Below are 144179 nucleotides of genomic sequence, written 5' to 3'. Positions count from 1 at the left end.
TGAGTCCTCCGTGTTCAACGTTTAACCCAGTTCTTCTTAATTTTTTACCAATGGAGTCATTATTCAGAAAAGCATTTTATTTTTTTCTTGTCTTTAATGTCTTCTATAATTTTTGCTGTTCTGTGTTGGACTTTTTAATCTTTTACATAATCTTGAAAAATTTATCAAACTACATACACAACAAAATTTCCTTTCGCAAATTACTATTTATGTTTCACTGTCAGTTTTTTTGATGTAGGTATATTATTCACATTAGTCTTATGACATTGTTCTTTGATATTATTTAAGGAATGTTATAAAAAAGTGTATCAAACTTATGAAGAAAATCACGTTAATGATAAGACTTATTAACTCCTTATTATGATTTCATAGTTGACACCAAGGAAAACTACAAATATACAATACACAATATACTTATAATAAACTAGAGTAAATATATAAATAATCCCTGTTTTCAATATAATTATCTACCAAACAACCATAAAATATTAAAAGTACACTATTATCATTAATTACTTGATATTTACTTGTTTCTGTGTCAAGAAGCTATGGCAATGATGGCTGAATAAGAATAAATGAGATTTACACTCCACATCAGGGAAATACAAATCAAAACCACAATGACATACCACCTCACACCAGTCAGAATGGCTAAAATTAACAACTCGGGAAACAATAAATGCTGGTGAGGATGCAGAGAAAGGGGTATCCTCTTACACTGTTGGTAGGAATGCAAACTGGTGCAGCCATTCTGGAAAACAATATGGAGGTTCCTCAAAAAGTTATAAAGAGAACTACTCCATGACCTAGCAATTACACTACTAGGTATTTATCCAAAGGATACAAACATAGTATTCAAAGGGACACATACACCCCAATGTTTATAGTAGCAATGTCAACAATAGCCAAAATATGGAAAGAGCCCAGATGTCCACTGACAGATGAATAAAGAAGATACGGTGTATATATACAGTGGAATATTATTCAGCCATCAAAAAGAATGGAATCTGCCATTTGCAACCACATGGATGGAGCTAGAGGGTATTATGCTAAGCGAAGTAAGTCAGTTAGAGAAAGACAAATACCATATTATTTCACTCAGATGTGGAATTTAAGAAACAAAAGAGATCAACATAGGGGAAAGAAAAGAAAAATAAAATAAGATAAAAACAGAGAGGGAGGCAAACCATAAGAGACTCTTAACTATAGGAAACAAACTGAGGATTGCAGGAGGGGAGGTAGGTGAGAGATGGGAAAATTGGGTGATGGGCATTAAGGAAGGTACTCAATGTGATGAGCACTAGATGTTATATGAATCACTAAATTCTACCCCTGAAACTAGTAAGACACTATATGTTAACTAAATTGACTTTAAATAAAAAAAAATTTTTAAAAGAAAAATACAGTTTTCACAGAAACATGTCATTAACGTAAAAAAAATTTTAATCACTTTGGTTTGTTACTGTTATGTGTAATATAGTAATAAACAGTTATTAATTTCTCAATTAAAAAAGAATAAATGGGATTAAATGGGGCTTTGTTTTAAATCTTTTTTAAACTGTTGTCAAGTTTCTTATGGAATAATTTATATGTTATATACTGCATCTATTTAAAGTAGACAATTCAATGAGTTTTGACAGTTGTGTACACTATAGGAGCTACTAGCAAAATTAAGGTAGAGAACAACTCCTTCCACCCAGTATATTCCATCCTTCCCTCTACTGTCTGCCCTAGGAAATAACCATTGACTTTTCTATCACATAGATTACTTTGTTACTTTGTACAAATGTAATCAAGCAATATGATCTCTTTTGTTTTCAGGTCCATTCACTCAACATAATGATTTTGACATTCATCTATGTATTCATGTTTACAGCAGTTTGTTCCATTTATTGTGCTTATTTCTTTTATTAAGCTATTCAGTGCCTTTTTCCTGTAAGGGGTAAATTTCATTTCATTTCATTTCACTTTTTATTGTGAAATAAATTTATTTATTTCACAAATAAATTATTTATTTACTTGAGATCTACCCTATTAACAAAGGTTTAAGTGGACAACAGAGTACTATTAGGAATGGGCATGATGCTGTACATCAGATCTCTAGAACTTACTCATCCTATATAACTGAAATGTGATTAGGACTCAGCACTCTCATTTACTGTTAATGGAAATTTGCACCAATTTTAGTTTTGGGTGATATAAATACAGCTGTCGTAAACAACAGTCTCTATGGTTCTGTGGGGACAAAAGTTTTTATTTTCTCTTGGATAAATATCTAGTGGTGGAATAGATGGGGAGCATGTTTAATGAAACTGCAAATTCTTACTTAGATAAATCAGCAAAAAGACCTTTCTCCCCCCCCTTGAACTCTCACGGCCTGTTATGTGTATCTAATTTTTGGAAATACTCAAATTCAGTCTTGTATATTAGTTATGTCTGCACATGTTTTCATTATTCTACAAAACTCTACTAAAAACCATATGAAAAAAAGGACCTTTTCTCATTTTTTCTATTTTACATCAATTTCATGTCCATCATGGATGTTTAATAAACATGTGTTTCACAAACACATAATTTAAATTTTAATACAGAAATACTTTCATATATCTCAGTTTGGCCTCTCTCCCATCTTAGTGACATGAGGTTCTTACCAACTCTACTTCCTGCTATTTTCAATACTTTCTGTATTGCTTTAAAGGAAAATTTATCTTTGCTTTTAAAGGACATGTGAATGCTAAAAAGTACAAGTTGTTTTTCCAATGAAGAGAAATGAGATCATAACATGTCACCAGACCAATGGAATACTAAGATAAATAAACTCGATAGTTGGAAAAATATTTTAAATGCCAGTTTTGAAACAACCAGCTACGTAACAGAATTTATTGTGAGACAGAAATGACACTAAAAGGAAGGTTCTTACCTGATCTAAATCATCACTGAAATTTCAATATTCGTTGTCCTTACTATCTGCTTTGAAGGTCAAGACTGCATGCTGACCAAGAAGAGACAGTCTGAAAAACAAGAACACATCCACCAAAAATAAGTTTAAATGTGTTTTCATGATTATAAAACACCTTCAAAAAAGTCAGTGTACTAATTATAAGTATTCTTGGACATGAAAAAGCCAGATATATATCTCAGCAAAATAATCCTTGCATTACACAAGCCAAATGATATATCCAATATACTAAGAATCTTTCTTTCCTCACCAAATATTATGAATAGGAATTATCAACCCCCTTTGGAAAATGTATTCCTCATGATCAACAATAAGCAATTTTCAGTCTACGAGAGGTTTTTAAAAGGTATTTTGAGGGCAAAGACCATAAGACACTATGCTTTGTTATACTATCAGAACAAAACAAGTTTATAATTATTTTAATTATAACTAATTTCTAAAATGGATTCATTTCTACTATTTCAAATAGCTCTCTGTTTAAATGTTTTAATGGAATGATTAAAAATCTGCTGAAAATCATTGAAGTTTATTTTTTATAACACAAGGGGGATTTTAACATCTTTGCTTAAAAATTTTTTTAAGTAGAATACGAGAAATACAACTATTTTCAAGTATATAAAAACATTTCTAATAGGTTTGCCATGTAATTTTTTTTAAAAAAGTGACTGAAGGTTTGCATCGACAAGTATTTAAATTCAGAAGCCAAATGGTTAATTAAATTTTGATTATTAAATATGTATTCCAGATAATAAAATTAATATTAATTAAATATGTATTATCAAAAAAGACACAGGTGATGTCAGAGAACATTTTCCTATGAAAGAGATGAGAAAGAAAGATTTCTATACATCCAACATGTCAGAGCACTGATTTAGATTAGCAAAGTGAATAATTTTAAAAGGCAAATTTCTTTTGGAATATTTTAATCAATCTCAATTTAATATAACAGTCATTTACACCTTAAGATAAATTAGATCAAACACAAATAATCTTACCCTTGACTTGGTGCCTATTTTTATTACCTAGTTATTATCCCTATATTTTTCTATTTATCATTTTTTCTTCTTATTTATTCTATGAAAATTTATACTCTTTCAAGGCAATGACTTCAGGTAGTTTTCAAGAATTCGTATTTCTTGGGGCGCATGGGTGGTTCAGTCGGTTAAGTGTCTGCCTTCAGCTCGGGTCATGATCACAGGGTTCCTGGAATTGAGCCCCGCATCGGGCTCTCTCCTCAATGGGGAACCTACTCCTTCCTCTCCCTCTGTCTGCCCCTCCCCCTGCTTGTGCTCTCTCTCTATCCCTCTCTGTCAAATAAATAAATAAAATCTTTTAAAAAAAAAGGAATTTGTATTTGTCCTGGTATTATGGTTAATTTTATGTGTCAACTTGAATGGCCACAGGTATATCCTACTGGTTCTATTTCTCTGGATAACTCTAACACTCCTGGCTTGAAATGTATACGAACCCATACCTACATAAAATTTTAAAGCCTTTAAATTCACCTATTGCTAAGAGAGCCTCTCTCTTCAGAAACAACAACATCACATTGATCACTATACACTATCTGTATTCAAGCTTAAAAGCAAATCAAATGGGGCGCCTGGGTGGCTCAGTCGTTAAGCGTCTGCCTTCTGCTCAGGTCATGATCCCAGGGTCCTGGGATCGAGCCCCGCATCGGGCTCCCTGCTCCGCGGGAAGCCTGCTTCTCCCTCTCCCAATTCCTCCTGCTTGTGTTCCCTCTCTCGCTGTCTCTCTCTGTCAAATAAATATAATCTTAAAAAAAAAAAAGCAAATCAAACAGCCTGATAGATATCAGTTCAAAGCCTGATTTGAACACTTAATTATGTGATCTTAAATAAGTTATATCACCTTGAGACAGTTTCTATATCTATAAAAAGAGGACATTAACCATTGCTTTATATGGCTTTGTTGAAGATTATATATTATTTATTTAAAGAACCTGAAATCCAATAGTGGTCCAATAAATAGTTTTTATTCATTTTTTTATTCATTAGTTTAATGATAGAATCATTACATTGCCAAAAGTACAAAGTCCTAATTTAAAAGGACAGCATTTTTTTTATCCACAGAGAGTATCTATCATCAGATTTTTAAATTTTTTTTAAATTTTTATGTTATTATCAATTTTTATATAACATACACAGAATTTATGTGCTAAGGAATTTTTAATAAAGAATTATTGACACTGATTGAAGATTTTATCAGATATTTGTATTTACCAGATTGTATGCATCTCAAGTAAAACAGAACAATGTTTATAATTTATTGTTGTAAATAACCTGACAAAATTTACTTTTCCCAATAATGAATCTGTTGATCTAAAGGAAAGAGCAACAATCAAGTAGTTCCATTTAAATATGTGATAATATTCCACAGGAAATACTGCAGTTGTTTTTTTTTTTTTTTTTTTTTAAACAGACTCTTTTTTTTTTTTTTAAAGACTTTTTTATTTATTTATTTGAGAGAGAGAGAGAATGAGAGAGAGCACGAGAGGGAAGAGGGTCAGAGGGAGAAGCAGACTCCCCGCTGAGCGGGGAGCCCGATGTGGGACTCGATCCCGGGACTCCAGGATCATGACCTGAGCTGAAGGCAGTCGCTTAACCAACTGAGCCACCCAGGCGCCCCTGCAGTTGTTATAATTAACCCTTATTCTACAGGGTAATTGAGAATCTCTAATGTTTTCCAAAACTGCTAAATGTTCAATTTTTACATCAGAAGAATCTTCATTATTTACCCATTGTGCTCAATGTCTAATCAGGCTTCCTCCTAGATTTATGACATTAATTTGAGACTTAAAAGCATAAACAGAGATCACCTATGTGAACTGCTTTATTGCTAAAAGTGTGGTGAAACAATAGCACATATTATGTACACTTTAGACCATCTCACCCATTTAGCTCTGTAAATTAATTGTGTGGCACCCCCTCAGAAACAGTAGGTAGAAATATTCTGAAAATCTTTAAGGTTGGTCTAGATTTTCACATATCTAAATCATGCGTGATTTCCTGTGTTTTCTAATCATGTCTCATTCCCATCTAACTAAAACATACGTTGGTGGTATATTTTCATCTATCTTTTCTCCTTAATTTACTTCAGAATAAAGCTTAAACTACTTCTCCATTACTTTCATATGTTAGTTTAGGCAATAAAATATTGAGTCCTTGATAGTTAATGATGTTGACCTCTTAGGGTTAGAGTATATTGGAAATCCAGAGACTTCTAATAAAAATATATAAACAAATATTTATATGTATACAGATACCTATATATTAAAACATAACTTGTAAACATCAAGACTGGCATATTCAATTGATTAATGAATAAGACCAATTTGGTAACTCTTAAGGTTTATACATAACAATTATTGTATAACCAAATATGTTCACCTATTATGCAAATTTTGCTATATATAAGATACTATAATAGGCCCTTGATATATGTAAAGTTTAATAAAATTATTTAATTTCTATAAGTCCATAATGTGAGGGAATAAACAGAAATCTTAATAAATAGCAAAGAGTCAGTAACAATCAAAAAACAAAAATTAGATTATCATCATAAATCAGAATGCATAAGAAAAATTCTCACATACTCTAAGTGTCTCAAAGACTAACAATGTGCAGGGCGCCTGGGTGGCTCAGTTGGTTAAGCGGCTGCCTTCAGCTCAGGTCATGATCCTGGAGTCCTGGGATCGAGTCCCACATCGGGTTCCCTGCTCGTCAGGGAGTCTGCTTCTCCCTCTGACCCTGTCCCCTCTCATGTGCTCTCTCTCTCTCAAATAAATAAAATCTTAAAAAAAAAAAAAAAAAAAAAGACTAACAATGTGCAATAAAATGAGGTAAGAAATCTTGAAGGAAATCAAAGAAGGGGACCATATTTTTGGGGAACCCTGATTATCCTGTTAAGCTAGGGTCTATGAATTAGTGAAAAAATTTCAAAGGTTTATAAAAACAAAAATAACATGGCCAGAGCTGTATTTAACAGTATTAATCTTGCATAAGAATGGAGTATCTTGAATTCACAGAGGAGACAAGAGTTGAGATCAAAAACAAGGACGTCATTAGAGGTCCTTTTAATTATCTAAATGAGAAGCAGTAAAGGATAAATTATATAGTAAAGCAATACAAATCAAGCAAAAAATATAGATTTGAGAGATCATATGAAGATAGAATTGAGAGGTTTTGGCAATTGATTACCCACTGGCTATCAGGCAAATACTAATTCTATAAGAAAAAATATAATTGTGGAAATATTAAATAGCAAAGCTATCTATTAAAATGCCTACCTTGGTTGAAGATACATGTTATAGCCAAGTGTATTCTGAAGAAAGAAGATTATACAATAATTTTAGGAATGCATCTTCTCTATTAGGGTTTATCTACTTTTTTATGCTGATGATTCTTACATTCACTCAGGTATTCACCACTTCTATCTAGAGTTTCCCAATTGTTTTCCAAACATTTAAAGCTGGACACTTTGCTGATATTTTAAACTCAAGAGACCCAAAATTAGCCTTTCATCCCTTTACAGTCTGCTCTGATGACTATGTTCTCTAGCCCCATTAACGGTTTCACTGTAAATGTGCTTCCCAGACATGAGCAAAACCAAGTAACAAAACTTCCGGCCATCAGTGATGAAAACTACAGTACTCTCTTAGACTTGGCCTTCCACCTTTAAAAAAGAACTTTTAAGGAACTGAGATTTTACCCTACTTTTAAGCTAAAAGAAAACATGTTTCACAGTAACTTTCATGACAACATAAGACAACACTGCTTAGAGAGAGGCAAGGACTTCATTACTCACATCACAGGAAGCAGCATGAGCTTTATGTTCACACTGGTTGTCTCTGCTCTCCAAATACAACAGGGGTGACATGAGTGACTCCATTGAAAGCTGCACACACAGTAAATCTGTGTCATGGCTAAGGAACTCCAAACTTAGGAAATCCTAGTGTTTTAAGGAACTGCTAGAAACCTTCTTCATCTTTGCATTTGAGCAAGATATTATCTTCATTATCATGGTCAGGAATCAAATCTTTCCTCTGTCCTGGAGGGAGAGAGTACCTCTACTTTCTAAGGCTGCTTGCTCTACAAATATCATTGTAAAGAAAGTCCAGAACAAAAGCTGATCCAAGACATGCAGAAATGTCATGAAGAATTATTTCCCAACACTACTTATCTGCTAGGTCTGGTTTCCAATCCTGTCAATTAGACTTTGAAAATATAGTTTCCTAATTAGGAAGGAAAGGATTAAGAGAAATATGGCAAGAGAAGATGAAGAGGTTCGTAGGGAATATCATCTACCAGCTTTTGAATCCTACTTAAGCCTTCAGAACCTGCCTAAATATAATATATCCCAATTTAATGATAAAATACCTCTTTGCTGAAACTTGTGGCTTGGTATATTACGTAATATCCAGTTCACCTATGGGATATTCAATATGCAGGTTTCATTGATGTTCTATGTAAAGGCACTCAGTTTCTACCAGATATGAACCACTACCCAAAAGCTTTGCATGGAAGTAAATATTGGTCATAGCTTGGAGGAACATACCTACTGTAGTATAGTGCTGTTAAACATTGAATCTCAAGACTAATGCTCTTGTTCTGATTCCATTCATTCTAAGAATATTCAAGCCATTTGATGTAGCATGCTTACTACTAGTGAATGCACTGGTTTGAGCAACATTAATATCTAATTCACTTTTATGTTTCTTATTATAAATGAACAAATTGAAATCCTGATTTTGTTTTTCTAATTAGGTTTTCTGAGCTTTGATAATAAGTTAGCTTCCTTGAACACGATTACTTCTAAGCACACTGATGTTATGGAGTATCTGAATCTTGACACCTAAGAGCCCATAACCAATATAGTGAAGACATTGCACGGTGAACACAACCTTATGGACAGAGGGAATGAAAAGCCAGGTTTCTCCAGGAGACACACCCCTTGGCCTCATCACAGGTATTCTTCCTCTCACTGCATGTTCTCTTTAGTCTGGAACAACCTTCATTCTGCTGCCTTTAAGGCTCAGCTTAAGAATAAATTGATTAACCACCCTTCATATTCAAAATCACTTTTAAGAGTGTGACTCTGTATAGGCTTAGTACTTTATGTTTACATCTATTTCTCTGTTTATATTACAGCCAGTTTTGGTGAAGAACTATATCATATTCAGATGCATGATCCAAAGAGCATCTTAAAGAGCACCTTGCAAATAGAAGTAATTTCAAAAACATGCTGGATCAATTAGAAACAATTCAAGCTCCATTACTAAACTCTGACCCACATGAAACTATAGAGTAACTTGAGATCAGGCATGCTCTCAATAGTATGTATTATTCTTGGGGCGCCTGGGTGGCTCAGTCGTTAAGTGTCTGCCTTTGGCTCAGGTCATGATCCCAGAGTCCTGGGATCGAGCCCCACATGGGGCTCCCCGCTCTGCAGGAAGCCTGCTTCTCCCTCTCCCACTCCCCCTGCTTGTGTTCCCTCTCTCGCTGTGTCTGTCAAATAAATAATTTCTTCAAAAAAAATAGTATTATTCTTACCAATCAGGAAAAAATGAAACACATACAAAATGTATAAATCCCAAAGATGCAACCCATATATGCACAGAAAGATTTATGGAATATGTAAACCTCGATTTAAATTTAATTAAAATTAAAAGGCACTGCTTTTCACCATAACATTGGCAAACTTGAAAAAAGACTCAATACCTTGATTGGGGAAAACAGACATGCATATGAAAGGATACTCATTCATATTGTCTGATAAGAGTGTAATTTACCATAATCTTTCTGGACAGAGTGATGTATGAAAAGCATTAAAATATGCATATACAATAATTATACTTCTGTGAGCTTACCTAATTGAAATGTGTGCAAAAATATCTTTATGGCTATTCAACAGAGCATGCTATATCCTTCTCTTCTCATATAACATTATAGCATGAACATTTTCTATCTCAATAAGATAGTCTTCACAAATATGTTTTATTAAAAGCTACATGTTATTATTTCATGTTGGAATTCCATACTTTAGCCATCGCTCAAGTATTGAATATCCAAATTATTTCTGCAATTTTATCATTAGAAATAATGTTACAATGGATATCTTCCTCTGCATATTTCTTCAGCCTCAAGCCTTAGAAAAGAATCAGTAGGTAAAAGAGAGGGTGTACTTCAAATATTGATGCATATTTCCAAATTTCTTTCAAAGTAACTTTGAGTGTTCTAATTTAAACTTCCATTAGTAGTATATACAAAACTATCTCACCATGACTTCATTAGCATTATTACATTTTTAAACATATTTTTTAATTCAATAGAATTTTAAAATCTTTCTTTTGCTTTTATTTTCTGTTGTTCATTTTAATCTTTTAACATATTTGTGGCAAATTATTATATATTTATTAATATATATTTCCATTTTCGTAATTTTTCTATTCGTTGTCTTTACAGTCTCTCTATTGGTCCTTAAGAGGTTTTGTCTTATTGATTTTTTTTCTTTCTTTAAATTTTTATTGTTATGTTAATCACCATACATTACATCATTAGTTTTTGACGTAGTGTTCCATGATTCATTGTTTGTGCATAACACCCAGAGCTCCATGCAGAATGTGCCCTCTTTAATACCCATCACCAGGCTAACCCATCCCCTCACCCCCTTCCCTCTAGAACCCTCAGTTTGTTTTGGAATTCTTAATGTCTTATTGATTTTTATGAACTTTATATATTAAAAATGTCAACTTTTGAAGCACACTGCTTTATAACTATATGTAATTGCAACTACATATATTTTCCCCCTTGAGATAGAAACAAATGATTACATATTTGATTTTTTTTATTTTTTTTTTAAGATTTTATTTAATTATTTGACAGAGACAGAGATAGCAAGAGCAGGAACACAAGCAGGGGGACTGGGAGAGGGAGAAGAAGGCTTCCCGCCAAGCAGGGAGCCCAATGTGGGGCTCAATCCCAGGACCCTGGGATCATGACCTGAGCCAAAGGCAGACCCTTAATGACTGAGCCACCCAGGCACCCCCAAATGATTACATATTTTAAGAACACTTACTATCCACAGATTAAATAAGCATTCATCAATATTAGTTCGTTGCTTTACATTTATGTTTTTATTTACTTGCAATTTACTTTCATTTGCATGAGAGGTATGATTCCAAATATTTTTCCAATTTTCTTACTGTCATTTATTTTAAAAACCCTACTCCTTCCATTTCCAATTAACGTACAACTCTTCCTTTATTTTATATTAGTTTGCTATACTTAGCTCTATCACAAATTAACTTTCTATACACACCAGGGTCCATCTTAGGACTCTTCCATTCTACTGTCAATCTGTCCTTATACAAGTTCAATAAAATATTTCATTATTTTTTCTTTTTAATATTTGTATGTATCTAGGAGAATAAATAATCCTTTACTGCACCTCCTTTTCAAAATAGGCACAGCATTCATGTTTCTTTTATCTTTAAATAATCACTTTGGTGATAGTCCATATTATCTCTTGGGAAGGAATATTAACCTAAAACACCAAGAAATTCCCAGATGCTATGCTTTTAGATATGAAAACATAATTCTTCCCCCAGGATCAGTCTTTAAATCAAAAAGTCATCTGTGTCTGGTATGGGAGGCCTGTTTAAAGATACCGTAATGAATAACGTCTGAGGCCATCGGAAGGGAGATGGAGTGATTTAAGATTTTTTTTTATCAGGTATGGAGTTAATGTCTACTGAAGTGCCTCCTATAATAATAAGAGATGAATGATAAAGTTCCTAGGACAGCAAAATCCTAAGGACCAATAAAGAAACAGTATATACAATAAGAGTTGTTAATAACAAGGTTTAGTAGACTTCAGTGGAATCCTTGAAGAGCTAACTTTACTAGAGGTTTGGAAAAACTGGAATCTTCAAAACTGAGACATATCAAGGGCTTAAACTATCAACCTTACTTATTCACTAAGCAAGGTTCTACTTCCTGAGATGAGACTAACCTCGAGAAAGTAGAGGAAAGAGTTATAAATTCTGTAGACTCACACAAGTATGATGATAGTTCACCTCCCAAGGTTAAAGGCATTCTAGCCTGAAGCTCAGGAGTTGACAACTGGATTGAACGTCAATCACATTTTATTTTTTTTGTTTTTTTTTTTTAGAAAAATTCTGCTGAGATGAACAATAAAAATAAACACAAATGGGATTTATGATAGTTTTTAGGAGATGACTTAGGCCAACTTTCAGGATCAATGAATTTGTTTCTGACTTTAATACTTAGAATGACTCCTTTATATACCTTGGAGTAAGTAGCTTGTCTAATGTTAGCTTTTTAGAACATAAAATAGGTAGAATTTTCTTCATCAAAACAAAGTATTTATTATTAGAATCAAGTTAAAGTTATTGATTCTTCTCCACAAAGTTGTTATAAATCCTAAGATAATACTGAATCGTGTAGGTCACAAAGGACTCCTTTTTTGAAATATCATATATCTATTTCTCTACTGGAGCCTAATTTCTAGAAATAACCCTTTAGGTGTCAGGAAGTAATGACAGAAGCTATACAATCTAGCAAAGTGATGGTAAATGGGAGTGGTTTAGAAGCATCCAAAGGAGAACAAAACACAAATGCCAAAATCCATTTTTACTTGATAAAAGATTCCTAAAATCATCTTATATTAAATAAAAAGAGCACACTTGAAAAATACTTTTAGGGGGACTGAATTAAAATTAGCATTCCTTCATATATATGATCACTAACACACATATATACAACCCACACATATTATTCAGTTGGTGCATATTAATGTAAAAACCAGATATATTGTTCTAAATATCATGTATGTGTATAATTGCTGGGTAGTGAACTTGGTACTGTTTACCTAATAATGAATCACAGCCAAAGTGTATCAATGATGCATTCATAAATGTATTCACTTACTTAGAGGAAATTATTAATACCTCTTAATAGAAAACTGGGAAGATCACAGAGTTTCACTACAAATGAAATATATTTATTTATTCACTCTTTCATTTAGTGTGTTATGTACCCACTATGTTCTCAGGCACAGAGCTGGTCCTATGAATAAAAGATGCATATGAAACAGCTTTGGATTTTTTTGAAAGAGTTTTTTTAAAAAACTCATAGCCCAGGCTAGTCTCGGTGAAGCTTACACTACTGAGAACTAAGATTATTTTTTTAAACTGGGAAAATTTATTTTCTTGTAAAAGTAAAGTAATTCTTGAAAAACTTCAAATCATGGTATTAAAAACTGGTAGTAACATCAAGGGTCACTTTATAGAGGAAGAAACTGAGTGCTTACTTGACGACCTAGAGGTCACAAAACAAATGTAACCAAGCTAGGTCAATGGTTATGTCCTTTCAAATGTTCTTTCTGCTGGTTCCTACAACCTAGTCAGTACAACACACTCAGTTTTTTCCAACCACTGTGTTGTGTTGAGGTTCATTCATGAAATTTTTAGAGGTATGGTGCTAAACTTCTATCAACATTTAGAATTTAATTTTGCTAATATTGAAGAAATATACTGACACAGGATAATACAGGTAAGAATAATAAACAAATCATTACTTAACATAGAAAAACATGTTAAATGTAGAAGGGTATACAAATTTCCGTGAATAAAAAAAGTAAATAACAGGTATAGGGAAATCATTTGCAGTCTCTTGTTAGAGACTACAAATTAAGTAATAAAATTCTGAGTGGAACATTTTATGCCATCACAATATTTCTGCAAAGAACAAAAACTAAGGGCAGAAAGTACAAGCTATCTGCATATTCTAAAGAGAATGACAAGACATTTCCACCAGGATTTTTAAAAAATGACTAACACAGTCCTGCAACTTGCAACCACCATCCATAACTTAACTTCAACCTACATAAAAAGATGATTTAAATTTACAAAGTAAATGAGGGAATTCATAGTAGCAAGGTATCAACCCAAAAAGATTATGGTGGTATTTGCCTTCTCCTACATGAAGAGGATTATTCCCCACCAAGTGAAAGTTGGGAGACTCCAAGAAAATCACTCAGAGGTTGAGGGCCCTTGTTCCTTCTTGTAAAAAGAAACACTTTACATACTTTTCTTAGGGCATAAGTAAAAAATATAAATGTGGTACTTTCTTCACACCTGGAAATACATAAAGGCAGATAGCAAACCAAAATGTTCTACAATGGAAAAAAAGAGGCATCATTATGGTAGACCGAATTTATACCATTTGCTTCACAAGGGTACATTAATTTCCTGTAAGGCAAGTTAATGTGGATAACAGCAATGCTGGATCACCTAGAAGGTAACCAGCTCAAAATTGTCCTCTTAAGGGCAGAGAAGTGGTAAGAGACACAAGTGTATAAAGCTGGAAGCAAGAACTGTAAATCTGTCCCTAAAATTTAGGATTGTGCATTGCCTATGCTGACAGTGCAGAGTTCCCCATGGGGAGACTAGGTAAAAATCACTTATGCCTGGGGCGCCTGGGTGGCTCAGTTGGTTAAGCGACTGCCTTCGGCTCAGGTCATGGTCCTGGAGTCCAGGGATCGAGTCCCACATCGGGCTCCCTGCTCAGCAGGGAGCCTGCTTCTCCCTCTGACCCTCCCCCCTCTCATGTTCTCTCTCTCTATCTCATTCTCTCTCTCAAATAAATAAATCTTTGAAAAAAAAATCACTTATGCCTCACAGAAGGATTCACCTTTAGACATCTGCTAGACTGATGGTTATAGCAGGTATCAGTTTAACAGTGAGATCTTCGCCCCTTTCTGCCAATAGCCATTGTCCAAAGCTGAAGGGGAAAAGGAGAGATACATTGAATTGCACAAGACTGATGTTTTGAAATAGACTGGACTAGAAATTTTAATAGCTAGAAGTATGTCATAATTGTCAAAATAAGTTATTCTTATAATCCAGTCACTAAAACCTACAGAATCATAAACAATCTTATGTCTTTTTCTTACTATATTTAACCAAAATCAAACTGTTCAATTAACTAGATATACTTAAGTAATATCTTTACACAGCAATCAAGATTTTTCCCGACATTTTTAAACATGAAATTCTCTATTATTTGTAGCATATAAAACCTATGCATGTGAGCAAGATGATACAACTCTCTGGGAGATATCAAAAAGTTTTCCATTTTCATTTTCCAAATAAGCAGCTAACAATTTAAATGAGTGTCTAGAGCCCAACATATGTAGTAAAAATGGACAACTACAGAATAGCCCCAGCTCCACCAAAATGTCATCTGTAGGCTACTAAATTTTCATTGAATTCCAGTTTACACCATTGTTGCATTTATGTTTTCCTTTCTGAAACTACTCTTGAAAACGTATGAAAAATAATATATTTAGCAAACTCTTTGTATCTTAAAGTACAAAAGGACAGGGGCACCTGGGTGGTTCAGTGGGTTAAGTGTCTGCCTTCAGCTCAGGTCATGATCCCAGGGTCCTAGGATAGAGTCCCGCATTGGGGGCGGGGAACGGGGGGAGAGCCTGCTTCTCCCTCTGCCTGCCACTCCCACTGCTTGTGTTCTCTCTCTTTCTGTCTCTGACAAATAAATCTTTAAAAAAAAGATACAAAAAGATAATTGTATTTCTAAATACTAGAACAAAATTTAGTTATTATTTACAAGATAAATAATTATTATTTATCAAGTCTTTAAGTACTTACAAAATATGTGAAAGACCTCCATACCAATAAAGTAGATTTTATTTTCCTAAATGAATGCAACAATATATCCAATACTAAAGTACTTTTACAATGTGATTTTGACCACTCCTTCCATTAAGTGATAGAATTGTGCTTCCTTCCTACAGGCAGTGAGTTGAAATTGCTCTAATAGATAAAAATGATACTATATGACTTTCAAAGCTACGTCATAAAAAGGATTAAACTTTAACCTAGCTCTCTCTTGAAACTCAGCCACAAGTTAGTGAGGAATCACATAGTACCTAAACAGAACATGTGCCAGTATTCTGGCTGACAGCCACAGATGACATCAAGGTGACTGCTAGTAGAACTGCAAGATCTATAGTGATGAGCCTTCAGATGATTTCACCCGCTTGCCTTTGAGATACCACAACTCTCATCGAGTAGAATATTGATAAACTCTCCCCTCTAAGCTTTGCTCAAATGCACATTCATGAACAAAATAAATGCTGATTTAAAACTTTAAACACTGAGGTAGTATGTTATATAGCATTAGAACAATGAACAACCTGAACAACTGAAAACTATAAAACATTGATAAGACAAATTAAAGAGGTTCTAAATCATTGGAAAGATACAAAATCCATGAAATTGTGCAGTTTCAATTCTGGCTAACATATTAATTCTTCTGAAAATTCATATATTGATTTAATGTACTCCCAACCAAAATTTCAGCAATTTTTTAAAGAAATTGACAGACTCTTTCTAAAATTATATGCAAATAAACATTACCTAGAAAGTCAAAATAATTGTGAAAAGGAATAGAGTTGGACTTACAGTACCTAATTTTAACAATTTAAAATTTATAATAGTCAAGACACGTCACGTGAGGGTACGGATAGACATCCACATTAAAAGAACATTAATGAGTCCAAAAACAGATGGACACTTAAAAGTTTATTCATTTTGAACAAAGATGTCAACGTAAGGGGAAAGAAGATTACTTTCAAAAAAGTAGTGCTAAAATGGCTGGGTAAACATAAGAAAACACCAAACAGAAAAAATATATTTAAAGAGAACACAGACCTAAATATAAAAGCTAAATCATCTAAACATCTAGAAGAAAACATGAAAAACCACCTTCACAACCTTAAGTTAGACAAAATGCACTAACAATAAAAGAAGAAAAATTGATAAATTGGAAATTCTCAAATTTAAAATTTCTGCTTTTCAAAAGACACCACTATAAGAATGTAAAAGAAAACGACTGAGCAGGAGAAATTATCTATATTGTTTGTGAGAAGGTTATAATCACTCCAAGAATTTCTTCCTTATAAATTTAAACATATACTTACTATATATGACCCAGTAGTTCTATCCCTACATACTTGCCCAAGAGAAAGAAAGTATATGTATATACAAAGATTTGTAAATGGGGGGGGGGAGGGTGGAGCTTGGATGGCTGAGTCAGTTAAATGTCTATTCAGCTCAGGTTGTGATCCCAGGGTTCTGGGATCAAGTCCCACATCAGGCTCACTGCTCACGAGAGGGGAGTCTGCTTCTCCCTCTCCCTCTACTCGCTTGTGCTCTCTCTTGCTCTCTCTCTCTCAAATAAATAAAATCTTTAAAAAAATTGTAAATGAATATTCACAGCAGCTTTATTCATAAACAGCTCCAAAATGGAAACAACCCAAATCCAAAAGGTGAATGGATACACTGGTCTATGTATACAAAGAGAGACTATAGAACAACAATAACAACAGAATGGAATATTAATGCCCATAATAACACAGACGACGCTCAGAAACACTCTTGAGTATAAGAAGTCAGACACTATATGAATCCATTTATATGTAATTCCAGAACAGGTAAAACTAATAGTGACAAAAAAAACAGATCAGTGGTTGCTTGGGACTGGGGGTAAAGTAAGATGACAAAAAACGAATACAGGGGGACTTCTGGGGATGATGGAAAGGTGTGTAATGTCTTGATTGTGGGGGGGGTCACATAATGTTGTATAATGTGTCAAAACTTATTCAGCCATATATATATATATATATATATATATATATATATATATATATATATATAAAATCTATGCATTTCATTCTATGTAAATTGTACCTCAGTAAAGTCTGATAAGAAAAAAAATACACCTGGTGGTAATATTAAACTATTAACACTTTGAAATGTGAGTTTACAAAATGCCCAGAGAAGTTACATGGTGACACTCTGAATGAAGCTTACTATTTAACTCTAACAAACAGTGAATGACATTATCTCTTTGCTCTACAATATCCTACTATCTTGTGGCCTACTTTTAGCTCTGTGGATGTAATTAATTAAGAGGATTAATGAGGTTTTAAACAAGCGAACTGCTACATACTAATTGCTGATTTCTAAATGAGGGTTACCTGCTTGTCCACAGAATGTCTAAATGAGGTGAAAACTGTATAAATAATTCTATGACTATTCTTGTATATGTGCATGTGTCTACAAGTCACATAGCTTAATGAATTAAGAAACTGAACTTTTTGGGAGGTTTTTATCTAATCAGGATATTTACTTTCTCATTATAATCACATTAAATCTTAGTGTGTTTGAGCCTTGTTGTGTGAATCATTGTTTCTAAATAATATATAAAATCATAATACCACCTCACATATACTTCAAAACTAATGATAACTCATTATATAAAGAAATAGTAGCATGTAAAAAAAAATAAACATTACTTCTGTGGCTTGCTATGTGTCAGGAACAATATTAAGATTACGTTTATTCACTTATTTTATCATCGTGACACTACGAAAAAATTATCATTATAATTATTTACCAATTGTGTGAATGAGAAAATAAATGCTGATGATGTTCAATAACTCCATGCACATTTTTTTTTGTGATTAAGAACCACCATAGTTATTATGTTTTGACTTCTAAAATGTGAACTACATATTTTTAAGAATAATCCTCTGAGACTAGAAACTGGTAACTGTTAATTCTGTAAGAAGATAAAAGAAAAGATATTTATGTCATATTTGCCTGGGTTACCTAGCCATGTAGCTTATCAGATTTAAAAGTGGAGTCCTCAACATGGCACTTTTTATGATCTGTCTCCTAAAACTCCACTCCCTGCTGCTTTTATCCCCTAGGAAATATGGATTTTATTAGTTCTTTCCTTCTGGTCACATGGGAAACAACATTCACCTGGGGAACTTACCCAGTAGGGCAAAGGAGCTATAGCTAACGCTTTCATTTCTACATTCGTTCAGAGAGACTGAATTCCATGTAGTTTTAGTATAACCCCTGCACCAAGAATAAGAAAAGTAGACTAAATATATGCCAAATAAAAATATGTAAATGACAGATTGAAAACATTTCAGACTGCAATGCGGCCTTTAATGTTTTGGCATATTTACTATAATTCAGATAGCATCAGTGAAATCCTAAAAAACTAATTTTGAAAATATTTGGCAACTTTTGCTTCAGGATTATATTAAAAAAATTTCTAAGGTGTTATAACATGTAAAAGACTAAGAATCCTACATCAAATTATGCTGTGGATATATTTGGGTTTTGCTTATTTTTTTTCTTACTTTTCCTAATAGTATAATCAGTTGTGTCAACATTTTGTAATGTAAGCTGATGTAACACTGATTGAATAAACTTGAATGTGATCTTATATAAAAATTGCTGTTTCCAATTCAGAACAAACTTGTAACAAACAACTCTGTGCCAAATATAGTTTTAGGTGATTTGTTCATATGTTCATATATTTACCATCTAGTTTTTTTTTTCTTTTAAGTATTCAAAGCCCCAGTTTATGGTCTATTTCCAAACAGATCACTAGTCAGCAAGCCCACTCTAAAATAATGGCTAAAGGAAGTTTTTAAGAAACAAGGTAAATGATACCAAAACAAACAAATAAAAACAAACAAAAAACAATCTTGGAAAATCAGGAATTAAGAAACTATAATAGAATTGGTAAAACTATGATTGAATATATCTCCTTGGGTTCTTTAAAATACATTGAATGGTTGAAGGCAAAAATTATGAAAGTGTACAATGTGGTTTTCAATGTATGCACATGTAATATATAAGACTAAAGGACCTAGCATACGGTGGCAAGTATATGTAATACAAAGGACTAAAGGGCCTACATGATGGTAAGATTTCTCCATACAAATTAAGGTGGTAAAATATTAGTTCAAAGTAGACCGTGTATAGTAAAATGTGAATTTTGTTATTACTAGAGAAAACACTAAAAATTACAAAGAAATATAGTCACAATCTCGTAGGTAAATTAAAATGACAGAATAAAGCAAAAAAAGGAAATAAAAGAGTGATGGAAAACAGAGGGAATAAATAGAAAACAAGTAGTAAAACAATCAACCCTAATTCAAGCATGTCTATAATTATAACATAGTGGTCTAAAGAAGAAACCAATTAAAAAACAGGGATTATGAGAACAGATTAGAAATACAACCTATGTGGGCACCTGGGTGGCTGTTGGTTAAGAGACTCCTTCAGCTCAGGTCATGATCCTGGAGTCCTGGGATCGAGTCCCACATCGGGCTCCCTGCTCAGCGGGGAGTCTGCTTCTCCCTCTGACCCTCCCCCCTCTCATGCTTTCTGTCTCATTCTCTCTCTCAAATAAATAAATAAAATCTTAAAAAAAAAAAGAAAGAAATACAACCTATGTGCTGTCTGCAAGAAACTCACTTGAAGTAAAACCATAGGGTGGGATAAAAGAATAAAAGAATGAAAAAAAGATACATCATCCCAATACAAATCAAAAAAAGGAGTGGTAGTGCTTACAGTCAACAATACTTAAAATTTTATTAAGAGGGTAGATCTCATATTAAGTGTTCTTACAACAAACGTGCACACAAAAATATATAAGGAAACTTTTGGAGGTGATGAATATGTCTATTACCTGGCTTGTGGTAGTGGGTTCATGGGTGTTTGCATATATACAAACTCTTCAAATTAAATATGTAAAATATGTGCAGTTTTCAAAATATCAATTACACATCCATAAAACTGCTCCTTAAAAAAAGGCAGTAGTAGTGGTCATTATGTAAATATATGAGAGCTGAAAAACTGAAAATTGTAAAATAAATCACTTAAAATAATCATAACATAAAAGAATGTGCAGGTATAAATCTAATAAAATATGTACAAGATGTATATGCTGAGAACTATAAAACACTGATGAAAGAATTTTTTTTAAAAGATCTAAATAAGTTGAGGTGCATACCATGTTCATGAGTTGGAAGACTTAAAATAGGAATCATAAACTATCCATGAATTGATCCATATATTTCTTATAATATAAATCAAAATTTGAGCTTTTTTTGTATAGATAATTTGATTATAAAATCTTCTGGGTTAAACTTAAAGGGCAAGGATAATTAAGTCAGAAAAGCAAAGGAATTAAAGTAGCTTATGCATTTTAATAAAGAAAAGTTCATTTAAATTAGTCATATAACCCAGCATTACAACATACTTTAAAGCTACAGTAATCAATTCACTGTAGAACTGGTGAAAGGACACACATATAGATTAAAAAAAAAAAATACAGAATACAGAAATAGGGACATATAAATATGGCCATTTGATGTTTGACCAATACACAAAAGAAATTCAATAGATAAAGGCAAGTCTTTTCAACAAACCATGTTGGACCAGCTGTACATCATTTGCAAAAAAATGTCAAACTAAACCTTATACTTTATATTAAAATTAACTCAAAATGAATCATAGACTTAAATCTAATACAGAAAACTGTAAAACTTTTAGAGGAAATTATTTAAGAAAATCTTAATGATTTGGGATTGGGTGAAGAGTTCTTAGATACAGCATCATAAAAGTAAAAAGTAAAAAGAATACTGATAAAGAAAATTTCATCAAACTTAAAACTTTAGCTCTGTGAAATATACCCTGTTTAGAGGAAACATAAGCATCTGACTGGAAGAACATATTTACAAAGAGCTCAAATCCAGTGTATATAACAAGTGCTCAAAATGCAAAAATAAAAAAGCAAACAACCAATTAAAAACTATAAAAAGGCCATGAACAAAAATTTCACCAAAGAAAATATAAAAATGATAAATAAGCTGATAAAAATGTTTAACATGATTAGCTATTAGTACCATGCAAATTAAAACCACAATGAGATACTATTATCTATCAGATACTATCAGAATGGTGTATAAACTGACATAAAATACTGACAATATCAAGTGCTGGTGAAAATACAAAGCAAATGGGATCCCATATATTGCTGGTGGCGATGAAAAATGTTACAGACACTCTAGAAAACAATCTGTCTTTTTTCTCATTTAGTTAGATATATTCATACTATAAAACCCAGCAATCCATCTCTTAGATATTTACCCTAGAAAAATAAAAACTTATTGTATTAGTCTTTTATGACTATCATAAATACAAAGACTGGGGGCCTTAAACAAAAGAAATTTATTTATCACAGTTTTGGAGGCTGGAAGTCCAAGATCAAGGTACCGGCAGGGTTGGTTTCTTGTGACATCTCTCTTTTTGCTTTGCTTATAACCCCTTCTTGCTCTTTCCTCAAATTGCCTTTTCTCTATGTGCATTTGGATAGAGAGAGTTCTGATGTCTCTTCCTCTTCCCATAGAAACATTAGTCCAGTTGGATTAGGGCACTACACTTATAACCTTATTTAACCTTAATTACCTCCCTAAAGGCCCCATCTCCAAATACAGTCATGTTGGGAGGTTAGGGATTTAACATATTAATTTGGGGGACTCAATTCAGTCCATAACATTCTACCCTCTGACCCCCAAAATTCATGTCCTTCTTGCATCCAAAATACATTCATCCATACCAACAACTCCAAAAGACATAACTCATTCTAGCATCAATTCCTAGTCCAAAATATCATCTAAATATCATCTAAATCAGGTAAGGGTGAGGACTCAGGTTATGATTCATCCTGAGGCAAAATTCTTCTCCAGTCATGAATCTGTTAAATCAACAAGTTATGTATTTAAAAAATACAATGGTAGGACAGGCATAATATAGACATTCCTGTTCCAAAAGGGAAAAATGGGCAAGAAGAAAAAGGTACTGAGCACCAAGGAAGTCTGAAACCTAGCATGGCAAATTCCATTAGGTTTTATGACTTGAGAATAATCCTCTTTAGCTCAATACTCTGCCCTCTGGTCCAAATGGGGTGTCAGCATTACTCCTATGGCCCTAGGTGGTGACCTGTCCCCTTGGCTCTGCAAGGTGACCTTTCATCTGAGGCACTGCACGGAGGCATCTTAGTCTGCTGAAACTGACGAGGTAACTTCTTTTGGATGTAATGCAATGAATTTTATAATTTTTACAGTCAGCATCAGAAATCCTCTTAATGGAAGACCATACATGTTTTGGAAAATACCCTAAATATTTGTCTGACTTAAGTGATCAAAATGAAAAAGCAAGAGATCTAAGGACCTTGTCAGTGTACAAGAAAACTAAGCTGTTCTGACTTAAATCTAAAAAAAAAAAAAAAAATGGGATGTTGGAGGAGTAGGAACAAGAGAGCCACTGAGATGACACAAAACTAAGTACTGTTGGGAATAAAGCATTAAAAATATGCCAAAATCTGAAGGAATTTTAACAGTAATTGGGTGGATACTATGTTGCTACACTATAACTTTCTTTGCAGTCCTTGCATTTCCTCAGAAAAATCTGCTAAAATCAAATGCCTTATGGGGAGAGTGTTTTGGTGAGGAAGGAAGTGAGTTTCACTTTACACTCATCCTGGCTTGAATGAGAAAAAACAGCTACAATATTGAAAGCAACCCTCTCCCCAGACAAACTTTTGGGAACTCAATCTTGAAACCAGGAGTGACCAAGAAAAATAAATCAAAGGTCAGTGGGTAAGCTCAAAGAAGTCCTGGGAAGGCAAAATAAAGTCAGCGATGTTAAAAATAAATCCATAGAAATGACTCAATGAAAACAAAAAAGCAAAGAGGAAAACAATTGAATAAAAATAATAAAATCTCAGAAACCAATGGGAGAATATAAAAAAGACAAATAGAGTTCAAAACTGAAAAGGAAAAAAGAAAGCAGAGAAAAATATTTGAAGAAATGATGTTTGAAAGTTTTCCAAAGTTAGTGAAATAGAATTTAGCATATAGATTCAAGAGACTCAACATACACCTAAGAAAAGAACCACAAAGAAAACCATACTTAGGTTCATCAACATCCAACTTAGGAAAACCAATGATAAGACAAATCTTGAAAGCAATGAGAAATAATGATATTCTACAGACAGGTTTTGTGGTTTTAAAATGTTCACAAATTATTTTTAAGATTTATTTATTTATTTTAGAGAGAGGGGCGGTGGCAGAGGGAGAGAGAGAGAATCCCAAGCAGCCTCCTCACTGAGCGTGGAGGCTGATGCATGACTTTATCCCAAGAACCTGAGATCATGACCTGAGCCACAGTCAAGAGTTGGATGCTTAACCAACTGAGCTACCCAGGCATTCCAAATGTTCACAGATTTTAATTTAATATTCCTCCCCTTTAGGAGTAGCAAGAACTAATTATCTCTCCTTGAGTGTGGGCCCCTAATGGATAGGGACCCCTATTGGATAGAATAAAGTGGAAGTGATAGTATGTGACTTCAGGGATTAGGTCTAAAGGGGCTGTGGTTTTCTGCTCTCTCTTCCTCTCGTTTTCTCTTCCTCTCTCAGATCATTTGTTTTGGAAGATGCCGGATGCCATGTCATAAAGTTATTCACTTGTGGAGAGGCCCATGTAGTGAGGAGCTAAGTCTTCCCTCTAAGAGCCAGCATGGAGCTGAAGCTTCTTGCCAACAGCCACATGTTAAGTTTTAACACAGATTTTCCAGCACTAGTTAAGCCTTCACGTTATTTTAATTATAGCTGATCTCTTGATTGCAACCTAATGAGAAAACTTAGCCACAACTACCCAGCTAAACAGCTCTAAGTTCTGATCCTCAGAAATTTATTGAGATAATAAATATTTGTTGTTTCAGCCATTAAATGTTGTTATGGTTTATTACATAGCAATAGATAACTATTACAGATATTGATACATGGAAATGAGGTGCTTTAAAATGAGGGAGTAAGTAGCTTTGAGACTGGAGAGTAGGGGGTTGCTGGAGAACTTTGAGGCAAATTCTTCTAAAAATAGACCAACAAGAATGCTGGAAATTTTCGTTGAAAGGGTCAGAGAAAATACAAAATGAAAAGAAACCTATAGAACCCTAAAATTCTGCTGGTAAGAAGCTATCTTACAGTAGCCAAGATATGGAAGCAACCTAAGTGTCAATCGATAGACGAAAGTTTAAAGATGATGTGGTATATCCAAATATGGCTACACTTGGGGTTCCATGTTCATCTTTATATCACCCATTTTCTACAGAAATCCTATCAAGTCAGTTTAGCAAGAATCCCCACCTTTCACGTCTGGTCAAATTCTTCATGCCCAACCATCCCCAGGTATTATCTTACCAACCTGCCCTGTCTTCAGAAAGAATCTTGTTAGAACAGCCCCAGCTCCTTGGCTATAAATCCTCACTTTTCCTTATTGGAGTATTTGGAGTTGATCCCAATCTCTTCCCTCCTTCAAACCCTCCACAGCTACAGTCCCCTAAATAAAAGTCTTTCTAACGGTTTAAAACAAAATAGAAGCCCTCTGGGAATTCTCAAAAACCTAGGGAAGGGTTTTGGAATTCCACTGGCCAAGGAATGGGAAAAGTGGTATTATCAGGCAATCTCATCTAGGTTCCAAATGGCAGGAAGGGAGACATCCGGTCAGTTATGGAAATAACCATATTCTCTGTAACAGGACAATTGCTATTTAAATTATGGCTCACTTGTAGCACATATGTGGTTCATTAGTTTCTATATTTTAAATCAAATTTTTGGTTCCACTTTACAACACTATTATAGATTTTCCTTCTGCTAACGAGCTACTCTTTATTATAATTACTTTTAAACTATGCTAATCCACCTGACATTGTGATTCCAACATGACTGGGAAGGAAAGAAACAAGAGAAACAGGGAAGAAGGGAGGAAAGGAGGAAGAAAATAGGTTTAAAAAAATTTTGACCTTATTACCTCTTCGATTTTTCAGTTATTTTATTGTTCATCAGTTTGCCATCAAGAGCTCTTTGCCATCTCTATACCCCTTGCAACATGCATATTTAAAATTCTTACAGTAAGTGAATTCACATCCATTCACCCATAAAGATTATATAACTGGTCTTCAGTGTAAGTTGAATGGATTTTACTGATCTCTCAACACTCTATAGCCTTTCTTACAAACAAAAACACACACTGATGATGATTTTCTAGGATTTGGAGTTCACTTTTTAGCTAGGAAACCAAAAGTGATTCTGACCAGAACAGGAATAAAGTGTAATCAGTAATAACACAATCTAATCAAGAAAGGTCATTATTCTTACATTGTTCAGATAAATACAAAGTAAAGTTTATTTTTATTGCTTTCTGTCTTTTCCTTTTGAAAATCTATTTTCGTACTGGTGTCCTAATGACTGTTTACAGTGTTCTAAGGTTTTGAAATCTATTCGTACTGGTGTCCTAATGACTGTTTACAGTGTTCTAAGGTTTTCCATCTCCAAATAACTAGTTGTCTAGTGAACCCAAATGCGTAGCCCTCTTGCCTTGGTCCTTCATTGCAGACCTCATCTCCACTGGACTTAACCTGTCTCCTTTCCCACTGACAATATATGCCTATTTTTCCAAGTTCTAAGATCTCAATTCCATTTTTCTAATTCTGAAAGAGAGAAGAGTGAAAGGAAAGGCATCTTCACAGAAGGCCAGCATCAGAATTACAGCAGTCTAAGTGCCTCATTTCCTTCATAAAGGAAGAAATTATCTAGCACTCTCAGTAATTCAAGGATAAAAGAGCCTGAAATTCACATCCTTTGACCCTCTCTGGACCTAAACCATCAGACTTTGGCAGCCAGGGTGTAGCTAGTCCTCAGAGTTGTCAAGCGAAATGTAATAGCATTTTATAATTGGAAGGCACCTTGACTGCCATGACTTGAAATGCTCTTTATTCAGTAGAATTTACATCATCTTTAACAAAGATTCTCTGCCTTGATTTCTCTTCACTCAGTAATATAACATCTGCATTACTCTCCTCTGACATCCTAAGAAGGTCTCCATAAATATGCATTTTCCATTGAATTTATGATACAACCACACTGAATGCATTCTTGACATCATGTCACTTACTTAGTCATGCACTGACATTATAATGTTATTTACTACAAAGTCGCATTGACAGCATCTTGGGAACACTGTGACAGCATTTTAGTTGCCATGAAAATGAATACGAAAAGCACATTTGAACAAAAATCACTTACAGGGAAAAAAAATACCAAAGAGGACCTAGATATATTTATCATAGTTTTTTAAAAACAATTTAACCATCTGAACACTCACTGGAAGTTTGTTCTAGTTCAGTGGCACATTACAGACCAAACACTGCTCCTTTTCAAAATACTAAAAGGAATTTTGCCTGAAACAGAGAACAGAATCTAGAACTTGATGATAGTTTTTTAAATGCAAGATACTTTTATTATCTACCTATTGTTTTTTATCAAATGACTGCATCAGTATGAAATCAATCTACATTAAAATGGACATCTTACAAGTGTATATTTAAAGATATATTCTAGTACAAGCAGTATAGACCATCTTTAACCCAGTGATTCATTTTAGATGAAGTTTTCGTTCATCAGCTATTAGGTTTATCTATTACATGTATTTTTAAGTGCCTTGATAGACTATAATAGATGCCTCTAGGTAATATTTGCAGGAAAGGGAAAGAAGAAAAAATAAATAATAACTAACATTTAATAGTTCCCACTCAGTGCCAAATACTGCTAACCAAACATTTTTTATACCTAGGTTCATTTAGTCATGACAAGAACCCCATAGGGTATGTATAATTATAATTTTCTACCAATAAGAAATAGCCTACAAGAGGTGAACCATTTTTTGAGGGCACAGAGCTATGAAGTAATGGAGTTAGAATTTAAACATGTCTGACTCAGTGACCATGTTACAATGCTTCTTGAAAGAAATAAAGGGAAAAATGTATCCAAAAGTGTGCGTATGGTGGGGGTATGCCTGAGAATATCTACAAATGCTTCTAGTTCATGAAGACAGTGTTTTCATTTGCCATTCCTGCAGGGAGACTCATAGAAGCCAAGGGTTTCTTACATACAGCAATGACTGATAAACCCAGAGTAAGATGTCCAGTAGGATCATGTCTGATAATAATTGTTGAGGGTCATTACCTCAGGAGTATGAATGGGTTTCTCTAGAACCATACATAGTACCACCACATCCTTTGAGTTTTAGGCTGCTGCTACTAGTACTCTAGTAATTAATGGTAAATAATTCTATTTTATAAATTATTTAGGTTTACGGTTTGGCATACTGGAGTATCTAATCCCAGCTTAGGTATTAGCTATTATGTATTCAGAATTTTTAAAGTCTTTTCATACTACATTATTACTTTAGCTACCCCTATTTATGGCTTAAAATTTAACTTCATATTTTGATTCCCTTAAACACACTTTTGCTAAATGTTATTAACTTGCATTAATCATATTATCAAAGAGGCAGACAAAAATTTTAGTGACCCTTAAATATAGTGCTTCAAAAGATACCATTAGAGCAAGGGAGCATGTAACACCTATTAAAAACCTCATGTGTGATTTAAGAGCCAGAAAAATGTGGACATCTGGACAGAGATCCCCCTAGATAAATACCAGAGACAGTAGCAGTCAGGTAATTTGTGCAAATTCATTTAATGCTCAATGCAATTTAAATGTATTTTATTTTAGTCACAATTTTTTAATCATTAGCCAATATATTTGTCAGAATCCACTGTCCACAATGAAATCTTATCAAATAGCCTTCATGTTCAGTTCAAGACATCAATGCATATTTTTCCTAAAATGTCATTCTGTCTCTGCCTAATCCTGCAAGCAGCCCTAGCAGGGCCTAGAGCAACTCCAAAGTGACTCCTGCCCTTGGAAGAGGAGAAGACAACCACACATATACCAGTTTGGCTGCAGCCCCAGCAGCAGAACCCTATAACTGGCAGCGAGAGAGAATGCCATCTGCAGCCCCAGCTGATGAATGAGGGGCAGACATCTGCTCTGACTACCAGCCCTGGTCACCAAATAAAGCCTCTCAGGGAACAAGGCAGGGAGAATACCCTGCAGAACAGTGCTACTAGAGCCAAAACAGGGAAACTAAAGTCTGGCATCTAGTTTCTCTGCAGGCCCTGCCCACCAATAAAAGCCTCTCAGGGGACAAGGCAGGGAGAGTACCCTGCAGTTCAGTGCCACTGCAGCCCTGGCAAACAGGCTGAGGGCTAGCATCTGATCTGACAGCTGACACTGCCCAACTCCAGGGCAGCCAGACTGGCCCTTAATGGCACAGAAACCAAAGCCAGCCCACAGGAGGTAAAGTGTGCCTTTACAGCTGACTGGACTGAAGGCAAATGAAGCTCAGCCAAAACAGGAGAGCACAAACAACCCACAAAGAAGACACCCCTAAATCACCTGGTTCTGGTGAACAAAGGACGTTGTACTATAGGGCACACAGAGCCTTTTCTTCATACACCCACTACTTTCAGGAGACATAACTGACTTTCCTAATATGTAGGAACAAACACAGAGAGTTAGACAAAATGAGGAGACAAAGGAATATGCCCCAAATGAAAGAATAGGACAAAATCACAGCAAAAGACCTAAGTGAACTAGAGATAAGCAATATACCTAAATAAAGAATTCAAAATAATGGTAATAAAGATACTTACTAGACTTGAGGAAAGAGTGGAGGATATCAGTGAGACCATCAACAAAGAGACAGAAAATACTTTAAAAAATCAATCAATATGAACTACTCAATAACAGAAATTAAAAATAAATAGAAGGAATAAATAGTAGCCTAAAGGAAGCAGCAGAATGAATCAGTGAGCTGGAAAACCAAGTAAAGGAAAGCAACCAAGTTGAACAGAAAAAAGAAAAAAGAATAATAAAAAATGAAAATAGGTTAAATGAACTCAGTGATATCATCAAGAATGGTAACATTTGCATTATAGGGATCCCAGAAGAAGAAGATAGAGAAAAGGAGACAGAAAACTTATTTAAAGAAATAATATCTGAAAACTTCCTTAAATCTAGAGAAGGAAACAGACATCCAGATCCAGGAGGCACATACAGCCCCCAACTAAATTAACCCAAGGAGGTATACACCAAGACACATAATAATTAAAATGGGAAAAAGTAGTGATAAAGAGAGAATTTTAAAAGCAGTAACAGAAAAAAAATATTACATACAAGGGAAATGCCATAAGGATATCAGGTGATTTTTCAGCAAAAACATTTCAGGCCATGATATGATGAAAGTGCTGAAAGGGAAAAACCTGAAACCAAGAATACTCTACACAGCAAGGTTATCACTCAGAATAAAAAGAGAGATAAACAGTTTCTCAGGCAAACAAAAGTTAAAAGAATTCATCAGCACTAAACCTTACATTAAACCACTAAGCCTTATAAAAACGTTAAAGGGAATTTTTTGAGGGGAAAGGAAAGGCCATAATCAAAAGTAAGAAAATTAGGAAAGAAAAAAATTTCATAGGTAAATGTGAACATAAAAATGTAATAAATTAATCACTTATAAAAACCAGTACAGAGAGTAAAGCACAAAAGAAGTAAAATCTTTTTTTCCCCCCTCCCTTCCCCTATGACCCTCTGTTCTGTTTCTTAAGATGACATCAGAGAGGGAAACAAACCATAAGAGACTCTTAACTATAGGAAACAAACTGAGGGTTTTTGGAAGGGAGATGGGTAGGGGTACTGGGGTAACTGGGTGATGGGCATTAAGGAAGGCACATAATGTAATGAGCACTGGGTGTTATGTGCAAATGATGAATCACTGAACTCCACCTCTGAAATTAATAATACTGTATATGTTAATTAGTTGAATTTAAATAAAATTTTTAAAAAAGAAAAAAGTAGTAAAATCAATTCTATCTGTTAAAATCAGTCTAGTAGGGGCGCCTGGGTGGCTCAGTCGGTTAAGCGGCTGCCTTCGGCTCAGGTCATGATCCCAGGGTCCTGGGATCGAGCCCCATGTCCGGCTCCCTGCTCAGCAGAGAGCCTGCTTCTCCCTCTCCCTCTGCCTGCCACTCTGCCTACTTGTGCTCTCTATCTCTCTGTCAAATAAATAAATAAAATCTTTAAAAAAAAAAAAAAATTAAAAAAAAAAATAAAATCAGTCTAGAGATTCACAAAAGGATGTAAAATATGACATTATATACATAAAATGTGAGGGGGGTGAGATTCAATTCAGTGCTTTTAGAATGAACTCAGACTTAAGCAACCATCAACTTAATATAGATTGCTATATGCATAAGATGTTATATATGAACCTAATGGTAACCACAAATCAAAAGTCTACAATAGATACACAAAAAATAAAGAGAAAGGAATGGAAGCCTATCTCAAAAGAAAGTCATTGAACTATGAAGGAAGAGAGCAAGTGAAGAAAGCAACAGAGAAAAACTACAAAAAACAGCCATAAAACAAGGAACAGAATGACAATAAGTACATATCTATCAACAATTACTTTGAATGTAAATGGAGTAAATGCTGCAATCAAAAGACACAGGGTAACTGAAGTCAAAGACTGTAACAAAAGACAAAGAAGGACACAAGATGATAAAGAAAACAATCCAACAAGAGGATATAACAACTGTAAATATGTACCCAACATGGGAGCACCAAAATACATAAAGCAACTATTAACAGACATAAAGGAAGAAACCATCAATAATACATTAGTAGTAGGGGACTTTAACACCCCATTTGCATCAATGGATATGTCATCCAGACAGAAAATCAGCAAGGAAACAGTGGCTTTGAATGACACATTAGACCAAATAGACCTAACAGAGATATTCAGAACATCCCATCCAAAAACAATGAAATATACCTTTTTTTCTAACTATACATGCACCATTCTCCAGAATAGATCAGGCTAGGCTACAAAATAAGTCTCAAAAAAATTCAAAAAGACTGAAATTATACCATGCATCTTTTCTGATCACAATGGTATAAAACTAGAAATCAATCATAAGAAAAAATCTGGAAAGAACACAAACACATGGAGGCTAAATAACAGGCTACAAAACAACAAATGTGTCAATCAAGAAATCAAGGAGGAAATCAAAAAATACATAGAGACAAATGAAAATGAAAACACAATGGTTCAAAATCTTTGGGATGCAGCAAAAGCAGTTCTAAGAGGGAAGATTATAACAATACACTGAAAGACATTACAAGGATAATAAAGGAATACCACAAACAGCTCTATGCCCACAAATTTGAAAACCCAAATTAAAATGGACCAATGCCTTTTAAGGTACAATTTGCCAAATCTCACAGAAGGAATACACAATCTGGATAGCCCTATGTCTATTAAAGAAATTGATAACTAACAGACAGCATACCAAGCCTTCTAAAACAGAAAGCATCAGGTCCAGATGGAGTCACCAGTGAATTCTACTAAATATTTAAGAAATAAATTATACCAATTTTCTATAATCTCTTTCAGAAGACAGAAGCAGAAGGAGTATTTCCTGACTCATTCTGTGAGAACAGAATTACTTGTGTGAACAGTATTACTCTAATACCAAAATCAGCCAAAGACATTAAAAGAAAAAAAATGATAGACCAATATTTCTCATAAACATAGATGCAAAAGTTCTCAAGAATTATCAAATCAAATCCAGCAATGTATAAATATATAAAAAGAATTATACAGCACAATCAAGGGATTTATTACAAGTATTCAAGGCTGATTCAACATTTCAAAACCAATAATGGAATCTATCACATTAATAAACTAAAGAAGGAAAATCAAAAGGCCATGCTAACAGATGCAGAATAAACGTTTGACAAAATTTAGTACTCATTCATGATAAAAACTCAGTAAACAAGGAATAGAGGGGGTTTCCTCGACTTGATAAAGTATATCTACAAAAACACTATAGGAAACATCATAGTTAATCAACAGACTCTAGAAACTTTGTCAATAAGATCAGGATACAGAAAAGCCTGTCTTACAGAACAGCTAAAAATTCCCAGACTCTAAAAATAAAACCTGCCCAAACCCTCAGCTGATTATCAAACCAAACAAACACAGCAATGACCCACTGGACTAAGGTAAAATAGTAACAGCTGGATTCTGCCAATACTAAGTAGAAATAGCTGCTGTACACTGTAGGAGAATAGACATTGCAGTTTAAGAACAAGTTGACTAGATCAAAACAATAACAGTAAGTTTTCAGAATACAACCAAAATCCAGGGTTGACACAATCTATCATCTAAAATATCAAGTTTTGAGGGGCACCTGGATGGCTCAGTTGTTAAGCGTCTGCCTTTGGCTCGGGTCATGGTCCTGAGGTCCTGGAATCGAGCCCCACATCAGGCTTCCTGCTTCACGGGAAGCCTGCTTCTCCCTCCCCCACTCCTCCTGCTTGTGTTCCCTCTCTTGCTGTGTCTCTGTCAAATAAATAAAATCTTAAAAAAAATAAAAATAAAATACCAAGTTTTTAAACAAAAAGTACTATGGATGAAAAGAAACAAGAAAGTAGAACACATACTCAGAGAAAAGTGTATCAGTTAATAAAAACTGCCTACAAGCAGTTGTATCTGACACACTAAGACTTCAAAGTAACTATATACCGAAAATAATGTCAAAGAATTAAAAGAACATGTTTTCAAATAATTAAAGGATAAAATAGTCTTACTGTGAACAGTAAAGAAACAGTAACAGATAAGCTGTAACTGTACAAAATGGAAATTCTAAAATTGAAAAGTAATACTGAAATTAAAAATTCACTACATGTCATAAACAGAAGACTGGAAATGTCAGAAGGCAATGAATTTGAAAATATAGTGATATAGGTTACTCAATCTGAAATACAGAGAGAAATAAGACTGAAGAAAAACTTAAAGCCTTATAGATATGTGTGGGACAGTATCAAGCAGTTCAACATACATGTACATTTAGTTACAGAAGGAATGAGAAGAGAGAAAAAGAGCAGAAAAATATTTGAAGTAATAATGGTCCAAAACTTTCAAAAGTAGACTGAAAATATTTACTTATAGATCCAAGAAACACATATGCTAAAAGGAGTATTCATTTAAGGTTAAAAATTATGGTAATTTAATGTTGGGTTTATAACATAAATAGATACAATGTATGTCAATAGCAGCTCTGAGTATAGTAAGAGGAAATACACTGTGGTGAGATTCCCATATTGTACCTGGATTAGAATATTAACTCAAAATAGACTATAATAAATAAGATAATGAAGTGTACTGCAATATCCAAAGCAACCACTAAAAATAATGCAATGGTATGCAGCTAAAGCCAATGGAGATATTAAAATAAAATACAAAATTGTAATTACTTTTATTGACCCATAAAAGGCAGAAAAGGAAGAACAAAAGATCAAAAAAATGGATGAGGCAAATAGAAAATAAATAACAAATGACAGACTGAAATATAATCAAGTAACAATAAATGTAAATGGGCTAAAATCTGTAATAAAAGTACAAAAAGATGTACTACACTTTGGCTAAATGAAGTAAATATAAACTGGGTAGAAATTTACTTACTGGTACAAAAAGAAAAATAAGTTTAAAATAAAAGGATGGAGTAAGACTACACAACCAGTAAGCCTAAGAAAGCTCAAGTGTTATATAAGGGGGAAAAATCTTTAAAACAAGTAGTACTACAGAGACTCAGAGTCCTGGGATATGCTTGCGTCAGGCTCCGCACTCAGTGGGGAGTCTGTTTCTTCCTCTCCCTCTGCCCCTCCTCCCGCTTGTGTGCATGCTTTCTCTCTCAAATAAATAAATCTTTAAAATATCCATCTCTCTGTCTATATGTATATATATGATTATTATTTTACAAATAATGCCAACCATAATCTAGAACCTATTATATAATCTAGGACACTTGAAACTTCCAAAGAATAGTAGAAATATTTTGTTAAAGTCCATCTGCTTCTTAATAAAGTAATAAAGTGGGAAAACAATTAACTCAGCCATGATTCAGAAAATTAAAATGTAGCAATTTCATGCGTATATAACAAAGGTAAATCCATAAAGTTTTCTGCTGAGTCCAACACATCATTTTTATAAAAGTCAGTTTGACAGTACATAATTTACTCTCAGGAAAATACTTTTATCTTAGACCTTGAAATCAAGAGAAAATTACCATAGATGAAAAAAAGAGTCCACTAAAAGATGAGAATAACATTGATGGAGCATGCTATATGACAAGCAATCTGCATGTTATTTCACTACCTGTATAGCAATTTTTTAAATATTGCAATTTTACTGCTTTGGAGAGGAAAGGAATTGAGAGTCTTATGGAATATATTTGGATTTTGATATTAATTTATTTTAATATGTACTACTTTGGTAAACGAAGTAGATATAAACTGAGTAGAAATTTACTTACTAGTACAATAAGAAATATCTACCATTCAAAAGTTTTAGTTAGGAATATTATTAAATTTAATCTTCAGAAACAAAATAAAACAGTTGAGCCAATAATAGACCCTTGCTTCACTGAAAGAGTCTTAGAGGAAAAAATAATCCAGTAGAAGACACCACTTCTGACATAAGTTTTAGAAAGATTACACTGTTTTGGTTTTGGGTTTTTTTTTTTAATTTTTATTTTTTTAGAGCATGAGCTGGGGGAGGGAGGGGGAAAGGGAGAGAGAATCTTAAGCAGGCTCTAGGCCCAGTGCAGAGCCTGATGTGGGGCTTGATCTCATGACCCTGAGATCATGACCTGAGCTGAAATCAAGAGTTGATTGCTTAACCAAGTGAGCCATGAGGCACCCCAGAAAGATTACACTGTTTTTGATGGTAAAAGAAAGGAGGTAAGGAATAGCATAAAAGTCTAGTCAGGAATGGAGAATAATGCACTTGGCATATACTTCCTATTTAGACAAAACTCTGAAACTACCCAAACTAGTCAGTATTTCTTAGATAGTGTCTTTGGCAGGGAGGAACTGAGGTTAGCATAGTCTTCATCTCAAGAGGAGTTGAAAACATACCAGCCACAGTAATCTGTAGGAAGACATTCAGGCCACAAACTACCTTGCTTTTGGTGAAGGATAAGAGAATATGGGCAAGCAGGTGGTTAGTCCCAACTCTTTCTCTGTCTACAACACTCAATAAATACATCCTTATCCTTTCTTTTTTTTATCTAGACACACATAAATTATATAAGTTAGGTTAAAATAAGATCTTCCCAGAAACCTTAAAATTTACATCTAATGATTAAGGACTCCTTACAGTCACAACTTCTGGACCATTACTCAAAACCATCCCTAAATTAACTTGCTAAGGTAATTCTATAGGTAAAGAGCAAGACCAGGAGGGTATGGAACCCATGGCAGCTTAACTCCAAAGTTCATGCTCTAACATTCCCTGATGAACCTCAATAGAACAGAAAAATTATGACATTACTTAGATAAGCAGCAAATGCCTTACTTTCCCCTGCCATCCCCCTGAGAATCTCACGAAATGCTCCTTTTCATGTCCACTTGATCTTATATCCTGCAGTGTTACATACATCTTCTTTTAAAATATATATCATGCACTCAAATTATCAACTATGGTTAAATTCTCCAAGGGAGCCCTTCCTCTGCATCCATGGCTCCTTTTAAACTCACTGTTAAGTCTTAAGCAGAGGAAAGGGCAGAGAGGAATTTCCCTATGGGACTGAACTGAAATGTCAAGACACATGCATGGACAAAGATATAGAAAAGCTAGAATTGAGATAACAAGATGATAAATATCTTTATTTTTTATAAGTATCTTTTCTAATAACTTCAAAGTACTAAAACTTCTATACATTAGATGTTACATTAGAGAAGAATGGCAAATCCTTAAAATTAATCTCTCATCGCTTTATGAAAAATGAAATACTGTAGATATGCATCATAAAGTTATGTATTCCAGTATTATATGGTGAATGCTTGTTGCAAAGAAAACGGAAAACAAAGGAAATATAAAGCAGTACAAAAATGGCTAGAAAAGGCATGGCATTATTAAAAATATCTAATGATACTTTACTCTCCTAGATTCTGGGATAATGGAATTTTATAGTAAATCCTTATCTATATCTAGTATACTTAATTCAGATTTTAAATTTAAATCCTGGATTTGTGCCGATGGGACTGACGAGTCTCATTGCCATTCATCACCACTCTCATCTTGGCTACAAAAACACAGCATTATTAAAGACAAGATGCAAAAGTAATATTCAGGAAAATTTATTTACTCCAGTTAGCAACACTGACTTTGGATAAATGAAAAATGCATAAACCTTGAGATCTTTGAATATGAATCTTTTTTCTAATTGCTTATTTTGCCTTTTGTGTGAATTAAATATTCAGAAGTGATCGGTGGCACTCAATTGACCGCTAAAAGTATCGTGGTGCTATTTCCCTTCCACTTACAAATGGCTGAGAGAAGTGGAAGATTACTCATCAGTGATTACCGTGAAATGTAGGAGAAGCTGCCCTCCTATCTTCCCTAAGAGAAGAAAAGTTCATTATACAGCTATTGTACATTAGAATGAGTATGATGTTAATTTAAAAACATACTAATATTATTTTCCTATTATATTTTAAAGCTGATAAATCTGGTAAACATCTAACATTTGCTGACTTCATATTATGAACCATAACAGTGCAGAGTCTGAGGAATCAGAGATAAGCAAAGAGGAGCCCTGCCTTTTAAGAGAAAGCAATCTAGTAGGAGACAGATACTGTAATAATGATAATAATAATGGTGTTAATATTATATGTTTAAGTTGTGTGATGCACTATGCCAAAGTATTTTTATGCCTTTTGGTTTTTTTTTTTTTTTGAGAGAGAGAAATAGAGCATGAGCAGATGGGGAGGGGCAGAAGGAGAAGGAGAGAGAGAATCTTAAGCAGGCTCCATGCTCAAAGCGAAGCCTGACATGCGGCTTGATCTCAAGACCCTGAGATCATGACCTGAGTCAAAATCAAGAATCGGAGGCTTAACTGACTGAGCCACCCAGGCATCCCTAGGCCAAAGTACTTTACATGTATTAACTCACTGACTCCTCTATGCAATAAGTACCACTATTATTATAAATATCCCCAGTCTACAGATGAAGAATGGGAAGCTTATAGAGAGGTTAAGGTTATCCAGATAGTAAAGGGCAGATTGTAAAATCAAACCCAGACCAGGCTGAGGCCAAGACTATCAGTCATGCTTGTTGTCCGGCCAACCAGAGAAATACTGAACCCTGTTTAAGCATAGATCAGGGGTGCTTATCCCAACTGGGATTCAGGAAAGGTTTCCTGAAGATGGGGCCCAAATGAATTAAGCCAGGTGAAGGAAGAACAAAGATTTTTCCAGAGTAAGGAAAGAAAGAGCAAGAGGGTAGAAGTGTGACATAATACCAGTGGTCTCTCCTTACTACATCATGAATGTTGAGGCTACTAGTGAGAAATGGTGTAGGTCAGGGGGTGTTTGTGTCCTGTGCTAAACAGCTTGAACCATGATCTGAAAACCTTCAAAAGATTTCTAGTTTAAAATAAACAACAAATTCAGATTTGCCTTAAGAGAGATCAACTAGGTAGCCATGTGAGTAGTGATGTGAAGTGAGTGAAACTGAAAAGGTGAGGGATAATCAGTACAGAATTGGGACAGCAATAGAAGACAATGTTAACTTTCATGTTTATAGTGGCAGACATGGTAAACACTAAGAATGTGTTAAATTATTACATATTCCCCCTTAAATAGCTCAACCCTTAATAAATTGTTCATTAATTTAAACATAGAACATTTGCTACCTCTGAACAAGGTAGCTAAGTCCAATATAAGGATCTGGTATTCTTTCTAAGTCCAATATAAGGATCTGGTATTCTTTCAAATGGACCTAAGTCCAATATAAGGATCTGGTATTCTTTCAAATGGACAGAAAATATGAGATTTTTCTGCCATTAATTTTTAAGACTGAGGAGAAAAGCAAAAGTCTAGAAGCCCAATGCCTACTCCGTTATCTCAGTGTTAGTACCTGCCTCCTCGGCAAGAAACAAAGCTCGTAAGTTTATAAGCACAAGGCTTCTGGATGAATGACAAACTACATTAAAATGATTAGAAACAAAGTTCTAAATAAATACTGATATTTTACACAGGTTTTAGTATTTAGTAAATACTAAATATTTATATTTACCACCTCTTCTTTGATCCACCAAGCTACACCTTAAATGATTAGTGGAAAAAGTAGATGGAAAACTTGTTCAATCAATGTGGGAACCCTGTAAGAAGTGGCCTTCAAATTATAACACAAAAATACTGTAGCTAGCGAGTGTGCTTTTATGCTGAATTTCTAAACCTGCTGAGACAATAAGGTATGTACAGTTTAAGATTCTATTAAAGTTAAATGAAACTTGTGAAAGAAGCCAAGTTTTTGTACCTGTAATTATTGTTTTCTTTCAATCTATGACAGCAATATTGTTATTAGCTACCTAAAAATTCAAATAACAACAGTGAATTCTAATTATTTCATTCAATGGGAGAGGGGCTCAATCTTACCACCCTAAGATCATGACCTCAGCCGAAATCAAGAGTCAGACAATGTCTGAGCCAACTGAGTCACCTAATGAGTCACTCAGGCACCTCTAATTATTTCATTTTGAAATCACCAGCTCAGCTTGGCTAATATAGGATATCTCCTTTTTGGACTTTTTTATATTAGTGAAAATTAAAATTATTATAAATTACTTAATTTAGAAAATATAATCGACTTAAAAGGGGATATGAACAAAGTATGGACTACATTACTGAAGCTCAAATTCCTTTTAATATAAAAACTAATTAGTATTAATTACACAGGGCTTGACTCACCACCCTTAGATCAAGACCTGAACTGAGATCAACAGTTGGATGTTTAACTGACTGAGCCACCCAGGTGCCCCAAGATAAATAGATGATTTTTAAATGTACATCTTTATGTACATATTAAATTATTTAAATTATTTCTGATATATATATATATATATATATATATATATATATAAACTGTCAGGAGCTTGGCTGGGCCAGGACAGAGAGAGTTGAGCTGTCAGATAGAGGAGGAGCCTATTAAAGCAACAAACCATAAGTGAGTGAAGCCTTTAATCACTGCAATGAGTAAACAAGAGTCTAACACTAAATCCTGAAAAAACAACGATTACCCCATCCCATTTTTCCCCACAGATCAGTCATACTATTCAAGGATCAAGTGGATTGGCATAGATGTGGAGGTCACCTCACTATTGAAGGAGCCCCAAATAAAAAGTGAAGGCAATTTTATGGGCTGGAAGCAGGGTAGGAGGAATGACTAGGAATGGGAAAGTACTGAGTACTGAGTCAGAATGGGGAAAGGTATGTTTAAGGTTCCTTTCATCCCCTTTAAGGAAACCTCAGGAGGTAGCTGACGAGGATCCCCTCCCCAGGGTCTCAGATTTAAAAAACCTATGAATGAGGCACCTGTTTTAGCAATTATGTGAAAGAGCATGACCAGCCGGCAGCGCCTGAGGTTTTCACTACAACTCCCTTCAGAGATTGCAATGAATGTGCACCAAATGTGATGTCTGGAAGGCAGTTTTCCTCTGAGGCCTGTGAGGTAAAGACTTCACAATTGCCTATGGTCAGGCTTAAAAATTACACATATCTTGCTACTAAAATCTGGTGTGGAAAACACCCACATCAAATAAAACATCTGCTAGTTTAATACTTCCACATGGCTAACAAAATGGGTCATTTCTACAACTTGACATTAAAACATCAATATATTGGTAACCTCTTGGATGTATGGCATATAAGAAAAAAACTTGTCTAGCTGATGAACTGATTTCTTTTATTCTGAAACTAGGATGTTATCTTCTTGTATACAGCAATTACCTCTTCCATGCTCCATTTACAATATTCTCACTATCCAAATTCAGGCACAGAGTGAATAATCATCATGAAAGAGAGGGGCACCTGGCTGGCTCAGTCAGTGGAGCATGGGGCTCTTGATTTCGGGGTTGTGGGTTCAAGCTCCATGTTAGATGTAGATATTACTTAAAAATAAAGCCTTAAAAAAAGAAAGGAAAGAGAGGGAAGGGGGTGGGAGACAGGTAACTGGGTAATGGACATTAAGGAAGACACATGGACATTAAGGAAGGAATGCGTGCTGGATATTATATAAGACTGATGAATCAGTGAACTCTACCTCTGAAACTAAAAATACACTGCATGTTAATTAACTGAATTTAAATCAAAAGAATGAAGACCAAAAAAAAAAGGTAGGATTAATAGGAAGGAAAAGATAAGCATTTTTACTGGTACACCTCTGTGTCATTTGAGATGTTAAAATGAGCATGCATTATTTCATTTCTAAAAAAAAAGAAAAAAAGGAGACAGACATAGTGGGATATCAGTGAGCATCCACCTATCAGAATTAGATACTCCTTTCCTGTGCCCTCTTCTCTCACTATGGATAATTAATAACACAAATAAATACAACCATCAAATCCCAAAAGTTGCCATATAAAAAAGCAAGAATCAAGAACTTGAGTAATAAAATCAAATCAACAATTTTTTGAACAAATACCTCATAGAGAGGTCTGTGCAAAGAATGCATAGAAGTCGGTGGATGGAAACAAATTTTAAAGTCCAAAATTGACTAATTAAAGATTTGGAGTAAAAAAAAAAAAGCAGATAAATATTCACAACTACTGAAAGGTGAAAGCTATGGGCAGTTGGATTCAGTGACAGAAGCAAAAGGGAAATCAGGGTGAGTGATTAAAATATATGAATAAAAAATAATTTTAGATATATATATGTAAAATATATATATCTATATATACATCTATATATGTATACACATATATAGATGTATATATGTATATATATGTATATATATCTATATATACATATATATGTAAAACATATATATCTATATATATAGATATAGATATCTAAAATTATTTTTTACTCATATATTTATATGTAATAGCAATAAGGATATGCAGAGAAATTCAAGTAGTAAGGTCAGGAAGACAGGAAGAAACAAATGTCCCTATGACACACTATGAAAGGAGATGCTAATTTCAAGTCATAATTTGTTCAGCGGGTAGTACTTTATACCCTACCTTCTAAAAATCACACCATTCCCAGGAAATGCCCATTCAATTTTTCTGTTTCAACCATTTCAGAAACTCTTGCATATATATGTGTTAAGTAAATACAAACCAAAATCTAAATGTCACCTATAACTGTGCCAAAAAAGAAAAAAATACTCAGTAGAGAGCTGCCATTAATTAGCACCAAGCACAAAGTACAGCCAATTAATTCAGAAAAGTTGTTCATTAAAAATGCTAAAAACAAAAGTACCCTGGAAAAATTATATAAGGTTTCTATAGTAACTTTTACCTTTTTCACAGTTCTAATACAAAGCTTTATTACAGTTAATTGTTTCAAAAATTGCATAAGCAATGGTGATGAAAACCTAATGTTTATTCCTCCCTTACTAAATACCAGAAACTGTGCAAAGTGTATTATACTATGTCACTCTATTTAAGAGTATTTACTTGAAAACCATGAGGAGACTACATTTCTCACCCCACTAAAACTGAGAGAAGATACAGTGCGAATCATGATTCAAGAGAAACTTGAGGTCATAACTGCTACAGACAATTTTCTTTGGTGATAAATGATTATACTTACAACCAATTTAAATCACAGCTTACTCTCTTTGCTGTGTTTAACTATGTTACTCCCTGTGGTTTTAGCAAGATGATGCAAGACTAAGTAATTTAATTATTCTCAATTCATGTCCAGTTAGTTCATTCTCAACTAATTTATTGTTTACATATTCCTATCTTACATTTGGCTGCTAAGAAATTATGTTCTAAATGCATCCAAAATAAGAGTAGGGATTTAGTAAATAAGGAATGAACAGTTTGCCATATTCGGAGCATACGTAAATATAGAGTTTTTTTACCCATCATTTAACCGATGTAGATACCAAAACTTGTTTGTGAAGTTAAAAGACACTTACCCTGAGCCATCTGAATTTAATTTTTCACTTGTGTACGTTTTAACTGTAGTTTGCAAAACAGATTCATTTTCCCTTACTCCCTTACTTTCTTTGCTGTAAAAAGACTGAGTCTTTAATAATTTTATTGTTTGCCTTTTGGAAGGAATAAACTTTACCTGATGATAAGAAAAGTAAATCAGAAACTATAACTTATTAATCTTACTTTCAGCTGAGTCACTTATATGATGTGTGTATTAAAAGTCTATTTCTTTTTTATCTATTTATTTGAATATGGATAACAATGCCTTACAATAATGTTGGGGAACATAACTTTCCTTTGTAATTTTACCAAGGATTTTTTTTCCAAATAAATTCCACCTAAACTGTTTATCAAGCAAAAGGAAAAAAAAAATTTCTTGAACCCGCAGAATAAAAGAAAATGGCTTCCAAGATAGGCAACACATAGGAACCAAAATTAACTATATGGTTCACATTATTCAAGAGATAGGTCATTTCTGTCTCCCAGGTTACACATTCTAATATCAGAGGTCTATTTTATACCAATAGTTTATAATGTAAATTTCCTTCCCTCATTTAAGAGGATCAAAAAAGCATAAGGATGTGTCTCATAACATCCCCTTAAAGCTAAAGCTTACAAGAACCCTTTGTCCTCAGTTGCCTAAAACGATTTGTCAGTACAAAGAGGGATCTGAGGATTAGTTCAAGGTTCACTAAATGTAGTGCTTTTCATTTTCAAAGTAATTTGAATAGGAATTTGAGGTGGTGCCTTCTATTTCTTTTTGTTTTCTTTTGTCTTTTTTGGGGGGTGCTTTTGTTTGTCTTTAGAAATTAGTTGATAAACCTCTTTGAGTGTGGTAGGCTACTGCTCCATCAGTACTTCCATTATGGCCCAAGCTGTGGTCTGAAAGAAGGTAAAACAAAGGGAAAGCTAAAATGCTCTGTGGAATTAAGAGGAGAAATTTTGAATTTCTGGAAATGACCCAAAAGGGAGGATAACAGAACCAAGCAGAGCAAAAACAAGTCCCTGAAAAAATGGTAAGATGAGAGGAGTATTCCAAGGGACATGACAAAAGAAATACTCTCTGTTGGGTAAATAAAACTGTTAATAACAGTGGATAAAGACTGACTTTAAAACTGTTTTCTAGCTCTCTTATCACCAAAACTTCAACAAAAGGCTGCCAGATGTGACATCCTTGGGGAATATACTGTGGGAGGTAAGAGTGCATTGGGATACAATTATCCATTGGTGCAAGGCACCAACAACCTTTTGTTCTGGACAACTTTTCAAGGGTATTTGTATAATGCATAGCCTTGAAATATGAACTAATATCTCCCTGCATAGCAGAGAGCTGCTTTATTGGCTGCCTAATGTAATAAAGATAGTGTCATCCTCTGGGACAAATGCTGTGCATGTTTTCTTAGAGCCCACTGGGTAAGACTGGGATTTCCTAAACTCAGGGTTCCTCTCTTTTAAGGCACCCTATTCATCATGTCACCATGAGAGTTAATGGGGCTTAGGGAACTGACATAAGAAAATGGTGTTACTCTGGTCATTGATATTATTGTGAATAATAAACTAGCATGGGTCTCTGATCCAGGAGTCTTATATATTCTACCAGCACCCATGAAACTGTGGCAAGCTGACTTGTTAGCTTCCAAGTAGAGTAAAATCTAAGACTCTCCATAACCCTTACAAAAGGGGGATGTCCTTTGACATCATCATGAGACATCATGAGACATCACCATTTGACATCGTCATCATGAGATGAAGTTGGCCAATGAAAAATGAGATCAAGTGGCAAGTGCTCAGAATAACTGCTAAGAGAAAGAGGCAAACATTGGCAGATATTCGTCAAATGTAACCTCTATTCTATGTTACCCAAAAACAAAAGGTATGAGGGAAAACACCAAAGAACATCTCCATGTAAGGTGTATGAATGCTAATACACTGCATTTGGATATTTTTTTAAAGATTTTATTCATTTATTTGACAGAGAGAGACATAGCAAGAGAAGGAACATAAGCAAGGGGAGTGGGAGAGAGAGAAGCAGGCTTCCCGCTGAGCAGGGAGCCCGATGCGGGGCTCGATCCCAGGACTCTGGGGTCATGATCCAAGCCAAAGGCAGCTGCTTAACCAACTGAGCCACCCAGGCACTCCTGCATTTGGATATTTTTTAAATGGGTAGCCTGAATAAATCAGAGGACTAGGAAATACTGGGAAAACCAATTTTATATCTTTTAACTCAACCTGATGGTTTATTTTTCTAGAAGCAATGACTGTTTCAAGATCCACATGGCTGCAAAAAAAAAAAAAATACTTTGGCAGAAAACCTTTTTTGTGGCAGTGTATATTGTTTTACACAAATTATAGTCATATACTGTTTAGTTGAAGGTTTCTGAATATTGATACATATATTCCATTTGCCATATTCCATTGTTTAATAGATTATTATTCTCCAAAACAAATTTTGGGACATTATTGTAGATGACACATTAGTGAATACTAAGAACAATTATAGTATTATAATAACTGATCATTCTTTTCTAATTTTAGAAGTTTAGAATTTGTGATGAATTAAAAAAGGGAGTGAACTAAAACTTACTTTTGCCACTTCGGTCATAAAGAGTAACCAAGAAATTAGCAAAGAAATAGGAAATAACAAATTTCCTTCTTTACAAAAAAGTACCAAACATTAAGGGAATATTATGGGTGTTACAAATTCAGAATTGCACCTGCAGTGGAAACTGCAGCCTGATTGTATGGGTTGGTGGTTAAATAAACTGCTTCATGAATCACTTCTATCTAGTAATAAATACAGGTATTTTATTATATTAAGTCAATATAAGTAATTATATGTCTTTAAATGAACAAATTGCCTTTTCTTGATTTTTTTTTTGCAATTCACTATATTCATTCATCCAAACCGAAGTTTTACCAGATTTGAGACATTTTATTTTTAGCGAAATGATCAATGTCAATTCTTATCTCCTGCCTTTAAAATGAACTCCCAGGTAATAGAAGAGCTAGAAGTCAAGAAAACAGCAGACTACCAACTATTTAGCTCTTTGAGATTTCATTTCTGGTTTAGTCAATCAAAAAATTCACCCATTAATACCCTCCTTTGTTACCCAATGAGTCTCAGTACAACAGCTTCTCTATATGTTGCTCAGGGTATCTACTTATCATATATAATTTCAGGTGATGGAAACAGAGGGGTTGTCCCTGACACCTTCAGTCACCTTCTCTGAACACAATCCTTTTTCTGTGAACTTGAATAAAACAGAATACATAGGTGTTATTAAGAAGCTCTTTTTTAGGGATACCTGGGTGGCTCAGTCGGTTAAGCATCAGACTCTTGATTTCAGCTCAGGTCATGATCTCAGAGTCGTGGGATCAAGCCTCACATCGGGCTCTGCGCTGGTCATGGAGCCTGCTTAAGATTTTCTCTCTCCCTCTCCCTCTGCCCCTCTGCCCCACTCACTCACTCACTCTCTCAAAAAATAAAAATAAAAAAATTTTAAAATTAAAAAAAGAAGCTCTTTTTTATTCTCTTCAGGAAATCAAAGGGGCAAATGGTTCATGGATTTGTGGTCTTTTAATGATTTTTCCTAGGAGCTATCAGAATGAAAGAGGTGATCACCCAATCCTTGAAGCCTAAAGCAAAATTATTTCTTATCATTAGTGTCATCTAGCCAGTGTTTCCCATGTCCCTCCCATCATGTCACATATAGAATATAATCATATTCACAATATACACTTTGATAACCAGACAAGTCTGTTCACAGCACAAGAGTTTATTCTCAATCACCCAATGGGTGGGAAGCTCTGAGGAGGCCATTCTATTCAAAGTATTAGGGAACACACTGCTTTTGATATACACACTTACTGGATACTTGCTTAAATTTCTCAAAGAAAATAAAAGTGCACACTATTCCAGGTAATACAGGCATGTATTACCTGGAAAACCACAAACTGTATGCAAAAAAAATACGAATACCTTTCTATATGTTCTTTATCTTAGTATGCATTTTCTCCACTCTTTTAGCTTGCTTTCTCCTATCACACTAAGTAAAATATTGGTTGTACACATATACACAAGCACTATGAAAGTTAATCATACATTATACATTAATGTATAAGATCTTTTTTTAAATGCAGGCTGAACTGGCAAATCCATTGCAGTATTACTAATTTTGCATAATGGTAATAAAAACTCTTTTTTTTAAGATTTTATTTATTTATTTGAGAGAGAGAATGAGAGACAGAGAGCATGAGAGGGAGGAGGGTGAGAAGGAGAAGCAGACTCTCTGCTGAGCAGGGAGCGCAATGTGGGACTCGATCCCGGAACTCCAGGATCATGACCTGAGCCGAAGGCAGTCGCTTAACCAACTGAGCCACCCAGGCGCCCTGGTAATAAAAACTCTTAATCAATCTTGCATTAAAATCATGAATCCTGATGAATAGATCGCCAATATAGACATGACACCAAAAGGGTTATAAAATGCTATTCAAAGCCAATAGCCAGGTAGTTTAATTCATTCTGTTCTTATTATAAGCTTAGTTCCAAACTTCTTTATGTTTTCTTTAGACAACAAAAGAAGCAGAAAAACCTTCCTTCAACCAGTGTGGGATTCCACAGAAGCTGGTCAATATGCAACTCACCAAATTTACTTGTTTCTAACATAAATATATAATTATAATATGCAAATATCATTCTATATATAGAGAGAGAGAATTGTAATTATATCTTCTCCTTTTCTCCTTGTGATAGCTTTTTAAGCAGCAGAACAGTGAAAGGAAGGAAGAGGAGGAACTGTGGTTGAGAGAGAGAAATGGAGAGGGACATGCAGGCATTGAGGGACATAACAAAATTAGAAGGAACCATATGAAATTGTTCATATTCTAAAATATTCATAAGATAGTATTAATATTTATGAACATGCTATTTAGTTATATAAAGTTCTAAATATGTTTACAATGATCTATTCTCTAATAGATCAATCCTACTCAATATAAAACAGTGCTTTGTTTTAGATAAATATATATGAGGAATATATTAATAAAGAATAAAAATGTATACAAAGACAATATTGGTAAGAATTCCCTATATCCAAAAATATGCTCCTCTCCCCTTCAATCTTCCTCTTTGTTTGTCCCTAGGTCTTCAGCTACTGCTACATGGCTGGGAGCAACACATTAAATATGACTTTAAAAGATTTTATGAAGTCAAAGGAAAACTAGTCAACCAAAACTAACATATTCACAAGCAACAAGTAAACTGGTCATTGGTAAATTGTCTTTTGCTTAAGTGACTTAGAGCCCAGTTCTGTTTAAGATGGCTCTTCTAACGGAATAATAGCCAAATTTCATTTGGAGAGGGATGGAACTCAGACATGCTCAGTCTACACAGAAAACAGTACTTCCATCTATTCTCCATTACAGTGTCTTAAATATAATCCTCCTTCGTGTCAGTTTAATTTTTCAATGTTCTCTTCTGGCATTTCTCACTTATCATCAACACTGCCAAAACTTGCAGGGAAACTATGTAACTCTGTCTCAAGTGAACAGAGCCCACCCATTAGGCATATAGATCCTTGTTTAAAGATTTAAAATTTATTTTGTTTTTATAACAAAACTTTCCTCATAATTCATTTTCTAGTCCCGGTTTGCTGAATATTTGCTCCTTAAAAGATCACTTAGTTATTCAGCAGAAATTCTGCTGAATCTTCACTGCACATAAATTATAGTCATTTGCACATTTAGATATATCCATCTTCATTCCTTCATCTCTGACATTCATAACAGATATGCTCTACCCCACAGCCCTAAAAGAATTTCTTGTAGGATTCCATAAAGGCAGCTGCTTATAAGCTTAAATATACTATATTAATAAAAACCTATTACTTTGATTCTCCAACTAATTTTCATTTGCATAATTATAGTTTCCCCAAGGTTTTAAGTGTCACATATGAAAACCAAAGTGCTTAAAGGTATAATAATTTTTCAATATCCATAAAAAATTAAATTCCAAAATGTGGTTGAGGGCTTTTCACATCACAACTATGATTCCACAATAGTGAAAAAATTAACACTGCCTCTGCACTTAAAATTAACCATTTCATTTTCACTTAAAATGTATTTTATATATTATATACATTAAATTGATAAATTGAAATATTTCTAGTATTCTAATAGAGTGAAATTTCAAAGTACTATTTGATATGTAGCAATTTTAATATTATGCATTATGAAGTAGTAAAATGCCCACATATTACCTAAGCGATATAAATAACATCTTTATAAAATCAGAGTAACTAGAGCAACTGCATAAAAAAATCACAGAACTCAGAATTATTATCAAACAGGACTGGCATTCTCATGCTTCATTTTTAACAGACTTGAGAAGCAGTGCTTTACAAAATATCCTACATTGACAAAATTGTATGTTCAAGTTAAATAAAATGTTTTATTCATAAGTATTTTATAGTTTCTATATTAAAATAAGGCACTGAATGTCCTTGTTGTTTTTTAAGTGCACAACTTCCATCTTCTTTTCATTATGATAAGTTGCCAGCTCATTTTAGAAACAACATAAATGGAATAGTACAAGGAGAAAGAAAGCAAGAAGCAAACAGTAGACAGTTTTGTTAACTTTACAAAACTCCCTGGAATTTTCATAAAGAGACATCTTTACACCTAAGGAACTATTTCTGGACCATTTCACCATCATGGGATGGTATAAATTTCTCCTCACAATAACAGAGAAAATCAAGAACAGAAATCAGAACAAGATGTGGTCCAAGCGAGGTGTTTATTGAAGGCAGGTCTGAACCTAACAAATGTGAGATTCCGGGCAGGCTTCCCTCCAAACCAATTGTTCTTTAAATATTTCGTTCAATCTTACTTAAAGTAGAAAACTGATCACTCACTTACTAAAAATGTGTTTTTTCTTTATATTAAAAATAATGGTTATATACAGTTAAATGTAATATTCCATTTTAACTTACTACATATTTGGAATTATGTCTGTATCACTATTTTTCCACCATTCATGAAATGAAAGCATAGTCACTCAGGTTCAGGGCTTGGATTAGTAGGCATTTACTTGCTTTCACCCCCTAGAGTTGCCAGATCTATCAACAACGACAACAATAACAACAACAACAAAAACAAGATGGCCAGTTAAATTTAAATTTCTGATAAACAGAAAATAATGTTTAGTACCAACATATCCTAAATACTGTACATCCTATATTTTAATATAAGTATGCCCCAATTTTTTGAGACAATGTATTCATTGTTTATCTAAATTCCAGATTTAATTGGATGTCCTATATTTTATCTGGTAAACCCATGACCCACATTTAGAAACTGTTGCACTCAATTTGAATTAAAATAAAATAGCAAGAAATGTTTCTTCATGGGATACACATTTTTAAAAGGATGAGACTCAGGCTAAGTATCTTGGGCAAAGAATGCTCCTGGGTAGTAGATGCAGCTGGAGAATTTAGGCTATTCTCTATTCCAGACAGGAGATTAAATAAGACTTCCACTGGTAAGAATAGTGGAAGAGCTGAAGATAGAATTATAGGATATGAAAGTGGTAAAATCAACAGGAAAGGCTATTTGTCTAAACTAAAGGAAGCTAAAGCTTTAGCATGTCCATGTAACAAGGATGTTTTCTGGGGAAACTGGACAGCCTCTACCTAGTCCACCTGCATCATTTCAGCTCCCCTGTCATCAGTCATCAGTCAGCAGCCAGAGCAATCTTTTCAAAAAGCGAATATGAAAAAAATTTGCTAGGACTGATCACGAATTCAGCAAAGTCACAAAAGTCACAGAATAAAAAAATCAACATACAGAAATCTATACACCAGCACTTCTATACACCAGTAATGCAGCAGCAGAAAGAGAAATCAAGGAATCGATTCCATTTACAATTGCACCAAAAACCATAAGATACCTAGGAAAAAAACCTAACCAAAGAGGTAAAAGATCTGTACTCTGAAAACTACAGAACACTTGTGAAAGAAATTGAAGAAGACACAAAGAAATGGAAAAACATTCCATGCTCATGGATTGGAAAAACAAATATTGTTAAAATGTCTATACTACCCGAAGCAATCAACACATTTAATGCAATTCCTATCAAAATACCACCAGCCTTTTTCACAGAGCTAGAACTGTTCTAAAATTTGTATGGAACCACAAAAGACCTCAAATACTCAAGACAATCTTGAAAAACAAAAGCAAAGCTGGAGGCATCACAATTCCAGACTTCAAGCTCTATTACAAAACTGTAGTCATCAAGACAGTATGGTACTGGCACAAAAACAGACACATCAATCAATGGAACAGAATAGAAAACCCAGAAATGGACCCATAACTCTATGGTCAACTAATATTTAACAAAGCAGGAAAGAATATCCAACGGAAAAAAGACAATCCCTTCAACAAATGGTGTTGGGAAAACTGGACAGCAATATGCAAAAGAATGAAATTGGACTACTTTCTTACACCATACACAAAAATAAATTAAAAATAGATGAAAGACCTAAATGTGAGTCCAGGAAACCATCAAAATTCTAGAGGAGCACATAGGCAGCAACCTTTGACACTAGCAACACTAGCAACTTTGACATGTAGCAACTTCTTACTAAACACGTCCCCACTTCCTCTCAAATAATAAGTATCTCTAAATGATACTCTTTTTAGAAAACAAACTGGACTGGACTATAAATCTCAAGAAGATAGGAACTATATCTGTTTTCAATATTCATATCACAATATCTAATACAATTTTGAGCACAGAGCAGTTTCTGTGACCTATAAATAGATGTTAATTGAAATTTTTTTTTCATTTTATGTTACCTTTTTTAGCCTACATTTTTTATTTATATTATTTTCCATTTTACTATATTTTGTAACTAGAACAGGAATTACTACCATAAGATGGCATCAGTCAGAAGCTCAAGAGCGTTGATTAGTGGGCCAAATGGATTTACTAGTCCTGATTCAACTGTAGTCTACTAAAGATTTCCCTCAAGGGAAGGTTGATGGATGAATGCCTAACATAACAGCACCTCAAAGGCAGTGGAATCAGGCAGAAAGTTTCCTCAAATGCTTATACAGCATAAAAAATTTGTGAAGTGGATATTTTAAAGAAATAAATCCAACAAAATGAAATTTAACAAGAAAAAATTGTAAAATCCTACATACAGTTAAAAAAACAAAGCACTTCATAATTTCTAAGTGGAGACCATGGTTTAATGAGGGCTCTTATGAAAAAGAAAAAAGGGATTTCATTAAATCTTCACCAAAATGTATACGCTCACTTTTCAATTTATTTGCCTACAACACAACCTTGTACTCAGTAGATATTCATTAAATACTAGATGAATGCAAAAGTAAGTAAGTGAGTGCACTGTAAGCTCTAACTGCTACAAAAATGTCATTTAAATCTTGGACTACATTAACAGAATTGCAGGCAATAGAACAACAGAGGAGACAGCCTTGTTCTGCTCTCTACTCCTGACCACAACTGTAGGAGGGTTGTGTCTGAACAATGTATTTAGAATGGATGTGTAAAGCCAGATTATTCAAAAGGAGGCTGCCAAAATGATGATGCCACTGAAAACCCAATAAGAATAGGGGAAAACTAGAGGTGAGGCAACAGGGTCACTGTGTTTATTTGTAGTTTGAAGTTTTTGTTTAAATTCCAGTTAATATACAGTGAGTGTAATATTAACTTCAGGTATAGGATTTAGTGATTCATCACTTACATATGACACCCAAGTGCTCATCACAAGTGCCTTCCTTAATCCCCATCACCCATTTAGCCCATCCCTGCCCACCTCCCCCCATCACCTTCAGTTTGTTCTCTATAGTTAAGAGCCTGTTTTATGGTTTGCCTCTCTCTTCTTTCCCCCTCATGTTCATCAGTTTTCATTCTTAAATTCCACATGAGTGAAATCATATGGTATTTGTCTTTCTCTGATTGACTTATTTCACTTAGCATAGTACACTCTAGCTCCATTCACATCGCTCTTTTCAATGGCTGTGTTATAATCCATTACATATAGATTATTACATACATATGTAATGGATTATTACACATATGTATATATTACACACACATATATAAAATGGAATATATATATGTGTGTGTGTGTATATATATATATATATATATATATATAATGGATTACACACCACGTCTTCTTTACCCATTCATCAGTTGATGGACACTTGGGCTCTTTCCATATGTTGGCTATTGTTAATACTGTTGCTATAAACATCAGCATGTATGTATCCCTTCAAATCACCATATTTGTATCCTTTGGGTAAATACCTAGTAGTGCAATTGCTGGGTCGTAGGGTAGTTCTCTTTTCAACTTCCTGAGGAACCTCCCTACTGTTCTCCAGTTTGCATTCCCACCAACAGTGCAAGAGGGTTCCCCTTTCTCCACATCCTTGCCAACATCTGCTCTTCCTGTGTTGTTACTTTTAGCCATTCTGACAGGTATGAGGAGATATCTCCTCATAGTTTTGATTTTTATTTCCCTAATGATGAGTGATGTTGACTATCTTTTTCATGTGTCTGTTAGCCATCTGGATGTCTTCTTTGGAAAAATGTCTGTTATGTCTTCTGCCCATTTTTGAACTGGATTATTTGTTTTTGGGGTCTTGTGTTTTATAAGTTCATTATAGATTTTGGATACTAACCCTTTATCAGATGTCATTTGCAAATATCTTCTCCCATTCTGAAGATTGCCTTTTAATTTTGTTTACATGTAAAAAGAGCCATTTATTTGGAAAAGGGGTTAGATTTGCTCTAGGTGGCTCCAGTTAATAGAGTTAGAAAAAGTGATTAGAATAAAAAATTTAGCTCAAAATAAAGAAAGGATATGCTAAAAGATGCCAGGAAATGTTATAAACTCTTTATCACTTTGAGTGTTTGCATATTTTACCTTTTGGGATGTTTAAGCATAAGGTAGGCAAGCACTGGTCACAGATATTACAGAAGGATTAAGAGCTTGAGATAAATTTTCAGACTACAAATTTGTAAAATACCTCCAACACTTAATCTTTTAAAGATTCCCTTTTAAGGTAATACCAAAGGTGGAAAATGTTTTTATGAACTTCATAAAAAGACAAAGGAAAGAAATAAATTCTTTTATCAATAATACAAAAAATATTTTAAGGATATGGAACCTCATGGGTCCAAGCTTTATCTAGGTAAATGGGATAAACTAGAACACTGTAAAGATACAAATGTATTATTTTCACCTGTACTTTCCTAGAAATAAACTCAGACATTTATGAATAATTAGCTGAATATTAATATATTATGAAAATAAAACTTTAAATATAAAAGTATATAAAAATATTTTATCATTTAAGAGGTAATCTAGGCTAATCTCTTATAAAAGTTCATCAGTGTTTCTCTAGTCTCTCATTAAACACACCAGCTTGAGGAATCTACTCTCTCAAGAAGTTGCTAGTTCCACTGTGAGATGTGCTTCAACTGTTGGAAATGATGTAGTGTTCAACTAAATTTTCCCTCCCCATAATTTCCATCTTTCTTCCTAGTTCTATCCTCCAGAACATCACAAGATCAATCCAAACCTTCCTATGCAAGTCCCTGGAATGATCAAAAAGAGCAACCTAGATCCTAATTCTTTCCTTCTTTTTCTTTATTATTATGTTATGTTAATCACCATACATTACATCATTAGTTTTTGATGTAGTGTTCCATGATTCATTGTTTGCATATAACACCCAGTGCTCCATGCAGTACGTACCCTCTTTAATACCCATCACCAGGCTAACCCATCCCCCAACCCCCATCCCCTCTAGAACCTTGGTTTGTCTCTCAGAGTTCATAGTCCCTCATGGTTCGTCTCCCCCTCCGATTCCCCCCCTTCATTCTTCCCTTCCTGCTATCTTTTTTTTTTTTTTTAACATATAATGTATTCATTCTCAGCTCTTCCGATGCCTCTTTTTGTCATGATTTCCAGATAGTGAACCAGAAATGTGCATATTGCTTGCCCCTGAACATTCTTTGATTTGATTAAAAGACCTCCAAAAGTGAACTTTCCAGGAGAAAACACATACCCTGGGTGAAAACACATACCCATACTCTCTGGAGAGCAGAGAGTAAATAAAACCCAATCCTTCCCTCACTTACGTTAATGCAAGATCACAGAATATCACTGACTTACACTGAGCTTGTTAGCAAGCAACTAAAGCTCAGGTTCTTCTCAAAACTTGATATCAATTGCCATGTTAACTAGCAGTGGCACTGATTAACACATAATCAATTTTCTTTACAAATAGTATCACAAAGTTCTCACATATTATTTTTTAGAAATAAATGGGTTTTACTCAGCAAATAATGAGCTTAAAGTGTTATTATTCCCATTTTATAAATGAGAAAATTAAGACAGATTAAATGACATGTTTAGGCCCATAACCAAAACGTAACAAAAATTATTCCAAGGCCTGTGCATTGCACATTTCTCAACACCATACTACCCTCTCATAAGTGCTTTCCATGATGATAATCGATAGCACTATTTATAACAAGTAAAATTCTTCATAAAGCAACATGAATAAGGGAAACATACTCTTCATTGCTTTCTTTATCCTCCTGTGTACATTTTTTAAGTATGTGAACAAAAGCTTTGTGATTTGTTTAGTACTTCTGAACAAGAGAGGCTTATTTAAAAATATTTTTAAAAGAAACTACCTTTAATTCAAGCTGACAGGTAATTTTTCTTAAGGGTCTAGAATGATGAAAGTAGAATTTTATGCTAAGACTCTTGAGATGGTAAACAAAATAAGAATTATGTGCTTAAACCAAAACTTATGAACTATGGATTCAAAATTTATTAGCATGGACATAAAAGCTATTTTAAAAATTGAAAATGATACAGTTTTCATCAGCTTTTCAGTTCCTTTCCAGCAGTGAATTGAACAAATCCATTAAAGCTAAAAACATATTTCAGCAGAGAGAGTTCAGTTAGAAAGAATCCTGCTGGACAGACACTGGTTGATGTCCAGGAAGCAGCAGGAAGGTCTTGAAATGGGACACCTGAAGAAACTTGGTATGTGTAATATATACATCACTCAGTATCTTTGGGAAATTCTTACTTTCTTATATCCTCAGAGACATGTAGGGATAGTTACATCTTCAATTAATTATTTCTGTAAATTACTGTGATATATCACAGGATAATATCATAAGGGCTATTTAACTGAGAACCACATTTTCTCTGAATTCACTGGGAGTTCTGCACAACATTCTGGTGCATCTTGGGGAAACAAGATTCAAGTCTGCCATCTGCAACTAATTATCTCCCATGAGTGGGGACACCCTGGTCGGGCTATGTCAGAGCAATGATCAAGACTTTAGAAATGATGTTCATTTTGTATACTACAGCCAGCTATAACAATTCAACCTCTCACCCTCCCCAAAGATTACAGTCTCCATGGCCACCTGAAGGTTTGACAACTCTTCCCTCATGTTTTCAGGAGCCTCATGTGGCTTTATTTGGCTTGATTCACACTTGACAGCCTAAAAAGGTTTTTTCTATAAAATATTCGTTAGGTCATGGGACAAAATTTTTTCCTGATTGTTTTATTCTCTCTTTCAAGACAATCAAGAGAAAAACTCTCTTCTCTCCCTGGGAAATGTGATCATTTACCTTTCCTCTAAAGACAAAAAGCTCACAGCACATGCAGTAATTTATTTTTTCAATTTATTACAGATTATTACAAAATCATTGAAAGAGCACTGGACTTGAAGATCTGCCAATGAATCCAGACAATGCCATGCATTAGAGTAACAGAGTTACCTCTCTGAGTTTGGATTTCTCCACAGGAATTAACACAATATTTATCTCCAAACGATATTGTGATGATAAAATCAGGCAAAAAAGGTAAAAACAACTAGCCCAATTCCTGGCATTTAGTGGTTTTCCTAAATGTTTGTTAAAGCATAACCAAATAATTCAATTAGTATAATACTTTGATGGTTTTTTCTTAGCTGGGCACATAATTCTTTTGACAAAAACTGGTTGTTTTCAAAGCCCCAACCATATTTAAGGAGTTCATCAAACAAATAAAAATCATTAACCAAGATGCAAGATATATTATGGTAACAGAGGTGGTAAGATCTCTGCAGAGTAAATTAAATGCATACTACTAACTACACTTTATATATTGGCAGCATCATCAAAAAGTAACCCAGGAGTATTATTATTGCATGGATTTTATTTTGAAAATAGCCCAGAGCCTAATTTCCAAAGTGATATGCTTTACATTCCTTGTTTTCTATTCATATCAGAAATAAAGACTGAAAATCTGTAGTAATCAAAAAGACTTAGGTGAAGAGTAACATATGTAGGTCACAGAAATCTGAAATCTGGGCACACCTGGGTGGCTCCATGAGCTAAGCATCTACCTTCAGCTCAGGCATGATCCCACATTGGGTCTGCATTAGGCTTCCCACTCAGGGGGAAGCCTGCTTCTCCCTCTCCCTCCGCCTGCCTCTCTTCTTCCTTGTGCTCTCTCTGTCAAATAAATAAATAAAATCTTTTAAAAAAATCTGAAATTTGATTTGTAAAAATAACCATTCTTAGCTCTTTCTCCTGCACCCCACCATTTTTTTTACTGACATAATATGTTCCTGATGGATATAAGGGGGCAAAATCAGATTCAAATTTGATGATAAACTGGCTATGTATTTCTTATACATTATTATATATATATTATACATATATTTCTATATTCCTACTGCAACAGAAAAATGACTACTTATAAGTAATGTCATCAGAGTTTATATATACAGGTATATTTTGATATTTCTGTAGCATAGGAAAAACTAATTCCCAGAAGCTGATAGCAAGTTTATTTTTATGGAAAAATATGGATGGAAATAATTCCTGGGCTCGATTCTGTTAAATTTTCAGAAAAGTCTGAAAATCCTACCTGTTGAGAGTATACCATTTAACGTAAGAATATATAAATAATATAAATAATATTAATAAATAAAATAAAAATGTAAGGCCATTTAATTAAAGTAAGAATAACACATTTTCTGTGTGTGTTCATTTAAGTAATAGAAGACTAGCTTAGAGCAGTAGGCACATATGGACAAGATTGCAGGGCATTTTTCATTATTTCTATAAACTGTCTTTAGGGTAAATTATCATCTTTCTAAAGAAACAAGCAATGAAACCACTGAAAATATTCAAGTCTCTAAAAGGACATACATCAAACTGAATACCTGCTAGAATTTAAATTTATAAAGGAGTCCAGGCTGAAGTTCCCAAACACAACTTCTGACACTGGTAAAGATGACCCAGAGACAGATGCTACCGAAACCTAGAATGGGATTAGCTCCAAGGATACTCTTCCAATACACACCTTGTTCCCTCATTACCAGGGTTTTTCTGGCCACAGGGCTGGAAACCAAATTACCACTAATCTACCTGAACTTTAGTTTTCATTCAAATATAAAAGTAATTGCTTATTTTTCTCCCTAAAGAATCTTGTTACCTTTTTAACTGCATACTACCTGCAGAGACCTATCACTTACTTATCAAATAGCACAGAGAAGACTCTACAAGCTATTGACACCTAACTTTGACAGCTACTCAAAATATATGGTAACATTACTTTGGCTGAAACTCACCATGAACAATTCCTTCTTCCTCTTATTTTAACTTATTTCATTTTATAATACAGCTATATGTGGTCTACTTTCTTTTCATTCTTTGTAACCCATATTTGTATCTCATTCTTATATGTAACTTAATTCAGTTATTTTTCATCTATATTTCCTCACTGTATTATGCTTTTTAAATTTAGCACACATTTTCATTTTTCTATCAAACACTAGCAAAATATCCACAGGGAGGAATAAAATCAGAGTTCACTTAAATTCAAGAGAAATGAGTTGATGGATATAATTTACTGAAACTTATGATGAGTTTGGATACCATTTTTATTACTTCTATTCACTTAACATTTTAGCATTACATTTTATTCACTATTACAAGCTTTATCATGAAAATTAATTTGGAACAATTTTTCTGTTGCAATGAAAGGATTTGATAGTAAAATTGATGAATTGTGTTCTATGTCTGTTCAAATGTTTCAAAGAGGAATAGGACCCACTTAAGGTCTTTCTTAGAAAATGAGTATTATTTCTGCTGATACCATGATTTTCAAGATATTAGACTTTTTTTTCTTCACTCCCTACATAGTCTCAGGTTTCAGAAACCGGTTACATCTAGCAATCTCAATCTTCCATTCATACAACATATTGTAGTCTATTATAGCAATTCTTGGTCACATGCAACTAGAAAATTTGAAAGAGAGAAACAAAAATCAGCATTTGATGATAATATCAATGAAGATATTTTTTCTTTCCTATTTATTTTGAAAGAGAGAGAGCGTGCTTGTGCACATGCCCATGCATGTGCAAAGTTGGGGTGACGGGGAGAGGGAGAGAGAGAATCTTCAGCAGGCTCCACTGTAATGCAGAGCCCGATGTGGGGCTCAATCTCACAACCCTGAGATCATGACCTGAGCCCCAATCAAGAGTCGGACAACTAACCGAATGAGTCACCCAGGCGCCCAAAGATATTTTTTCTTTTAAATATGAAAAACACAGAATTTAATTAAAGTGCACATTAGAAATACATATATATACACACATATATACATATATATGTATTTGTAATTATTTTAATAATTACAAATCCTCTATAATATGCCCTGTAGATAATATATGTTAATAGGAGCAATTAACATCTCCTGAAACATTTATATTGATCATTCAGTTTCCCCCAATGTAGAAATGAGTCTTATTACACCAACAAATTTGGAGGGTTGGAGAGTATATTACTGATATATCACACTATTCAGCTTCCAAATTTCATATTACTGTTTTTCTTCATTTTCTACTCTGATCAAGTATTTTTGATGTTATCTTTGTGTTTCAACCATCAATCTTTTTGAAATAGAAATGATTAGAAAATGAATTAATTAACAAATACAAACAAGGGCCAACCTATTGTTTAGAGTAGCAAAAATGACTCCAGCTGTCATCTAGACTTGAGACTCTCAAATTCACCAGATTTTCTGGAGAAAATTGTTCCTTTCTCCTCTCAATGAAAGGCACAGAAGGATTAAATAGACTAGGGGTCAGTAAACATTCTCTATAAAGTTACAGATGGTAAATATTTTAGGATTTGTAGGTCACATACATTGTCACATATTCTTGAGGTTTTTTTGTCTAATCTTTAAATATGTGGTTTACCCTTCTTAGCTGACAATTGTATAAAAACGGGCATTTTGCCTACTTTGTCTAATAAGTGGTATGTTGAAAAACACTGAGGACAGTGTGAAGGTACTTTGGGAGGCTGCTTCTTTCTCATTCAAGGCTGCCATGCCCTGGCATGGCATTAACTCTCAAGAAGCCAGGTCTCCAGGACTAGTTTTCTCTCTGCTCTTCTATTGAGAGCCTCATCTACAATTCCCAGGACCTCCTTTCTGAAACACTGAGCAGCAGTCTGCAAACTATGGTCATAAAATGTACTGAGCTTTGGAGTTGTACAAACCTGATCCAGATTCTAGCTGTGTGAAATCCTGCCACACAAGATGTTAAGGTTCCTGGGGCACCTGGGTGGCTCAGTTGGTTAAAGCAACTGCCTTCGGCTCAGGTCATGATCCCCGAGTCCCAGGATCGAGTCCCGCATCGGGCTCCCTGCTCGGCGAGGAGCCTGCTTCTCCCTCCAACCCTCCCCCCTCTCATGTACTCTCTCTCTCTCTCATTCTCACTCTCTCAAAATAAATAAATAAATCTTTAAAAAAAAAGATGTTAAGTTTCCTCCCCGGTACAATGGAAACACAAAACCAGTGCTACACAGATGCACTGAAATGAGATAACATTTGAGAAAATGGTATTGTACCATTACATTTATGTAAGAGTCATTGAAGTTGTATTTAATTTCAATATTAGGTCTTTGATAAGGTTTTATACCTTCTTAGATTATTCTCTTGAAGCATGATTATCAAATGCTACAGGGAAGGGCACACACTGTGTAGATCAGTGGAATAGCTCCAAGATCTAAAAAAACAATTAATTCTTTTGAAACTTTATTTCCCTTATTTTGTTATAAAACAGTAGTTTCCACCACTGATTATTAGTTCCCAAGCTACAAAGAAAACTTCCATGCTGAAAACTCCAGTGGCTAGTCTACAATAGTACTAATAACAGGTGTTAATGACTTTAGAAAATATCAGATTCTTCCTTGAGAGTCATTATCCAAGACACAATGTGCTGCACAAGTGTCTTCACTTATGTGATATCTCTGTGCGCAAAATTCCTCATCATAGCTCTTCATTCTATTACTACATAATCAATTCACTAACAATTCATTTAATGAGCCCTCAGCATTACTAGGCCAGGACTATTGAACCCTGACTCTGCAAATAAATCTCCTATTGGAATCTTTCAACATTATATATATACCAGGACCCTATGCCAGATTGAGTTGGGGTATAACTTTGTTATAAGCTTTTTATTAAAACAATCGCAAGTAATTCTGTAGCTAGGATTGAGAACTCCTGTGCTCATTTTTGTGGGGACAAAGAAGGGCAAATGAAAGAAACTAATCAGGAATAGCCTAATAAGTGCTAAGTCTTATGACAAGTTATTAATTTATATTTTAATTTAATCCTTATCACTATTCTATAAAGGATTTCATTTTTCTCCTAGTATCAAAAATTGTACTCCAAAAATGAAATAGCTTCCAAGATGAGGTCAGACCTCCTACCTCAAAGACCATGGCATTTCTTCTAGATAAAGGAGCCACAGCCTAGCTGTGGCAGAGTGAAGCAGTCAGTGACTACCAGGATCCGTGTGTCCTGACCCTGCCCACATCTTGGAGGGGTCTAGTGTCCCGGTTGCTATGTTGGCTCCACTCAGCTACAGGTCCTTATGGACAACAACTTGAAGATTTAAGTCCACCCAAGGTTTAAGCAGACTCTGCCTGAATAAACCTCAAGTGATTTAAGAAACCTCATGCTCTAAATGAGGTTTAAAATGTATTTTCCTGGGGGGCGGAGCAAGATGGCAGAGGAGTAGGAGACCTGGATTTCGTCTGGTCTCAGGAATTCAGCTGAATAGGGATCAAACCATTCAGAACACCTACGAACTCAACAGGAGATCAAGATAAGAATAGTAACAACAACTCTGAACAGAAAAGCGACCACTTTCTGGAAGGTAGGACGTGCGGAGAAGTGAATCCGAGGAGATATTTGGGAGGATAGATGGTGGGGGAGGGGGCCTCCATCGGCCACTTCTGGCAAGTGATAGAGCAGCGGAGCACAAAATCGGAACTTTTAGAAGTTGGCTCTGCTGAGGGACGTCGTTCCAGTGGCTAAGCGGGGGTGGGGGATGGGGGGGTGGAACCCTCGCGGGACAGTGTGGTCTCAGGACCCTAGGGGTCACAGAAAGACCAGGGGTGCCTGAGTGCGGAAGAGCTCCCAGGTATCAGAGCGGGGAAGCCGGCTGCAGAGACGGAGCCTAGGTGCAGGCTCTTAGCTTGGGGTTGCCATAAACTGTGATCAGCAACACAGGCCACTGCTCCTCCAGCAGGGACCCAACAAGTGGCAGATCCGGGGAGACTCCCCTTCCTCTCCCAGGAGGAGAAGCGTGGGAGTGCTCCATAGGGATCTGCTGGGTTTGGAGACTCCACATGGGGTCAGGTGCCAGAGATAGAAACACTCCGTCACAGGCCGGGTGAGCACGGAGTGCGGCCGGAGACCAGGGACACGGCAGTGACTGCTTTTCTCTGGGGGCGCTCTGAGGAGCAGGGCCCCGAGTTCTCGGCTCCTCCAGGCGGAGACTGGGAAGCCACCATTTTCACTCTCATCCTCCAAAGCTCTACAGAGGGCTCGTAGGGAACAAAGGCTCCCGAGAGCAAACCCGAGCAGATTCCTTAGCCCTGACTGGCAAGGGCAGGGCAATTCTGCCTCCGCAAAGACATTTGGGAACCACGGCAACAGGCCCCTCCCCTAGAAGATCAGCACGAACAGCCAGCCAAGACCAAGTTTACCGATCAAGGAGAATGGGAAAACTCCAGCACTAGGGGAATACTGTACATAGAATTCATGGCTTTTTTACCATAATTCATTAGTTTTTCAAAGTTAATTTTTTTAAATGTTTGTTTTTTTGAATTTTTCTTTTTCCCTTTTTCAACCAATATCTTATCAATTCCTTTTTCAAAAAAAAATTATTTTTCATTTTTAGAGTCATATTCTATCCCTTCATAGTAGATAACCTTATTTTTGGAATATATATATAAATTGTTCTCTCTTTAAAATTTTGAGATACAGTTTCTTCTAACAGATCAAAATATACCCTAAATCACTAGTGTATGGCTTTGTTCTATCTCCTGCCTGATCACATTCTCTCTTTTTTTTTAATCTTCTTTCTTTTTTCAAACAACTTCCTATCTTATCAATTCCTTTTATAAAATCTTTTATATTTTTCATCTTTACAGTCATCTTCCATCCCTTCATTGTATCAACCCTTATTTTGTACATATATAAGTCTTCCTTTCTTTAAAATTTTGGGAGGCACTTTCTTCTAATAGACCAAAATACACCCAAAATCTAGTGTGTGGCACTGATCTATGCACTAGCCTGATCATATCTGATCATATTCTGTTTTTTGTTTTGTTTTGTTTTTGTTTGTTTTTATCTTTCTCTTTTTCTTTTCTTTTTTCTTTCTTTCCCTTTCTTTTCCCCTGGTTTCAGGTCTTTTCTGATTTGTTTAGAGTATATTTGCTGGGGACGTTGTTACCCTGTTAGCATTGTGTTCTCTCATTCATCTATTCTCCTCTGGACAAAATGACAAGATGAAAAAAATCACCTCAGCAAAAAGAACAAGAGGTAGTACCATCTGCCAGGGACCTACTCAATACGGACATTAGTATGATGTCGGACCTAGAGTTCAGAATCATGATCTTAAAGATACTAGTTGGGCTTGAAAAAAGCATGGAAGTTATTAGAGAAACCCTTCCTGGAGAAATAAAAGAACTAAAATCTAACCAAATTGAAATCAAAAAGGCTATTACTGAAGTGCAATAAAAAATGGGGGCACTAACTGCTAGGATAAATGAGGCAGAAGAGAGAATCAGTGATATAGAAGACCAAATGATGGAAAATAAAGAAGCTGAGAAAAAGAGAGATAAACAGCTACTGGATCAGGAGAGCAGAATTTGAGAGATAAGCGATACGATAAGATGAAACAACATTAGAATAACTGGGATCCCAGAAGAAGAAGAAAGAGAGATAGGGGCAGAAGGTATATTGGAGCCAATTACAGCAGAGAACTTCCCTAATGTGGGGAAGGAAAGAGGTATCAAAATCCAGGAGGCACAGAGAACCCCTCTCAAAATCAATAAAAATAGGTCAACACCCCGACATCTAATAGTAAAACTTACGAGTCTCAGAGACAAAGAGAATATCTTGAAAGCACCTCGGGAGAAGAGATATGTAACCTATAATGGTAGAAACATTAGATTGGCAACAGACCTATCTACAGAGACCTGGCAGGCCAGAAAGGACTGGCATGATATCTTCAGAGCACTAAGCGAGAAAAATATGCAGCCAAGAATACTATATCCAGCTTGGCTGTCATTGAAAATAGAAGGAGAGATAAAAGCTTCCAGGACAAACAAAAACTAAAGGAATTTGAAAACACGAAACCAGCCCTACAAAAAATATTGAAAGGAGTCCTCTAAGCAAAGAGAGAGCCTAAAAGCAGCATAGACCAGAAAGGAACACAGACAATATACAATAACAGTCACCTTACAGGCAATACAATGGCACTAAATTCATATCTTTCAATTGTTACCCTGAATGTAAATGGGCTAAATGTCCCAATCAAAAGAAACAGGCTATTAGATTGGATTAAAAAACGAGACCCATCAATATGCTGTCTGCAAGAGACTCATTTTAGACCCAAAGACACCTCCAGATTGAAAGTGAGGGGGGTGGAAAACCATTTACCATGCTAATGGACACCAAAAGAAAGCTAGGGTGGCAATCTTTATATCAGACAAATTAGATTTTAAAACAAAGACTGTAATAAGAGATGAGGAAGGACACTATATCCTACTTAAAGGGTCTATCCAACAAGAAGATCTAACAATTGTAAATACCTATGCCCCTAACATGGGCACAGCCAATTATATAAGGGAAATAATAACAAAAGCAAAGAAACACATTGACAACAATACAATAATAGTGGGGGACTTTAACACCCCCCTGACTGAAATGGACAGATCATCTAAGCAAAATATCAACAAGGAAATAAGGACTTTAAAGGACACACTGGACCAAATGGACTTCAAAGACATATTCAGAACATGCCATCCCACATTCTTCTCTAGTGCCCATGGAACATTCTCCAGAACTGATCACATCCTAGGTCACAAATCAGGACTCAACTGGTACCAAAAGATTGGGATTATTCCCTGCATATTTTCAGACCACAATGCTTTGAAACTAGAACTCAATCACAAGAGGAACATCGGAAAGAACTCAAATACTTGGAGGCTAAAGAGCATCCTACTGAAGAATGAATGGGTCAACCAGGAAATTAAAGAAGAATTTAAAAAATTCATGGAAACCAATGAAAATGAAAACACAACTGTTCAAAGTCTTTGGGATACAGCAAAGGCAGTCCTGAGAGGAAAGTATATAGCAATACAAGCCTTTCTGAAGAAACAAGAAAGATCTCAAATATACAACCTAACCCTACACCTAAAGGAGCTAGAGAAAAAAACAGCAAATAAAACCTAAACCCAGCAGAAGAGAAATAATAAAGATCAGAGCAGATATCAATGAAATAGAAACCAAAAGAAAAGTAGAACAGATCAACGAAACTAGGAGCTGGTTCTTTGAAAGAATTAACAAGATTGATAAACCCCTGGCCAGACTTATCAAAAAGAAGAGAGAAATGACCCAAATCAAAAAATTCTTGAGAGAAAGAGAAGAGATCACAACCAACACCAAAGACATACAAACAATTATAAGAACATATTATGAGCAACTCTATGCCAGCAAATTAGATAACCTGGAAGAAATGGATGCATTCCTAGAGATGTATCAACTACCAAAATTGAACCAGGAAGAAATAGAAAACCTGAACAAACCTATAACCACTAAGGAAATTGAAACACTCATCAAAAATCTCCCAACAAACAAAAGCCCAGGGCCACATGGCTTCCCAGGGGAATTCTACCAAACATTTAAAGAAGAATTAATACCTATTCTCCTGAAACAGTTCCAAAAAATAGAAATGGAAGGAAAACTTCCAAACTCATTTTATGAGGTCACCATTACCTTGATCCCAAAACCAAAGACCCCATCAAAAAAGAGAATTACAGACCAATATCCTTGATGAACATGGATGCAAAAATTCTCACCAAAATACTAGCCAATAGGATCCAACAGTACATTAAAAGGATTATTCACCATGACCAAGTGGGATTTATCCCTGGGCTGCAAGGTTGGTTCAACATCCGCAAATCAATCAACATGATACAATACATTAACAAAAGAAAGAACAAGAATCATATGATCCTTTCAATAGATGCAGAAAAAGCATTTGACAAAGTACAGCATCCTTTCTTGATCAAAACTCTTCAGAGTATAGGGATAGAGGGTACATACCTCAATATCATAAAAGCCATCTATGAAAAACCTACAGCGAATATCATTCTCAATGGGGAAGAGCTGAGAGCTTTCCCCCTAAGGTCAGGAACATGGCAGGGATGTCCATTCTCACCACTGCTATTCAACATAGTATTAGAAGTCCTAGCCACGGCAATCAGACAACAAAAAGAAATCAAAGGCATCCAAATCGGCAAAGAGGAAGTCAAACTCTCACTCTTTGCAGATGATATGATACTGTAGGTGGAAAACCCAAAAGACTCCACCCCAAAACTGCTAGAACTCATACAGGAATTCAGTAAAGTAGCAGGATATAAAATCAATGCACAGAAATCAGTGGCATTCTTATACACCAACAACAAGACAGAAGAGAGACAAATCAAGGAGTCGATCCCATTTACAATTGCACCCAAAACCATAAGATACCTAGGAATAAATCTAACCAAAGGCAAAGGATCTGTACTCAGAAAACTATAAAATACTCATGAAAGAAATTGAGGAAGACACAAAAAAATGGAAAAACGTTCCATGCTCATGGATTGGAAGAACAAACATTGTGAAGATGTCAATGCTACCTAGAGCAATCTACACATTCAATGCAATCCCCATCAAAATACCATCCACTTTTTTCAAAGAAATGGAACAAATAATCCTAAAATTTGTATGGAACCAGAAGAGGCCCCGAATAGCCAGAGGAATTTTGAAAAAGAAAAGCAAAGCTGGCGGCATCACAATTCCCGACTTCCAGCTCTATTACAAAGCTGTTATCATCAAGACAGTATGGTACTGGCCCAAAAACAGACACATAGATCAATGGAACAGAATCAAGAGTCCAGAAATGGACCCTCAACTCTATGGTCAACTAATCTTTGACAAAGTAGGAAAGAATGTCCAGTGGAAAAAAGACAGTCTCTTCAACAAATGGTGTTGGGAAAATTGGACAGCCACATGCAGAAGAATGAAACTGGACCATTTCCTTACACCACACACAAAAATAGACTCCAAATGGTTGAAAGACCTAAACGTGAGACAGGAGTCCATCAACATCCTAAAGGAGAACACAGGCAGCAACCTCTTCGACCTCAGCCGCAGCAACTTCTTCCTAGAAACTTTGCCAAAGGCAAGGGAAGCAAGGGAAAAAATGAACTATTGGGATTTCATCAAGACAAAAAGCTTTTGCACAGCAAAAGAAACAGTCAACAAAACCAAAAGACAGCCGACAGAATGGGAGAAGATATTTGCAAATGATGTATCAGATAAAGGCCTACTATCCAAAATCTATAAAGAACTTACCAAACTCAACACCCAAAGAACAAATAATCCAATCAAGAAATGGGCAGAAGACATGAACAGGCATTTTTCCAAAGAAGACATCCAAATGGCCAATAGACACATGAAAAAGTGCTCGACATTGCTCGGTATCAGGGAAATCCAAATCAAAACCTCAATGAGATACCACCTGACACCAGTCAGAATGGCTAAAATTAACAAGTCAGGAAACAACAGATGCTGGTGGGGATGCGGAGAAAGGGGAACCCTCCTACACTGTTGGTGGGAATGCAAGCTGGTGCAACCACTCTGGAAAACAGTATGGAGGTTCCTCAAAAAGTTGAAAATAGAGCTACCATATGATCCAGCAATTGCACTACTGGGTATTTACCCCAAAGATACAAATGTAGGGATCTGAAGGGGTACATGCACCCCAATGTTTATAGCAGCAATGTCCACAATAGCCAAACTGTGGAAAGAGCCAAGATGTCCATCGACAGCTAAATAGATAAAGAAGAAGTGGTATATATACACAATGGAATATTATGCAGCCATCAAAAGGAATGAGATCTTGCCATTTGCAACGATGTGGATGGAACTGGAGGGTGTTATGCTGAGTGAAATAACTCAATCATAGAAAGACAGGTATCATATGACCTCACTGATATGAAGAATTTTTAATCTCAGGAAACAAACTGAGGGTTGCTGGAGTGGTGGGGGGGTGGGAGGGTTGGGGTGGCTGGGTGACACATTGGGGAGGGTATGTGCTATGGTGAGTGCTGTGAATTGTGTAAAACTGTTGAATCACAGATCTGTACCTCGAAACAAATAATGCAATATATATTAAGAAAAAAAAAAGAAGAAGAGGATAGCAGGAGGGGAAGAATGAAGGGGGGAATTTGGAGGGGGAGACGAACCATGAGAGATGATGGACTTTGAAAAACATACTGAGGGTTCTAGAGGGGAGAGGGGTGGGGGAATGGGTTAGCCCGGTGATGGGTATTAGGGAGGGCCGGTTCTGCGTGGAGCACTGGGTGTTATGCACAAACAATGAATCATGGAACACTACATCCAAAACTAATGATGTAATGTGTGGTGATTAATATAACAATAAAAAAATTTTTTTAAAAATGTATTTTCCTCCCCCAAACCTGGTATGTCTGGAGGAAGGCTCAGAGCAACTTTGATTATGAAGATCAAGTAAGATAATCCATGTAAAATCTCCAGCAAAGGGCTTGATCTGGGATGAGTGTCCTAACAGGCATAGCCTTCCCTTTCCTGTCTCGCTCTTCCTGGAGTAGGGCAAAACTAAAAACAAACAAACAACAACAAGAAAAAACCTGCATCCTGGTAAATACTAGCCCACTTGGTTAGAACACTGATGCCTTATTTATTCCTAGAGGCTGGCTTTCTTTTCTGTATGTACGACCATCACCATAACCTCTACCTTGAAACACCTACTACCCCATGGATCAGTAACAACTACAACTGAGCCTCGTTAGTGACTCACCCTTTGTATGATGATTAAAATTTCTGGTCACTTATTTTCAAGGCTATTCTGTAGGATTAGCCACACCTTTTTCTTTTTTTTTAAATTTTTATTGTTATGTTAATCACCATATATTACATCATTTGTTTTGGTGTACTGTTCCATGATTCATTGTTTGTTCATAACACCCAGTTCTCCATGCAGAATGTGCCCTCTTTAATACCCATCACCAGGCTAACCCATCCCCCTACCCTCCTCCCCTCTAGAACCCTCAGTTTGTTTTTCAGAGTCCATCATCTCTCCTGGTTCGTCTCCCCATCTGACTTACTCCCTTTCATTCTTCCTCTCCTGCTATCTTCTTCTTTTCCTTTTTTCTTAAAATATGTTGCGTTATTTGTTTCAGAAGTACAGATATGTGATTCAACAGTCTTGCACAATTCACAGCGCTCACCATAGCACATACCCTCCCCAATGTCTATCACCCAGCCACCCCATCCCTCCCACCCCCAACCACTCCAGTAACACTCAGTTTGTTCCTGAGATTAAGAATTCCTCATATCAGTGAGGTCATATGATACATGTCTTTCTCTGATTGACTTATTTCACTAAGCATAACACCCTCCAGTTCCATCCACATCATTGCAAATGGCAAGATCTCATTCCTTTTGATGGCTGCATAATATTCCATTGCCACACCTTCTTCTTAATTACCTCTCCTCCTTGCTGAGTTACCACACACTTCAGTTTGGGGGAATTTATGAATTATGAAGCTATGAGAATAAAGGAAAAATCCTGATTTGTTTGTATTTCCCACCAAGGTCTTTCAATGATCTAGAGAAAATGTCCTTTTCAGAGGACACTGGCATGGACAAGGAAAGGAATTGTTACATAGCACTACCCAATGCCAAACACAACGCTTGTGCTTCATGTACAAGAAGATACACTGTAGGAAAACATTTCTGAAATCCCTTTTCCCCTTTAATTTCCTTTTATCCCTAGGTAATTCTCTTAACAATATAGCCAGAATTCTAATTGTTTTTTTTTTTTCTGGTGTTGAGTTGTATAAGTGCTTTATACAGGGGAAAACAGGTAAAGGAGATTAAGAGGTACAAACCTCCAGTAAGGAAATAAATAAATCACAGGGATGCAGAGTACAACAAGGGAATATTGTCAATAGTATTGTAATAACTTTGCATGATAACAAATAGTAAACACATTGATCGCAGTGAGAATTTTGTAATGTATATCAATGTCGAAGCACTATGTTATACACTTGAAACTAATGTAATATTGAACATCAATATATTTCAATTAAAAATAAATTAATTAATTTCTAAAATACCCAGAATTCCAGGGAAAAGATGACACAATAGAAAAAAGAGTTGTCAACCATTGGTGTGTGCCTTTTTAAAAGCCTCTGAGAGAAAAGAAAGGAGTTCATGTATATGGACAAATCTATAGTAAAGTATTTGAGGAGTAAAAATGAGTCTTCCCACTCCAGAGAACAGAAAAGACTTCACAGAGTGAGAAGCAAAGATAAGAAAGCTGCCATGACAGGGGGTTTGGAGGGCTAGGATGAGAGATTCAGACCTGGAAGCACTGTGCTGTGGCAGGAGGTGGACACAGGGTCCATGGTCACCTCCCCCCACCACCCCCCCATTCCAGGGAGCACATTCTGTAGCTAAGAGTACTCTTGTACTACAAGTGATGTTAAAGGAGGCCCTTCCGACAGAAGAAAAAATGACACTAAATGAAAAAACAGATCTGCACAACAGAATGAAGAACATGAGAAGTGATGCCTCATAGGTAACTATATAAAATTTTTACCTTTTTAAGAATATTTGAAATACAAAAATAAATAAGTAAATAAAATATAATCCACTGTTTATAAACAAAAATGTAGTGTGGACCCCTAACATAAATAAAAGCAAAAAGGTCAGGAGGGAAAAATATTAGTGCCTTATTATAAGGCTGTTGGAGTGAGACTGTATTAAGTTAGATAAACATAAATCCAGAAACAACAACTAAAATTTTAAAAAGAGGCAATAATCCAATAAAAGATAAAACTGGACCATAATACACATTTAATAAATCCAAAAAAGGGAGAGAAAGGAACAAAGAACACATAGAACAATAAGGGGGAAAAAATCCTAAATATATGAATAAATCATATTAAATATAAATAGTGTCTATATACCAATTAAATAGGAGGGAGTGTCAGGTTAAATAAAAACAGCAAGCCTCAACTATAGTTGCCTAAAAAAAAAAAAAAAAGCTAAAAGGATTAACTCAAAAAGAGAATGTAGCAATCCTCAATGCTTACCAGGACTTCAAAATACATAAAGAAAAACTGATGAAACTTCAAGGAGAAATGGACAAATCTAAAATTATAGTTGGATATTCCAATACCCCTTTTACAATAATTTACAGGATATACAGAAAATCAGAAGATAATGAGAATACTATCTAACAAGTTGACTTAATTGACATTTTTAGGAGACTTCACCAAGGACAGCAGGATACACATTCTTTACAAGGATACAAAAAATTTACCATGACAGTCTTTATTATGAGTCATAAAATAAGACTCAGTAGAGTGAAATAATTCAAGTGATACAAAGAATGCACTCTGACCACAGTGGAATTAAACTAGATATAACAGTAAAAGATCAGGAAAAGCTACAAGTATTCTGAAACTAAATAACATACTTCTAAAAAATGTATAAGTCAAAGACAAAATCAAAAGGGAAATTAGAATGCATTTTGAAATGAATAAAATTCAAAATACACCATAAAACTTTGTGGAATGCCATTAAAGTCTTATTAAAGTATATAAAACGATGCATGCTTATATTAGAAAAGAAGAAAAGTCTCAAATCAATCATCTTGGCTTTTACCTTAAGAAAATAATAACAAATAAGACCCAAAGTTAGTCAAAAAACTGGAAAAATAAAGTTTAGAGAATAAATCAATAAAACTAAAAAAATAAGAAAATTAATGATACCTATTAGAGAAAACCAATTAAACTGTTAAACCTCTAACCAGTCTATAAAAGAGAAAAAACATGACTTACCAATATTAGGAATTAGAGAATTAACCTCAATACAGTTTCCAGTAGTACTAAAAGCATATGGGGGATATTATGAACATTTTTATTTTAATAAACTTGATGACAAATTAAGTAGAAAAAATTACTTAAAATATCAATAAAGCTCATTCATCAAGAAATAGATTACCTGAACAGACTTGTATCTCTGATAAAAATGAATTTTTAGATAAGAACTATCCCAGAGAAAAACTTGAGAAAGAGGACTCCCATGGTGAATTCTACCATTTAAGGAAGAAGCAATACCAATTCTACAAAACCTGTTGCAGTAAACTAAAAAGTAGAAACTACTTCCAAATTATTATAAGACCAGAATACATTTTCTCTTAAAATGTAAACATGTACTTCCAAAGGTAAGATCATCTGGAGTTCTTTCATTATATACAATCATAAATTCATCTCCCAAGGCTTTCCTTTAGCCCAGAAATCAAGATTTCAGCAAAATTCATTCGGAAAGCCTCCACACTGAAAATACACAAAAATATTTTCTCTATATCCCATAATACATACAATAGAATACAACTCAGCAATAAAAATGATCTATTCATACATGCTACAGCATGGATAATCTCAAAGTAGTTATATTGAGAGTAAAAGAAACCAGACAAAAATAATATAGACTTTATAATTCTAGTTATATAAAATTCTACAAAATGCAAATAACCCATAGTGACAGAAGGAAAATCAATGATTACTCGGGGAAAGAGAAGGCTGGGCTGAGGGGAATTATTTCAAAGGTGTGCAAGGAAGATTTTCCCATTGATGCATATGTTCATTGATTGTAATGATATTTCCTGGGGTGTGTATGTGTAAAAATCTATCGATTTTTGTATTTTACACATGTATAATTCAGTGTATGTCAATTATAATTCAATTAAAAATACAAAGTAAAGACAGACACACACAGAGATGCAAATACAGAGAACAAAGTTAGATTTTTTTTTTAATGTGATCTGTGAAAACTAAGGTACAAAATATTGCAGTCCTCTGCTTTCTTCTGGCCTGAAGATTCTGTGAAAGATATCACATTTTCAATGACTATAGGAGTTTATAAAAGACAGTCTCATGTCAGCTCTTAATAGGTCCTTTTTAAATATTGTCTACTACCTCCCATTACTTTTGCTTTCTATTAATACAGTTGTCATTTACATGATTTATTATATATCACTAATGACAACAGGGATCATTCAGGGAAGAATGTAACCATCTTTAGGATATCCTACTTCACACCATGGTTCTCAGAATGTGAAAAGGCAGGGACTGATTATATTTAGTTTCATAAAATATTTTGAAATAAAACGTGATATCCAGATTTGATGTAATATTTGAGACAAATTTCCTTCTCAAAGCATATATACCACTGTCCTTCCAAGAACACTTAGAAGTAAGACTGCCATCCCTAAGAATACCAATCTACCATTCACTTTTGTTTTCTAACTACCTAGTTGTCTTCTCTTTCCAACATTCTTTATAAATGCCTCCTCATGCTCTTTCCTTTGGCCTTTCTTTCTTTATTTCTCTCCTGCTTTAAAATTAACCTTCAGCCTAACTTTCATTGCCTTTAACATCATCTCTCACTATGAGCTCCAGACAATATGTACTCGAATTCCTTCTGAATTTTGATTCTCTTTGCAAGTCCCCATTAGTATGTTCAGCACTAAGACAAGCAGGAAAACATGTGTCCCTCCTTCCCATATATTTTGTGAATAACGCATTTTGGTTGATCACTTATGTGACCTGGCTGCCAACATCTAAAGCTCTCCAAATGCCATGACTCATGCTCAGATGTTTTCATATTTTAAACGCATTCAGCTTTCCTATAAATACAATGACCTCTTTCTTCCCTTGTTAAAATTATGCATTAAATCTCTTACTCCTTTTTCATTTTTTTCACAGATCTACATCTACCATAATCTAGTTTGCTCACATTTAGGCATCTTTCCAGTTCCCATTATTACATCATTGTTCTGGCCATATTATAATGTTCTATATTATTATTTCATTTATTTCATTTCATAACAAAATGTAGTCCTAGCAGGCTTCACAATATTATCATTTAATTTTTCTAACATTCTCTTTCTTGTTACAGGGAAAAGCCTTTCTAGCATAATTCATAAGTCTATTTTCTATGAGGTACAAGTAATACTATCTCATCATAAGAATGTACATAATTGCAAATATTGCCATTTTGTATTTTAAAAAATGGCATATAGCCATAAAATGGAGTCAAGCTGGTTTCCAATTTTGAGGATACAACAAAATAACAAGACTGTTCTTAGATGTATTAAGTCCCCCCCAAAAATAATTATTCCATGCAAATTGGCTTGTATTTTGATTCTTTAAATCAGAAAGAGATCAAAGTTTCAGCTACTAACCAAAATGGTTTAACTATCTCCTTATTCTCCCTCAGTAAAATGACAAACAATATTCACTCTATTGAAATGAGAGTCCTGAATGGTTCTGTTTTAGATCTAGAGATCATAACTTGGTTGGTTACAGTGGGTGAATATAAATACAGAGAGTTTTTGCCTGCAGTTTAGAGTAAATCTGTTGGGTTTGACTATGTGAGGGCTACAGAAAAAACTGTTCTGTTAGGCTCTGTATGTATCCTCTTGGCAGAAATCGTGGGCTTTTATTGGAATCCTGCCTTAATGTTCTTAACTCTCTCAGGACACTGAGAGCCAACTTTCTTCCTATTCATTAACAGAAGCATAAAATATCTGATAATATAATTATAAACAAAGGGCTTTCTTTTCAAAATATTTTAACAGGATCTGTCCTCCCTATCTTCTGGAAAGAGTATATTAGTTTTCTATTGTTGCATAACAAATTACCACAAACTTAGCAGCTTAAAATAATACCCATTTATTATCTCACAGTTCTATAGTCAGAGGTCTTGGTGGGCTCAGGTAGGTTATTTGCTTATGGTCTCACAAGCTGAAAACAAGGTTTTTAGCCAGTATGAGCTTTTATCAAGAGTCTCTGAGGAAGAAGTCATTTCCAAGCTCATTTAAATTACTGACACAATTCAGTTTCTTGTAAGGGTAGTACTGTTTCCTTTCTGGTTATCAACCAGTGGCAACTCAGCTTCTAAAGATTATCCAAATTCCCTTGCCACATATCAGAGGAAACCTGCTGCTTTAAAGGATGCATGTGATTGCATATGACATAATCTTATACACTAAAACCCTAAAGATGCCACCAAAATCTGTTAGAAAGAATGATTTCAGTAAAGTTGCAGAAAACAAAATCAACATCAAAAATCATATATCTATATACTAATAATGAACTATCAGGAAAATAAATTGAAAAATCCCATGTACTTTAGCATCAAATGGAATAAAATATGTAGTAATAAATTTAACCAAGGGGGTGAAAGATTTATACACTGAAAACTATAAAACAGGGATGAAAGAAATTAAAGAAGATAAGCTAATGTTCATGGATTTGAAAAATTAATCTTATTTTTTTTAAAGATTTTATTTATTTGACAGAGAGATAGCGAGAGCAGGAACACAAGCAGGGGGAGTGGGAGAGGGAGAAGCAGGCTTCCTGCCGAGCAGGGAGCCTGATGTGGGGCTCGATCCCAGGATCCTGGGATCATGACGTGAGCTGAAGGCGGATGCTTAACAACTGAGCCACCCAGGTGCCCCAAATTAATCTTATTTTAATAATGTCCTTAATACCCAAAGCAATTCACAGATTCAATGCCATCTGCATCAAAATTCAATGGCATTTTCACAGAAATACAAAAAAAAAAAACCACCTAAAAATGCATATGGAATCATAAAAGACCCTGAATACCCAAAGAAGTCTGTCTCTCTCTCTCTCTCCATCTCTATTTATCATATTTAATTATATGAAGGTATTTTACAGAATTACAGGCTAAAAAACAACAAAAACAAAACAAAAAAAACCCTAACCCTTTAAGTTAGCATTCTGTTGATAAACACCACAGTGAGAATAAATGCTGACATATGAACATATGGAATAAATGTCCTAACCAACAGAGATACACAGTATAAGATGACAGTAACATGGCAGCCCTTTAAAATTTACACAGCAATTCTGTGTACATTTTTTCATTTGACTCTTACCACAGTCTAAGAAGTTACTATTATTATTTCCCCATTTAAGAATTAGATTATATGTGGCTCAATTCAAAAATATACTAAGTGTAGTAGGTAAATAAATATTTTAGTGTTTTATTATAACCCTAGTGATAAATCCCCGCTATTGGTAAAAGAAAGTAATAGTAAAATAATATTTTTGAAACTAGCATTAAATCGTAATAATATCATTACAGCATTCTAAACTTGTGATTTTCAAGAGGCAGTAATATGGTGGCTTCCTCCTACTGATGTGTTTCAACACATATTTGGCATTATAATTTGAAAGTACACTATCTAAAATGTGAATGCAAGTTCATATGGAGAGAATAAATTATAACAGAGTGAGAGGGGAAAAAACAACACAAAGGGATCAATAACCAAAACAGGTTAAGAATCACATCACTAGAGGTAAATCAAATCCAACTATTGATTTCAGCTTAGGTCACAACCTCAGGTTTCTGGGATCGAGTCCCACGTCCAGCTCCACACTCAGTGAGGAGTCTGCTTGAGTATTCTCTCTCTCCCTTTCCCTCTGTCCCTCCCCCCCTTGCTGAAAACAAATAAATAAATCTTAAAAACAAAAAGAAGTTCTACTCATCGTAGACTACTACAAGTACTATAACTTCTATAAGATGTTTTGCCTGCTTAAGAATGAGTTTATTCAATTCTGGGAAAAAAAGCCAGACTTTTATAGTATCATTACTTTCTTGAAAATTTAGAGAATTTATTTTTTATATAAAAGCCAGGCCTTTATAATATTTAACTTTACTGAGAAATTTAGAAAATCAACTGAAATTTTAGTAGATCTAATAAAAGACCACAGAAAGTACCTAAAAATAAATAAGGAAAAATAGATTTCAATGTATTCTTATGGCCATAGTAGAGTTACAAAAGTCAAATACACCTTCCCACCCAAAACAACCAAGAAATGGATAAAATAATATTAAACAACTATTTTCAAGACACTTGACATCAGGCAATGAACAGTGATCTTTGAGAGATGAAGAACTAATAAGGAATAAACAAATGTTTTTCCTTTCATATCTGAGATCTTTCCCCAGAGGGGATTATGGTCTTTCTAAAAATGTGGGTTAGAAAGTTTGTTTGCTTGGCTTTATGTTTTTTTCTTGCATTTAGACACATAAATCTAATGATCATCTCCCAGATATCTCACAAATGTTAATGCTTTTAAGTCCCTCTTTTTTTTCTTAAGATTTATTTATTTATTTATTTATTTATTTATTTATTTATTTAACAGAGAGAGTGAGAGAGAGAGAGAGCACAAGAGGGCAGAGCAGCACGGAGAGAGGAAGAGGGAGAAGCAGGCTCCCCGCTGAGCAGGGAGCCCTATGCAGGACTAGATCCCAGGACCCTGAGATTATGACCTGAGCTGAAAGCAGCTGCTTAACCAGCTGAGCCACCCAGGTGCCCCTATGTCCCTCTTCTATAAGAGGAAGAATTATCACATAAAATTAGAGTAGTTAAAATTTATTTACAGGCTTTTATTCCTCAAATGTCAAACAGGACATATAAGCATCTAGCAACTGAGTAACATTAACGATAGTACATTAGTAGATTGTTTTAATACTAGCCATTAATTTCCACTTTGTTGTGTTTAGAATTCAGCCCAGTATCCATCCCTCCACTACTATAAAACCCCACTGCAGGAGACCCTTTGAATAAGGTCTGCCTTACTGTTTAATAGGGGTCTTTAAAACTACATATATATATACACACATATATATAAATATATATATAAATATATGTATATACACATATATATAAAACATGTGTATATATATATATAAAACATATGTAATTTATATATATGAATATTGTTCCTCAAAGTGAACCTATAACTATAATTTAAAATTTGCTTTCATTGGGAATTTAGTTGAGCAAATTTTGGTTAACTAATAACTATATTAAAAGTTGTACAAAAATACTACATGTTTTTATCTTAAATGTGTATTATTTCATGACTAAAAGTCTTAAAAGACAGCATTACATCTTCAGATGATAAAACTCAAATGAAGAAAAAACTCCCATGGACCCTTAATGAGATTCTAATGAAAAATACCTTTTTTTCCATAATAATGATAAATAAATGCTAAAGGATGAATAGTGTAAAAGTTTATTTTTGCTAAAAAAATTTTTGTTACTCTTAATTATCCTTTAATAACTAAGTTCTGCTCCTTTTATATAGATTTTTCCCACATCAGGAATTAAATATGAAAAAATATAAGAACACTTAAATAAATTGGATTCTTCCCATGTTTGAGTCTTGAATAATACAAAATTTTTGATATTTAGTAAATCAACTTGAATTATATTGAAACGTATATTCACTGAACTGAAATGTACCCACTTTTTATAAAAAATGTGTTTGTAAAACAAATTAATCAAGAATCTCCTTTCTCCAACTGTCAAATGATCGCCAAAGATGTTTTTAACTCTAAAACTCTTAAGTTCGGTTCAGTCCTTTTAAAAAAATTAAATTATTTGCACTTAAAAATGCTTAGTATTTAAACCAAGGTGGATGCAGTTATTTATGAATGTAATTTAATCTGTTCATTAAAGCAAATACAATAAGATTTGTACCAGGAAACATGTTTACAATTGATGTTATCCAGTTTAAAAGTAATGAAAATTCATTTGTTTGAAAAGGTTCCCTAATTCATAATTTTTATTCTATTAAAAACAAAACACAAAAGCTTTAGACCTAAAAGAATGTATTTTGCTATAGTATCATAAAACAGTTTAAATATTATATATTTTGTATATCATCTACATGAAAAGTATAGGTTTTATTTTTTTTAGATATGATAAGATGCAGAGTTCTCAGTTGGCTTCTCCTTTAAAAATATTTTCCCCAAATTTGGGTCTTGACATAGCTATACTATCCTATCTAGAATGATGATCATAGCCAGAGGGAATAAAGTTTTAGAATATGATTTTGAAAAAAAGACTGCCAGATTTTGACATTATGAAATTTAGAAAAAAAGAGTAACTGATTTTAAAGGCAGAAGAGGAATAGTGAAAATGAGGTTATATAATTGTGTTTATTTCTCTTTATCAAAATATTTCTCAAATAACAACTTCACAAAGGCTTACTGCCTTGGTAATTTATCTGATATTATTTCTGTTAACTTTGAATAATTATTTTCAAAACAACTTATGGTATATACAATATGACATTTCTTGTGGAAATAATGTAACTATCCATTATGCAGTTATTCTGCATTTTCACTTGTTTGAATTCCTATAGAATATATATCTTTAATCAATGTTTCATAGGCTCTAGAATCACAATAGCTTGTTTTTAATGTACTTATTTTACTATCTTTAGTGTTATTCATAATTACACAGGTTGGTTAAACCTACTCAAAAAAATAAAAGCTCTATGTAGTACTAAGTTCAATAAACTCCCACCACCACAGTCTTTCTTCCCATAGGCTCTAGTGTTTCTCACCATTTTGACCTTGTTGCAGCTGGAGTCCTCGCAAATAAAGGCTTACTATAAATATTAAGTCTCCTCAACAATTCTAAGGCACACAGTTCCCACTAGTGCTTCAAGTGCTTCTGCCACTGCAAAGGTCAGACAGCATCATCTAGACTGAACACATATACTTAAGATCCTATCTCTGGGAGGCCCTGAATTGAATTTGCTTAAACATTTAAAAGAAAAAAATAAATAAATAAAAGCCCTGTACATAACATGTTATAGTAGGTGCTGAATGAAGCAATGATTTAATAAAACTATTAATGAGAGAATTAACTAATTTGTGTTTAAGGTTGACATCATTCAGGATGCTAAACCACCTTATAATCAAGAAAAATATCTACTGCTATTCAATCATGGAGGTCCCTTCTAAAGTAGGAATACAAAGGTCTCTAAACAACTTATTTCAAATTTACTCCTTCTAAAGCATAATGCACTTTGGCATTCCCCTGCTCCAAAATCTTTAGCAATTCTCTCTTTTATATTAAATAAAGTAAAAACTCCTTAGTATACACAGAGAATAAAAAAATTCATTTGAAGTTATGTAGAAGGTGCACATTACACATCAAGAGAAAAAGGGCAGAAATGTGAGGAAATGTCAAGATATTCCACCATTGGTCCCAACATACCTTCCTAAGTATTTTTCATTACTTCCTACCCTATGCTGTAGTTAAAGTCAACTACTTTCCCTCCCTAACAACTTCTATGCCTATGTTTTGAGCATCCTCTTTCTTACTTTACTTACTAGGCCTTATCTGCTCAGCTGCAAAAAGGAATAACAATGTCCTTCTCAATAGGTTATTTTGAAGATTAAATGAGATAATATATGCAAAACTCTGAGAAGAGTGTGAGGGACTTAGGAGACGCCCATAAAGGATAGGATGCTAGCTCTCAAAATTATTATTGTTAGCATGATTTTGTTACTGTTACAAGAATTCATAAAATTTTCCTACCTCCCAGGCAGAAACAGTCTCTAGTTTCTGTTCTCCCTTTGCCAACTCTGGTAATAGTCTAAGTATTTCAGTCCTTCTAAGTACATGCCATACTCCCCTTTCTAAATATAAGTGCCTTGAAAAAGGAGCCATATATTATACATTTTTTTTTACTTCCTCATAACCTCTACCACAGTAGACATCCTAGAGGTTCATAAATGATTATCCAAGCACCTCTTTCCTACTTAAAGTGCTTATCTTCTCCTCAGAAAAGCAAACAAGAGTGAAATATTTAAAGTATTAAAGTATCAAAAGAAAAAAATTACCAACCTAGTATTCTGTACTCTGTGAAATTATTCCTCAAAAAGAAAGAAGACATAGACTCTCAAACAGAAATCAAGGCAATTTGATGGAATATTACGCAGCCATCAAAAGGAGTCTCTTATGGTTTGTCTCCCTCTTTTTTCCCCCTCCCCTATGTTCATCTGTTTTGTTTCTTAATTTCACATATGAGTGAAACCATATGGTATTTGTCTGACTGACTTATTCCACTTAGCATAATATACTCTAGCTCCATCCACATCATTGCAAATGGCAAAATTTCATTCTTTTTGATGGCTGAGTAATATTCCACTGAGTGTATATATGTGTGTGTGTGTGTGTGTGTATACACACATATACATACACACACACACCCCATTTATATATATATCATAACTTCTTTATTCATACATCAGCCCAGTGAACATTTGGGCTCTTTGTTGATAATGCTGCTGTAAACATCAGGGTTCATGTGCCCCTTCAAATAAGTATTTTTGTAACTTTTGGGAAAATACCAAGTAATGAAATTGCTGGGTCATAGGATGGTTCTATTTTTAACTTTTTGAGGAACCTCCGTACTGTTTTCCAGAGTGGCTGCATGAGTTTGCATTCCCACCAACAATGTAAGAGAGTTCCCCTTTCTCTGCATCCTCACCAACATCTGTTGTTTACTGCATTAATTTTAGCCATTCTGATAGGTGTGAGGTGGTATCTCATCATAGTTTTGATTTGCATTTCCTTGTGATGAGTGATGTTGAGCCTGTTTTCATGTGTCTGTTAGCCATCTGGATATCTTTGGACAAATGTCTGTCCATATCTTCTGCCCATTTCTTTAACTGGATTATTTGGTTTTGGGATGTTGAATTTTATAAGTTCTTTATATATTTTAGATACTAACCCTTTATCGGATATGTCACTACAAATATCTTCTCTCTTTCAGTATTTCAGTTTTATTGATTGTTTCCTTTGCTGTGCAAAAGCTTTTTATCTTGATGAAATTCCAATAGTTCATTTTTGCTTTTGTTTCTCTTGCCTCCTGAGACATGTCTAGTAAGAAGCTGCTACAGCCAATGTCAAAGAGGTTGCTTTTTGTGTTCTCCTCTAGGGTTTTGATGGTTTCCTGTCTCACATTTAGGAGCCCAATTTTAAAAATGGATCAAAGGCCCAACAGACACCTTACTATAAAAGGATATACAGATTGCAAACAAGCATATGAAAAGATATCTACATCATTTATCTTCACATAAATGTAAACTAAAAACAAGATACCACCACATACTTACTAACATGGCCAAAATCCAGGACACTGGCAACACCAAATGCTAACAAGGATATGAATAAATAGGAACTCTCATTCTCTGCAGGTGAGAATGCAAAAATGGTATAGTCACTTGGAAGACAGTTTGGTGTTTTTACAAAACTAAATATACTCCTACCATATAATCCATAAATTGTGCTCCTTGGTATTTACCCAATGGAGTTAAAACTTATGTCTACACAAAAACCTGAATACAGATGTTTACAGCAGATTTATTTATACCTGGCAAACTTAGGAGCAACCAATATGTCCTTCAACAGGTGAATGGATAAACTGTGGTACATCCAGACAATGAACTATTATTCAGTGCTAAAAAGAAATGAGCTATGAAGCCATGAAAAGATATGGAGGAACATTAAATGTGTATTATTATGTGAAAGAAGCCAATCTGGAAGGCTACATACTGATGAGTACATCTATATGAAATTCTGGAAAAGGTAAAACTATGAGCAGTAGAAAGACCAGTAGTTGCAAGAACTGTGGGGGAAAGGGGAAAGAAAAATCAGGGCACAGAAGGTTTTTATGGCAGGAAAAATACTCTGTATGATACTATAATGATAGAACAACAATGTCATTATACATTTGTCCAAACCCATATAATGTATAACACCAGAAGTGAACCATAATATACACTATGAATGTTAATGATTTGTCATTTTAGGTTCATCAACTGTAATCAATGTACCACTCTGGTGGGAGATGTTGATAATCAGGGAAGCTATTGTCTGACAGCTGGGATATATGGGAAATCTCTACCTCCCCTTCGGTTTTGCTGTGAACGTTAAACTGCTCTATTTTTTTTTTTTAATACACAATTGACCAATTAAGAAGAAAATGGTGAGAGCACAGTGATCTCAATCAGGATGAGTTTTTGAACTATTAGCAGTGTTCTCTCCTGGAGAACTTTCATTAGAGATCACTAGTAAATTCCATATAAAATTAAGGGCCCTTTCTATTTCTCCTTCTTTTGAACCAAGAAATAAAACTTATTCTGGGAAGCTTTCCATTAAAAAAGGAGAGGCGAGAGAACATAAATAATACTATTCCATTAGACTGCTATAAGAACTTCATCTTTCTAATGATAGAATATTACATATTTACACCTACAAAAGCTCTTTCTCAAGTGTAACACTGAAAAATGACTCAGGTCTTTGGGTTTTTTAAATGCATAACTCTTTAACTTGGGAAGAAAATACTTATGATTTCACTGGACAATATTTAGTATGCCAAAAAATGGATAGTCACCCTGAACCTTCTGAAGTGAGAATGGAACGAGCTGCATTCTCCTTGACAGAACCTTAATTACCAGAGTTTAAAATATTTGCCCATATTTTTATGTATTCCTTCCTGTAGTTAATAACACCTAGTAATGAAAAAGGGGAACTGTGGCCATGAGAAGAATTTTAGCAAAATAATCCTAATGTTTTCCTTCTAGTTCTAAAGATGCTTTATTTGGTTCCATGCCCAAAAATGTTTTCAGTTTTTTCACAGATGAAGGCCAGAAATGTCTCTTAAGGTATAAAAAATCCTATAGAAAGAGTATTGGTGTAACATTCTGGTTTTGGAATCATATTCTAAGAACTAATTAACCTCTAATTAGTGAGGTATATTATTTCCATAATGAACCTGGAAGAAACACACTGATGATTCAGCCTAATAATGAGGAGGAAAGTATCTGCAAATGTAAACTTCAGTTAATTGTTTTAATTGCCAGACACCATGATCTATTCCAAGGTACACTGTTTTATCCAATGTTTTGTAAGGAGAGGAGTCTTCCATCTCCTGTCCTCAGAAATTTCAGACATATTTAGAGAAAATAATACTGACAATGACAGAGGTCTATAAAATCTGAAAGAATCCAAACATAGTCAAGCTGACCATCAGAATCTTAAGGAGTGAGGGAAGAAATCCTATTAAAGGTAAGAAAAGAAATCCCTAATTACCATACCCAGATCTTCAGAGGGTACTGATAGCTGTAGCTAGCCAGAAGGATTGCTGGAAGATTTGGAGCAAGTCTACATTAGAAAAATAAACAAACAAACAAACAAACAAAAAACTCATTTTATTGTATAATAAACTAGAGGAGGTAGTTATTTTATAGAAAAGTAAATAATATTTTAGGAGAAAAATATAAAATTGAACTTTAAATGTGTATTGTGAGAGAAAACATTATATTCCCATGAAATCTTGTAGACTTCAGAATTTTGCTCTGTATATGTTCCCTTTCTCTCTAGTTTGACTTCACACACTATCTTTCCAAGGCATTCATAGTAGCCTTATAGTCATCTCTGATTCCATTTTCTCTATCCTCCAAACCATCTTCTTCACTACTGCCAGATGGATCTATTAAATACTCAAATCATGTTTTTGCACCCCCACTACTTGGCATAACAAATATTTGTGATTCTCCCTTAAGCCACACAGTTGTAATTCCTCTGCACAGCAGCTGTGACACTCTGTGCCCTAGTCCTGCCTCATCTCTCACTGCTGCCTCCCACTGCATAACTTACCCTGCTCAGAAACACTAAACACACCTGTGGTTTCCAAGTTCTTTCCTTTGCTCTTATGGTCTCTCTCCCTAGAACATCCTTCTCAAGACTCCCTCATATGACGGTATCTATGGACTTCTACTTTCACCTTTTTAAGGCACCCACTTGAATTCAAGCATTTAAGACTAAAATTAAAATATAAGTTTTAATATAATGTATGAAAGATTGGCATGTTGAGTCAAAGTGTGGATTATAACAGCATTCAGGAGGAATACATGTGACAGTAGCAGCCACTTAACGTCTCTGGGCATTCGCTTACTCATGTGTAGAGTTATGGGAGTAGACTATACAATATCTTAAAGTTCTATTCCACTTCTAAGAATTATGTTCTATAATATCAACAAATAGTACATTATATCATTACTGCATGTAATATTAATTTGTTAAATGAATAGGCAATTTCTAGAGAAATAACATACATCATGTGTGTGTTGACAAGTCAAGAAGGAAATGTGTCAAAAACTTTGCAGAAAAAAAATAATTTTTCTTGATTAGCTCATGTGGTTAGAACATTGTTATAATGAGTCATAGTTTCTGATAATATCACCCTATGAATCAGTTAACCTCTTTCCTGATCCATGGTCACAGGCAGCACAACTGATCATAAAATGGACAAAATAAGATCATAGATATATCCAAGTCTATTTATCCACTTCATCTTGAAACAATTTGCTGGTAAAATCACAACAATATAATGGTAGAATCACAGCATCATCATTTTACATAAGGACCAGCAAATGAGATCACTTCTATACTCTTCAAACTGACATTTTTGAACGATCATAATCTCCCCAACCTTCCATTTTTAACCTTACTCCTGACCACTGTTAGGAGAGATGTACTATCTCTTAGGACCAACTTAATCTCTTTATCATTCATTCATACTTCTGTCAGCATGATTCAGCAAATATTTGAGAGAAAATAGACCTCATTTTGTTTTATACATTTCACAGTAATATACATAATATTATATCATAATTACCTGTTCTTGTGCCCATCCCCTCCACAAAAATAAGAAATGTTCCCTCCCTTCAGGAAATATGTGTGCCATTCTTTTTACAAGTAAAAGAGTCCCCCATCATATCTTCCAACAGTCAATGTACATTACTCCCATCAGAAGACTTTAATTCAAATTTCAGTATTATACCCAGTGCCATAGACGTTTAAAAAAAAGTATTTTTCAAAAAAAGAATCAGGTCTTAAGGATGATAGACATTTCATTATCTATTCTTCGACTCCCATTGCAGTGGAAAGCTTTGGAATAAACAGTAATACTGCCTGTGTTAAAAGAACTCCCCTTAAAAGGTCTCTGAAATATTGTTTTTTTCAAAATGGTTCTGGGATGGTCTAGTAATGTGTAGTAATTTCACATTCCTAAGCAGTACTGTCATAAAACGGAAATGAAGACAGTTCACAATCGCCTGCCCTCTTTTCCCTTTCTAAATCTACAGCATATAAGGTGACAATGAGCCAGTAATAAAAACATTAGATTAATGAATAAGGAATGCTCATAGCAAAAAAGGAATATTTAAAAATTTTATTGAGAAGGGAACTACAATTACAAAAATGATTCTGATTGAATATTTCATTTTGTTTTGTTTGAAAGAAGGTGTGTACCAGCATTTGAACACAAGAACTACAGTAACAAAGTGCTGATGAATAAACAGGTAATTGAAATAATGCACAACTGTAAGGATAAAGGAGATGACAATCGCAATGGAGATTGGGCTGGCAAACAAATATCTGTCTATGTGCTATTCACCTAGAAGAAAAAAAAATCACATTTTTTTTCCTGAGAGTTTAGGAAGAGAAATGTAGAAGGAAATGCTGGAGATAGAAGCTGTACTGGAATATCCTCACACCCTCTCAGCTAAGGAAGGGGTAGGAAGCCAAGCAGAGAAAGTACTTCTCACAGCTGATCAAACCCATCCAGAGATGGTAGATGCCATGTAGTGTGACTTGTAGAATGCATTGCTCATCAAGTACTGGAGAGAAACCACCCTCCATCAAACTATTTCCCCCAATGTCCTAAAATCCTTCCATTAGAAATTTAGTACTTTAAATTGAAGAATCTCCAGCACCATGCATGAATTATTTTTTTATCTGCAGTGTTACAGAGGGGTGTCAGGTCTTTGTTAAGGGACCTGATTACCAGTTCCCTAAAGGAACTAAATGCTTTTGTGACTGATTTCACTTCATATGGTTTCATCCATACTGTTGCAAATAGTCTCTAGTAGAAACTCAAAGTACCATGCCCTTCCTCTGCATTCAGGAAACCTAGTGCTACATCAGACATAATGGCTATTTAAATAGTTACACTTAACTAAGACATTAATTACTAATTAAGACCTAATTTAAGAAAAATTTATAGTCCTGCCTTAGAAGTGCTAAGTCACAGAATTCTTTTCCAAAGTTTACTCCTCACTCAATTCTGTATAGCCTATATTAACTATGCCAAGTACAGAAATGAGTAAGAGAAAATATCAACTTGATGTCTTTTCTCTCCTAGTATTCCCTCTGAGAAAAACCTGGAGTAGGAGGAACCCGGGTTACTAAATCTGTTTTCAAGTCCATTTCCATTTAGGATAATCTATATTTTATCACACACCAATATCCTTTTTAAGGAATACGTCTGGAACCTCTCTTCCCAAAATTACGCCTTAAATCTCTATAGATTGCCAGGGCAACCCAATTATTTTTCAGTATAATCCTATGAAGGATGAGGATGTGTTATACATCAAACTAAGCATCAAAAGTGACCCAGTACATCCCCAAGGGTTATATACATAAAAAAGAAGAAACAGAATGTGAATTTGAAAGAGCACAGAATTAAGAGTCAAGGCACCTGATTCATAATCTCAATTCTGCCATAACCAGCTATGTGACTTGGACAAAACCTTCTACATTTCCTATACACTGTGATTTAAACAAACTTACTTGAATTTTTAAATATAATTTAAAACCATTAAATTTAAACTTCTGCAAAATTCTTTTTCTTTTCCAGCTAGTTATGTTAAAAGATAAAGTGAGGCAGGGAGCCTGGGTGGCTCAGATGGTTAGGCATCTGCCTTCAGCTCAGGTCATGATCCCAGGGCCCTGAGATTGAGCCCCACGTTAGGCTCCCAGCTCAACAGGGAGTCTGCTCCTCCCTCTGCCTCTGCCTCTCTCCCCTGTTCATGCTCCCTGTCTGTCTCTCTCTCTCTCAAGTGAATAAATAAAATCTTTTAAAAAATAATAATAATAAAAGATAAAGTGAGACACATTAAAACTTCAAATACGGCAGCACCAAAATGAAAGTGGTTAACAAGTGCTCCACCAATAGGAGCTTAGCTTTTTACAGAAAAGATGAGGAAGCAAAGCAAGGAAATTATTTGATGGGCTATAGCATAAGCAGTTGCCTTATTTAGGAAACCTTAGTTGGCTGTTTATGATTGGTTGTTCTTAAGTCTCATTTTCTTGGATTCAAGTGTATTGACACTTGGCTTAGGTTTTGGTTTGCTAGTCTACTACCAAGGCATTAAGGCCAATTCATCTAATAGCCTCCATGTTTAATTCTTTTTTTTATATATTTTATTTATTTATATGACAGAGAGAGAGATACCGAGAAAGAGAGCAGGAACACAAGCAGGGAGAGTGGGAGAGGGAGAAGCAGGCTTCCCGCTGAGCAGGGAGCCCTATGCAGGGCTCGATCCCAGGACCCTGGGATCATGACCTGAGCCGAAGGCAGACACCCAACAACTGAGCCACCCAGGCGCCCCTCCATGTTTAATTCTTTAACAGTCATAATAAAATCATCTTTATTTTAGGTTTTGGAATTAAATGTGTGTATATATGTGTGTAAGCATTACAGTTTTTCCTCAAAGGTCATTGGTTAATTTATTGCAAGCAGCGTTAAAAAATCTCATAATCTATACATTTTTAAAAATAATATATTTAAAAGTTAAGTGACAGAATTTCACATTTGAAAATTTACTACTTAAGAATAAAAAAATAAATAAAACCAGAAGATGTTTTCCACTTGTATTCTGGTGAGAAATGTGGCTGTATCTCTTTATGGTGAAGTTCCTTTGCTTGCTAATAATGTTACAGAAGAATTAATTTTAAAAGACAACAGTATTTTCAAGAAAATTTCATATTAAATCTTTAACACATAAATTACTAATAGGTCTCACCCTGAATTTGAAAAATCTGATTTAATAATAATAATGACAAAGCCTAAAACAAACGTGAAAGAATATTATTTTGAGGTACTTGTTTTTCCTGCTCTAGTCATAGCTACAAATATTAGCTACAATTAAATGAGTTCTAATGAGATACAGAACTAGCATGTGCAAAAATATGTATATATTTATATAACTATACAGGCACAAGTACACACACAGAACACAAGCATATATAATTCCATTTTCTATGTATAGGAAAAAATAGAAATATGTGAGAGAGAAAAAGAAAAAGTTAAAATTGATCAAATTCTCTACAAAAAGTGATAATTTTTATTAGATGCTATAAAGGAAACATGAAAATTTAACATTAGGGTAAGTGCTGAATGTCTATATTTTTTGCAATGTAATATTTTGGAGTCATTTATTATACAACAAAAATCAACCAGTAAATGTACTGCTATTCCCTCTCAATGACTTCCTGAAAAATGTAAAGAATGCTTAAGAAGAGAGCTTAAAAATTCTGGTTGCAGTAGGCCTATGGAAATGTTACAAGCACTTGACTGTGGCATTCAATTTTCCATGGGCTATAAAAAGTGGCCCTATATCGGGGCACCTGGGTGGCTCAGTCGATAGGCGTCTGCCTTCGGCTCAGGTCATGATCCCAGGATCCTGGGATCGAGCCCCGCATCGGGCTCCCCGCTCAGCAGGAAGCCTGCTTCTCCCTCTCCCGCTCCCCCTGCTTGTGTTCCCTCTCTCGCTGTGTCTCTCTCTGTCAAATAAATAAAATCTTAAAAAAAAAAAGTGGCCCTATATCTGATTGCTACTTTATATTATTTGAGAATTAAGAATAATTTTGAGGGCGCCTGGGTGGCTCAGGTGGTTGAGCGACTGCCTTCGGCTCGGGTCATGTTCCTGGAGTCCCGGGATCGAGGCCCGCATTGGGCTCCCTGCTCGGCGGGGAGTCTGCCTCTCCCTCTGACCCTCCCCCCTCTCATGCTATCTCTCATTCTCTCTCTCTCAAATAAAGAAATAAATAAGAATAATTTTGAAAAGTCATAGTAAGCTAGAAAGGCTAAACTTACTGAATTATATACTTACTATATGGCTGACATGGGAACAAGGCAGCGAAGTCTGAATCTGATGAGAATGTCAGTCAAAGGACACCTTGTTCCTGTTCTAAAATTAGTCTTCATTTCCTAAACTCTTCAATTATTTATGACCATCTCATGAAATTAGCAAATTAGCTTCCTGAATCATTTTACAACCCATAATTTTCCTGAACCGTACATTTTCTATTGTCACAATTAGAAGAAACCATGCTTTCATCTGATTACAAATGCTAAGTAGTTTGTTCAGACTTAATTTCTCATTATTTTAAATTACATTTGCTATTTTCTTCCAAAAAGTAGTAAAGATTCTTCAATTCAGCGTATTCTTTCCTAGTGACACTCAGTATTCAGATCAAATGTTACATGACTACCAAACTGGGTCCATGAAAAAAATAACTTTTTCCTATGTATGTAAAGCTAAAAAAAAAAGTATTGAGCATGTACAAATTTATTATAAGATGGATAAAATATATCCTAGGCTATGGACATGCAGAAGTGTTCTAAGAACACTAATTCTCTGAAGATATTGAAGATGATCACATTAAAGTAATTATGATTTTTTTATATAATCACCTTAAATTTAGTAACATCTCAAAAGTAAGAGAATAAGACTTTTGCTTCCAGCTATGAAGGAAGTGACTTATATCAGACTAAATATCTGCCCAAGAATAAATACAAAAGCTGAATAAAATAGAAAGATCAACATAAAATTTGTACCAAAAATAAGATTTTTAAGACATTAAAGAGCAATCCAAGATGCAAGAATTTGGAAGGCCAAGACACAAGAAAAGCAAAGTGTTGAGAAATACTCTGAAGATTTGGCATGCAAAGCACAGATTTAATTTTCACTGCTTTATATCAGATGCTGTTTTTACAGGAGAAAGTAGCATAGTAGATGTACTTAACACAGTTATAAAGAAGGATTAAAAAATGCCTATCTCTTGAAATAAAGCCTGTTGGAAAATAATACTTTTTTTCATAGAATGCCTTTTGGAATTTTTTAAGAATGTATTATTTTATTGTGGAGAGAAACCAACAAATCTACCTGTTAGATCAAATTAATTTTTGTAATTAGAAAGTTCATTGTCTTAAATCCAGGGAAATTCCTATTTGGGTAAAACTTTAAATTTTTACTTTTTGGGGAAATCTGATTTCCTGTATCAAATACAAACTAATCCAAGAATTTGACTTTGAGTTTCCCTACAATTGCATCAGTTTTGAGACTGAAAAACTGGGATGCCATCTCTCTAGTATTTTTCCTTAAGCTAAACTGCACTGATTTATTTTGATTTCTGTTCTCATATATAATAGCACAGTATATTTATACATGAACATATTCACATATAAAATATATGAGCTACATTTGTATGCATTTCTCTCTAAGAGTTCCCCCTTTAAAAGATCATCCCCCAAGATTTATATGTGCAAAGAAGAAATAAATTGTTGTAATACAGAAAACTACCAACGCACTTTTCCAAAGTTAAATGACTTCTCATACAAATAAGAGAAACTACAATATATAAAAGAACAATACAAAATTCTAAAGATACACTATACATACTAAAATAGATCTAAAAAGAAAGTTTACTATTAGTTATATGTCAGCTTCTTCTGGAGTAAGAAGAAAGGTCAAATTCTGAAGCCCATAGAATCCATTAAATATAGACAATAAAATAAATGATGAAGATGGAAATTTACACATCATAAATTTGCAGAGTTCTACCTATATATATGTACCTATATATACATACATATAATATACATAAAATATATATTTTTTACCTTTGACCTCCTTTACCCATTTCTCCCACCCACCACATGCTTCTGTTTCCACTCAGCTTGGTGTGAGTTTTTTGTCGTTGCTTTTGTTTTTTGTTTTTTAGGGTCCACATATAAGAGAGATCATATGATATCTGTCTTCCTCTGTCTGACTTATTTCACTTAGCATAATGCCTTCACAGTCCATCCATGTTGTCACAAATGGCAAGATTTCATTCTTTTTAATAGCTGAATAGCATTCCATTGTGTGTGTGTGTGTGTGTGTGTGTGTGTGTGTGTGTGTGTGTGTGTCACAGTTTTTTATCCATTCATCCATTTATGGACATTTAGGTTATTTTCACACCTTGGTTATTGTAAATAGGGCTGCAGTGAGCACAGAGGTGCACATATCTTTTTGACTTAGTGTTTTCATTTTCTTCAGATAAATACCCAGAAGTGGAATTGCTGGATCATATGCTACTTTAATTTTCAATTTTAGAGGGACATCCATATTGTTTTCCATACTGGCTGCTATAGTCCTCCCAAGCCTCTCACCAGTTTGTGGGCTTCTCAATCAGACACAACAGGGAGTTGAGAAATGTTCATAAACAAAATGTCAGTACTCCTGCCTTGTATGATGAAGACAGAACATTACTGAACTGACACCATAAAAACAAAGATACGCAGAGAAGCTTGTGAGCTGCTTAGACCCAAATCAGGATTTGCCTTTTCTCACTACAGGAAGTAGGGCATAGGGCTGCTTCATAGGACTGTGGAGTTTGCTCACTGTATAAAAGCAACCTACTAATGGCGTATTGAGAGCAAAAATTCAGCTTGGTTCCATCTGACAAGCAGTATAGCTTACTGCAGAACTGGGTCCAAAAAAGAACAAGGACCAGCCTGTGAGGTCATATTTATCTTTCTGAGTCACCAGCCCAGAGGCTCCTTGGAGCCTAACAGGTGGGCATGGTAAGATGGCTACTCACTGTCTCAAAGAGAGCATGCTGAATGAGGCATACAATAAAAATATCAGAAAGCGCTCAAACTCATTAGACATCACCAACAATTCAAAAGGCAATCCAATTGTTCACAATCCCTCTCTGGACAGAGCCAGAGGACGGGGTAGCAGTGGAGAAGGGAATGGCACCATTGGGGTGTGCTGTGTCAGAGGGCACGGTATTTTATTGCTACAATTGCAGAAGAATGCTTGTCACCTTCCCAAAGGTGAGGCAAGCAGTGCGAAGTACCTGTCTGTTCTGGGGAGGAGAGAACTCTATAGGATAAGCACAGTGGCAGGCCATGAGACTGTGCTTTGCTCATCTCCAACTAACAAGAGTTATTTGACCAAGGCCCCCAGCTGCTGCATTCTGAAATCCACTGCTACATTTATGCCTGGACCATGCTTCCCATGGGCTGCTCCCAGTAGGCAATGAGCACAGCAGTGACTGTAAGGCAGAGCTGCCCCAAGGGCCTGGGGTTCCCCTGATGACTGACATTGGCTTGAGGCTTTCTAACCTTCCTTAAACTTCAGAGCAGTTTAGAAAGTCTCCACGCAATTTCATTTTCCTTTTCCTTCATTCTGGGTTAGATAGGTGTCCAAGTTTGACGGCACCTCCAGCCTTGCCTTGCCCACTCCCACCCTCGTTTTCAATCACGGGCCTTTCCCTTAAAAGCCCTTGCAAGGTTAATCCCATTTTACTGCCTGCTTCTTAGGGGATCCAGACTAATGCACATCTTCAAAATAATATTTTAATAAATTACCCTTTTTTACATGGTTTGTGATGTATCTGCTGTGCATGAACTCTGTCGGTTGATAAATGTAGATATAGTAACATGCCTGTATAATTCTCATTGCTCCAACTACCAACTTGTGTGGCTATTGGAAATTTGGCCTTTGTTACAAAACACTATATATTTGTGTGCCCATGTTAACAAATCGGAATAATTTCACTGTCCCAACAAGCATGATGGGGCTCCAGGAGGATTTTTCAAATCTGGAAATCCAGTTCCATCCCCTTTGCTGTCACCATCATAGAAATGATTGTCAGTGAAGTTGGAAATCCTTTACACTCAAATTTGATTAAAGTGGCACTTACAACATTACCACCACTACAGTGGCTGTGGCTAATAAAGCTGGAAATTATTCCTGTTAACAATTAAGGACAGTGACTTCTGGGTGTCTACCCCAAACAGTTCAAAGCAGAAATTCAAACAGATATGTGTACATCCAGTGTTCATAATAGCAATAATCATATGGCTAAAAGGTAGACACAACCCAAGTGTCTTTCAATGGGTGACCTGATAAACAAAATTTAATTAGACACTACATACAATGGAACATTATTCAGCCTTCAAGAGGAAGGGAATTCTGACACATGCTATAGCATGGATGAATCTTGAAGACATTATGCAAAATTAAATAAGCCAGTCACAAAAAGACAACTATTACATGATTTCACTTACATAAGGTACCCAGAGTGGTCAAATTCACAGAGATAGAAAGTAGAATGGTGGCTGCCAGGGTCTAGAGGGAAGGAGAATGGGGGTAGAGGGGAGCAGGGTTAGTGTTTAAAGGGTATAGAGTTTGGAGAAAATGAAAACGTTCTGGAGATGGATAGCAGTGATTGTACAACAATGTGAATATATTTAATGCCATAGAACTGTTCACTTAAAAATAAAGTGCTAAATTTAGTTATGTATATTTTAGCACAATAAAAAAAATAGAGAGAATATGCTTTCTGTGTTATTTTCAAAAGATTTAAAGAGGGCGTCCCTGTTGCTTGAGATCCAAGTTACTTTAGGGGTTGGTGACACAGTACTAGTCGGCCCAAGCTGAGATTATCCAAGTCCACTTGCTAGAAATATCTATATCCTAATATAAATCTTCATACCAGAGCCTCTGATTCCTAGCTCCCTGGGAGTTTTAATATAAAAGAACTCTCCAAGTATTCTTTAATCAGAATGCAGTGTAATTAAAGTTATAGCAACTGCCCAAAGTAGAGAAATTCAGATACACATTATTTGTTATAGAAAACTAACAAGATTTACTTTTGTGTATTTTCTGGTTTAACACCTTTTTACCTATTCTTCTTTATCCTCCCTATCCATTCATCCACTGGCCAGTGAGGTAGCTTCATCCTCCCCCTATAAGAAGCATTATAGTATCTCCCAATTTTTCAGGCTAAGAATTAACATCCATACTACTAAGATTAATAAAGAATATAAACAACAACTAACTTGATCTCCTAGATATTCTCAAATACACTAAAAACCAGTAAAATCACATCAATTCTTTCACTGAATCATTTCAGATGCACACTTATACCACTGCTGATGTGTTTGCCATATAACTACTATTCTCAATACACAGCAGGGCTGGAGATTTATTAGACAGTTCCCAGTGCTGATAGGATAAGCTGAGTTCAGCAGTGAGGCTAAACAAAAAGTAACATAATCTGAGGGCAGTAGTTTTTTCTATACAAAATATCTACACATATTTTCCTCTCCTATAATATGCTTCTAAAAATGGTTTTCCATAGACAAAGAGTAAGTGTTTCTGCAGTCCCTCCAAATGTGCAAAAAATGAAAAGCACATTTTTGTTAATACAAAGTTGCACACTATGACATCACTCTCTTCTGGCTTTAACTCGTGTGTGTGTGTGTGTGTGTGTGTGTGTGTGTGTGTGTGTGTGTGTAGGGGTTCCTACTTCACACAATAGAAAACTCAATATACACGGGATTTGCTGTCTGTGGGTAAACTATTTCAGAACAAAACACAAAGAGCATGTCTACTCTAAATTCAGGTTTCCTTCGATTTGGCCAGTTAATTATTCATACAGCAGCTATATTAATGATTTCATCTAAGAAAGAACCACATGAGTAGAAATCTACATCTAGGTGAAATGCCAACTACAATTCCTTTCTCAACCATGTCCTTTTCGGTGCTAGAGCTAGTTCTGGAAGCTACGGAAGACTAAGAGAATTTAATTCCTTTGGTGTGTAATTCAGACTTTAAAGTGACATAGAACTTATTTTTTAATCTAAATATTATTAAGTCATTTGCAAATGTACTTGATTAAAATTTATAGATATTAAAATAAAAGCAAATGTCAAAGTACCTGGATTTTATAAACCACATATAATTTATCCCACATTTCCTACATAAATCAAATTCAGAAAAAATGCTTAAGATGCTGTTTAAATGAGTGATTACTCTACCTCCCCTATATAAAGATCCTAAAATCTGTTTGCCTGTAAGTCCTGGGCAAAACATTTCTCTCAATTACTTAGAACTGGCATCTACAAATCTATCTTAAAGATATTAGCCATCCTAAGTGAAAAAAATCCAGAAACAACCCAATATTCCTCTATCTTTCAATTACATTATGTTTTGCAGAGAACATAACTTCTGATTAAAGAAATTTATATACAGTAAGTTCTTCAACAGTATAAAAATAAAAAAAAAACAAATGAAATACATTTCCTACATATTTTGCATTTAAATAAATATTTTATAATGTAGATGCAAAATTTATCTAAGAATTTATTTTTACAAATGGAAAACCTAATTCATTATTTTGATAAATCTATTTTATATTTAGATCATGCTACAAACATGAAGGGGCACAAATATGTGTGTGTGTGTTTATGCATATATATACACAAACGTTTACACATATGTTATTATCATTCAAATTAACATAAACAGAGATACAATAAATGTCCATAAAACTATTAAATACTTGACAGTGTAAGACTGTGATGTGACAACATGTGGCTGGGAAGCTACACTGTCTCACTTTTCAGGTTTGCAAATTGTGCATTCACTTCCTTGCTTCAGCACTGACACCTCTGTCCACATTCCCCCGAGGTATCGAAGCCCTTCTCACAAAACCCATTTCTTCTGAAAGGTTATCTCCACCTTCTCTAGTAAAAAGTTCTCTTCATCATAGCTTCTTACTCATCTGAGCATTCTGCCTGTCCAAATTTCCAACTCAAAAGATCTTGTAAAAAATTTTCTGGTCAAACAGGACAAAACTGTGACTATGTAGACTCTTTCCATGCTAAGCACAGACTTCACTTCTCTCTTGGAACCAAGAAAAGGAAAAACACTTTTTTTTTCTTTTGCATGTTTGCTTTTTCTTGATTGTTTTTGTTTCCTGTACCTGACAACTCCAAGTTACATATTACTGGTAAATTTATATAATACTTTTTTAACAATAGCTTAAATTTACTGATTAAGTTTCTCCATGTCAATAAGAAAATAACGTTTAATTCAGGTTTGAACAATGAAGCAGCTGCTCAAGTCTCAATTGTCAGTATTTTTGCCTTGCCCAAGACTTAAGTCTAGCTTTAGGAACTCCTGGCTGGACCCTTTCTTAACCTGCCTTGAGGATAGGCAAAAACAAACATCCATCCTTTGTATAGGTTTTGACCAAGATAGACTTAATATTCCCCTAAACTTCAATAAATTTTAGACCAGTTTCTTTCTAAGGATAGACCCCAGACCTTCCTTTTCTTAAAGCATTTACTTTAGAAAACTTTTAATTATCAATTCTTTCTTTGCCTCTTTGTGATGTAAATATTCTCTCAGCTTCTTGCCAGTTTCACAACCCAGAAATGTCTTTCTCAAGGATCTGGGAGCCAACCCTTTGAAAAGCAACATGGCAAATAAGGCCTCTATCTCCCAGTGTCTGTAAGAGGATGGGAGTCTTACTTCAAAAAACTTCAATCAGCAAACACATATGGCCTAATCACATTGATCAACCTCTCCACTAATTTCCTCCTATATTCTTCCATTAGCTCATCGTAGTGCTTAAAATCTCTCCTGTTTTTTTTAGTGAAGTCCAAATTCTCCCCTTTATTGCAACTGTCTTGAATAATGTCATCCTTGCCTTGTACCATCTGGTACAAATTTTCTTTGACATTATAAACTAGCTTCTTTTTTAAAAAAAATCTTTTATTTTCAAAGGAATAATGGAACATGGATAGAGCACCTATCATATATAGTTCTCATATATATTATTTAATTCAAATAAATTACAACAACAGATCATGTTATAGATAAAAGAAATAAGACTCATGTTTAGAGACAGTTACTCAGAGCTGGAAAATAGCATTACTATCAAACACAGTCACTGAAGGTAAAACCTAGATTTACTCTTATCATGCATTTAAGCATAGTTGGGTCTTTTACCTGATTGAAGGGGTGGGGGGGGGGGGGTGAAGGCTAAAGGCCTGGACAGGAATAGTCCAAGCAATGCTGGCAGGTAATTTTATGACTTTCTCTTAAGCCTTAGGGAGTCTGTGACATCATAAAACAATGGCACTATAAAACAGAAACAAATCCAGTATGGCCTAGTGGTTCTATGGCAAAAATAGTCAAAAACTTCTGATTATGAATAATTTTAAAGGCTTAAAACCATAGTAAAAACACAGTGCTAAATTTTATTCCTTCCTTCCCTCTTTTTTCTTTAATTTAAATTTTATTTTATTATGTTATGTTAATCACCATACATCATTAGTTTTTGATGTAGTGTTCCATGATTCATTGGGTTTGCATATAACACCCAGTGCTCCATGCAGAACGTGCCCTCTTTAATACCCATCACCAGGCTAACCCATCCCCCCAGCCCCCTCCCCTCTAGAACCCTCAGTTTGTTTCTCAGAGTCCATAGTCTCTCATGGTTCGTCTCCCCCTCCAATTCCCCCCCTTCATTTTTCCCTTCCTACAATCTTTTTTTTTTTTTTTTTTTTACCATATAATGTATTATTTGTTTCAGAGGTACAGGTCTGGATTCATCAGTCTTACAGAATTCATAGCACTCACCATAGCACATACCCTCCCCGAACTGGATTAGGTTTAGTCAACAAGAACAAACACTGAACACCAGGGGACAATGGAAAGCAAATGGTCTTATCAGGTGCGGTTGTAGACTTCAATTTAATAGAACAAGGATGCCCAAAGAATAAGCTTAAATATACTCTTGCAGATAACTTTAACAGCAAGAAGACGAGATAGTGAGGGCAAAGATCATAGATTGGAAAGTTAGGAGTTCTCAACACAAAATCACAGACTTCTTAATGTTTCTTGAGGCACTTTCTGACAGACTGTTTTTGAAATAGATTACTCTGACAGTTATTATAGTTGTTTCCAACCAGGAATAAATTAAGTTAAATATTTATCTAGCAATACAAATAAAAACCTTTTGTGAAGCAATGTTTACCTAATATGAAATAAGGCATACACTAAACAGAAATTCAGAAGTGTCATTTTAAATTGAAGGGTGTTTTTTATTGTTTTTAAAAAGAGTATTTAAATTTTTTATATTCCCTAATGAGATTATATTCCAGGTATTAAAAAACTGCAGGAGTCATCCAGGACAGGCACTTCATTTCAAATAAACTAAGGCTCAGGGGCACCTGGGTGGCTCAGTCGGTTAAGCATCTGCCTTCAGCTCAGGTCATGATCCCAGAGTCCTGGGATCAAGCCCTGCATCAGGCTCCCTGCTCCGCAGGAAGCCTGCTTCTTCCTCTCCCACTCCCCCTGCTTGTGTTCCCTCTCTTGCTGTCTCTCTCTATGTAATATAAATAAACAAGCAAGCAAGCAAAGGCTCAGATGCATCATCTAAGCCACAATCAAGTTAATGACAGAACAGCATCTCTACACTTCTGACATGAGCATCCCGACTCCCACAGAGGTATTTTTTTTTCACCATCCTATATTGCATCCTATCCATGTGCTAATATAAGTAGGGTTTATAGTGCGAATTTTGTTACAAGGCAATATTATGTATTATTTATAAATTGTATACTGTACTAGAGTATCCTACAATACTGAATAATATCTAAAATTAGGAAAACTAACATCAAATACATTAGGAAGTACTACCCTTAAGATATATACTATGGATTTGAGAAAAAAATATACTCATGTGTTATACAAATTGTAATATATTCTAAGGGATAAATTGTATCACAAAATCTACAGATTGTCTGGATCTTTGAATAAAATGTTATCTGCATGTAATTATCTTTCCAAAAGGTGAAATCCCTGAAGTTAATTTTTTAAAATCATGACATTTCTTTATTAATCAACAGTTGAAAACCTCTTGTATACCATATTATATTCTGTGTGAATATGTAAATTAAATTTTAAATTAATCTGAAAAACACATATTTCCAAATACCATGAACCATCAAATTTGTGAAACACAGATGCCATCTGTTGTGCAGAATATTAAACATGCCTTCATTTTTTAAAAATTATTTTGTTGCTAACAAATTGCATGTCTACAGAAAAGTATGTATCTTGGCCAGACTCCCCAACTCCAGTTTTCATACAAGTTTTAGGGATAAAAATCATTAAGAAAAGCTATTAAAGACTTACATTAGTATGGAAGAAGTAAACCTTTCCTAAACAGAGCTTCAGGGAGAAAATTCAGTATAATATTTTTTTATTGACTTTTGAAATTAGTTTGCTGCCCTTATTGGGCCTACAATCCAGCTAAATTAGTATTAAAATAAAGCTGATTGGAAGCAAAATATATTAACGGAATTCAGTAAAGCAAGGATTCTTTAACTTTGCACTGTTAAATTCAATTTTTCAATCAAAATTCTGTGGAAATAAAATTTTGTAGAGAGAATAAAAACCTTGAAAAGACTAGAAAACTCTAAAATACAGTAAATTGGTCAATAAATGTCTGCATGGTAGCTGCTCCCTATAAATAACTGAAACAGAAAAATGAATTTGAATGAAACAATAAGAGGAACACACAGATCCACAGCAATCTTTTCATCTGATTCATACAGAACGCCCTATCCCAAAAGATGACAGAACTTGCTTTTAAAGAAAATATGGATTTTTAAAGATTTTCCAGAATTGAAATTTATATATGCTATAAAATTGGAGGGAGACTGATCATGTTATAATCCAATTCAACTATTTCTATCTTTATAAGAAAAAAGTTTTGGTAGAAATTTTCTCTAGTTTGGAAACACTATCAGAATCTTTAGAATGATCATCTCATTCAAGTTAGCAGTTCTACTTATAGTGATATACACAAATATCTGAAAGAAAATATTTGGAGGATTATAAAAAAGTCATGTGTACACAAAGCTTATGAAAATGTTACTCTTGGAGTGCCTGGGTGGCTCAGTCGTTAAGTGTCTGCCTTTGGCTCAGGTCATGATCCCAGGGTCCTGGGATCGAGCCCCGCTCATCAGGCTCCCTGCTCAGTGGGGAGCCTGCTTCTCCCTCTCCCACTCCCCCTGCTTATGTTCCCTCTCTTTCGCTGTCTCTCTCTCTCAAATAAATAATCTTAAAAAAAAAACCAACATTAAAAAAAAGAAAGAAAATGTTACTCTTGTGAAAATTTTGAATAACCTAAAGGTCTTACAACGCAAGACTATTATAATTATGACACATCCATTCATACTGTGTAATGTTAAAAATTTATACTGTAGAAAAATATGTCAAGATGGAAACTGTTTTATAGATTGTACAATGAAAAATCAAGTTTTAAAACACAAGCAGGACATGGTCGCACATTATACACATATGCACACAGTCTAAAAGAATATATACAAATATTTCAATACATGTCAAGGTTATATGATTAAAGATGATCTTTTTCATTTCTTTTTCCATATTTTTTGTGGTAAAACACACAGTACATAAAGTTTACTATCTGTTAAGTGTACAGTTTTAAGTGTACAGTTCATTTATATTTATAATTGTTGTGTAACCATTGTATATTTATATTGTTGTGTAACCATCACCACTATCCATCTCCAGAAATCTTTTCATTTTGCAAAACTGAAACTCTGTACCCATTAAACAATAAATCTCCATTACTCCATCCCTAAGCCTCTGGCAACCATCACTCTGTTTTTCTTTTATTTTTCTTAACTTTCCCCTGCCCAATTTTTCAAAAGAAAGGAGGCAGAAACAATGCAGCAAATAACAGTGCTGCATAAATCATGAGCCACTGAGAGAGAAGACTGGCCCATCTTTTTTTATATCACTAGACAGTTCCAATGATTTCATTTTAATCGGTTTCCTTAATTTTACAGCAGAAGAGCATGAAAATACTGCTTATCATTACCTGGAAATACACAAAATCCAAGATAAGAAGCAGAGATATTTTTCTAACAAAAACAGGACAGTCTTTAAAAATTTAAAAATTTACCCATTATCTGCTGATTTAAATATAGTAAGACTCTACACATTCAAACTTCTGATTTCGTCAGGTCTGAGATTGCAGTGTGATTAGTCAACACACTGATTTACATGGTTAAGTGTTATATGCATTCTCTTACCTGTTACAATTTCTTAAATAGAATATTTTTCCCCTAAAGTGTTCAAGATACTAACTTGAATAATGGACCTAAGGAGACTCATGTTAATCACATCACATCTAATACATTTAATTTTTAAAAATCTTAATGACTTCAGTACTTTTGTTATTTCTATATGGATAGATCACAATTATTTCTGAATAGTTCTAACAGAATACTTTCTGGAAATTATTAAATCTTTGCTTCAGATATTGCATGTAACTAAAATATTTCTTGCAGATAAATTTTAAGATATAAAAAGTTACAGTTTGAAATATATTTCAATATTTTTAAGCAAAGCTGTAATCAAAATAATTTAAAGAAATGGTTACCATTTCATTATTTTCCAAAATACTGTACATATAATTCTGTGTAAAATACAAAATAAAAATCTGAAGATACTACAATTACACAAAGAACTTTTCAAAAAAAAAATATTTTTAAAAAAATATTTTTTATTTTTTTATTTTTTTAAGATTTATTTATTTATTTTATTTGAAAGAAAGAGAGAGAGAGAGCGCGCGCGCGCGCACATGCGAGGGGGAGGGGCAGAGGGAGAAGCAGACTCCTGCTGAGCAGGGAGCCTGATGTGGGACTCGATCCCGGGACTCCAGGATCATGACCTGAGCCGAAGGCAGTCGCTTAACCAACTGAGCCACCCAGGCACCCCCAAAAGAAAAATATTTTAATTTTGCTATTATACAGATAATTATAAAGTATTCTAGAATTTGTTCTAAGCATATAACAAAAGTAAAAATTGAGGGCAGGAAAGGTAAATTTTATCCACATTCCATTAATACAGAAGACTAAAGAGAAGGGCTAATTAGAGCTGTCCAAGTGCATGAACAAAATGAAAATAAATTATATGGCACCTGTTAAATCATACTACATTCTCATATTCTGCTATTTTTTTAAAAAAAAGAAAGTTATAGAGAAACAAAGGGATAAAAGGATTTAGCATGCTAGATATGGACTAAGTGCAATTTGGAAGGAAAATAATCCCAGAAACTGATTCTTTTGAAGCATATGTACGTTAACAAGACCAAGGATTTTACAAAACAATTTTTCAAAAACAGGACTACAAATATTAGAATGAGATTAAAAAAAATGGAGATGGCTAAGGTAAAAAAAGCACTGGTGATCCAAAATAATACCATCACAAAGAATAAATCAAACGTTAGAAACAGATCTTGCTGAAATTCAAGTTAATGGAAAGACTAAAATAAGCACTGTGAATGTGCAGAAAAAGGAAAATAGAAAGAAATTAGAGAGATGAGAAATACAGAAGTCAGTGAAATGTGATTACTAGAGAAAATTAGTGTCCCTGAAGAAGAAAATCTAATAAATGAAATTTTATAAGACTGAAAAATCATAATACAGGACAATTGCTTGTAATTTAAGGAAAAATTGAATCTGCAGATTGAAAGGGTTCTATCCTGCCCAGAAATATTAATAGAGAGCATCATCAAGGTATTTCTTGGCTAAGTTAGTCAACCTTAAATATAAAAGGAAAATATTTCAGGTAACAAGAGAGAAAGGCAAATCACCTATAATGAAGGAAGTGACCAGAATGGCCTCAGACTTTTCAGTAAAATTCAATGGCAGATCGCAATAAAACAAAGTCAAACATTTTAAGGGAAAGTTCCCAAAGTCAACATTTTAAGGGAAAGAAAGCATGAAACAAAAATATTATAACCACTCAAGTTATTGTTCAAACATAAAAAACAAAAGGCATTTCAGTTCTTCCTATAAAAAACTACCTGACCATGAATATCAACAAAACAGAGCTAAATAGGTTACAAAATGAATCTTCATGTTAGAAACTATGAAAAAATAAAAATAATGTCAGTAACAAAACAAAACATACAATGTGGCAAGGTGGGTAAAAGATAATATGTGTTAATTACTTCTTAATGATTTTCATGATCTTTTAATTTAGCAGAGTATTTTGGGGATTAATAACTGTTGTGGGAAAAGGAAATTATCTAAACTCTAGCAATTTCTGTAGTTTTCCTTTATTTTCTCTAAATTAATTAAAATACTTTTTTTTAAAATACCACTTGTAGTATAATTTCATTCTAAAAGGGTTATTTCTACCTATTTAGTCATCCTTCTCTCTAGCTACCCATCATCCATTATTAGATCTGCATGTATGCCTAAAAAGTCTTGATAATGTTTGCCAATTATTAATGTTGGTTACTTACAGATGGATGATATTTTCTGTACCTTATTTTTTAATTGCATGTTTCCATATTCTTTACATTATTTAAAATGCATTTTAATAATATTTTCAAAACTGAAAATAATCCTTTATGTCATAACTATAACTAACATAACCAGTAACTATTAAAATAGGAAAACACATTGATATGTGTGATCCTATCTGTGTTCACACAAAATAAAAATGGGCATGATGATTAATTGGAGAGAGTCCCCCAAAAAAAAACTGACCTGCCTTAGAGAATGGAATAAGGAAAAAGAAAGAAAAAATTTTAACAGTCTTTTTTTTTTTTAGAGCAGTTTTAGGTTCACAAAGACTATCTGTACTCCACTAGATTGCCTTTACTCCTTTGTCAAATCAGTTGACTATATTTGCGTGGGTCTATTTCCAGGCTATTTCTTCCATGGAAGAGGAAGGCTTTTAAGTTTCCACTTTGTATACTTCTATACTGTTACTTTTCTAAACAAAATAATCTCCTTCCATTGGAAGGAATTTCACCTAATTTTTTAAAGTATTCATCCTTGAGTGAGAGAATTACAGATTTTTTTCTATGTGCTTGTCTTTTTTTTAATGCAGTATGTATATATTATTTGGTCATCAGAATACTAATTAAAATCCTCATAATGATTATCTTTTAAGGAAGCAAAATATATTTTTAAAAAAAGAATGGAAATGAAAGATCCTTTTCTTAAAAAAAATTTTTTAAAGATTTTATTTATTTATTTGACAGAGAGAGCGTGTGTGTGCCCATGCACAGAAGTAGGGAGGGGGTGGGAATGCAGAGCCCAACAATGTGGAGCTCAATCCCAGGACCCTGGGATCATGACCTGAGCCGAAGGCAGATGCTTAACCAAATGAGTCACCCAGGTGCTCTGAAAATGAAAGATCTTTAAAAGAGAATAAGAAGTCTAAATTATCTCCACTTGTATAAAAACCCCTAGCAGTGATAGAAAGGTGTCCATGTAATGCAAAATGATTTAGAGTGTGAGGAGTCAGAGTAAAAGCAAGATGAAGATGGAGTCCATGGAATAGTGGCAGCTGGGCATGCTCTGTTAGAGCTCAAACAGGGTGAAAGATATGTCCATGCATGGAGGTCACCTAACATGAATCCACATGGAAGACTGACCACTATATAGTATCAGAGTTCCTGCAGGTAAAAGGAGCTCCCTGCAGGAGTATGCCCTGAGCAAAAGCCTGAACAAGCTAAGAAGTATAGGAAGCAAAAACCTGAACAGGCTAAGACATGTGTCTCCATCATGAGGGATGCCTGACGCAGTGACAGAGCCACAGAAGGGTAAAGAGGGCATCCATGATCCCCATGTGGTGGGGCGACACAGCATGGAGTAAAAACACAAGTGAAAGAAGGGGTTATTCACATGGGGAAGTAGTTCAACTTGGCATGTAGTAGCAGAATGTGAGCCTAGTAATGAACGTTTTACATGTGGACTGACATAGAACATCAGAACCCAAGCAGGTGTGTGAGGTCACCATGTGGGAAGGTGCTCGGACGAGCAGATTGAAGGAGGAGGACCTCTGTGGGGTAAAGGTGTACAACACATGATACCGAATCTGGAATCTTTAGATAGCTGAGTAGGGCATCTACATGGAGAGCTGCCAGGCATGAGTTTCAGAGCCTGAGCCGGGGATGGTGGGTAACAACATGGGGAAGAAAGAGTGAGAAGCCTGGCTTGGGGAACTGGAGCCTGAATGGGTGTGGAGGGCTGGCTGTCAAAGACAAAGCAAAGTAATAAGCATATTTACATGGAGGGCCAGTCTGCTTTTGGGAGTGTAGGGATGGGGGAAAAGGTAGGGCCTATAACCACAGATGGATGAAAAGCATGACCACATAAAAGGAGGGTATCCCAACCCGAAATATCAGAACCCAATTTAGCTAAGAAAGGTGTCTACTGATACGCATGTAAATGCCCAAATCTGGTGACAGGTCTTCCCTGTGTGGATTGGTGGGTGATCCTAAGCAGACTGTTTAAGTCAATGAGGTGAGGAGGGTGTCCATACAGGGAGTAACGAGGCATGGGGTGTCAGGCAACGTGGGTGAGGTGGGCAATCATTTGGAGACACATTGCGAAAGTCACACTGCAGAAATAACATCTGAGTTTCACTAGCAGGAAGAAAACAACCCCACATAATAAAGGAGACCAGTGAGAAGGTATAAAACTGAGTTACTGTGGGACAATTAGGGAAGAGGAGGGATCTGGAAGCCAGGAAGTGGGGAAAGAACTACATCTCCAGAAACTTTGAATGAAATGCCATGTGCTATATGATATGCCCCTGTCCCTTACTCTATTATTCAGAAATTATTACAATAAATAATCCAAAAATTTCAGTGGTTTACAAAAGCAAATATTCATTTCTTCCTCCTGAATCTACAGATGTTGAGTGTGCTGAGTTGAGCCTGGCTGGGTTCCTAGGGTCAGCCAGGCTTACATTCACATATGTCATAGCTGTGTCTCATTCTGGGATGCAGGCTGAAGAGGACATGCTACCTGAGTATGCTCTTTAGATGACAAATTGCATGAGTTCAAGAAGACAACTGGCTTCTGCAAGTTATCTGGGTAAGCCAAGTCAGTGGGATATGGAAGTAAACTCTACCAAATGGGGAACAAGAAGGCAGAGGTGAATATTTGCTAAACAAATGATCCTACCACACAAAACTTTAGTAAAACTGGAAACATAATGCTTACTAATTTGGTGAATCAAAAGAGCATGCTAAGTTTTGCAATAATACCTGTATAGAACTGAAAGTACAAGGCTAAGTGAATGAGAACAGCAAAAACCTGGATTATACATTAATTTTTTCCACATAAAGAGGTAAGAAAATGAGCTCACATTTTGTTAATCAACATCGGTTTATTAGATTCTGTTCTAAGTAATTTAAATATCTCATTTTTTTCACACCAGTCAAGAGGTAAGTACAAGTATCCTAATTTTTAGCTGGGGTTATAAATGTAGAAAGGTTAAGATTCTTTCTCATATTTCTGTAGTTCATGTGTTAAAATTCTAATTCAGGAAAAATATATCATTGAGGAAATTAGAAGGACCAAGTCGTCTAATTTTGTTTCCCTAAATTCTATTATTTGTCTATTTGGCATCCATTAATCACAGGGCTGAACCAATAGCCAAAGAAAGTTGTTTACATCTTTCCAATGATCCAGCTTTCACAGGTGCATGAAAATCATACTACAAATTTTCCAACCACAAACTCCATGGTCTGTGTGTTTCACTTGCTGCCCAATACGTAATGTCCTCAACTAAGAACTTCCACTTACTATAGTAATAAAAACTCTGGCATGTGCTTTTCCCTCAGTCCTGTCTGCCTGCTGACCAACACTGGTGTTCTCCGAGGAGGTACTACATGATGTGACTTGCCCCCTTCTCAGGGGGAAATATCAGTAATAAAAATCTTTCAATGGCATTAGCTTCTCCATGTTGGCATGCATTTACCTCTATAAATTAAAATCCCTGGGTTCACTTTAACAGGTTAAGAGGCTTTAAGACCCCTATAAGTCTTTTTGTGCTCTCTTTCTGTGATGCCTAAGAGGTCCCCATGGTTTGCATTCTTTCATAGTGCAATGAATAATAAACCCAATTTCTTCAACTACAGGTGTGTTCCTGGGGGTCTTCAGCGGGAAGGCACTGCTACTGCCAAAAGATAAAGAATCAAGGCTTGAAGGGATAAGTGAATCTATCCTTCCTGACACCCACATCAATATACATTTTATTACAGTTTGTGGATTAGGCTGGAAATATGCCAGATTATTTAAAAATATAACTTTACTATTCAAAATTAGACCTCATGTTTTAACTCTTTCAAGCTGAAATTTACTTTCCCTGGAGCAATCAGTCTCCTCCAGCAACCTTGTTCTGCAGCTTACCTCAGCATCTCAACTTCACGGTCACATGCTGCAGTCTGTCATTAACAATAACTGCACTCCCTGTCTAATATCATTTGAACACCAATTCCCACATGTCCAGCGCACTTTGTCTAGTCACAAAACACCAAATTCCTTCCAAACAACCCCCACTTGCCTTTCATAAATCTTACTATTTTTTCACTGACCTTTACCCATATACCACCATACCATCAACTCCTTACTTGATTAAAGTCTATGGTTATATGCAAATAATGAATCACGGAACACTACATCAAAAACTAATGAAGTACTGTATGGTGACTAACATAACATAATAAAAAAATAAAATAAAACAAAAAAATAAAATAAAGTCTATGGTCAATTCTTAGTATTTTAGCCCTTTTCTCCTTTTCTTGCTGGCTGGCTAAACCACAGCCTTATTTAAAACTATCCACTTGAGACACCGGTGTGATGGAAGAAAAAGACAGTCTGTTTTCACTTTTAGTTCATGGAAGACACCTCAAGTGAGCCCTTAATACTGAACAGCAATGACAAGCTAGTTCCTTGGTCCATTCCCACTCTCATTCTCCTTAACCATTTCATGTTTTCTTTCTCCTCAAACCTCTTCAAACTTGCTTGCAGCTGATGTCCTTGTTTTCTGATTCACTGAGAAAAAAGACACAATAAAATTCCACAGGCTTCCAGGACATCTACCCACTTATTTACACCTTGCCAAAAACGTTTTGCTTTCTTTCCAGTTACTGTAGATGAAATTTCCATCTTTTTAGCAAAGGCTTAGCCCTCTCTTCTTGTGCACTAAAGCCCATTCTCTCTAATTCATAGCATGGATCCAGCAATCCCCTCTACCTCTCAACTCATGGATCATCAATTTTCTTTTTCTACTGGATAACAAAAATTAGCATAAATGTATACTGACATTTTCTCATAAAAACAGCATTGTGACCATACTCCCTCCAGTAACTACCACCTTATTTCTTTCACTTGCTTTACAGTAAATTTTTCTGAATTATTGCCTATAATAACTGTCTCCAGTTTATTCTTCCCCATTCTCAATGCAATTGCCCTCATCCTTTTGCACTTGACTGATATCATTCCTACTATTCTCCAGCAGGATCTCCATTTTGTGAAATCTAATAATCATTTATCAATCTTAGTATTAATATAGCAACATTTGTAACAAGTGATCATTGCATGCTCCTTGAAACACTTTTCTACACTTGCGTTCCAAGACACTGCAACTATCCTACTGATCTGGCTGTACCTTCTCAGTCAACTTTGCTAGTTCCACATCATTTCCAATGTTGAAGTGCTCCAGATCACTCCATTTATACCCTTCACTTTTCTTTTTAAAAATTGGAGTCATTTTGGAATCCTAGCATAGTACACATCCAAAGTAAAAGCAAATCCTGCCAGCACTAATTAAAAAAAAAAAAATACCTAGAATATTGTGCCTAGAATTTTTTTTTAATCTATATTCATTTCTGGGTGATTTCATTCAATCTCATAAAATTCACATATTACCTATATATTACTGATTTCCGAATTTAGAGTTTCATACTGGTCCCCTCTCCTGACCTCCAAGCTGAATCAGGTATCTAGCTGCCTATTTGATACTTACGTTTGATTGTCTATATGCATCTTACCTTCCGCATGTCCAAACTGACCTCCTGACACTCAAACACAGACTGGCTCCCTACACTGTCTTCTTGATCGTAGAACACATTAGCCCATTCTTATACTCAGTTCAAAACACTCGTGTTAATTCTTTCTCAAAGGCCTATAATAAATTAGTAAATGTTCATTTTACTGCTTCCGAATGTATCAAAAATTTGATCATTGCTATGGGCTTATTCCAGGCCACTATTATCTCCAATCTATATTATATTATTATAATATTTTACATTATATTTTGAGTAGTCTTCCCGATTCTTCCTTTCACCGCAACCCTAGATATATGAGAGGGTAATTTCCTCCTAAAGTTTTTGAGCTGCCTCCCTTCCATTGTAATCTCTCTTTCAGACTTCTATAATCTTATTTTGGGTTCTTATTTGTTTTCTTATCTAAATTACAACTATGTCCTTTTCAAGTGTCTCCATGGCTCCAATATAATTATCCTCTAATCCATTCCACATTACTGCCAGCACAACCTTTGTAAACCAATAGTCATTTTATTGCTTAAAACTATTCAGTGGATCTCTACTTCCTACAAATTAGATCCTTAGCACCTCAGATTCCCAAGTAGAGATCTCCAGCACTGCCCACAATGGAGTATCAGACTTCTATCAGACCAAATCTTCCGTCAAAAACAACTATAAAAGCTGGTAAGTATAATTGAGTGACCATCTTCAGACACTGGCACACAAGAACTCAGATAAGACTTGAGGTGCTAATATCACTTAAGGAAGGCAATTTCACAAGAGTCCCATATTCAACCCAGCAGAAAAGGGAAGTGCAATTTAAGCATAAAGCAGTAGTCTCACTAGGCAGAGGAGAAAGAAGTTGGACTTCAGGTCTGCTAAAGGTGCTAGAATTTGAGAAGCAACATATTGGTGACAAGAAAGTCATTGAAATGTGAGTTCTCAAATTCTATATGCAATTTTCCCTTACGTTTCAGCTGACTCCAAGCTCACATGTACAGGATGAGACGTAAAATAATACAGATCACTGTGAATTGGCAAAACACGTCAGTGGGGAGGATAATAGATGAGCAGCAGTTTTACACATACTATTATTTCCGGCTGAAATATAATTCAACTTGGTATTTAGGGACTATAGGCTGGTGTTCAAACCATACCAAAAAGGGGTAAGTAAAGAACTGAAACTCTCATTAGAACACTTAGAAGGACCATGCTTAGGAATACGAGCAATACCTTAAGGATATGTGCTAAAATAGGTCACAGCGCTTACAAAGCCAAATATCAAAACCCAACAATAACAAAGTGAATTGTTTGTTATCCCTGTGTTTCCAATAGAAAAAGTAATTCTACTGGGAAGAACATTACTCCTAACCTCATCCAGAACCTCTGTAATTGTTTTATACACGACTTGCGAAACTCGATAAAAATTTTTCACTACAAAGAGAAAGGCAGAGAGGGAGGGGGAAAGGGAGGGGAGAAGAAAACGGAGAGTGTGGAAGGGAAGAGGGAACCGGGAAGGCAAGGGACGGGAGAGAACTTAGCACCCCCCATACACAAATAGAAACAGATTCATGTTATTTAACAGCTGAATGTTATTGTAAGTAGGAGAGGAGGGACGCCACAGCAACGCCTTTTTATTTCTCTTTTGGGCTGGCCAGTATACTTCGCTGCCACCTCATAGGTTTCTGTTTGGTAGCACCTGTTGCCACACTTTCTGAAACCAAGGAAGGGACCCGAATCCTGCCAATTTCCAGAAACACAGGCGAGGGTTGGAGGAGGAGAGTATGCTCCGGGACTCAGGCTTGTGCCTTTAAGTGAGGTAAGAAGTATATCAAAACAATGAAAACAAACGCATGAGGTACCTGAAGAAGGTCTCTGCCGAACAAGGAAGGCTTCAAGGTCCTGAGTGCCCGGGGTTGATGCAAATCTTATCGTGAAAAAAATGCAGCTTTTGCACGGGCGATAGCGCTTCCCAGCATGCTCCACTAATTGTTCCTGTACTGAGAACACACAGCTGTGCACAGGATAATTCTGAAGTTGGGGGTGGGGCAGGGTGGGTGAAGAGCGTGGAGCACATGCCTGAGTTCCCACAGCCAATGAGCTATAGTGCGCATGCACAAGACAAAGGCATCCTCAGTGCGCATGTGCAGTGGAGTTTCGCCAGTCTGCCTGACTGCAATTACCTCTGTGTTAGAAAGTGTGAGGCTGAGGAGCTTCAGGCTCAAGGCCTGCCTGGGTGACCTAGCGCTGGAGTGCAGTAGGGAGCAACGAAAAGAAGGGAAAGAGGTCTCATTGAGGTTTTGATTTAGATTTCCCTGATACCAAGCGATGTTGAGCACTTTTTCATGTGTCTCTTGGCCATTTGGATGTCTTCTTTGGAAAAATGTCTGTTCATGTCTTCTGCCCATTTCTTGATTGGATTATTTGTTCTTTGGGTGTTGAGTTTGATAAGTTCTTTATAGATTTTGGATACTAGCCCTTTATCTGATAGGTCATTTGCAAATATTTTCTCCCATTCTGTTGGTTGTCTTTTGGTTTTGTTGACTGTTTCTTTTGCTGTGCAAAAGCTTTTTGTCTTGATGAAATCCCAATAGTTCATTTTTGCTCTGGCTTCCCTTGCCTTTGGTGATGTTTCTAGGAAGAAGTTGCTGCGGCTGAGGTCGAAGAGGTTGCTGCCTGTGTTCTCCTTTAGGATTTTGATGGACTCCTGTCTCATGTTTAGGTCTTTCAACCATTTGGAGTCTATTTTTGTGTGTGGTGTAAGGAAATGGTCCAGTTTCATTCTTCTGCATGTGGCTGTCCAATTTTCCCAACATGATTTGTTGAAGAGACTGATGTTGGCGGGGATGTGGAGAAAGGATAACCCTCCTACACTGTTGGTGGGAATGCAAGCTGGTGCAGCCACTCTGGAAAACAGTATGGAGGTTCCTCAAACAGTTGAAAATAGAGCTACCATACGATCCAGCAATTGCACTACTGGGTATTTACCACAAAGACACAAATGTAGGGATCTGAAGGGGTACGTGCACCCCAATGTTTATAGCAGCAATGTCCACAATAGCCAAACCGTGGAAAGAGCCAAGATGTCCATCGACAGATGAATGGATAAAGAAGAGGTGGTATATATACACAATGGAATATTATGCAGCCATCAAAAGGAATGAGATCTTGCCATTTGCAACGATGTGGATGGAACTGGAGGGTGTTATGCTGAGTGACATAAGTCAATCAGAGAAAGACATGTATCATATGACCTCACTGATATGAGGAATTCTTAATCTCAGGAAATAAACTGAGGGTTGCTGGAGTGGTGGGGGGTGGGAGGGATGGGGTGGCTAGGTGATAGACATTGGGGAGGGTATGTGCTATGGTGAGCACTGTGAATTGTACAAGACTGATGAATCACGGATCTGTACTTCTGAAACAAATAATGCAATATATGTTAAGAAAAAAAATAAGAAGATAGCAGGAGGGGAAGAATGAAGGGGAGTAAGTCGGAGGGGGAGACAGACCATTAGAGATGATGGACTCTGAAAAACAAACTGAGGGTTGTAGAGGGGAGGGGGGTGGGGGGATGGGTTAGCCTGGTGATGGGTATTAAAGAGGGCACGTTCTGCGTGGAGCACTGGGTGTTATGCACAAACAATGAATCATGAAATACTGCATCAAAAACTAATGATGTAATGTATGGTGATTAACATAACAATAAAAAATTATTAAAAAAAAAAGAAGGGAAAGAGGTCGGGAGCATGTGGATTCACCCAAGCCATGCTCAGCCCCCTCCCCAGGGTGATGAAAACGGTCTTGTTTTTCTGTAGAAGGAAAGGTGAGTGGCGCTGTGGCTCCTCCTCGGGTCAGAGGGGAGGCCTCACGGGCGGGGACATGAGTAACAGAACTCAGGAAAATACACGCAGATGCCGTGTGGGGAATGCGACAAAAGGGATGGATGTACAGTCTTTTGAGAGGGATCCATACCCTCAACGAAAAAGTCGTAAACAACAGGTAATAGGGGCCACATGGCTGGAAACTGACAAGGGATGGCCGCAAATAGGTGGGGACAGATTCTGAGAAAGGTGTGTGCTCCGGCCTCCATTTCACTTCCGCCTGGAGCTGGACGTGGTCTTCTCCCTCCCCTTTGAAGCCTGGTGTTCCTCCCTTCTAAGGCTCTTCAGCAACCAATTGGACAGCCCTTTGTTACATTGTCCTCAGAGAGAATAGCTTTTTGTTGCCAGTTTTAAATAAATCAGAAAATTAAAACAAGTTATCCAACAACAATAATAAAACTCCATCAAGAAAATCAATTAGCTGTAACTCTGTTATACAACAGTTTAGTCACATCTTTAATGTGGCCTAGCTGAAATTAGAATTTAGTTAGAAGAGAAATAAAACTACAAAAAAATGCATTCTTTTAAATTTCCCAAAAGCTTTATTTAGTATTAGAACATTACTGGGGGAAAACAGGCAATACAAGAAAATATCTGTAATATTTCAACTTCAATGTCTGGAAAAGCTTTTTAATAAAATCCAAATGATTTGCACACCTGTATGCTCACAGCGTCGCAAAGGACTAGAACATATTTCCTTTTATGCTATCTCAGATAAGAATCGGTGTCATCTAGTGACCACAATTAGTGATATTTTTCCATTATCACTATGGTTCCATTATAGCACGGATTAGGAAATGATTGTTTATAATCTCTCTTCTCTACTCAATAGAAGTAAAATTGAAATATCTAGATATAGCCTTAGGAATATGTAGGAGTACTTGAAATAGCAAAACTTTCCTAAGGATCATTAAAAAGAAAAAAGAATAAGTGAAATATTTCACCGTGATCCCGAATGGAATCACTTATCCTCAAAATGTGATCTCTTTCTACACTAACCTTCAACTGACATAAATTCAATAAGACTATCAACCAAATTTTTATCTTAATGAAATTACATAAAGTGACCATCAAGAATAACCTAGTTGTAATGATAAAACATTTTAGGGAAAAAATTGATAGAATTTCCCTTATGAATAATTAAAATAGAGTCTAAATGAGAGAACCACAAATATTAATGAAATAGAATAAAAAAGTGGGCTTTAATTTAGTGGGCTTTAATGTTACCTGGTTATTATCACGGTTCTGTGATCCATTCATACTCCCAGTCTTGTGGATCACTACTCTATCAAACATTCAACAATTCATCCACCTGTCTCCTGCTCAACTGATAACTTGCTTCCTATTTCATTGAAGAAAAAAAAAGGCAACTAGAAAAGAATTTGCACGAGCTCTCAAGACCACATTTGCCCATTTGGATGAACCTTGCTTCTCTCCTGTTACTGTGAAATGTCCTACCTCCCATATAGTTCAGCCCTTCCTCTTAGAAAACAAATCTCACCACTTGCCTTTTTAAGGATATTGCTCGATTAATTATTCCTTGTAGCTCTTTCATTATTACATGTTCCTCTTTATTGAACTTATGCTGTCATTTGTCATATACTTAGAAATACTCTTAACTCCACTTCTCTCTTCAGTTACTGCCCACATCAGCTTTCCCTTAATTAAAAACTCACTGAAAAAGTTACATGGAATGACTCTCCTCTGTTTGTCTTCTCACATTATTTCTTCAGCAATTCTATCAGTCTTTTGTTGCCTACTCTTCAGCAAACACCATTCTTTACCCCTTCCAGACACCATTATTTAGACTTTTAGATAAAGTCTAAAGATGAACTTTTTTAGCCAGTCTACCCCATTGTACTCAGAATAGCTACAATGTACTTAATACAAACTCTGTCATGAAAGCATGATAATTCTTTTTGGTAAGATTTTATTTATTTATTTGAGAGAGAGTGAGGGGGGAGGAAGAGCAGAGGGAGAGGGACAAGCAGACTGCACTGAGCACAGAGCCCAACATTTGCTGCTTGGGACTCAGAGTCCCAAGACTCTGAGATCATGACCTAAGCCAAAACCAAGATTCGGATGCTCAACTGACTGAGCCACGCAGGTACCCCTGGAAATGTAATAATTCTGTAATGTATAGATGTATACTTAACTAATCTGTAAGGCATTATAATTATAAGATGTTTCATTATTTAAAGTACCAATATGAAATTTTAAAACATTGGTAATTATAAGAAATCATCAATTATAATTTACATCTCAATATTAGAGATGATAAAATGAAAAAAATTTGTCTTAGAATTATTACAGTATTATGTCTAATCCTTAAAACAACTTTATTAAGTACGTATAATTGTCTTTGCTTTATTTAACTCAACATTTTTGTTAAATAGCAGTAATAGTACTAAAATGCTGATGTTAATATTATTAGTTAAGATTTATTGAGCACTTAATTTAACAAGAAGCTATTCAAAGCAGTTTTTCATAGATTCTTTTTTTTAAAGATTTTATTTATTTGAGAGAGAGAGCATGAGAGAGCACAAGTGTGGGGAGGGGGCAAAGAGAGAGGAAGAACAAGTCTCCCTGCTGAGCAGGGAGCCAGACCTGGGGCTGGATCCCAGGACCCTGGGATCATGACCTAGCCAAAGGCAGACACTTAACCAACCAAGCCACCTAGGTGCCCCAAAGCAGTTTTCATAGATTCTTGTTTAGTCTTCATACCTAGGTCCTATGAGGTAGTTATTAGCATCATCTCCATTATACTGATAAGGAAACTAAAGCACTGAAAGGAGAAGGAATAACTTCTAATTGGTAGTTAAACTAAAATCTAAACCCAGCTGGGTTTTATTCACATACATTGTTCTGTCGTTGTTGTGAATGAATTAATTTGCTAGAGCTACCATAAGAGAGTACCACAAACTTACACAGAACAGATTACCTCACACTTCTATGGGCTAAATTCTGAGGTCAAGGTGTTGGCAGGGTGGGTTCTTTCTGAGGGCTGTGAAAGAGAATGTGTTCATGCCTCTCTTCTAGCTTCTGATGGTTTGCTTGCAATCTTTGGTGTTTGTTGGCTTCTGCTCCATCACACAGATCTCTGCCTTTAGGTACATGTTATATTCTCCCTCTGTGTGTATATATTTGTCCATATTTCCCCTTTTTATAAGGACAACAGTCATATTGGATTACAGGCTCACCCTACTCCAGTAGACTTCATTTTAACTTATTACATCTGCAAAGACCATCTTTCCAAACAAAGTCACATTCTAAGGTAAGTGGGTAAGGACTTCAGTATATAGATTTTGAGGAGACATCAATTAGTGCTAACAGATATTTCAATTCCATCAGATAAAAATAATTGTTACCTTAAGGTTTGTTTAAGAGTATATTGTTTTGATGACCTAAGAGTAAGACAGACTTTGAGGTTTACAATCAATTGATAAATTGTATCTTTTAACTTGTGAGGTAATGCACTAGAAGACCCTCAAAAGTCCCCTCCCTTCATGAGTTCTGCTTTCCATTTATCCTATGCCAGTAGCCATCTAGCTGCAGTGATACTCCTAGGGGAGAGAAATGCTGCTAGCTGGACTTGGGCACAGTGATAATAAGACAGGTCATAAGCCACCTATGCTACAGTATAAAATGAATTTGGTTTATTTTCTAGAATAAAAGTGAATTTACCCCATTTAAATATCACTAGTTGATGAAAACTTTGGAATAGGTACTCTTTAATTTCCAGAATTTACTATCTGGTTTTATATCATACATTGACAGGCAGTACAGTGCCAGGAAGAAAAATGTATAGCTCTCTGCTAGAACACGGTACAGACCAAAATTTTTGTGATAAGAAAAGAAACACTTATCTGCATTTTGCTACCTATAACCAAAATATATAAATATAAATAATTATATGCTAACGAATTCGACAACCTAGAAGAAATGGATAAACTCCTAGAAACATATGATCTTCCATGACTGAATCATGAAGAAATAGAAAATCTGAACAGACCAATTTCTAGTAATGAAATTAAATCAGTAATCAAAAAACTCCCAACAAACAAAAAGTCCAGATCCAGATGGCTTCATAGGTGAATTCTACCAAACATTTAAATAAGAATTATTACTTATCCTTCTCAAATTATTCCAAAAAATTGAAGAGAAAGGAGTACTACCAAACTTATTTTACAAGGCCAACTAAATCCAGACAAAGACACTACAAAAAAGGAAAATCACAGACTACCATCCCTGATGAACACAGATCCAAAAGTCCTCAACAAAATATTAGCAAAACAAATTCAACAGTACATTCAAAGGGTCATACACTATTGCCCAGTAGGATTCATTCCAGAGATGCAAGCATGATTTAATAACTTTAAATCAATAGAGTGATATACAGCATTAACAAATGAAGGATAAAAATTATACTATCTTCTCAATAAATGCAGAAAAACCATTTGACAAAATTCAACATCTATGTATGATAAAAACTCTCAACAAAATGGGTACAGAGAGAATGCTCCTCAACATAATAAAGGCCATATGTGACCAACCCACAGCTGATATCATACTCAGTGGTGAAAACCTGAAAGCTTTTCCTCTAAGATCAAGAGCAAAACAAGGATGCCCACTCTTACCATTTGTATTCCACATAATATTGGAAATCCTAGCCGACAAGAAAAAAGAAGTAAAAAGCATCCAAATTGGAAAGGTAAAAGTAAAACTCACTATTTGCAGATGACATGATGATATATATAGAAAACCCTAAAGACTCCACCAAAAAACTGTTAGAATTAATAAATGAATTATGTGAAATTACAGGATTCAAAATTAATATACGGAAATCTGTTGTGTATTTCTATACATACTAACAAATTATCAGAAGGAGAAATTAGGAAAACAGTCCCATTTGTGATTGCACCGAAAAGAATAAAATACCTAGGAATAAATTTAACCAAGGAGGTGAAAGACCTCTACTCTGAAAACTATAAGACACTCTGATGAAAACAGTTGAAGACAATACAAGTAAATTGAAAATATACTGTGCTCATGGATTGGAAAAATTAATATTGTTAAAATGTCTGTACTACTAGCAATCTACAGATTCAATGCAATCTCTATCAAAATGGTATGGCATTTTTCACAAAACTAGAAGAAATAATCCTAAAATTTGTAGGGAACCACAAAAGACCTTAAACAGTCAAAGCAGTCTTGAAAAAGAACAAAGCTTGGAGGAATCACACACTCTGATTTCAAACTATACTCTAAATCTGTAGTAATCAAAACCGTATGTTACTGGCACAAAAAAAAAAAAGATATGTAGATCAAGGGAACAGAATAGAGAGTCCAGAAATAACCCATGCTTATAAAATGGGGGCAGTCTCTTCAATAAATGGTGTTGGGAAAACTGGACAGATACATGCAAAAGAATGAAACTGAGCTACTTTTTTAAACCATATTAAAAGATAAACTCAAAATGGACTAAAGACTTAAATGTAAGACCTAAAATCATAACACATCTAGAAGAAAATACAGGCATTGACATTGACATCGGTCTTAGAAATACTTTTTTGGATATCTCCTCGGAGAAGGACGAAAATAGCAAAAATAAACAAATGAAACTACATCAAAATGTAAAGCTTTTGCACAGTGAAGGAAATCATCAACAAAATGAAAATGCAACCTACTGAATGGGAGAAGATACTTGCAAATAATCTATCTCGTATGGGTTGATATCCAAAATATATAAAGAATTTATACAACTCAACAACAAAAACCCCAATTAAAAAATGAGTAATGAACCTGAGTAGACATTTCTCCAGAGAAGACATACAGATGGCCAACAAGATCATGAAAAGATGTTCAACATCACTAATCATCAAGGAAATGAAAATGAAAACCACAATGAGATACCACCTCACACCTGTCAGAATGGCTATTATCAAAAAGACAAGAAATAACGTGTTGACAAGGATATGGAGAAAAGGGAACACTTGTGTACTGTTGGTGGGAATGTTAATTGGTGTGGCCACTATGGAAAACAGTATAGAGGTTCTTCAAAAAGTCAAAAATAGAACTACTATATGATCTAGCAGTTTCACCTCTGGAGATCTAAAGAAAACAAAAACACTAATTTGAAAACTATAAGTACCCCTATGATACAGAAGCAATCTAAGTGTCAGTTGATGTATGAGTGGATAAAGAAGATGTGGGGTGTGTGTGTGTGTGTGTGTGTGTGTGTGTGTGTGTGTGTGTATATGTGTGTATATATGTGTGTATGTGTGTGTGTATATATACATATGTGTATATGTATACATGAAACAATATTACTCAGCCATAATGAAGAATGAAATCTTGCCATTTTCAACAACATAGATGGACTTAGAGGAATATTATCCTAAGTGAAGTAAGCCAGAGAATCTAAAAACAAATCTAAAGAAAATCTGAAAAACAAAACAAACAAGATTCATAAATACAGAGAACAAACTTGGTTGCCAGAGGGGAGGTTGGTTGGGGTATGGGTGAAATAGATAAAGGGGATTAAGAGGAACATACTTCCAGTTACAAAATAAGTAAGCCACAGAGATGAAAAGTTAAGGACAGGGAATGTAGTCAATAATATTGTAATAACATCGTATGGTGACAGTGGCTATACTTACCATGGTGAGCATTGAGTAATGTATAGAATTGTCAATATGCTGTACACCTGAAACTAATATAATGTTATATACTGTACTTTAATTAAAAATTAAAAATAATATTACAAATTAAGTCAGTATTACAAAGCACCAATTATTTTATGAGTTCAACTAGAGCTCCACCCAAAGTGGCACTTACCCACATGACACTGCTATCACGGATTGGGATTTAAATGAAGGACCAAATCTCAGTTAATTATGGATTCTAATTCTTTGGTAGTCGTAATCATTTTTCCTGTTTCATATTATATGGAGATACAAAGGTTATACAAATGGGCCTTATCTTTAAGTCATGCCTAACCTCTCTTTGACCATAAAATCCCAATTTTAATAGGCCTCCAATCCCAATAATTTCACATCTTATTTTTGTTTACATATGGTGCCTTAAAAGTTAGAGAGCATCAATACAGATTACATTTCCTGCTTATGAGTTCCCATAAATGAGGGGGCCATTAGTTTCCCACAAGTTCATTCCTTGAACTTCTACTGCCAAGATCCCAGTCCACTGTGTTTTCTACTTTCTATCTCGAGAAGCATAATAAAGGGCACTAATTTTTCAGCATGTATACTGTTTCCCATCTTTGTTTCTGAGTATGATATCTAATTATCTGTTCTGTTTGCTTTATCTAGTTTTCTGCAACTGTGCTATTTAAGTCATTTCCATTCTTTCCTTTGTCCTGAGCTGCTATCCCTCATATGCATCCGATAGAGACCAACAGGTATTTTGATAAAATATGTCTGTCTTTATTAAAGACATATTCAGCTTGACCTAGTGCTATTAATGATATTTTCACCTAGTCTTTAAATGATATTTTCACCTAAGTCTTTAAAGTTTTGGCCAATGTAGTTTATTCACCAAAAATGAAGTTGCCCCAAGGTGCTTGCTTATTGCTTGGATATTGAGTATACATTTTGGCCTTGGAATATTGAATTCCTCAGAATTATGTAATATGGATAGTAGAGACCCCAAATATACTGAAGTTTGAGAATGCCAAAGACTTTTACAAATCAGTGGGTATTGCGGTTTTTAGTAGTTGGTATTGAAACACAAAGGGTCACTCCCAAGCTGATACTTGTTTTACTTTATCAGTATTCTTTACCTTGATTGTTGCTCTCCATCCATAAACACATGCTCTGTAGACATTAAGTTACATGTAACTTTGACAACTTGGGCACTGTACCGGTACTATTGTATCCAGCACCTTTCTCAACTGATCATCACCTAGATGAATAGATACATAGTGACCCATGGTCTTTTGTGTTCATTTAAAGGCAACAGCTCCTGCACAGTAACTTCTAACGTCTGTTGTAATGGATAAACCTATAAAATGAAAACCAAAATGCCATTAGAATTATTCCAAGTGTTTTAGTATATACTGTTAGTATCACTGAGACACATAATATAGATATTCCAGATTGAATGCTTCTTAAATTATCCAGAGCCAATATGGACATCAGCTCCACACAAAAGATTTCAAAGACAGGTGGCTTCACCTTTATATACATCTGTAAATATAGCTAATAATAGCTCTTACTCTCTTTCTTCAGATTCTCACAATGTACCAAGGAAATGTTAGAATTTCCTTATTGCATTTTGCATTATTTTTTACCTTTCCTTGAAGTACTTTTCATTCTTTCCATTTCTCGTTTTTAACTCAGACTTTCCCTTCCTCCAGTTTAGGATTGTCAGATTCAGCCAGAAGACTGCAGAAATATGAGTCTGACCAAAAATCGTTCCCCTCTCATTAATTTCTAGGCTAATGAATTAAGGATATGACTGTAGAATAAAAATATTATTCTAAAAATGGATTAAGAGTAGGAATCTTTTCTTGACCTGCCATTTCATATTCTTCCTGTTTGCCCTGTAGAAATATTTATTTTCTACCGGTAATGCACTATCTTGTTTGATTGGTTATGTCTCCCTTTGAGACTGCAGTAATTTTCATGGAAGTGATCATGTTTTATTTATCTTTGCAAACCAGAATTTAACACTTTCAGTATTGATAAGTGATTGAATTAATGAATAAATAGGCTAGATAAACTAAACTCAAGTGGGAGGTAGGAAATTTGCATAAAAGTGGACATAGGAATGATAAGATCTTAAGCTACCTGTAAGATTGATTGTAATTTATGGAGGGGGTGATAAGAAAATAAAGAATAAATGTTAGAGATTATTCTTCTATGTTGAACACTTGCACAAAGGGTGTGCCTTTTCTGTTTGCCATATTGTATTTTAAAGATTTCTTTTTTTTTAATCATTAAATAGCAGCTTACTGATTGCTCCTTAATGTCTCTGATTTCTGAATGTGCAATTCTCCATCCAATGGTAAGGAAAAGTTGTTTAGTGGTTAGAGGGTAATGGCTAAATGGAAGACAAAAGTTACCATTTTCTACCTTCAACTGCATCATTAACTCAACTTGTGAGTTGCACACATTATTTAATTCCTCTTGCCTCAGTCAGCTCAGGTGTAAAATTAGGTGGAAATCTATAACTAATGGTCTGTATGAGTGATTTGATTAAAGATGTCCAAGAAAATTAAATGAAATTGAATTTAAAGTGCTTTCTATGACTGAAAATAACTCAAACTGTATATTTTATAAATTTGTTCAAGTCTCTATCATTACCAGAAAATTATTCTATTTCTTTTTTAAGTTCCATGATATTTTAGTAGGATAAAGCCAACAGAAATAGGTAATTTTTTTTTTCAGGAAAGATGCTGCCTCCATTTTTCTCTAGGAAGCCTCAGATATCATAGACTTAAATACTGCAAATCTATTAACACTTGAAAGTTTACACTGAATTCCCCTGTGATTAGAGTTTCTTATCCTCATTCCCCTCCACCAAACTCTTCCCCCCTCCCCTCTTCCTGTCTCCTCTCCTCCTCCTCCTCCTCCTCCTTAGGATCACCGGGTCTGCACGTGGAATGGTTTAATTGGTCAAGGTTGCCCATTTTTTTAAAAATACCATTTGGACACTTTTATTTTACTGATGTGGATATTGAGGCACAAAATAGGTGGACGGTCTTAGAATTAATTAGTAGCAAGGAAAGGAAAAAAAACTTGAACAGCTTAAGTTTTTAATTACTTTCAAAATCTTAAAAAGATAATGATGGTTTAGATTTAGAAGAATGATAAATTATAGAACTTGAATTTTTGTATGAAGCATATTGTCTGCATCATAACTGACCTTAGAGGGTTGACATGAGACAAATTTCATCTATTAAAGTGTTTTGAAAGCAAAAAATTACATATAATGAGATAGAAGACCTAGAAGATACAAACAAAAATAGTTCATAAATTTAAAAGTAGAGAATAATGCAAGGTCATATATATCGATTTTATTAAAAAAAACAAGAAAGCATTTAATTTTAGCAGGTAGACATTTAAATAAGCCTTTGTGCTTAGATATATCATTTCAGGTAGAAATGTGAATCTACTTTAGAGAACTGTAGTTATAAATAATTCATAGTTCACTGTAGTCATCAAAGTGAATTAAAAATAATTGACTGTTTAAAATTAAACTTTGATAACATCTTAGTATTTGCAAAGTGTACCTGAACTTTATCTGGTCTTTATGCTGATCACATTGAAGGACACAAGGCTATTAAAATAACATTAATTTTAAATGAGGTTTTTGTTCTAATTTGCATTTGTTATCATACAGCCTGTCTGAATTTTTTTCTACCTTGCATTTTTAAGCCTCATGCATCAGTGTATTTCATGACACAGATGGATAGCCATCTGTATAATTTTAACACACTTATGAATTTCAATGAAATTTTGTCTAGACTGATATAAATGTAGTGAATGTGCAACACTTATTTTATGGTTCCCCTGAAAGGGTTATGTAAGCCTTTAGTCCTTTAAAATACTGTAATGTGATTTAGGGAATATCAAGCAGTGGTGTGATAGCTTAAGACATGACTGACACCAGAAATATCACTCTAGATTCTACTCTCTGACCAGGAGCTAATGAAGTCAAAATTGATAATAAGGTGGAAGCAAAAGAGTCAATCGAGAAAAAATGTTCTCTTAATTTTATAACTTCCCCATTGGACTGACACAGACATTTAATATATTAGTTGGGGCATAAAAACTCAAGTTCATCTTTAAGAGGAAATATTTTAGAAATGTACATTTTTTCCTAAATAAATTCTAGTATGCCATTTAATATCCCCTTACAATTCTTAGTAGCCTACTGAATTGTTTTGAGCTAAACTTTTTTTTGAGGGGGTAAGCAATCAGATTCTGTATTAATAGCTAAAATTGCTCACAGCATTCTATACAGCTGTGAAGCTGACCACAGCTTCCATCTTGAAGCCCCCAGATCTCAGCTTGCTTGAAAATATAATGAAATTTTCTTCTTACTTTATCAGTCTCTCTTTCTCTCCTTTCTCAGATATTTTTCTAAACACACTATAATTACTAGAATTTTGCAGTCTCTAATGCTCTCATGTTTGTAACTATCAATACTATGATTTTTCACATGCAGTATTCACCAAATGTTATTTCATTAATCCAGACTCCTCTTACCATAATTAGTTGTCTGCTTGCCAGTTTTCTAGTTCTTACTCTTCTCCTGAGGACAACCAAATTCGGATAGCTTTGGATGTTCACTTTCTTTCCCCTGTTAGGAATTTAGCAAAATTTAGGAAGAAAAAAAAAAAGCGATACCAAATAGCAAGAAGAAAATCTAGAGGACTGCCAATAGCTGAGCTCCAGAGGTACTCAGGCACCCATTATAATGCCCTTTCCTTTATTAGGAAACTTGATTATTTACTGGTAAAGAAAATATTGTTTATATCCCTTTACTTACAAATATGTAGAGCAATGGGGAAATGGTCCCTTTGTTGGAGAATGCTGCTTGATGAGTAGACCTATACCAGATCTAAGCACACTACACAAAGGATGGTGAGAGGACAAGGACTCATGCAGTGAGTAAATGTCTCCAGTAAACCTTACTTTATTCTTATCATGTGTCCCCTTTATATGACATCCTGCTCCCCAAATGTATTCCTCTCCTAGCAAATGGTGGCACCATTAATTACTAAATGGTTTAAGCCACGAACTAGGAATTATCATATATCCCTCCCTCTCCTTCCTCTTCATATTCTATCAATTATCTTGTCCAATCTGCCTACAAAATATATCTATATTTCCATTTCCACTGCCATTCCTCTGTCCACAGCCTGTCATCATCTTTAACATTAACTATTGCAACAGCCTCCTGGTTTGTTGTTTGTTTGTTTGTTTGTTTGTTTGTTTTTTGCCTCTGCCCATGCCCTCTCTAATCTATTTCCCCATGTAACAAGCAGCAAAAGTGATGAGCCTAAATATAAACTGAATCACTTCAGCTTAAAATTAGTGCCTTTCAGTATACTTAAAAATAGCCCTCGGGGCGCCTGGGTGGCTCAGTCGTTAAGCGTCTGCCTTCGGCTCGGGTCGTGATCCTGGAGTACTGGGATCGAGTCCCCCACCGGGCTCCCTGCTCCGCGGGAGGCCTGCTTCTCCCTCTCCCACTCCCTCTGCTAGTGTTCCCTCTCTCGCTGTGTCTCTATCAAATAAATAAATAAAATCTTTAAAAAAAATTATAAAAATAGCCCTCGAACTTCTTAGCAAGGTGTGTTAGCCTTCAATATGAACCCCAATTTTCTCTCTAACTCTAATTTGCATACTCTTCTAGTGACCACTGAGCTTCAGCAACCTTTGGTTTCTTTCTTTTTCTAGAAATTGCTGTACTCTTTTCTGCCCCAGCACCTTTATGTATCCATTCCCGATAATGGAAAAGTTGCCTCACCAAGAATATGTGCTGCTGGCCACCTCTCTGGCCACTCACCTTTTTCGAATGCAAAGCTCTTTTTTAATCTCCTAAAAGACCTTCCATAACAATTCTGTAGAAATTAGGCAACTTTACACTTACTGCTTTGATATAATATTTTTGTCAAATCATTACTTTTATTTTTTAATTGATTATAAAATGTATTTTTCATAGTTACTATTTATCAATGTGTAATTATTTTTTTTCTATTCCTTCATGGAAATGTGGGCTCCATGTTCCCTAATGCCTTGACCAATGTTAAATTTTTTTTTTAAAGATTTTATTTATTTATTTGAGAGAGAGAATGAGAGATAGAAAGCACGAGAAGGAAGAGAGTCAGAGGGAGAAGCAGACTCCCTGCTGAGCAGGGAGCCTGATGCGAGACTCGATCCCGGGACTCCAGGATCATGACCTGAGCCGAAGGCAGTCGCTTAACCAACTGAGCCACCCAGGCGCCCAATGCCTTGACCAATGTTGACTAGTTATATGCCTATGATAAGCATTTACTAAATGAGTTACTGTGATTTGGATTTTTTTAATTTTAAGTGAGTTTATTTTTTCCAGTTTATTGAGGTATAATTAACAAAAATTATATATATTTAGCGTGTACAACATGGTTATTTTATATATATATACAAACATTGTGAAATGAATATGACAAGTTAACACATTCATCTCCTCACATAGGTACCTTTATTTTTTTCAGTGAGAACATGTAAGATCTATTCTCTTAGCAAATTTCAAGTATACAATACAGTATTATTAACTCTAGTCACCATGCTGTACATTAGGTCTCCAGAACTTATTTATCTTATAATTGAAAGTTTTCACTCTTTGATCAGTATCTATTTCTCCCACACCTGAGCCCTTGGCAACCGCCATTCTACTATGGTTGTATGAGTTTTACTTTTTAAAATTCTACATGTAAGTTTGAGATACCACCTCACAACCATTAGGATGGCTACTATTTAAAAAATAATAAGGGTCAGTACAGTTGTGGAGAAATTGAAACCCTTGTGCACTCTTGGGAATTTAAAATGGTGTAGCTGCTATAGGAAATAGTATAGCAGTTCCTGAAAAATTAAAAATAAAATTAGCATATGAAACAGCAATTTCACCTTTGGGTATACATACAAAGTAATTGAAAACAGAGTCTTGAATAGATATTTGTACACCCATGATCACAGCAGCATTATTGACAATAGCAAAAAGATGGAGGCAACCAGACTATCTGTTGACAGGTGAATGGATAAACAAAATATGGTATAAACATACATTGGAATATTACTTAGCCTTAAAATTTAAGTTCAGACACATGCTATACCATAGATGAATGTTGAGGACATTATGCTAAGTGAAGTAAGGCAGTCAAAAAAGAACAAATGCTATATGATTCTACTTATATGAGGTGCCAAGAGTAGTCAAACTTATAGAGACAGAAAAGTGAATAATGGTTGTCAGGGACTAGGGATGGGGAGAATGAGTCGTTGTTTAATGGGTTTAAAGTTACAATTTTGAAAAATGAGGAGTTCTGGGGATTATTTGCACAACAGTATGAATGCACTTCGTACTGGACTGTATACTTAAAAATAATTAAGGTGATAAATTTTATGCTTTGTGTATTTTACCATAATTTAAAATAAAAAATAAAAAACATTAGTGAGATAAAAAAAATGGACTTCAAACGATTCTGAGAATTAGCTAGAATAGCTAATTGTTTACATGCCATCACTGTATCAGTATGCCAAATTTTATGGTTTTTTTCTTATTACATAATATTTTCACTAAGACTGAGACTGTGATTTTATATTAATATTTGGTGACTAGCTATAAGCCAGGTTAAAGGTTTCATTTGAAGTTTTTCATTTCTCAGTATTATAATTATTCATCAATGTATAGAATTATTCACTTGCCATTTATGTCCAATAAACATACATACATACGCAGATATTTTATAGTTAACATAACATGGTGATTGCAACTGAACTTTTTTTTAAAAGATTTTATTTATTTGACAAAGAGAGAGCACAAACAGGGGGAGTGGCAGGGGGAGGGAGAGGGAGAAACCCGCTCTCCACTGAGCAGGGAGCCTGACGTGGGGCTCAATCCCAGAACCCTGGGATCATGACCTGAGCTGAAGGCAGATGCTTAACTCACTGAGCCACTGAGGCAACCCTGCAACTGAACTTTTAAGACTAGTAAAAATAAATATATTGATAAACATGCATATAATTTTTAGAGCATTTTTTTTGGAAGACAACATCAATGTAAATTTACTGGCTAATTTTGATTTCACAAAAAATGGTTATTGTATGCTTTTGTTCAACTATATTCTCTGTGCAATGTTTATATCACACTGTTGTATAGTACATGCATGATGTTCTCTTTAGAAGTTTCTCAAGAATCAGGAGGGAGAAAGAGTCTCAAGTTCTGAAATAGATTATTTAAACCTCAAAGGAAATTATGCTGACCAAGTATATAATCATGCATAGACTTTAAGAAGGGTTGAGTGCCTTGAAAGTTGTGCTTTATTATTGAATAAAGCTTATTGAAACAGATAGTACAATTGCCTGGGATATTTCAAGGAAAATGATTTTGTAGTCATTATACAGCAATATTTTTTAGGGGTCATCAGATAAGTACTAATCTTTCTCTTCTATCTGAATTTTCCTGAAATATTCATATTATTCTTCAGAGAGAGAGATATGTGTTTACTAATAAAATACAGCACATTACAAAAGAAGAAGAAAAGATACATTCTTTAAACTATGTATAATTTGCTATAACCATTAACATTTAATCAATAATTAATTTGTGGCCACAGCTAGATTATAAAATTATTTAGAAGAGGGTCTTATTTTATATGCTTTCAGACTAGTTAAACAGAGTAAGTTGAATGCATTATATTTTACATCTAATGAGAAAGGGACCTCACATTTGTCATTTAAATATTCATCAATCAAAATGACTATAATTTTCAAAGCAAATTGTGGGAGAATGTGTGTGGTTTTGGAATTTGTGGAGAAAAATATTAACTACAGAATTACATAAGTTGTCCTATGTGGACTGTATTTCCAGCTAACGCTTGTAGAGCCAGAGCTTCCCTCTATAAAGAAGTGGACAAAATGCTGGAAATTTATTTTTCTGGAAAATGATCATTAATGTAACTGTCAATAATCTGTTTATATTGGTACCATTGTTATGCTGTAAAAAATGTGAAGGATGAAATGTCATTAAGGCTAAGAAGACATCATCATCCTATAACTGCACTTTCATTCTTCTTATAACAGATATTTGTTGAATGCCCATAGTGTGTCAGGCACTGTTTTACATTGTGGGAATGTAAACATGAGTAAGGAGAACATAGAATGGATGCAGAGAGAGGACAGCTATGTGCTTAGTAACTGGGAAGCCTGCTGAGGTGCTATTTAAACAGACTTATTTAAAGTAAGTGATGTAGGATCCACTTGAGCACCTGTAGGGGGTGTTCCAGACAGAACAGCCAGCACAAAAACCCTGAGATGGAGGTATTCTTGTCATGTTTGAGAGACAGTAAGGGAACTAGGAGGACTAGAGCAGCATTAAATATTAATGCATGGATTCATGGCCATGTATAAACCATGGCAAAGTCTTTGTATTTTACTCTAAGTGAAAGGAAAAGTCATTGAGATGTTTTGAGAAGAGTAGTGAAATAATGTGAATTATGTTGCAACAAGATTATTCTGCTTTGTGTCTTGATAACAGATTGTATGTGTTAAGGGCAGAAGAGGAGAAACGAGAGAGTTTTATAGTAGTAGTCTCCTTTCTAGTGCAGAATGGTGACTTGGATTCATGTGTTGGGTGAGAAGTGGTTGACTTCAGGAGTTTATCAAAGGTGAAGTCAACAGTGTTTGCTAATCGATGAGATGTATAGTATGACAAGAGGAGGCAAGCTTTGGCCTGAGAAAATGGAAGACTTGAGTTGCCAATTATTGAGATGAGAAAGAAAGAAGAGATTTAGGGAGGAAAATCCAGGAATTGGCTTTGGGCATAATACATTTCTGATATGGTATTATATCATCGAATCAAGATGTTAAGTAGGCAGTTGCATGTACAATTCTAAATGTCATGAAAAATAGCGGTCCAAACTGGAGATATGCACCATCTATCAACATATAGATGGTATGTAAGCTATGGGACTAGATGAGATAACCTAGAGACGTAGAATAAAAAGAAAAGAGAAAACATCTAAAACATCATTCTGACCTTTAGAGACTGGGAAAGTGAAATGGCAATAGGCAATAAAGTAGAAGGAGAACTAAGACAGAATTTCGTTTTCAGGGCTGCCTGTAGAGTTGGGCACATTGAGTCTTGTAAAAGGATGATTGCCTAAGAAGCTAAGTGGCAGGTGGAGGCTGAAATCCAACACGTATCCTGCTTCCCAAGCCCCAGGTTCTTGCTCAGAGCTACATCTACTATAAGAAAAGGTGCCTTGAAGTCATTCAAACACAGTTGTCATATAAGCTAGTAGAACCCCTAGTTGTTATAAAAGTTAGGTGAAGAGGGTACTTTAAGACAGTTTTAGCACCACTGTCAATGCTGTGTATCGTTAAGTAAAATGATGTCTAGCCATTGAGCACTGCACTTGAATACATGTAAGCCAATCATGGGAGCCTTATTTGAGGAAATGAAAAAATTAAGAGGAAATGGGCAAAATTAATACTTGCAAATGTTTTGGAAAATTTTTTGTTCCTTAAAGTCGAGTAAAGAAAATCATATAATGCCTGGGGGCAGATACTGGCTTCAGTGAAGAACAGAATATAATTGTGTATGTTAATAGAAGAGGAAAATGTAATATAAATTAGAAAGGTAGGAATATAATTGCTGTCCTTTTGTGCTCAAGAGGGGAAAGGACCTGTACAAAATTGGAGCAATTGGCTTTAGAAACAAAGTCAAACATGATACCAAGAATAACTTAAGGAAGACAGTTTATGGCTGCAGCTGCAGCTGCAGAAAGGATAGTGGATATGGTTTGGGGAATCTGTGGAAATTATCCTCTGAATGCTTTTATTTTCTCAGAGAAGTAGAAAGAAAGAGTCATGAGCTTAGTAAAATGAATTAGGATTTTATAGAGGTTTGATTAGAGAGTAAAAGTTGTAAAAATATTTTCCTGGGGAAGTAAAAAGTGAATGCTATAGGTATATTTATGAACCTATATAAAGTTACTGGCCATGAATATAAAATGATACCTATATTCATGGTTTATTTCTTCTCCAAAGTTATATTCATCTGGCTTGATTCAGACAGAATGGGTGGACTGGGATTTAGCCAGGTGAATATAATGAAGGGTATATGCAGTGGAGTGAGTGTAACAATGAACCAATGGATCTAAGAACCTGGGTGGGGGGGTTGAAGTGAACATGTATTGGAGGCGGAACAATGAAAAGATTGAAAATCTCAGTGGGATCAAAGGCTTTGGAGTTTGAGGTATTAGAAGGGGTAACGCTTCAAATCTAGATTATAGTGGACAAAGACCTGAATGCTGGGAATTGAGATAGCATTAAGGGTGCAATTCTCACCCTTTTAATCCTGGGCTTATTGAATATGAAGTCACTGTGGAATACACATGTGGACAGCAGAGGAGAGCAATATGGCAGGAGGCAGAGATTTGTGTCAGTGTTTAGATGGGCAGTGGAGCTATGGGAGCAAATGTGACCAAGATCACATTAGGAAGTGCAATTCCAAGGAATGCCCTTATCTTGAGATTTCTTTAGAAGGAGAAGAACACTGGGTGAACCTAGGAGGTATATTTGGGATTTATGAAGAAACTGGTACAGGAGTCATAGAAGCCATTTTTTTACCAAATGCTTTTACATGAAAAATCAGGACAGAAAATTATCCATCCGATTAAGATACAAGGAAGTTTTGGAGAAACAGTGAAGTGGTTGGGACAAAAATTAGTTCGTAGAGTGAAAGGGAAATAGGAAAGAAGAGATTATAAATGAAAACTCAAAAAGTTTGGCTGTGAAGGGATGGAAATAGATGGCAAGGTAATTGGCATGAGTTGAGGCTGAGAAGGGTTTTTCTTTAGGGATTAAAGAAGATGAACATTTAAAATACTGAAATGATGTAATAAGTAAGAAAAGATTTTAAAAAGAGAATAAAGAGAGGAAAATCCCCAAGGAAAAGGCTGAGAATCACATGGCAATCATTTTCCGCATGGCTGAGTAGAATTTGGCAACAGTGCTCTGTGCTACATGACATAATCCTAAACAGGAAATAGAGACCATTAAAGCATTTAATGCAGAGAAGTCATATGTGACTTTAAAAATACCCATTGAGTAGATATGAGTTTAGAATCAAATGAGAAACTTTCAGAGAAACTTAAAAACAACAAACAGCAACTTGTTTTGTGGTTGTTAAATTAATTAACTAAATGCACACCAACAAATATTAAACAGACTCAGATGTTGCTCAAGGCAATACACTTTTGTTTTATATCTTCACTAGCAATAATTTGTATTTATTCCTAAAGGGGAAAAATCATAAATCATAGATCCTGAAGCTTTCGTCAGAATGATATGTGTATTATCCCTATCTTCCTAAATCTTACAAGTTTTATTCCAGCATGCATAGCTGCTAAATCATTATTCTCTGCATAAATAATTGCTGCAGATGTTCATTCTGATTAATGGGGAACAGCTATATTTATGGTGGTTTTGGTGCGGCAACTATACAACTATGACCGCTCTTAAGACAAAGGGCACTGCGATGTGCTACTTAGAATATGGGGTTCCTCGTTGACTGCCATTGTTCACTACTTTTGACTTTCAGTGTTTTTTCTCAGTCCTGCTGTCTCCCACCCAGTTGCATGACTCTATCCTCATTACACACAAGAGATTTTTTTCTAAAAAGGTTATTTTCACGTTAGCCTTAGACATATCAAATATTACAGATAAGGTTTGTTCTCTCTTAATGTCAAATTCAACAGCACCAACAAAATCACCACCAAGTGATTCTTTGAGGGCCTATTTTTTGTCCTTCCATTTGTTGACTATATCCTATTTAACATTTTTTTTAAATTCATTGACTAGGAAAGAGGCCTTTAGAAAAAAATTGAACAGATGAATCAACTTGGTCAGGGAGGCAGCATAAAATGCTCCACAGAGCAGATTATTTTTTATTTTATGTGTCAGGTTTTTTTGTTTAATTTGAATCCAGTTCTGACTCTTTACCAGTTGCAGACAAACTGTCCCAGTTTTCCTGGGACTGAGAATATTCCTGGGATGCAGAACTTTTAGATTTAAAACTAAGGTAACCCTGGAAAAACTAGGGTACGTTGATTGCCCTACAGCTAGGTGAGTTGGCCTAATTTCTTAGCCTTTATGTACTTTATAAACTTTCTCGTGTGTGCATTATAGGTGATAGTTCCTTTTCCACTCCTTCCCCCATTTCAGACTTTATTTTTTCAACAAGAGTGAAGAGCAGCTATTTTTCTTCTTTGTATCATCCCTCATTGTATGTACCAGGCTGTTGTATGGGCCAGAATAAAACTTGGAACCAAGATACCGTTAGGTACTTAATAAACACCTACTGAATAAATGAAACCCTCAAGTTGGTTTTGAAATATCTAATAATGTGGGTATTGTCATATTATTGTAATGAAAGAAAAGGAAAGAAAAATGTCACTGTTTCTTGTTTTACTGACATTGTGCCTTCCTCTAAGTCTGTGTTGCCTAACATTCTTCTTTATTTTTTCTTTATTTTTCAAGTTTATTTATTTATTTACTTAAGTAATCTCTGCACTGAACGTGGGGCTTGAACTCACAACCCCAAGATCAAGAGTCACATGCTCTTCCAACTGAGCCAGCCAGCCCCCCCAACATTCTTTTTGATCGTTACCCTTCTAAAGAGAAAAGTTAAATTAAAGAAAACTTATACCTAATGGTAAAAACTAAATACTAAGGAATAAGATTTTTTTCACAAGGGGTTGAGCCACAAACTGTTGTAAACTCGATTTTTTTTAAGTTTTTATATTCTTTTTTAGATTTTTTTTTTTTAATTTGACACAGAGAGAGAGAGAGAGCTTGTGCACAGGCAGGGGGAGTGGCAGGCAGGGGGACAGGGAGAAGCATGCCCCCTGCTGAGCAGAGAGCCTGACGTGGGGCTCCATCCCAGGACCCTGGGATCATGACCTGAGCTGAAGGCAGACACTTAACCAACTGAGCCACCCAGGCACCCTGAGCCACAAACCGTTATAACACTGAAAACTTTTTGCTTACTTCCACAAGAATCAGTTTTGCCCCTTTGGGAACAATATCACTTTTATTGAGTAAAATCACATAGGTCTCTTGAAACCAAATTTTATGTTCCTTAAATTCCAGGGATGAGTTCTTCAACTGTATGATAATATTTTAAGAATAATTCAGATACTCTATTAAAGATTATTGATCACATCCTACATCTTGCTGAATTAAATGCCAGAGTGAGATGCAGACCCCCGTAACATATTCTTGAGAAGGAGACACTGTGAACACAAAAAAATTAGGGGCAAAAGAAAGTGGGAACAAGTGTTGTGGTGTGGACACCAGTTTTAGGGGCCACAGAATGACCCCTCTGTTGTTAACTGTGTGCTCTTCAAGTCTATTAACCTTTTGAGCCTCCTTTCCTAATCTTTACAGTGGGACTAACAACCACTCTCCAATTTACAGCAGATTTAAATTCAAAGCAGAAATGAGACAATATAGGTGCTAACACTTTGAAAGCTGCCAAGCACTGTACAAACATATGCTGTTGTACAGGCCAGAATACAGTCTTGTTTTAAAGCACAGAAAGAACAGCAGGAGATGGAACTGTCAGAGCAATGAAACTTTGGAAAGATAAGAGGGACATAAGCTGTGATGTTCCTTTCTCTTACAGAAGGTCCCAGAGTTGGAGAGCTATGAGCAAAGGTCCTTGTCTTCATGCCAGTCCGAAGGGCACTGGGACCTGGAGGAGAGCCCAGAGTACAGCCTGAACTGCTCTGTGAATAAGGCAGCCTGGAAAGAACTGGGTTCATCTCTTCTCCACATGGGAGAGGGAGGGAGGTTTTGAGAGTATCATGTTGAGAAGTACTTAAGAATATCTAAAGTGAGGGCACCTGGGTGGCTCAGTCGTTAAGCGTCTGCCTTCAGCTCAGGTCATGATCCCGGAGTCCTGGGATCGAGCCCTGCATCGGGCTCCCTGCTCAGCAGGAAGCCTGCTTCTCCCTCTCCCCCTGCTTGTGTACCCCCTCTTGCTGTGTCTCTCTCTGTCAAATAAATAAAATCTTTAAAAAAAAAAAGAATATCTAAAGTGATACTTATAGACAAGGAAGAAATAATTTAGTCCCACTATGTTTTGATGGAACACAGTATTAAAAAAAAGTAATGCATTTCATAGTGTTAACTAGGAAGCCGAGGAAATAGAAGTGAATTTAGGCTGTGTGTTGCTGGCATCAAAGTTTATAGCAGTAGCAGCAGCTGCTTCAATCTGTGGGGATCCCTCTTGGGCACAAGATTTTAGCTGGTGTCCCAGTGAGTATTTCCAACCCAGCAGTTTAATCATTTAATCCAAAGCTGAGCCTGAGAGCCTGGCCCATTGCCTTTGATCAACCAACCATCGCTTGGCAGCCATCATTTGACTTTGTTGCCTGTTGGGCACCTTCCTGTGTTATTTACTTTCTATGTCATGGGCTTGATCTGCTGGCATACTCTCTCTGCTCAACATAATCTCTGGATATGATGTCCTTGCCTCAAATAAGGATATCTGTAAATTTGGCTGACAACATTTTCAGTTTAGAGATCAAGTGTCTATGAAAGAGGAGGAGACAGGTAATTGTCATCAGTAGGTAGCAAATGAGCACTTTTAGACAAAGCTAACAGTTCCTTTGGCACCATGTAAAAGTACTGAGAAAAGCTGGCCAGGTAATAATGCAACTCACTGCACCGGAGTAGTTAAGAATTTGATGGCTTGTGAAATATTCCATATTTCTTTTTTTTTTTCCCAGAAACATTAGTCTGTGACCATAGCCCTTGCTTCCTTAAAACCATTTTTTTTAAGAAAGAGAAGTGTTTATTGATGGATGCAGACACTTGTTTTGCAAAGCCAGGATTAATGGAGATAATAAACAATTCTTCCTAAAAGTTCCAATAAGTGAAGTAGGATAGAGGTTAAAAGCAGGACTCTGGAGCCGGACTCTAGCTAGACTCTAGGTTTGAATCCCAGCTCTGCAACTTACTAGCTATATGAGCTTGCTCAATTACTCAAGCTCTGCAACTCTTTTTCCTCATCTGTAAAATAAAGATCATAATAGTACCTATAGCATCATAGGTTGTTGTGAAGAAAGTTTCTATTTAAGAGGATTGATATGAGGATTAAATTGGTTGGTATACCTAAAGCTCTCTGACAAGTACATGATACAGAGTAATTACGTATTGATTTTTTTGTAATATTAATAAATTATACCTTTTAGGTAGATAGATTTTTCTGACTTTCACTATGTCAAAATAGTCAAGAAATATCATTTAAGGATAAGTAAGAATATTCCTCTAACAATATTCTGGGAATTTTTTTTAACTTCTGTTAAGATGTTTTATGACATCATATTTTTGTTTAGGTATAAGGAACATCCCTCTTATTTGGATTACCATATTTTCTGAAAAACTGAGTTGTTGCCAATAGTATTACCATAGCTTTTGTAAATTTAATTTTTAAGAGGCATTTGTACCTATTCTGATTGGTAGGTGCTCATACCATTTACACCTACTATTGAATATGTTAAATATCACACTGTATTAGTCACCATTCTCCAAAGGTATATGTATATATCTATAGACATACACATATACACCCTATATATTTTTATAGAAAGACAAAGATTTATTTTAAGGAAATGGCTCACATGATTATAGAGAATGGGAAGAACAAAGGCAAAATCTGCAAGGTAAGCCAGCAGGCTGGAGACCTAGGGGAAGCACTGCAGTTTGAGTCTGAAGGAAGTCTGCTGGCAGAATTCCCTTTTGCTTGGAGGAAGTCTGTTTTTTCCTTAAGTCCTTCAACTGATTGAATGAGCCTCACCCACATTATAGAGAACAATCTGCCTTACTCAATTGACTTAAATGTTTGTTAATCCCATCCAAAAAATCCTTTCACAAAAACAACTGTGAAATTTGACCAAATATTTGGTACCATGACCTAGCCAAGTTGACAACATAAAATTAACTATCACACTCCTTATACTTCATATGGAAGTATATTATAAAAAAAAAGGATAAGTAACTTTTAATCTTATTTGAAAAATATGATTTACACATGCAAACTAACTAGAAAAAATATGCAATGGTATAATATAAAGTGCTAAAGTGTATTGAGCCATAAGGACAATAGGAATTAATAAAAGACACATTTCTATTTCTATCTTAAGTTATTTTGGGGAAATTGCCTAGAGAGAGAAGACACTACTTCTTGCTTAAATGCATGGAAAATTCTACTACTGAAATAACATGTATATTTTAGTAGTAAAATTTAGTTTTAGTCCCTATAATATAAAAAATGTTTAATGAGTACTCTTAAAATCAAAGGAAAATGAACTTATAAATAAGTTCAAGCACACCATCAGAAAAGTGCTAGTAGGAAACATTCCTGATATCCTTCTGCCCTGAACTGCACAGTTAGCATAAAGTTAAAAATAAGTCCACTTCTCTTGGACACTCAGTAGAAGATCAATAGATACCCCTGGGAATTCATGATTTAAATTCATACCCATTTACTTACATGCTTACCTACATAAAGCTATGTACAAGCACTATTTTCCAAACTTATCTGCCCCAGCTGACCCCACCGAAGCTGAGATGAGTTCTCACCAACCTGGCCCAAATTCCTGACCCAGAGAATTGTGAGCAATAAGATGGACACTGATTTAAGCTACTAAATGGCTAGGTTGGTTTATTATACAGCAATGATAATGGATCCTTAAAACAAAATTGGTATCTGGAAGTGGGTTGCTGCTATAACAAAAACCTAAAACCTCCTGTCATTGGTTTTGATAGTGGGTGGCAAGGGAAAGTTCAGTGAAAACACTGTTAGGTCAGCCTGGAATAACAGTGAGAAAATTGCCTTTGGAGGCTTAAAAAAAAAGAGTAAGCCATGTTACAGAGTGGTAGAATTTTTTGGCCACACTATCACCTGTAGATTCAGATACTGGACCCACCATTTAGTAGAGAAGTAGCATGGCCAAATTTTAATTAATCTCTCAGTTTTTCAGTCTCATTATCTGTAAAATAATAATGCATTTACCACAGGATTTCCATTAAAATTAACAGAGATAATACATATAATGTACTTAGAGTCTGGCGCAGAGCATACTAATATCATTGTGATGGTGATGATCTTAGTCATCAAATGTATTGCTTTCAAAAATGGAGAGAGAAAATTGAAATAATGTTTGCCAAAAAAGTGCAATAAACTTATTTGTAAGATTCAGTTTTAATCATTCAAATGGAATATAAATAATTTCATTCTTTTAATTGATATAAAAGAGAGGAAGTCTTTATAATTACCTCCCAGCACAAGCTATCAAAGTTATCTAAGGTCATATTCTGTTTTAGGAAAAAGAACTGAAATAACCAGTGTTCAAAGGAGCCAGATGATTCTCCTTATTCCTCTAAACTTGCCCACAAAATCAGTGGAGAATATGACATATGGTGGTCATTACTGATTGATGGGATCTTTGCCTGAAGCTTAGAATATTGAGTGAAAGGGAGATAACCTTTATTGTATGGAAAAAATGCTCCTCAACATCATTATTTTATCAATATAATAATCATTATAGAAAAAACAGTATTATTTCATGAATCATTCTCAAGCTTTCAGACTTAGAATTGAGTTTGTAATTGTAAAATAAATCATATAACACTTTCCACTGATTGAACTTTTCCAGTTCTTGGTTATGACTTGTATTTATAACTTGACAAATCATCTCAAACAAAAACAGTTGGACACAGTGTATCTACTTTGTTGTGTGTGTGTGTGTGTGTGTGTGTGTATCTACTTTATTACAAGTGTTCTTTTGTTTCATCCAGAAATTTTTATAGATGAGCACAATTATACTGTCTTACTACCTTTGTTCCTCCTATAGTTTGACAATTTATCTTCCTCCTGCTTGTTTATTTTTACTTTTAAAAGTTGTCTGCATTAACTGATGAAAATTTAGGTTTTCTAAAATCTCTTCACATAGTCTTTATTATAGTAGGATTTATTTTCCCTATGAGAACTGGGCTTAATGTTTAAAAAGTCCATTGGCAAGATTAGTGTTAAAAAGTACTTATTTTGAACTGAAATAATGTTCATGTCATTACACTAATATCCACATGACTGAACAATAATGTTTTGAGACATTGTGGTTCTGACTAGGGGATCTGTATCTATACAAATAGTTTAAAATTCTCTGAATGGTTTTGAACTTCTAGCACAGTGCATGGTACAGGATGGCAAAAAGTGTGTTTTTAAAAATAGACATGAGCTTTTTAATTCTAAAATTAGCATTTAGAAATAAGTGTGCCATTTTGAATTGTACAGGTTTATAGATTATTATAGGAGAAAGAAGGAAGAAAAGCATAATGCTTGATAAAGATTAATAGAATTGGAATATGACATTGTTTGGCAACAATTAAAATATAAAAATTTTATAGCATTAGAAATATTAGAATGGTAATATTGAATGGTAAATAAGTAACTTTATCCAAAGAGAGTTCTGGTCTTTACCTGTATCCTGGAAGATGATCTCTAAACCCTTGGAATGTTATGCCGAATGAGAATATCTTTGTTTACCTGGGAATCTTTGTGTTTTTTGTTTGTTTGTTTGTTTTTGTGGGTTTTTTTTAATCTGGGATCTTTGTGCCACATTAGATAATATAACAACATGATTTCGGGTGAGGGCTAGAGACTGAGGTCAAACATGTGGATGGCCAACCAAGTTTAAGACAACAAGCCCAAATAAAACTGGACTCCAAGATTCTGGTGTAATTGACTAGTTGGAAGTATTCTATATGCATTGCCACACAGCAATGATGAGAAATTAGCACTGTCCATGACCCTAATGAGAAAAGACAATTGGAAGCTCCACATGTGAAACTTTCCTGGATTCTTCCCCATGCCCCTCTTCCACTGGCTTATTTTAGTCTGTATTCTTTTGCTGTAATAAATTGTAACCATGAGTACAACAGCTCTCAGTGCCCTCTGTGAATCCTTAATTATCAAAACTAAAGGTGGTCTTGGGGATCTCCAGGCTGACAGTTAGTGTCAGAAGTCAGGGGGTAGTCTTGGGGACTGTTCTCTAACTTTACAGATTTTTTTTGTGGTTTTCTGCCTCTCTGCCACTGTTTAGAACCACAGGGCAGCACTGAAGTTCAAAACATAATACGCTTTTTTATTTCCTACTATTGCAGATATAGATATTTATTGATGGTCTGTTATCTTGGTAAGCTCTATTTAGTATGCCTCAATATGTTATCAAACATGATGAATACTGAAAGTTGTTTTGTTTACTCTCATAAAAGAAATTTAAAATTAAGGCTTGATTTGTATTACCTGAATTGTATTTACAAAATTTAAGCAGTGTGATGACCTCCTTTTTCACAATGTGTTTTAGTTTTCTTGATGATTGTTAATTTATCAAAATATCCTTCTCCATATATTTGATTCAAGAAAAATTTTTATTTAGCCTTCTGTGTTGACAATTTTCATATTTCATAGCAATTATTTAGAAATAGCCCATTGTTTTCTTCCCATGGACCAGATTTTCCTTTCATTGGCACATAATATGGCTTAAAAATAAAAGCTCCTTATCGTAAAAAGGACCAACTTCATGCTAAGTAGATTTTATTCCCTCACATTAGGCTTTTGGCAACTAAAACAAACACTTCATTGATTTTATGTAATCCTCTCCCAGACAAGAAAACAATGAGCAAGTAACAATGGAAATAGTCTTAAAAGTTAGTTTTCTAATAAGAAATAAAAGTAGTAAAACAAGTGGGTTTATTTTTTATAAATGAGACCATTTCTACACTTATATAGTTTTCTTGAATATCAAAAATTTCTAATTTAAAAGTTATGCATTAAAAAATAGAGTTTTTGATATTGTGCTTCTCTGAATTTAGTATCTAAAATAGAGCAGCCACTTATGCTTCAATTGTGTGTGTGCATTCACGTGTGTGTGTGTGCATGTGTATGTTAGTTTTCTGTGGCTGTTACAAAGTGCCACTAATGTGGGGCACCTGGGTGGCTCAGTCAGTTAAGTGTCTGACTTTGGCTCAGGTCATGATCTCAGGGTCCTGGTGGGATCCAGCCCCACCATCGACCCCACTATCAAGCCCTGCATCCACTCCCATGTCTAGTTGAGCCTGGCTCTATGCTCAATCAGTTGGAAGTCTGCTTCTCTCTCTCCCTTTGCCCCTCTCCCTGCTCATGCTCTCTCTCTCAATAAATAAATCGTAAAAAACAAACAAGCAAATTGTCACTAATGTAACTTAAACAAATTATTATCTCACCATTCTAAGGGCCAGGAGTCTGAAATGCCATACTCCCTGCAAAGGTACTAGGGGAGAATCCATTCCTCATCATTTCCAGCTTCTGATAGCTGTATCACTCTAATCTTTGCCTCTGTGGATAGATACAGTACCTTCTCCTCTTTGTATGTGTAAAATCTACCTTTGCCTACCTCTTACAAAAGCACATGTGATTGCATTAGAGCTCACCCAAGTAATCCAGGCCATTTTACCTACCTCAATATCCTTAAATTCACCATATTTATAAAGATCCTTTCTTCCATGAGATAACATTCACTGGTTTCAGGGATGAGGGCCTGATTTTTATTTGGGGGAGAGGGGTGCATTCCCAGCTTACTGTGGTATATATCCTTGTAACTGTGCTATTTGGAATGCCAACTCTATATTAAACTAACAGTATTAAGCCTTTTCTCTGTGTCTATTAGGTGATAAAGTTCTTTTAAATTATGCCTCTGCTTTGTACTTATCCTATTGTTATGTGTTGTATATGAACAGAAATATTTCAAGCATAAAGTAAATAAAAAATGTTTTATTAAGAATTTTTTAGAAGAGATCTATTTGTAGAGATAGATGGATGGATAGATCCCCATTATTCAAGGAGGGAAAAACAAAGACCTTGCTAACATTTTCCCCCAAAAATCCTAAGTAACACTTAGAAGAAATAATAGCTTTTCATTATAAAAAATTATCTGAATTTTATCAAATATTCTTTTATCTCAATAAAATTTCTTTCTTCCTGTCCCTAGACTTACTTTAGAAATATTAAAATTAATCTAACTTTTGGTACTTCCAATTACCTTTTTAAAATTAATGATCAAATCTAACACCCTGTGGTAAAATCTTAAATGTCTGTCTGCTAATGTATGACTTCAAAAGCATTACTAGAACATCCATATTAGTTTATTCTTACGTTCCTACCTACAGAAGGACCTCTACTAGTCATGTAAAAGTCAAAATGTACCCAAAAAGAATACATTTTACATAAAAGAAAGAAGATTTATTTTCTATCAATAGGGACTGGGCATGTTATTGTTTTGAGATTATATCCTCACGGTTGAAAATGTATGATTTTTGCTTCTAGAACTGATGAAGTATGAGACTAAAAATGATAGCTATGCAATAAAAGTGCAATGAAGAAATGAGAACAATTAAAAATAAGATGATATGGACTGCCCTTTGTCAATTTACTTCTCTGTATGACAAACTAAAATGCTGGCTAGGTTTTCATATAAAGATATTGTAAATATTTATAAATCTATAATGGTAACTGGCATGAATACTTATGTGAGAAAATGTCTCCTCCTTGAGTGGGCTGATTCAGTTTTCGTGTGCAGCAGAATGGCTTAGAGGTTGGCTGTGCCTCTTAGTATTCATCTGAAATACTAAGCAGAAAAAGAGATATTACAACCTTTCTTTGTCAGCCATCATGTGGGTTTATTAAGAAATTTTATGTGTCTGGGGTGCCTGGGTGGCTCAGTCATTCAGCATCTGCCTTCGGCTTGGGTCATGATCCCAGGGTCCTGGGATCGAGCCCCATATCGGGCTCCCTGCTCAATGGGAAGCCTGCTTCTCCCTCTCCCTCACTTGTGTTCCCTCTCTCACTGTGTCTCTCTCTGTCAAATAAATAAATAAAATCTTTAAAAAAAAATTTTACGTGTCTAGTTATAAGGGGAATGCTTACTCTGGTGGCCATTTTGAATGATTTGCTAAGGAAAACCTAACTTTAGATCTAGATACGTCTATTCATCAAATCTTCTTCTTATACAAAAAAATATCAGGCTAGAATAGAGTTGTTTAAAAAAAAATCAAAATTCAAGTAAAGCATTAGAAGCACTGCCTAAATGAAATTATAATGAAAAAAGAGAACAAAAA

This window comes from Zalophus californianus, chromosome 12, assembly GCF_009762305.2.
Source record: "Zalophus californianus isolate mZalCal1 chromosome 12, mZalCal1.pri.v2, whole genome shotgun sequence".
NCBI classification, from domain to species: domain Eukaryota; kingdom Metazoa; phylum Chordata; class Mammalia; order Carnivora; family Otariidae; genus Zalophus; species Zalophus californianus.
The sequence above is the reverse complement of the archived record's forward strand: the minus strand, read 5'-3'. Positions refer to the sequence as shown.